Genomic DNA, 140,084 nt, shown 5'->3' with positions numbered 1-140,084 from the left:
AAGGGCAAAAAGTTCTGGCTGCTGGCGGTGAAGAAACAAAAAATTATTTTTGGCGGTGTCTAACCAGAGAAATAGAAGAGAAGAGAGAGGAACATCAAGAACAAAACGATCTTCCATAACTTTTGGCCTTTGATAGAGTTGGATCTAAGTGGTTGAGACTCCATTTAGTAGTGAAAAGTTTGATAAATTGGATGGAACTTGGGTATAATATTGGGCTGTGTCAAATGTAATTTTGGCTGGAGTGCCTAAAACTTTATTGGGTAATAACTTTTGAGTTTAAAAGATTATTGGACCAGATTTATTTATAATATTATTCAGATTTATTAATTGCTGGTAGTGACTAGTGACTGAGGTGGACACTTCATTTATCTTGTGTACTGCAGGCTACTGCATTTAGTTAGACTATCTTTTAATCAGTGTGCTCAAGAACCGCCTCAGATATGGTGTGGCAGAGGTCCCTCTGATTGAACAAGTTAAATATGTGCGCAAATGTTAAAATTAGAGCTTAGTGCACTTGTTAATGGGACATCCACTATCAATATTAGTCTGCTTAGTTCTTGTTTAGGGATTTCTTTCTTTTTACCTCGTTTTGTAATTTTCTGAAAATTCAATTATATTACTAATATGTTGGCTTGTGAATTTATCAACTAATAGACTGTTTGTTGTTCAGGCGGCTGAGATACTTGAAAAGGATGGAATTGATGCTGAGGTAAATTATAACACAAAGAAGTGCAAGCCCTTGCAAGCTCATATGATCATTCTGCTTAGAAGTGAAATGCCTGATTTTGTTAAATACAGGTTATAAATTTGCGTTCTATTAGGCCGCTAGATAGATACACAATTAATGCCTCAGTCAGGAAAACCAACAGATTAATAACAGTTGAAGAAGCATTTCCCCAGCATGGCATTGGTGCTGAAATCTGGTCCGAGTTCTTTTCTCTTTAATCATTTAATTTCTGCTTACCACGTATTCTGGCACCTTCTATATTTACACTGTACTTTCACAGTGCATCTGTTGTGGAGGAGAGTTTTGCTTATCTTGATGCACCGGTTGAGAGAATTGCGGGAGCCGATGTTCCCGTGCCATATGCAGCAAATCTTGAGAGAATGGCTGTGCCACAGGTGATTCCATTTCTCCCTATATTTCTATTTTGACTGGCTTTCAAGTTTATGGTGAAGTGAGGCATTTGACAACTAGGGTCTTTCTTTGATCCAGCCCCCCTTCTTCCTAATGCAACCTTTTGTCAAACCAGCTAGTTTGATGGCTGCACGGATTTGTACAATTACATTATATAGACAATAGGTTAATTTTATTTATTTATGAATTCTGCAGGTTGAAGATATTGTCCGTGCTGCAAAGAGAGCATGCTTCCGATCTGTACCTTTGGCTGCTACTGCATAATTGAACCAATCCAGGCAGGAAACTTTTCCTAATACAGGCTAGTGTCAGTACTGGCTGTTTGCCGCATCTCTTTTTTTTAATTCAAGTCCTCTTTCTGGGTTGCAGTGTTTTTAAATTTTTTATCTTGCCTTGGGCCTGTTTATCTGTTGTCAATTTCTAACATAATCAATGATTCTTCTCAGGAATTAGAGGGATATGAATTTTACCTTCTCAAAGCTTTCGTGGAGAACCTGCTTTCATTTAATAACTGGGAGATTGTTAGAAATGGCTGGAGATTTTGACTGCCATTTGAACACAACCTCTTCCACCCTCAATAGCCAAAATTTATTTATTTTTCTCGTATCCGGTGCACACCCTCTCGAAACTGTTTCTGAGCTTTGGGTTTCAAAAAAATTTTTTTTTTTTCAGTTTAATGAATTTTTGATTGCGCCGATTCGATGTTTGGGAATTGCTACCAAAGTAGTGTTGTCAGAAAGGGGAACCACTTTGTAGGGGAAAGTAATAAAAGATTACCATTAAACTTGGTCTAATGGTTGGCACTTGTTACGTTACATTTGAATAATTGATTTTCATAATATTAAAAATAGTAATGATGAGGATATTAGTTTTTATATTGGTGGAATTGAGTATAGTAAAGATAAAAGTAAAAAATATAAAAATAAAGGTGACATAAAAATAACTGTTAAGGACATTAATTTGTAAGTGAAATAAAAATTTATTTTGACGTATATTTTAATTTTATTTAATATTTAAAATATTATAATTTAATTACATAAGGCACAATTAAAAATAATAATAGTACGATTTAAAAATGAAATGTTATTTTTTAAATTATTAAACTTCAATTTTAGTACATTTTTAAATGTATGGGTAAAATTGAATTAAAAAATGTCCAGGCAAAAATGTCATTGCATTTTTTTTTCCTATCCAAGAAAATGTTTGCTCTCATTGGTGAAATTTTTACCATTTAGGCTCAATCGAATTATTGTACAAATAATCGCGGTGTAATTACACAAAAAGTTATTTAATCGGCAGTCGAATTATTGCACAAACAATCATGGTGTAATTGCACACAAAAGATATTTAATCGCATCGTCTCTGCGATGAAATCCGCAGCTTTAAAAGGATTGCAATCCGCAAGGTGAATGAAATATCTGAAAAGGACCAAGTCTCATTCATTGAATGTTAGTAGGTGGCAAGGATCGGAAGCTATCGGTAGAACCTTTTACTCTTTAGTGCCAATTTGGATTTGACACTGGACTTCCGATATGGTGAGATCCAATGCCATTTTTTAGGCCAATCCCATCGGGGGTGCATTTACGTACCACTTTGCCGTGCAATTGGCCCTAACAACCCTTCAGTCACCGATTAGAGGCAGAAGGGTTGAGTGATTCTATAAAATAAGCGATTGCTCTGTTATAAAAATGAAAAATATTATCGTTATCATGACGCCTAAATTCAAATATATATTTTTATAATTAATTTTAATTTTATGTCATAATATTTAATTTCATCATTTTTGTTGTTTTCAATCTTAATAGAATCATTCTCGTCGCTAATCAAAAGGACCTTTAAATTCCCTAGCTGTCTCTTTCTTTTTCTAAAGGCAATTGTTTGACTTATTTTTCATTTAAAGGCTCCTTGCACTCCGACCTATACGTAATGTTTGTTTATTCTTGCAAAGTAGAGGGGGTCAAGCAACTATTAAAGGTTAAATTGTGGACTTCCAACTAATTCCTACATGCAAATAACTATTTCGAGATAAATTTTTTTGTAATTAGGAATAACATTTGCATGCTAATTTTTGATTGAAAACCATTTTAGTATATTACTGTCATTCTTAACTTCAGATTTTTGGATTTTATAACTTTTCAAAACATGAATTTTAGAAGGCATCGTTTTTGTTTTTCGTTATTTGATTTCGGTTTTTTTTTTTTTTTTTTCAAAACAGCAAACAAAAAAAAAAAATGTTTGGCAACTTGTTTAGGGGTCGTTTAATACACTTTTTATTTCTTGTTTTTATACCTTAAGTCAATCTAGAACGAAAATGCCTTGGAATATGATTCTAAGAGATTAGGATTTAGTTTTTGGTTCTTGCAGTGAATCTTGATTTTTTTTTTCTTTCTAATAAAACACGATTTCAATTGAAAATAGAAGGAAATGAAAGTGAAAAAAAAAAGGAAAGAAAAGAAATGCCAGTGGCATTTTGTTTTGTACGAAATGGTCTGCCCAACCCACCACTCCTAATGTGGTTAAAAAAAAAAATCCATCTGATCTTCACTTTATTTTGAAATTATTTGAAAATATAATGTAAATAAAATTAATACCAAATGTCACGTCAGCACATTTAACAAAAATGGTTTGACGAAATTATCAATTAGATTGATATTATCAGATGGATATAGTAGAAGGATTAATTTGTATGAATTATATTATAAAAATTAAATTTTAAATTTTGACTAAATAAAAATAAAATAATTGTATAATTTGATTTATATTTTTATTAGCAAAGTAATTATTTTGTATATAATATGTATCTCTTATTTCTTGAATATGAATTTATCGATAAAAACTTAAGGATATAAAGTATTTTGTAAATAAAAAATTGTTTCAATAATTAATGATCAGTTGTTAATAGAATACTAAATTTTTTATTTTAATAATTAAAATTTAAAATTTATCTACTTCAATTATTTAAAAAAAATTTGTCATGCTCAAATTAATTGTAAAATATTGAAGTAAAATATCTAAAAAGATATCTAAACTAATGCAACATTATTAACCTTATTTGCAAGCAAGTCCAACTTTTTCTTTTGAAAAATTAACTAACAAAGCCATCATAATCGCACTATTGTAGTCATCATTATTCATTAAAAAAGGAATTATTGACTTTTCTCCTTTTACTTGTATATTATTATTTCTCTCTCTCTTTCCCTCTCTCACACACATTTCTTCTTATCCAATTTGCCATTTTGTGTTACTTTTATTACCAATATTGATTGACTTGTCTTCGGATGCTTTTCCTTTTTTTTTTTTTTCATTGCCGATGTTTTTCCGTTTAAATCCACATTATAGATCAACAAATTACTGGTAATTATTGATTAGCTTTGTTCTAATTAGTGTAGTTTCAAATAATTTTCAATTAGCATATTACTCTCCTTTAAATCCAAAAAAAAAAAAAAAAATTTGCCAATTTTTTTGTTAAGATGGTTTCATCTTTTCAGAAGTCAAGTTTTTTATTTTTATTTTTTCTGATAATTGATGTTAGGTAACTTATAAAAACAGGTATTTGGTTTTGAATGATAAAAATGGGTTATTGTGGTTTTATAAAATTTTGAGTGTTGGGGAGCAACATTTCATTTCCTTGATGCACTATTAACATATAAATTTTATGTTGAATCATATGATATAATTTTATTAAAAAATAAAAATAAAATTTTAAAATAAATACATAAAAAATTAAAATTTAAAAATATTTTATCATTAATAAGTTGATATTATATGTTTTTATTAATATACGTGTATAAAATTTATATATTAATATGTATTAAATATAAAATTTTAATTTAAATAAAAATAATTAAAATTATACTTAATGAATTAAAATAAGGTAAAAAAATACTCATAAGGTTATTTCAGTTTATAAAAAAAACTTACTTTTTTTATTATCAATAAAGATTAATTATTGTAAAAAAAAAATTCAGACTAAAATATTGAATACAATATATATTGATAGGAGAAATGTCTATAGGATGAAAAGATGTGTGATTGTCATTATGAAAAGAAGTAGTGAATATACAATTACAAAGCTATGAATGTATTAAATTTGCATAATTAATGTTAGATGATGACGTGTGAATTATTAACTGATAAGTAGTAGTTAAAGAAATTAAATTATTAGATTAGACGAAAGAGAAGGGAAAAGAAAAAAAATAAAAAAGTAGAAAAACCAAGAAGTCAAGAAAGCAAAAATACCTGGTATGTTGATTATTCCATGCGTCCCTGACCCACTCTTCTCTCTTTTATATATGTAACTGACGTAACCATACCATGTATTAATTAATACTAATAACAACAATAATAATCCTTAATAAAAGCAATGTGAAGAGCCAAGTTGAAAGAAGAAGATTGGGAAATCGAAGCAAGGTTGTTTTGGATCTCGAAATTAAAACCACCTAAAATATAAATAAATATTGAGCTGTTTGAAGGCAACAGAAAATGAAGACTTCTCTGAGAAGATTGCGAGGGTTTGCACTTCACAATCACAAGCACGGTGGCGAAACCAAGGACCGAAAAGATCTTCGACCTTTGCCTCAATTGGACGACCTCGCTCTCGCTTCTCAGGTCTCACACCTTTCTCTCCCTTTCTTTGCTTGCTATCATCAATTCCAAAGGTTTTTTTTCCTTTAATTTTTTTAATGAATTTTCCATGTTCATTGCGATTTCTAGTGCCACCTCCTTTTTCTAGTTTTTATTCTTTCTTTTCGTTCTTCAAACATTCGGTTAGGGTTTTCACTCTGCTTTCGGAGCTCATATTATTCATTAAGAAGTTTTTTTTATGAAACATCAATGCATTATCTATTATTCTTCTTTTCTGAAGGGAAAAAGCTCCTTTTTTGAAAAAAAAAAAAAGCTTTTTTTTTATTTAATTTCATTCACTCAATATTGTGGCTTGGAATTGTAACTGTCATAAAATTGTTCTGGCAAATAATACGTGGTGATTGTATTGTTGGGGCAAAGGTGATTTATGTATGGTTTTGTATGATTTGCAGGATATGCAGGATATGAGAGATTGCTACGACAGCTTACTTTCTGCAGCTGCAGCAACTGCAAATAGTGCTTTCGGTAATTTATTGACATGTTTCGTATGTGTTTCTGCATTTGTTGAACTTTTTGTTTATGTGTTAATGAAATAAACTTTTTGTCTTATGAAATTCATTCAAGCATGTTCTGAATCTTCATTCATGTTATGCTTTTGGAGGGCTGATCTTTTTGATATATGCTGCGTGTTCGGTTGGTTATCCATGTTATGGTTGTATAGGTATCATTAAAGCATTTCAAGCTTTTTCTATGATGGCATGATTTGTTCTTTTCTTTTCTGTTCATGTCCCAGCCCCGGAGATTGACAATCTTATAAATCTAACAGTACAGGTAGTTGCTGTAAGAATGGTGGAATTGGTTCATTGATGATATTTTATATGTTGGTTAAAGCTCAAGCATGATGATCAAATATTAATTATTTGGTCTCTAGTTTTTGGTATGGAAGATTTTATATGCCATTTTAATCTTGAAATCTCTAATATAGTCCTGTTTATTCTCAGAATTCTCAGAGTCATTGCGGGAAATGGGTGCTTGTCTTCTTGCGAAAACTGCATTAAATGATGATGAAGAAAGTGGTAAGTAGATATATACTTTTATATTGTGCAGTGTTGCCGGTTAATATGAACAAATCGCTTATGATTTTCCATGTAAACTTTACAATTGAACTCATTACCTTGCTAGTAAATAAGGTTTCTCCACCATAAATTCCCAGTTTCAAAATACTGCCTGTGTTTTAGTGTCAACTTTGATTTAAGAGATGAATCAAGTAAAATCTTACTTATTCACATTTATTATATCCAACATTTGCGATGCATCCTTATTGTTGTTACCTTCATCCTCTCAAGTTCTAGAAATATGCATTTTTTTTTCTAAATCTGTTATAGCATAGATTCTATTTTTACCCACTTTGGCACTTTCAGATAGTAGTACTTGGTTGTAGATGATCATAGTTGTTTCTTCATCAGAATGCATACTCTGTTATATGTAGCAGCAAACCATTTCCAAAAGGGATATGGAAAAATAAGTTGCTTTTATTCCTGAGCAGGTAAAGTATTACTAATGCTTGGAAAAGTACAGTATGAACTCCAGAAACTTGTTGACAGCTATGTGAGTCTTTTTTTTTTTTTGTTACATTCTGGAAGCTTTCCTAAAATTGTACGTCTTACTTCTTTACTGTTCTAATGAAATATTAGTTTGCATCCTTCAGCGGTCTCATATATTCCAGACTATCACAAGCCCATCAGAGTCCCTTCTTAATGAACTTCGAACAGTTGAGGTTTGTTCTTATGGACCGTTTCATCCAATTATTGGCAGGTTCTATTTGGTCTTTTGCTTTGCAAAATTTGGCCATTTTTTATCATTCTATAATGTGAAGATTGTCACTTTCAATTTGGTGCTTTGACTCTTCTTGTCAATGTGTGCTCAGTTAGTTGGTCGTAATTGTTTTTCTTTTAAATGTCCTTTTCTACTTTCTGGACATTTACTTATCAAGATAATGGCTAGTTATAATACTAACACTTGAAGATAAAGTGATTAGGAGTATAGTATTCTTTTAAGATTTATTAACCCACTTTTTCCTGTTAACGTGAACAATTTTGAAAGTTTGGAACCTGGAACTGAAAGAGTTAACAACAGTGGGGAAAAGAAACCTTTGTTATTTTTGTTTGGTTATTACTTTCAAGTAATAGAACTTATTCACCAATCAAAATGAAGAAATGCCCCTATGTTCCACTCCCTGTTGTCTTTAAAACATTTGAACCCCTTGGGATGAAAACCAAAATGTTTTCAAAAGGCCTACCTCTGGAAGGTTTGCTTTATATTGTAATCATTAGTTGTTTAATTTCATTCAAACATCTTAAGGGCGCAGATAAGAATCTGACATTGGATACAGGATTTATGTGAGATTCTCTGGTATCTTGACTCTGTATGTTATTATTATTTTTTTCTTTTCGGAAGCATTGGTGTATCACCATTTTCTTAGGTATTATTATGTGAATATTATCAACAAAAGCTTAAATTTTTGTTGGTGAATCACATTGTTTTAGTTACACAAGGTATTGCATTATGTATTATAGAGCCAGTTAATGATTTAAATGATGTAATATTGAGTGGCTTTTCCCCCTCTGTTGATACAGGAGATGAAGCGGCAATGTGATGAAAAAAGGTCCAACTTTTATTTATTTATCTTTTAACAAATAGGCAGACACAAAGTTCATCTTTCAAAGATAATGGCTTCTGATATTTGGTGCATTATCTACAGAAATGTGTACGAGTACATGGCAATGAGACACAAAGAAAAAGACAGATCAAAAAGTGAGAAGGGGGAGAATTTCTCCATGCAGCAATTACAAGTAGCACATGATGAATATGATGAGGAGGCAACTTTATTTGTTTTTCGATCAAAATCTCTAAAGCAAGGACAATCAAGAAGCCTTCTTACGCAAGCAGCACGACACCATGCTGCTCAGGTTTCTTTTCTTTTTTTTTTTAAAAACTTTTTAATTCCTTCTGTTGTTGTTTATTGATCTATTTCCTTTTGCTTGAAAGCAGCTGAACTTTTTTAAGAAGGCTCTTAAGTCTCTTGAAGAAGTAGAACCGCATGTGCAGAAAATCACTGAACAGCAGCATATTGATTACCACTTCAGTGGACTTGAAGATGATGAAGCAGAAAATGGTGATGATGATAACAACTATGAAAATGATGATGACGATGATGATAGTGATGACAAAGACAATGGGGATGATGGTTATGACCATGATGATGGTGAATTGAGCTTTGACTATGGACAAAATGACCAAGATCAGAACCTGGTTCCTACATCACGACACTCAATGGAGGTGACTATTTAATGTACTATTTCTTCCTTACTGAAATGAAAAATGTCATTTTTGTTGCTTCTGTGTATGCTTGTGTGTGCGTGGAATGGTTTCATTCTCCTGAGTGTTATAAAGAAAGTTCTATGGATCTCACACAGGGTTGACATGCAGAAAATAAGAATTAATTCCATTTGTGCCTCTAAATGTATTAATTCTAGAATGATTTCCATGTGATTTTTGTTTGGCTGATAATTTTCCATGTGATTTTTGCAGTTGGATCAAGTAGGCCTTACATTTCCCCAAGTTGCAATGGTGGAGGCTGCAAAGGTAAAGAACCTATTATGCTATTAATTACAGTTCACAATATGAGGCTAGATATTGCAAATTTGGGTTATGTATATGTGCACATAGAGCTGTCAAGTAAGCAGTTCCTGATAATAATTCATTCCATTAATTGCAATCCATATTATATACCCTTGATCTGCTGAAAAATGATATTGGTTTTTGATACAATGGTTTATCTTGCTCACACTTTCCCCTTTAGGAATTTACCATCAATTTTTTTGAAACTAATCATACTATTACATATCAGGTTTCACCAGACTATACAATAACCGATGCAAGTCAAATAACTGAGTCTGATTGGTCAACAGATTTATATTCATTGACATTTTCCGAACACAAAATATTGTGCTTCCACTGAAGCAACTTTTTAACCCCAAATTTTGCGTATTTTTTTGCGCCCCCCCCCCCCTGCAGCAAACATCTACTTTATTGCAAGTATATTTTACTGTTCCTTATGTTACAGGAAAATCTAGAAAGAAGCCGCCGCCATTCTTTTTCATTTAGAGGGGAAATAAGAAACAGCAGCCAATCAGCCCCTCTCTTTGCTGAGAATAAATGTGGACCTTCTGAGAAAATTCAACCGTTGTTGGCACGAAAGTTCAGCTCATATGTATTACCTACACCAGTTGCTACAAAAGGTTCTATTGGCTTAGTGAAGCCAGCTCCTCGATCTTTAAAGATAGGTTTGAATGAGCATTCAAACAATTTGCGGCATTCATCTCCGCTTGAGCATAAGAAATATGAGAGGATTTTGGGAGATGAGAAAATTTCTGGATCTGCTGTTATAAATGCACAGTCAGTACTGAGAGAGAGCAGTAATCCTGCTGCTTCGACTGGACTACCCCCTCCTTTGGCTGATAGGGTTTTATTCTCCCGAGTTAGTCCAAATGCTGCCTCTGATCCCAAGAAAATCAAAAGACAAGCCTTTTCTGGTCCCTTGACAAGTAAACCATGGCCTACCAAACCTGTTTCACTGGAAAATCCCCTATTGTTCTCGGGGCCAATTTTGAGAAACCCAATGCCACAACCGCCAGCTGCATCTCCAAAAGTATCAACGAGTACTTCCCCTACTATTGTGTCCTCACCTAAAATAAGTGAACTTCATGAACTTCCTAGACCTCCAGCCAGTTCAGCTTCCAAGGCTTCAAGACCTTTAGGCTTGGTTGGTTATTCAGGCCCCTTGATGCCTAGAGGTCAAGGGCTCTCTGCTACAAATAAATCAGCGGTTTCAAGAGCTGCCTCTCCACTGCCTCAACCTCCACAGGTTGTTACTCGCAGTTTCTCCATACCCTCAAGCTCTCACAGAGTGATGTCATTACCTGTGTCCAAGCCGCTGGAAACTGCTATCAGTTCAGGGATGTCTCAAGATATTGCCTCACCTCCTTTGACACCAATATCCTTATCTCGAATCCAGCCATCATCAACTAGTTCGTAGACTGTTGATAGGTAATCAGAACACAATGCTTTTGTTTCCTTTGATCCACTCAGAAAACGTTGTTCCAAAATGATTAAAATTCCATTAAGTTGGGTGGTACTATCTGGGGAAACACTGGATGAGATGAGTTTACCAGTTGAAGGATCATTGCTCGTGCAGTTTTGTTTCTCAATATATACGTACTTTATAACTTTTCAATGCTTGTTAAAAACTGAATATGCCTTAATATGTGAAAACTTAAGCATTTGTGTTTTCAATATGAAGATCGTGAATAAAGACTGAATGCATCACAATGGTCTACAGTGGTTGGGAGTGGAATTGGATAGGTCAGATAGGTTATTCATGACATCTATGCAACTCAGAACATGTTTTACATAGTTCATATTCAGAATTCAAATATATGCTTTAAATCCAGTTAATAAATTTTCGGCTTTTTGCCTGTCCAGACCCCACATTCTATGCTCTGATACTTTTATTTCTTCAAGTTAATTAAGGTTGTGTAGCTCCTTTGATGATTTGAAGCAGTCTTGGAATTTTCATGCCATACTAGCAATCCTTTTTATGTTGTTCCTCGTAACTTTTTTTTTTTCTGGCAAGCAACAGTTTAGAAACTTTTGATGGATTAGATTGTTCCATTAGTGGTCCTCTTCTTTGGTATTATTGCTGGCATGCAAGGTCTATAGTTCAATAACATGAACAATGGTATATTATTAAGTCGTTATGTATATATTTTAATTTCTGACTATTGATATACGATTGATGCAGGAGCTGGTTGATTATATCTAATTCTAATACTGATTTCATTCCTGGCCTACGGGGGCTACGATTGTCTTAGCCATATCGTACAGGTGCAGATGCGCATATATCCTTTTCTTTAACTTTATCACTGTTATATATTTTAGCCGCTACTTGTCTATTGTGATAGACGCTCAGCATGAATCAGTCAAATACATGCCATTTGTTCCATCATTTTTGAGAAATTTTGCATTTTCTCCAAGGCATTAATAGATAATTCAATTCTTTTAGCCTATGCAAATTACTGTACTAAATAATATTTGACATTCTAGGTGGATTAATTTGTCTGATGTTGTCTTATTTTTCACAAGTTTATGACTATGTTTTTCTAACTCTTCATTTTCTTGAAATACCCATGTCATAAACTTGTGAAATATATATATATATAGAGAGAGAGAGAGAGAGAAAGAGAGAGAGAGAGAGAGAGCTCCAACTCTCCAACGCTCCAAATATATGAAATAACTATTAAAAAAATTGAACACACACACAAACACACACACACACACATATATATATATATATATATATCCGTATTTGACACTCACCCGAGTCCAACTAGTAGAGTTTGAGGCATTCCTCCAGATCTTTGAGAAATAAAATTAGATTCAGCATTCCCTGCAAACCTAATATAATTTACTGTGCTGCTCATGTTTTAAGAATGTGTTTAGAAACTGGACTTTTATGGTGTTGTATCAAATTAAGAATAGTAAGTTTGTCAAAGAGATCTTTGAGAAACTTGTTTAAGAGCATTCGTTTCGAATGAGCATGAATAATTGGAATAGGCCAACTGAAATGTTTTTCTACAAATGTGTGCTATATTTTTCTGTCAACTATAGTCTATGAGTAAAAGGTGGAATACTGCCATTGCTAAACAAATAAGACTGCTTTTTGGTTGCAAATTTTATTTTCTTAAAGCAGAAGATAATTGGTTAGATAGGGATACATCTGGGTGATTTTGAACATCTTATTTTGATTTAATGCGCATTTACCTTGCTTGGACTGATTTATATTGGATAGATACCAACTCCTATTTAATCAAATACATTTTTGCTGTGTCCATTTTGCAATTTCTTTTATATTATAACAAATTTTGTGAAGGCATAATGTAAATCATACTAAAAAGTATATAATGAAAGCTGCTACCTCCAAACAAAACCTAAACTGTGTATGTATATGAGTGTAACGAGCCATGAGTTGTTCCCATGCCGTTCTCAATATCCAACCATTCGTTGTTGAATGAAACTAAAGCATATCCCAACGTATGTTGTAAGGATCGGATGGAGAACAGGTGAACTCAACTCCATTAGCTAGTACTCTATATAATATATATATATATATATATATATATATATCTATTACAGCAAAAAGAGATACAATTTGCTTGGACATGACTTCTTAAAGATGACAAGACAAGTAGTCTTTTTAATCTTTTAGTGCTATTATTATTATTATTATTATATAACTAACCCTTGAATATAATGAGATAAATATGTGGAATCGGGTAATAGTCATTCATGTACACCCTCCTCCTGTATCATATCTCACAAACCCCACCAGCTCCGGTCCTTCCAGTCTTGAGTTGTTCGCAAAACTGCAATAAAATAAATAGATTATATAAATATATTGGCAAAAAAAGAAGAAGAAAGCATCACAGCTAGTAATTGAAGCTTTGGTAGCAGAATTGTAACTCATTCATTACCTTTCCTCTGAAAACTTAGAGAAGGAACCCGAGGTAGGGATTGTGCCACACAAATCGTTGTTTGATACGTCACTGCTCCACAACAGTGTTAAAAAATATTTAATATACATATACGAGGGGATGGGAAAATTTTGATTCAAGTATAGATGGAGGCTAAACTAAAGCCACTACTCACAGGATCTTTAGATTTCTAAGTTTTGAAAGTTGTCTTGGAATTCTTCCAGTCAGTCTGTTAGTATTCAGTCGTCTGCATGGAATATTTTGATGGATATCAACAGTGTTTGTAATGATCAACTATCTATTTATTTATTTAACTTTAAAAGAGGAAAAGGGAGGTTTACAGGAAATTGAGATTGGAGAGGTTGGAAAGTGAAGCAGGGATGGATCCAGTGAGGTTGTTGTGGTAAAGGTCCAAGCTCACTAGGCTTTTCAGTCCTCCAAGTTCCTCTGGTATGGAACCCACCAAGTTGTTCATGTACAGCTCCCTGTTATAAACCATGTAGCAACCATGTCATTTTACATTAAATTAATGCAGTGGCCTCCATTAACCATGAGAATTTTAACATCAAAATAAGCCAGCTCATGATGGGAGGGTGACAGAATCACCGGTTAATAAGTTTGGTGAGGTTAATCATAAATGTTATTTGCAGGCAAGAAAGACTTGTCACTAAACAATAACTCAGCCTCGGCATTTACTAGTGCTTATAGATCTTAACATTTATTGTAAATAAATCTGTTAGTACTAGTACTATCTTTCAATCAAGACATTTCCAAGTAGTTGGTTTAACATTTATTGTAAATAAATATGTATTTAAAACTTCCAGTCCAAGAAAATGACGTCATTGGTTACTCAATTTCTTCCTTGTTAAAATCCAAACTATATTTAGCTGCCTGCAATGCAAAGACACTGTATTGCTTACAGATATTGAAGACGCTGGAGCTTTCCCAACTCGGATACTAAACTGCCCGATAGCTTTGCATTTGCAAGGTCTCTGCACATATTGATTACTCCATTAGTTATTTCTTCTTAGTCTATATCTATAAATACAACTACTAGTGGCAGTGACTGCTACTATTTCATTTTCTTTTTCTTTATTTGAGCATGTAATAATTTGAATCATGATCACTAAAATTAAAAATTTAGCACTCTACTCTACCGACAGGGACACACCAATGTAATGTTGGCTGCTATTTCATTTTTAATTCGAATCTTGCACAACAATTTCATAAGAATGTGTCCTTTGTTTTTTTTTTTTTTCCTCACAAATGGCAAATATACATTTTGGAATGGGTTATGCCTGTAGAGAGCTCAAGACTAGAATTTTTACTAGTAGGAGTATATGAGTCGTGCGGATAAAGCACAAGCCAAATTATTTTTCTTTAAATTTAATAAGAATGTTTGCTAAACAATATAGGCCAAAATATATAGAATTGCAGATTAAATTGAAACTTATATATCATTTTATAAAACTATTTGCTGGTAGATGAAGATGTCCAAGAACAGGTTTGATCCTTAATATTAATGGTCAAACAGATTGCATCAGAACTCTTGCATCTCAGCTACCTGATCAGTATTCAAAAACAGAAAAAACATTTACAATTTTATACAAGTAATAAAAGGATAAAAGAGAGAGTCTTAACAAACTTTTCAGAGCTGAAGCAAGGCAAAATACCAAAGTAATGAAGGACAAAAGAAGTAAACAACATCTACATAAAGGTATAAGATGAATGAAAAAGAAAAAGAAAATGGGGTTAAGTGATTAGTATAACGGTACTTACAGACGTGTAACTCGATTATCACCATCGCAGGTAACATGAAACCAAGTACAAGGATCCACCAATGTTGGATCCCAACTCTGCAGCACGTTTTCTGGGTCCTTCACACTTCTCCTCAAAGCATACAAAGCATCCCCTGTTCCTCCATTTACAGCCACAAACATAACATTCATGCCATTCAGAAACCGGTTTTTGAGTATAATATTAATATATATATATTTATATATATATTAATGAACAGTGCCGAAATGGAAAAATTGATAGTCTACCTTCAACATTTGCATTTGTCGGTGCCAAAGTCATGTTTAATAGGGTAACAACAAGAACAACTTGAACGAGAGTATGGATCGCCATTAGCAACAGCGCCTAGAAGACTTAGTCAAGACGGCACGCTGATGAGTGGTATAATTTTGAGATTTCAGAGAGAGGGAAAGAGAGGGTGAGTTGGTTTGTGGAGATAAAGTTTACTTACTAGTTTGTCAAAAATAAAGCATTGGAAGGAAGCGATGAATCAAAAGCTTTGTTGGAAGAATTTATAGAGCCCATAAAAAAGGACTGCTGGCTTTGTATAAAGTGGTTAGCAACAACAACAACAACTACTACTACTACTACAAAATTGAAATTGAATGAAGTGGGCCTGTGTTGTGTCCTATCCTTTTGTTTTGTTGCTTTCACCATCTACTGCTACCCCAAAAATAACCCCTTTCTTTTTTCTTTTCAGACCATTTCTCCTCTTTCCCCTTCATCAATATGAGGAAGCAATCAGATCATCAAATGTTCATGTGGGGCAGCTTCTTTAGTGCCATGCAACGAACCCCAATTGACGCACCAAAATTTTGCTTATTTCTTTTTTTAAATATAGAAATTACAGCCGTGGTGCTGAGAGTTTGGAGGGTTCAAAATTGAAATCTATGACTTTTTAGAATTAAAAAAAAAAAAAAAAAAAACTGGCATATAGATTGCAGAGGTTGCGTGCATGAAAGAATTGGAGCGTGGGAAGAAACAGATCAGGCAAATCTTTTGAAGTCTGTCGGAGCCAAAACAAAGATTGGTGATAATAATGGAGACCCCAGGCATCCCTGGCACTGACATTTGTCTATTTTTATCGTATTTATGTTCTTCCAAGTGCTTAAAAAAGTAGAAGCAATAGCAATGTAAATTATAGTATTTATATGTTTAAAAACGCAGATATAGACAAGTTTAAAGAGCATTTGCAGAAGAGAATCATACTACGAACTTCCAAATATGTGTGTGCTCTGCCTCTTTAATTAATCAATATTTCTCTAGACATTTGACTGTCTCCGATAAAATATGTTATCTTTGCAGATTTTATTTCACCTATTTTCTTGAGTTTATTTATTATTATTATTATTATTATTATTATCATGGTTCTTAGATTCGGTATTGAGAGGCAGACGCCCTGTTTAAAAAGCAACAATTTCTTTGATAGTCAACCAAAATATTGCGTTTTGTTTTATCAAATCAAAATAATGAATAACATTATTAATTACATTCAAATGTTTATATGATATTGGGTCAAAAAAGACAATGAATGAATCATTTAAATAAGCGAAATAATAATTAAATCATAAATCATTAGCATAAGAAAAAAATGTAATGTGATTTGAAACTCAACTCAATTTATTGAAAAATAAAATAAATTATAAATATATTTAACAACTTAACATTTAGTTTCAAATACAATCAATTAATCTCGACTTAACAAACAAATAAATCGATTCGAAACAAATTTACACTTACAAAATATTCTCTTCAAATCTCATGTAATAATTTCAAATCAAACTTTCACGTTCATAAGCATTGTTAAACCAAATTGAAGGCACTTGTTACACCGATGGCGTTATACTTATAAACAATCTCCAAAATTTCAATGTCCAAAGCATTTTTAACAACATCATTGACCTCTTAATGATGCTCAAGCTCGGCTTGGTTAAAACTATTTTCAAGTTTTTCTTCAAGTTCTTTAACCTAAGCATCCTTTTCGTTCAACTCAGCATCCTTTTTCTTCGCCTTATCCTCTGATGAATCCTAAAAGATAGGTAAAACCCATAAAAAGTCTGCGAAGTCTTTTCAAAAATAAAATATTTGAAATTAGAGCATATCATTAACAAATTTTTTTATTAAAATATTATAATTATTCTATCAAAATAAAGGTTAATATAAAAATTTACTATTTATAAATATAAATTTCATATAAATTTTTAATAAATTTCACATAATTTTAAATCATAATTAATTAATCATACTATAAGTGATATATTCCCATTGAAAATGGGTATAGGTGGAAATTATTTGTAGAGAAAGAAGATGAGGAGGGGAAGAGGCAGGGAGTCAAGATTCTGCCACCAGATGACACAAAGCATGAGTAAAACCCTTGGTATTATCGTGTCCAAAATTTTTTAATTTTTTGGCGTTAAAATTTATGACTTAACTTTGACAAAGTTGGTTAGCTACCTCGGACATCTGGCTCGGCAGACTTTTTGTTAGATTTTTTAAAGTCAGTATCTAATCTTGAATAACTTACCTCTGTACAACACCTGGTCAAAAGAATTGTCACGAATTTATTCAGGACAAGTCTGAAAGAGATTTATACAAGTATCACGTCAGTTGTTCACCAGCTATTAAGAGCGGAAATGATATAATGTTTGATGAATTGCGGGTAAACATATTTGATTTTTATTTATTTGTTAAATTTAATAAATAATTATGAACAATATTTTAAAATTCATTAAATAAATAAATAAATCATAAATATAATAAACAACTTTTTGTATTTGATTCATTTGTTAATTTAAAAAATGAATATAAATAATGTTTAATTTATTAATTAAATGAACAAAATAAAATGAATTGATGCTTAAATTTATTAACACCGCTACCAGCCATTCAATTAATATTAATCTGAGAACGACCTGACACTCAGATGTTATTATATCGAATCATACCAACCTAAGGCTATATTGCATGCTGTTATCCGACCGAATCAACCTAAAGCATCGGTTACCTAGCAGCAATTACATTGGCACAAGCGTAGTTTTCTTAAGGGGAACTTGAGATGCTGACCCTACAATTCGACATAAAAATGTCACCGGAGGAATAGCTAACACCTATTTTGGTCTTAATAAGCGTCAACCTATGCACAAGCGGAATCACCTAATCTGAATCACCATACTCGTTGAAGGGGACAAAATGATGCGGATATATATCTTAGACATTAAACGCAAAATTGTCTTTTCACCAATGATGGGATATTTCAAGATTTATGGGGTACTTTGATCGTTTGATCGAGAGACATTTTGGTCATTTGACCTATCTTGTGTGGTAGATTGTTATTGACAGAAATTTTTACCATGCTCAGTCGAGATTCTCGAATCTGAGACTCTCACGATGACTGACTTAGATGAACACCTCATCTCATGCTCAATTCACCTTATCCAGTTGATGTGCCATCTTATCATTGGAGACCATTTTATTTACAGCAGGACATAGACCTTAAGGGAAAGAAGGGAGGCTTTTTAAAATCTCTTTAGCCACTAGGTTAAGACTAGGAATATTGAATATCTAATATCCCCAAATCAAAACATGATGATGATCAGTGCTCATGCTACGATATTAGAGGGAAAAAGGCACCGAAAATGTATGAATTCCTTAGCAGACTTAAGTAATATATCTTTTGCTGCAAAGGACAGAGATAATGCTTGTGAACATTGTGTGAGTGTGACTTGTGATAACTCAGAATGCATGGTGATATTAGAACAAGGGTGGCATCAAACGTTATTACCAATTCCGTTTTCTTCGCTGTACTTCAGTTTTTATTGTCCTTTTGTGGGTGCCCAACTAGTTGAAAATTTAATTGGTTAAAGTTCAAACTTCAAAGTAAGCAGATGACAGAACCTTGTCAAATGGTCCCTTTGGTTTACGCTTTGATAGGGGACGATTTCAGAAGGGGATGCAATGCAACTGAGAGGGATGGGGACGGGGGAGCAATTATTGAGGAAAATTTGTGAGAGATTCAAGAGTTGTAGCTGGGTTGGATGCATGGAGGTAGAAAGGGTGATTAGTGGCATGTGAATCTCGTCTTTTAATGTTTTGATGATGGAATTACTGGTTTTAGGGGTCCATTTGTTGGAGAGTTTTGACTTCACTTTGGGCTGCTGAGCATGTGCTAACTTGTGTTGGGTTTCGTTTTGCCTTGGAGCTTCATGATTACATTAGTGGGTGAGGACACGACACCCACAAAATAACCTTTTGAATCTTGGGTTAGATAAAGATTACATATGGATATGATTACCACTTTCTTCTTAAAAGGAGTGACTTGACTAAGCCAAATTAAAGCACCAACATTTGCATCATCCTTTCTTCCTTTCATCATTGATTTGGAAAAAGTTGGAACAAATTGTAAAAGCCATGGCCTTAATCTTCTTCTACCACAAAGTGACCGAAAAAGCTTTCCATACGGACCACTGATTGTATAATCACTACCACACGAACATCTTTTGATGCTTTTGCAGACAAATATACATTGACCATTGACTATAAATTACCTGTTGACTTGAAGTTTAAAAACAGTATCTAGAAAATTAAATGGTTGCTAGATTGGCAAAATTTGCGCTTCAATTTGGAGAACAAAATGAAATCCTGAAAAAAGGTGAACTGAGGTCAGATAGGCGAAGATGAACACGATCATCATGGTTTTGCATAAAGGAAGCAGGAGCAAGGGTCGAAAGGATCCTTTCATTATGCAAATTGTAAACTGTCAAGTTCCCCACTGCTTTCTTTTCCCTCCATATTCAAATTAAAGCTTGGGTTTCCTAGCTAGTTGTCGGGGCCATCAAGTGATCCACAAATTTCTTCTTATCTTGTATTATATTTGGTCAAATGCAACGAAAACCAGAATGGGAGAGAGATAAGGGTCATTATTACTCCATTGGTCGTGGGATATTCTTAAACAACTTAATATGACATTTTAGATGCCGTTTTGTTAAATTTTAAACATACATTTAATTTAAAATCAAATGACAATAAATAAAAGAGTAGGTTTTTGTTATATCTATATGTTCAGAGTTCTCTTGATAATAATTGATGTAAGATTCACTTGAACTTGAATATATAATAAAGATAATTTTCAGCTTGATTACTTGAAAACCTAAAGGATAAAAATCAAACCCAACATCTTTAGTAAGTTCATTACTGACATTTGAAATCTAAAGTCAACATTAAGGCAACCATGGATGACATTTGATCTGAGTAGCATCAATGCCTCTTAACATTGAATTCCTCGATCAGATATACAATCAGGACAGTCAACCATCCCCAACCAGATAGCATCAAGCCCATCAGACTTGCTAGTTCCCATGAGAATGTCATTTGGTAAATCAATTAGTATCTATAACAAATTTTCATTTGATGGTTGTATAAGTGATATTTTGATTTGAAATTATCAATAATCTTATATGAGTAATGTTATACTTTGATATTATTTTAGTTATGGTTTTAATCATGAATATCCCGATAAGATAATATTGGCCACAACATAAGATATATGAAGAGGAAGATATATTAGTAATGAATATAAGATTTATCATTTTTAAATAATCAAGAGAATATCTTAATTAATCTTAGCAAGGTTAACTCAAAGATATCTCTAACCAAAGTGAAATGAAGTTTTGTAATTATTCTAAAGCTTTCGAAGAATTAATTACTTAACTCGAGATTTAAAATGATTAAATTAATTGAATAGACACTAATTTATAATCAAAAGTTAAATTAAGATATTAAGTGATGAAAGCCTAAGAATTATACTAAAATGCTAAGGACACATAAGTTGTTTAAATCTTATTGACTTTTCTTAACAATTGAGAATGATTACTTATTATTAAATGACAATTATGATCTCTAAATATAAAAGTAATTAATCAGAGAATAAATAATCAATTCAAAAAGTTTGATTCATATTTCTAATCCAATTCAATTTCGAATTATAATCTTCATATTTATTGTCTACATGTTAAAAAATTTAATGAGTTACACACGTAAAAAAACGTGCAAATAAATTAAAAGGAATTGCCAAAGGCCCAAAACCTATTGAGAAGAGATCACGACCCACCATTCTATATAAACAACGTTATGTCGTCCCCCTCTATGGTTATTCATTCCATCGCATGTGTTGAGAGAAACTTAAAAAAACCTAGAGATGCAATCATTATTGTTACTAGTATAGTAATAGGCATATATTTTTCCCATTCTTGTTGAAGGTTTTTAAAATTTTTTTTTCATGTGGATTATCACTTAAAGCTTGAACACAATAGTTGTTGATTTGCTATAATCTAACTTGGTATTCTTGGAAAATTTCCCGAATTAATTAAAAGAGATAAACATGGTTCTGCTCTTGATGTTTTGATATATATGATTACATAACAATTTATCAATGAGATCCTTTATTTTAAGAATTGAAAATTTTTAAATTTCATTACATTATACTTGTTCTTGCTCGATAATTCCAATGGGCAAAAATTCTCATATTATATGACTTATTTAACTTATCCAAAAGAAAAAAAAAAATCCCATATCATATAACAGCTGTCTGGTGTTGATACAAAGGTAGTAGTGTATCTCCCATATGCCATATCTTCTGTTCCTCAATTACTTTTACTCACAGCCCTGGGATCTTGTATTATTGTTGTCACAGCAAATCCTGTAACGAGGGCAAAAAATGTTAAAAATAAGTAGTGATAGTGGATCCTCTGGCTATAGCCTATAGCCGTTAAGATAAAAGAATTAATCAGTATGAAGCTACCGTCAACCATAAGCGTTTTGGCTAATAAAATCTTAAATTAATTGTGGATTAATAACTAGTGACGTTAGGCATTTTTGAAAAACTAGAGTAGATCAATTTTATCATGCAATTCCGAATCTAATTCTTTTCTTTTAATATTATAATAATATTATTATTATATATAACAACTCAATTATTTGGAAAATATTTAAAACTGAAAAACTTGGGCTTAGCCCATTAGAAGCCCAACAGATGAATTGAATTAATTAAATAACCAAAAATAAAAAATAAAAATAAAAGGACAAAAAAATATATAATCCACTATATTAATATTACTGTAACTCTACCTGTAAGATTTGTGCGGTGGACGGTCCCTGCCAACATATTGTCTGATACGTTCCTGATAGCCAAAAATTCAGAAATGAACAACAGTTCCTTAATTGATTCATAACCATCGACCTCATCTAATTTACATGGAATTAGTGAAAGATTACTTAGAAAAAAAAAAAAAAAAGACTAAATCGCCATGAATCATAAACCTTGCTTATGGTTAGATCTGAAAATCAGTTGGAGATAAGCATTTCCCCAATGCACTAGTGCTAAATTTGAGCCAAAAATAGGCTTTGGATGTAATCGAAAATAATTAGAATACATAGAAAAGCAAGTTAAGGTCGTGCAAAACTCACATAACCCTCAATTTGCCAACTTGAATAAGATGAATTACTTCTGTGGGAATTGTTCCGCTTAAGTTATTGCTATTCAACCTCCTGTGGACAGTAATAGTTACATGAGGCTTGATATATATGAAAAACAGAGAAAATCATTTTTCTTTTTTGATTTTTCAGGAAAAGGTCAATGATAATGGGAAGCAATAATGCATTCTTGATAAGTAGAATAAGTATAAACTTACATGAATGACAAAGAAACCAGGTTTCCAAGAGAAGCAGGTATAGGGCCAGAAAGTTGATTATGGTTCAAACCCAAGCTGACAAGGTTAGTTAAATTACCAATCTCCGTTGGAATGCCCCCGCTGATATTATTGCCAAATACCTCCCTACGACCAAGAAAGAAAAGCAAAGTGATCAATGGGGTTTGGCTGCAAGAACCCTGGTTTTTCCATTACCATCACCGCGTATAAAATCCAGAAAAAGAAAAAGAAATTAAATACTAGGTCTTACAAAAATTGAAGATTTGGAAGAAGTCCAAGCTCTGGAACAAGGGGTCCTGATAGTCCCGCATTGCCCAGGTCCCTTCAAGAATCAAATCCAATTTTAAGTGACTATATAGAAATTAAAGTTGCATACACGGGAGCTGATGAGTTGCGAGTTGAGAGAGATGTATACATACACCCTTGTGACAGAGTTTTCGCTGTTGCAAGTGATGTGAAACCAGGTGCAAGGGTTAACGAGGGTAGGGTCCCAGCCCTGAAGAACATTGTTTGGATCGACCAATTTGGTTTTCCAGGCATGGAGAGCATCACCTAAATGTCCAATGTATAATCAATATAATTAGAGGCAGTAAGAGAGGCTAACATTAATTCTTTCGTTCAAATTCAAGGTCTCTGTTCGGAAACAAGCATTAAAATCCAAATTTGCCCATGGTGACAACAATGAAGTTGATATAAAATAAAAGGAAAATCAAATCAAATCAAATACTAGCATATAATTAAAACAAAGCTCAGCATTAATTATAGAACTCAGGAATCCCAGCGAGGTTTTTAGAATAGTACCTTCCGAATTGCAATCTACAACTACAACAATATTTATAACTGCAAACAAGATGAGGCAAACTAGAATCTTGGAAGCCATAACGATTGCAATCAATTGTACAAGTAACTTGAAGAAAGAGATCCCTTTGAGTCTGACCACAGGTTGCTTTTAGTAATTTAGTCTATACTACAAATCTTTCAAGCAAAATATATGGGTAATGAGGAAGTTAGGTGAGGATCAGACAGAAATTGCCGAGAAACCAAGGTTGACAAATCAAATAATAGTATTTAAATTATGAAAATGAGTTTGGGAAGAAAATCTGCCATTGCCGGCTTTCCTGTTCTGAATTTTGAACAATTCCAAGAACTTTAAGTTCATAACGAAAAGTCTTGCTAGTTTTTATTATTATTCAGAATCGCGTTTCAGTCATAATTGGACCCTATCTGAACTACTAGAAGGATTGGTCCTTGACTCATTCAAAGAGTGAACAAATTTTTTTTTAAATTTTTTGGTATTTGAAGTTGTAAAAATTAGTACACAATTATTAAAAATGTGAACAAATTTAAAACAAATCAACAATTATTTAAATACATGCGAAAAAATGAAACAAACTAGTTTATCACAAATTAAAAAAAAAAAAAAAGAGCGAAAGAAAAAATTACTCCCTTTCTACTTTTTCTTTATTTGGTTGGGAAAAGAAAAAAAGACAAAAAGACCGAATGAATTTGTACTTTTTTTTTTCTAAATTCAGTCTTTCTAAACGTAAGAGAAAACACATTTAATTGAAATTAATAATTTTAATTATAATTTTACCCCTAACATCTTTTTTTTTCTTTAATCTTTATTTTGTATTCTAAATATAATGATAAAGGTATTTGAAAAAATATCAAAGACATAATTTCGAGTCATATTTAAGAACAACAAAATGAATAGTTTTTCTACAATGGATATGATATTTTGCCAAAACCGCAGGTCCATTCCGTTTACCAAATTTTATGATGGAAAATTTTGAAGCCATGCATATTCGCAAAGCAAAACCTTTTCTGATTTATTGATTAAAGACCTGAGCAATGAACAGGAATTTTTGAAGCTTGACTTAAGCCAAGTTTATCAAGCTAAGCCTCAACTGTCTACTGCACTTTTTAAATCAGCTCCATCCATTCAATGCGGAATTTCTAACTAGTAGAGAGAGAGAAGCACATCAAGCCATGACCTTGAGTTGCGGGCCAAAAATCAGAGAATCAAGCCCATATTTTGATTCAGACCCTCAAAGAGCATCAAGACAAGCTACAAGCCCAATAGCCCAAACACTCTCCGCCCGTGCTGCTTTTGCCTACCACGATTATTGAAAATCAAAACGCCCCTCTGTGGCATTGCGGAGTCGGGAAAACATACCTTGGTGTTTTCTTCTTCTCCTTGTAACGTTGCAATGATAGCATTGCCTCTGTTCTGTGCCAGCAACTCAAGTCTCAAGATCAGCTTTGCTAGGTACTGCTGGCCTTGCTTGGTTAAAACTGAATTGAACATCGTTACAACTGCTAGAGCCTTTTGGTTTACCAAAAGCTGAACCTGATGATTTCTTTGCTATTGATAGGTCGTTGCTCTCAGCTGTGGTTGGTCTAATCCCTGAAATAGCTGCGAGATAATTGCTTTATTTGTTCTGCGTTTTTCAAGCACCATAATCAATACTCGAAAAGCCTTTAATGTTGGCAAACAAAGCTACCCATACTGCATCTATGAGAGGAGATTGCTGAGTCATATTTGCAACAATTTCCAATCAAAATTCTAATTGTTCTGATCTGATCCTACATACATCAAACAAAGAGAACCTAGGGCAAATAAACTACCTACAGGATCCTTCAAACAGTAATGTCAATAAAGGAAATTGGTTGGGTTTATGCTGGCTTCCATATCTCAAATTCAAAGAACTAATCCTTCCCATATTTCTTATCCACATGTTAAATTTTCAGAAACTCCAATAATGGATCTATATTTGATGTCTACATATGAAGTGCTTTTCGATCAATTATCCAAAACTATAAGAAAAGCAAGTTATATATAACATGACAAATTTTAAAACGTGATAAATTATAAATCAAGCAAGTAAAAAAGGAACAGTGTCTCTCTAAAACCAATCACCAACCGTCCAGTTAGAAGGTACTATAGATAATGCACTTTGCCGATACCAGTATATCTATCCGTTGGAAAGTATTAAATTCTTAATTCTAATAAACAATAATCAGAATTCAATCTCTGATATGTTCAAATACAAAATAATAATAATAATAATAATAATAATAATAATACACTTTGCGTCACCAAATGAACAAAAAGTATACTGCAAGCACAACAAAAAACAGTGAAAACAATAAGTAAATTTCAAATCAACATAAGTATGAAATTTACAACTAAAACAAACGGTTATGGGAAAAAATCACAAGAGATATTAATAAGAAGAGTGAAAATAATTAAATAATGAGGAGCATACATTATTGATTGAAGCCATGTCGTCTTGTGACTAAGGGTAGTTGATGTGGCACGTATCTCCCACCAATTTAGCATTACTCAAAGACGTCTCTCTGCCTGGCTACCCTCTTCCTCACCCCTCAATTGCCCTATCTTAAATCCCACATCTGTAACAAATTCTAATCAATTTACCGTTACTATTTAAAATTCTACTGCTACAAAGGATTTTCATAAAAAATAATAAATAAAAAAAAAATCAAATACCTGAGGAGCTTGACCATTTGGATTACCATTCCGCAACATCGCTCTCTTGCTTTTGCATCACACGCAAACAAGTAAAGTCTTGCATTTGATATAATATTTGAATATTAGATATTGATATTAGTTTAATATCATGATTTAAAATAAAAAAATATTTATTATTATTATACTATGAATATGATTATATGATTGATGATTACGGATTTAAAACCTTTATACATAGATATATGGTGGTTAAATTTAGTTTTATGATATTTCTTTTGAAACAAGCTTCCATGCTTTGTCTCATCTCTTAATTTTGAATTATAACATTCTTTTCTTATCTTACTCCCCTTGGATATAACTTAAGGGAGTTCTTTAAATAATATAATAGTTACATAAGTTAGAGTTAAGATAAAAATTAAGTTGTAAGTCCAAAACAGGAGATTTAAATCATTATAAAGGTGTCGAGGTGATTCAATAAGATGACTTTGGAAGTCTAATCATTGCGATCCTTAGATAAATATGCATGCCAGATATATATATTTGATATATGATAAATACTATGTATGTCAAATTAATATGTATGCTACATATATATATATATATATATATGTTTGATATATGATAAATGCCATATATGTTTAATAAGCATGAAAAGATTGTGCATATATGATATATGATAAAATCTTTGCATGCTAAATGAGAACTAAATCAAATTAAAAATCCTTTATAAAACATTAAGTTTATATTTTCAACATGATAAGCTGCCTTCCATTTGACATAACATAAATAAATGTCTCTACCAATAATGCTTGTTGAGTAAACTAGAGTCACTCATTGTTTTGAACATGTTTATGTTAAGACTAATGGGTCTTACTTAACTAACTTATATGATTTGGATAGGTAAATTCATTATCACATGAAGTTAGAGGTAAGGATTAGGTAAATCACATAAGATGTCATTTGACAAGGAATTGTCACCTAATTAATCTAAGAGTCATACTAGATGCAATTGGTAAGTAAAGTTATCTATTTATTTACTTATCATAACTTGTTGGCTACACTTAAGATTGTGGTAAACTAAATGGGATCTTAGCTTATTAAAAAAATTAAATTTTTTCAATTAGAAATGTGGGCTATTAATTTTAAAAAAATAGTGGGAGAAACTACCTACTAAATTTAGATTTTATCTATATTGGTTTTAAACAATATAACAAATACTTGATCATATTTTACAAATTTTTAAAAAATAAATAATAATTTGTCACTTTGAAACATACTTGACGTTAATAAGCACACTGGACGTAAATTTAACAATTGATTCATAAATCTAAATCTTGTCCTAAACCAAAGCTTTTTTTTTTCTTCCTTTTTTAACTCATTGGTATCTATAATCTTATTCCTTACAAATATGGTAATATTATTTGTCAAATATCCATTTATTTTATTTGTTTATATTGATTGTTATTGTTCTTTTTATTTTTTTATTATTTTTTATTAAAATAAGTGTTGATGGAAAGATGTTGAATTGCATCCATTAAAAGATATTATCCGCTTTGAAAGCTTTTTTATAAAATTACAAGTAAAAAAAAGTTATAATCATAATTAAATATTATATTCATATATAAAAAATCATTGAATAATCAATCAATAAAATTAAAATATAATTAGATAAATCAAATATAAAATTGAACCAAACTCATACACAATAAAATTTAAACTTAAAATCTCAAGATTATAATATCTCTTTCCTCACCACTAAACCATAGCCTTATTAATATAAGCTTTGAAAGCCTAATAACATGGTTTCACGATTTTATTCTTCAAAAAAGGAGTCCCAGGAGGTGAAGGATAAGTTATGTTTACTTAGATCTTTTTCTCTCAACTTTAGCCCTTAATTAAGAATGTGAATTATGCTTTTTCTAAGAACCAGTTGGACAACATTTTATAAGGTATTATATGTTTTAAGAATATGAGGATTTGCTCTCACGATTTTATTTTTTTGAAAAAAAAAAATTAGATAAGAAAAAGATAAGCCCTTCTTTATAAGCAACGGTCCGATCCTTGACTTTAAAAATGGATCTTTCCTCTCGACAATTACGAAAAGATTTTGTATTCATTTGCTAAAACAGAAAAGAAAATATTCATTTTCTATTCCATTTAATGGTTAAAACGTGGCACACAACAATAGGAAAGAGATAATTAGATTTTTTTTCTTTTAAATTTTGCTTTAGAGGTTAAGTAGACTTTGGGGAAGAATCTTGTTTGTTTTTCTTCAACATTATGTTGGAAATAATCATTGCTTCAAGAGAAACTGTTCAATTTGGCAGTGCCCATAAGTCAGACTCTGAATGAGTAACAAGAATAATTACAAGTTGAAAGTTAATTAAGGCAGGCCATGGAAATTTGTGAAAAAAATCGCGCCCTACTTATCATGTCTAGAAATTAGAACCCTAAATTGAGTGTAAGAATAGTGATTAATGAAAATGATGTGCACAAAGTATGAAATGCAGCCTCCCCTACATTTGCAATCCTATCAGTTTGATTTTCCACAAAGAAACAAGAACTGTTACAGCTACTTGATTTGGGATGCGGGAGGACCGACTTTGAAGAGAAATGACAAGAAAAACTTGTAAGCTACTTGCTATAGTAATTAGGAAACGTGAATCCATTTAATATTTGCAGGCCAGAAAAAAAATATAAAAGTCACCACAAAAATTTTCCATGCTATATCTATATTCTAGTATAATCCATATTTTCCCTTTTGGAGTATCTTGTTTACAGTAATACTTAAGGTTGATGAAAATAATAATGGACAGATCCATAAAATGCTTGAGAAGGAGGTGAATGGTAGGAGAAAACTAAGAAAAGAATAGTGCACATCGGCATAAATTCCATGTACTGATGATGCGCTAGGTCAATACAAGTGTTCTGATACACAGAGAAATTAGAATACTTAGAATAAAGCATGTCTGGGGAAAAAAAAATGAAACTAACGATAATAAAAGCCACACGTCGCAATCATCATCAATATTATTCTCTCTTTCTTTTACCATTAACCTCAACTCAGCTCCGGCTGGGACTTCAATGGCGCCCAAAACAAACGCAAAACATAAAGGGAGAAAAAGAAGTAATAATTCATTTGTCTAATATGCCATCATTCCACACCTCAAAATCTTTCAAATTCAAAAATATAAAAATAAAAAAAAAAGCTGGATCATGAATAAAGCAAGCTAATTAAGAAGATTGGAAAAGGGAGAAAAAAAACTAAAAAGAGAAAAGGAGACAGAGGATTCATGGACAACTACTTTCGGATCGATCAAAGTGAAGAAGTTGACCATTACATTTGGGGCAATCTTCGACTTGCTTGGGGACCATGAAATACATAAGACAGCTCTTGCAACCAGCCACAACCAAGACATTATCTTTGCCTTTCTCTGACCGATGTTGGCTGTTGTTCCTGTTGTTGTTATTACTGTAATGTCCTCTCTCTCTTGAAGAAGGAGATGACTCCGATGGTGACCCCTCACTGTCACATGATCTATCATCATCGTCTTCTTCTTCCTCCTCTTCTTCTGAGTAGAAATCTCCACTGTAATCAGCTGCTGTCCTTGGATCCTCCCTTGCTTTCATTCCATTCCTCCAGTTTATGTAGTAAATCTCCCCTGTCTGCCACATACCCCCCAGAACACCCCCATCAAACAGTAACATTGTAGCATCAATAAACCGGAACAAAGTACAAAAATCTTTCAAGTTTTAGAATGTGAAAACTAGCTGCATACCTATAACGTACCATCCTAAGATATATTGCTATCACATGAATCAGGCCAACTAGAATGAGTCTTTTTACCTCTTTTCATTTCGTTTTGCAAAAAAAAAAAAAAAAACAATAAAGACATCACATATTCACACGAACTTTCAAAAATTACAATAAACCCCTCAAAACAGCTTAATTGCTTTTCCTTCATGATTTAACAAAATTCATCCCAAAGGGAATTTATCTGGGTTTCAAGTGTTAAAGGTGTCCCCTTTCTTTTTCAATTCTAACCCCACAAGGAGGGATAAGCCGTAAATCAAAAGAGGTGAAAGAAATGGGACAAAGAGAAAAGCAAAAGGAAGGTTATTCTTTTATTAGGGTTATGGTCTGAAACCCTACGGTTAGTCGCTTAGCATGTGTGTAGGAGAAAGGGAGACCATCAGGGAAGCAATAAATACAAGAACAATGAAGAAAAAGCCATTAAGGAACAAAAGCCAAAAATACACAACAAAGGAAAGAGCAAGATCTGCCATGGGTTTCGCATTAATTGCGTCTGAAATACGAAAAGGACTAAAAACTGTTGTAACCAATTCAAATAATGATAGAAGAGAAAAATAAACAAAAGAAAAGAAAACAAGTAATACTAACAAAAACAAAACAAAACAAAAGAAAGAACCTTTAGATCAAGGCATTGTTCCCAATGGTAAGGAAGAGAGAGATGGGAGTTGAGCTCCAAGCTAGTGTCAGAACCGGTGTTTGGAAGGTTGTTATCATCTGATGTCAAAGACCTCCCTATTATCCCTTCTTCAACGCCACCTCCGCTGCTGCTGCTTCTTCTTTCTTGGTTCAAAGAACAGTTTTGTAAAGACCTCTCCAAAGATTCTGTGATCGTTGCCATGTTTGGTGCTGTCATTACTAATCCAAAAGTCCCACCAAAAAAACAAGAAACGATGACAAATTGAAAGAAGGGAGAAGAAAAAGAAAGAGAGAGAGAGATTAGGAGAGGTCGGATTTTGAAGAGAATACTTATGGAGACCATAAAATAAGGGAGGGGAAAGAAGGGTTTGTTTGTGTTTGAGAGATGATAACTAATAAGAATTCTCTCTTTTTTTTTTTTTTTTTTTGAATCTGATAATAAGAATTCTTCTTGGGTGGGTCGAACTAGAAACACAAAGACTCACGCTCCATTGTAAGTGCGCGTGGGAATATAGGACATAAACCCTGGGTGGGCCCACATCTGTCTGCACCCACGTCTGTGCATTGGCGTTTAAAAGCTCATAAAGGCGCAGTGGAGGCGCGTGACACCAAACAGTAATGCTCCCCCGGCCCGTTCCGCCTCTCATTACTGAAAAAAGTAAAAAAGTGAAAAAGGCTTAGGCTCGGGGAAACCTTTGGTGGGGTTAAAAATTTTTCAAAAGCAAGATTTTTTTTTATTTTTTATTTTTTTAGAAAGAAGAGATATCTAAGTTAAAAATGATGTTACCAAAAAGAATGCTGGAACTTTATTTATCAGTTTCTGGATTTTGAATGAGAAAAAAGAATCCATAAGTTTTCTATACATGACAATTTTTTTATTTTTTTGGTTTTAGTTAGTTTTAAAATGTGAGAAAATATGAATTACTTTTTGGGTTGAATTTTATTTGAGAGAATTTATTGTTGTATAAATTTTTAGGCATAACAACTGTTATTTTTTTATATTTAATGGATTTTGTGGTGTGAGAAAATGAAGTTTTTTTTTAGTTGGATTCTATTTGAGAGAATATTATTGTATATGGGTTTCTTTTAGATGCTTTTATAAAATTGTTTTATTTGATACATAAAATAAAATTGTAATATTAGTTTCTAATTTTTCATCAAATTAGAATTTTTTTTTATATGTGTAACTTTTAATTTTTTTATTTGATACATAAATACAGATATAATGCACTTACATACTTTTAATTTGATTTAAAAATATCTTTAATTCTGTTTTTATAATATATTTTTTAAAAAAAATTATTGACCTCAACCATCCCAATCAAAATGGCGCTGCAACACTAGCATATATATATATATATATATATATATATATATATATAAAGTTGGGTGGAATTCTTCTGCTCCTCACTTGCTTTTTGGACGCGCAAAGTTGTTTCTGCCGTTGAAAAAATCCTAGCTTCAAAGAACGCAAAGCCAGGCTGTTTGTGAAAAGCCCCAATTCATTTATTTGGGGCTTTCAAGATTAGGATAAATTTTGATGAGAAAAGTAAGGGAAACATCTATGAAGTTGAGCAATCTAATTTAACTTTTTTTGTAATATAGATGTAAATTGGAGTCCAAGTTCAAGATTTCAAGCAAATCTAAATTTCAGATAAATTTGTAAACTCTTATCCAAATTGATAATATATGCTATTGAACTGATTGATGTGTTACGCTTATAATTATAACACTTGGGCAAAAGTCAAACAATTTAAAAAAACATTTAAAAGTCAAATCCCCAATTTGCAAAAGCTTGCGTGAATTATTTTCGCCAAGTATTGAACCTTTAATTGCATCATTTTAATCGCATGTAGACAAGTTTCGCCAAATATTGTACAATTAAATGTGAAACATTTAAGAATTTGTTTGGTTTAGAGGGAAAGAAGAATGAAGAAAAGATGATAGAATGAAAAATTATTAGTATTGCTCCGGCAAATCAATGGCATTTCCAATCCTTCTATGGAACATTGGAGAATTTTATTTTTCAAAAGAAAAAGATGTACTCAACTTGGCCCTGTTCAATGATTCGATGATTTTGAAAATTTTTTTTAGTTACTTCTAATAGGAATGATTTACCACATAAAAAAAAATTTATAATCCATGTGTAACATAAACAAACTCATCAAGCGAAGCAACAGTAGTTAAGGCGAATTGGGGTGAACTGAAATTTAATGATGATCTCAATCATAGACACAAGTTAAATGGACAAAAATGTAAGGCAAGAAAGCACAAGTGAATCTGTGAATGAGTATTGATTCATGAATGGTTTTGACAGCGGAAGAGTTATAAATGGACAAAGAGAAACGGACGAGCATGTATAGTAAGAGTCGACAGGGCGAATGTATTGGGGGAGACGCCCCTGGGAAAAAACAAAAATTTTTTTGCTAGTTTTAACATTTGCAAAGTAGTATCATAGATTAATGTTCACGAGATGGGATGATGGAATTTGGATGGGGCCGTTCGCTGGCTGGCCGGCCACTGCTGTGTTTGAATACGAATTCTTGTAGTAGAGGCCCATTACCAATCGTATTTTTCCTGATGTGGAATCTCTTCTGAACTATCTTCAGTCCCTGACACCATTTGCCATTTGCCATTTGCCATAGCCAGCCCTTTTCTCTCTCTCTCTCTCTCTCTCTCTCTGCACCCCTGCACTGCACAAATATTCCCTTCTAGTCTGCCTTACCCAGCTGTGCTTCTTGGGATTTATCATTTTTTTGTATTTGCATTCTCTGCATATTGCTGTTAAGTAGAATTTTTTGGCCAACTTCAAATTTTAAATTTTCAAGACAGTTATCTCCAACAAAATTTAAATTTCAAAGCAGTTGTTGTTATACACTTGTATTTTGATTTTCTTTTATTTTTAAAAAAGAAAAAAAAAGATTATTCTTCTGTTCTTGCTCAAAAAAAAAAAGATTTTCTTTCCTCTTCACTTTTTTAAGAGAGAAACAAATATAAACTTTATTTAAATTAAAGAATAAGGTTTTGTCCATGTCCGATTTGCGAGTTTCCCTATTCATTCCCTGCACCTTAAGTGATGATGATGGATTTAATTTAATCTTTCAGAACACGAAGGAGACATTCCCTAGTGGTTTCGGCATGCTTCATGCCAATGCCTCTGCCTAGGCATTTTGGTTCAATATTTCTTTAATTATTTTATTGGAAGGAATGTCTTAATGCTTCCTTTCCAATTTAACATCTTTTCTCTCGGATATCCTGCTTATTCTATTACCATAATAATTAATACATGAGATGAAGAGTAGCAGCCAGAGAAAAAGAAAAGATGTAACTCAAGGCCCAAATAGAACAATGGGTTTACGAAGTCCAATTAAGTATGTGGAATTCAATGGAGATAGGGGTAGCTCGGGATGAGCGTTTCTTAAACAATCTGTTTGAGGTCTAATTAATATGATAAACAGCTCGGAGATTTAACTTTAAAAAAAAAAAAAAAGAAGTGCTCGAGCAAAGGCTATATTGGAATGTAGAATGTTGTTTGGGGTAATTGAAGATGGAAGAATTCTCCAGCTCAAAAAGTTCATGAAATTTCTAATTAATGTGGAATTGGTGGAGATTCTAGACTCATTTTTCTCATAGGATGGTGGCCACACAGGAGCCGTTCATGGAATTGTCAAGGGCTTGGCAACTCTCGGCAAGTCAAACTTGGAGCTAATGCAGAAATATCGTCCCTCCGTTGTTTTTCAAATAGATGGTACTAAACAAATAAACAATTTCAAAAACAAAAAGCGTGAGGAATCGTTTTTTTGGACTAAATAACAGTGAAATCAGACCAAACAATGGTCCTCAGCTTAAGCCATGTCAACTGTCTCTTGCTTTTTGGACTAAATAACATTTTTGTCACCCAATATGAATAAGGAAGAAGCCGCAGCCCGCAAGCCTAAAGCTTTTGCTTTATGATTTCCACCCATTTTTTTTCCTATTGAAAGAGAAATAAGAATGACCAGCTACTGAAAAATTTTCGTTGTCTCTATCTCCAAAGCACATTTTAAGCTTGCGGTGAAATGGCTTATTACATAATCATGTGTTCCAGTGCGACAATACTACTGCCAAGCACAAGCACCTTTAGCCTTTGCTCGATACTATGAATAGAAAAATGAAAATTAAGGTAAAAAATTTGAAGATAAGAAAAGTGGAAAGATGACAAATAGAATTTTTTTTTTCATTGGTTTGCTCGGTAAGAAAGATGAAAAAGCTGAAAAGAATTGTAATTTTCTTTTTATCCATTACTTGATAAAGTTGAAAATAAAATTATATAATTTTACTATTATAACATTTTAAATTAAGATAAAAAAAATGTTAAAATGATAGATAATTTTATAAATATGCAACACTTATTTGCACTTCTCTCATTTTCGCTCCTTTATTATTATTATTTTTTATTTAGAAACTTTTAAAGTAGAATGTTATAAATTGTTTCCATGAATTTGATAGATTATTTGCATCTCATTTAATAAATTATAAATAAAGAAGTTAATTCTCAATTATAAATTAACATATATATGATTAAATAATCATGCGACAAATTTAAAATACAATGTGAAAGCACTAAATAAAGTCAAGTACATAGATGAATAAATCATAACCAAATAAATATAAATTAATATTAAAAAATTTATTTGAATTATTTCATCGAGTAGGCTTTTGTCATATACATGAACATCTTAACACATAAACATTATAATTTTTAAACTACAACTTACTTTGTATCTTAATAATAAGAAAAAAGTAATAACAATGTTACCTTAGTTGAACTAAACTGAAAAGAATTTTAATAACATTTGAAGATTTCTTTAATTATTTTAATTTAAAACAAAGAAAAGAAATTCAAAGTTATCAAATTAGTCGTGCTTTTGGATAGTATTATAGAGAAATTATTAGTAACTAATAAACCGGATCCACTCAAAATTTTTTAAATAATAATAATAATAATCGGGGTCTAAGTTCTTATATTGAATTGTAATTTTTTTTTATATTAACTATAATAACAAATTGCTTTTAGGCAACAAAATCAAATCTATTTTTTATTATATTTTAAACTTCGCTAAGTACACAAGTTGAAATATCTGTGTATTTTCCTTTGCGTCATGATGAGTATATTAAAGTTTAATTATTTTATAGTATTACCTTTTTCAACTTATCAATCGCGTTCATAAAAATATTCCAAATGAGTTAAATATTAATTTTTATAATTTTTCATTAAATAATGTAAACTAAGACTATTAAAAACAATGCATTGCTTTAAATTCTTATATATTAAGAATGTTTAATCCTATTCTCAATTATCAAACCAATTAAGTTCTAAATGATACAAACAAAAGAATTCCTAACAAATTTACCTCACATGTCAATTAAAACAAAAAAAAAATAAATGCTATTAGCTAGGTTTACGAATGATTTACTGCCTATGCTAATTTTTCACGTCTCAAAACAGTTTATAGTAATTATATTTAATTTTATCTTATATTAAATATACCCTTCTTTTTTTTTAAGCCATAGTGGCCAAAAAAAAAAAAAAAAGAGAGCTTGCCACAACAAAACAATTGGCTATTTTAATGACAACATAATGGTACAAAATGTCATGGTTGAAGATGATCATCGAATTCAAAGTTGTGTTTGATAAATAATAAGGATACCATGCATATTGTGTTTCAATATGAGTCTAATAAAGAAATATATTTAATTAATTAATTGATTGATAATTGATTATTTCAATAACAAAATTAAAATTAAAATTAAATGATAAAATTTAATAAAAAATTTTTAATCAATGATTTCTAATACTTTTAAAGTTAGCACTTTTATATAAAAATAATAAATGATATAATGTTCATACAACGACCACAATGGATTTAGGCTTTTAATTTAGGCTTATACCTTTACACAAAAGCATAAAGCCACTTTCTAATCAATAGTAAATAACACTGGCTAGGGAATTAAACCATAAAAGAGATGAGATAGAGAATAGGGTGTGTGTATAAATATATATATATATGTATAATTAATAGAACTACATGGATCAACCGATATTCAACACCGGTGCTATAATTACCAAACTTTCTAGTCGTTTTAAGTAAAAGTTCCAGTCCCAAATTCCTTTGATATATACATGCTAGTCAATTTAACAAATGCCAGGCATATTTTTCCAACAGCAAGAACCGAAGGCGCGATCAAGGTTAGCCGTTGCAGCGGGTGCTGGTGAAATGTTTTGTTCATAGTCAAGAGCCGTATTACCGTCTGTCATGCCACCGGGCGATGACCCATTAGACATACGAGTGGTCTTGATGTGCCACTCCGGCAGTGGCATCGATGAGGGGAAACTGTTGAGTAAGCTAAGCAAGTCATCATCCATGGAATTCATCTCTTCTTTGCTTTCATCACTTGGTTGTATCATCCCTATTGTATTTGATAAAATTTGATGAGCTGAAATATAAGTTGAACTATATACATTATACGTATCTTCTTAGCTTACCCCAAACCGAAGATCATGACCACTTACCTATCGACGACTGAGAAAGGCTAAAATCATCCCACCACTTTTCAACATCGCACTTACTACCGTTATCTTCCCCTTCCTTCTCCACATTAGCTGCATCCATAATGCCTTTGCCCTTATCAATGACTTGTGGAAATTCTTCACCATCTTTGTTTCTCTCATTGCGAGACAAGGCCCGAGACTCCACCAAGAGAGCATCCAACAAGCCACTACTGCCCTCGGGTTCACAGTAATTGTTTGTGTTGTCTGAAGATGTAAACCGACAAACACCACCACTGCTTGCGTAAGAAGAAGTAGGAGTACTTGTTCGTTGTGGTAGTGTTTGGGATGAAGCAAGCTCCGCTTTCAACCCTGGATCTGGAACAAAGTCGATTGGCTGAGTTTGAGCTCCCATTAGCAATGAGCTAAAGCTTAAAGAGTGCTCAAAACTTCCGGAATTGAACTGGAATGATGGCGCTGGCAATTGGGCAGTTATGTTTTGGTTATACAAATTTGAGGATGAAGATACAAATGGAGAACTAGGGGGAAGAGCAAAACCAATGTTATTGCTACAGCTGCCAGCATAAATGTTGGAGTAAAATGAAGGGATGGCTTGATGCTGTCCAGCTGATGAGGAATTCATGGAATCTAACAAGGAGAGAGATGAAATATAATCGTGCCTTTTACCCTGAGAAGAGGAAAGGAAATTAGATGATAATGAAGAAGAGCTAATTCCTTGATATTGTTGAATATGTTGTTGTTGTTGTTGTTGGAGAAGAAATCCAGCCACTTCTTCTGCTACTTGTTGAGGGTAAACCGGTAGCCCGGCTCTTTGGCGTCTCTTCAATCTTGTATTCCAGTAATTCTTGATCTCATTGTCAGTTCTGCCAGGTAACTGTAGGAAACAAAAAAGATGAATTATAGCGGGGAGGTAGAGGGAGATATCAGAGAATAATTAAGGAAATTAAGAACAACAAATTAGGAATATGGAGGTACGTGGGCCTAGAGAACTATACATGCCCTTTAAAAGAAAAAGAAAATGAAAATCTAATGGTGTGTACATAAACAAATGATCTCAAAATACCATAAACTCCAAATTAAAGGTAACAATCAACATCAAATGGTAAAAATTAAAAGGATAGACAAGAGAAATAATGGTGATGCAAATTATCAATGGAAAACATATACAGAAAACAGCAAGACTTTTAAATAATTTAAGAGATCACATGAATGGAGAATTACCAATAAAGAAACAGAAGATTGGCAAAAAAATAAAAGAAGAGAAATAGAAGAGCAGTAGGTTAGAAATCATATATGTAGTAGCCGGCCCGATCATGTATATCCATCTTTCTCTCTGTATAAATATATATATATATATATATAGGACCGAATGCGTGCAAATTTATATTATCAGAAAGATAAATGCATGTACCTGAGCGGCCATACGAGCCCATTTGTTGCCAAGTTTAGCGTGAAGTTCGATGATGATCCTCTCTTCTTCAGGAGAAAAGGAACCTTTCTTGAGATTAGGCCTCAAATGATTAGCCCATCTCAACCTACAACTCTTTCCACACCTCATCAACCCGGAATTCTTCTGCACAGCATTCCAATTTCCTTCTCCGTGCATCTTCACATACTCCATCAAGATGGCATCTTCGGCAGCCGTCCATGGGCCTTTTTTGAGGCCATGGGTACTTATCCTATCCGAGCTCACACCGGCGCTGTTGCTTTTCATGGGGCTGGGGGTTGGTAAAACCAGTATCAGGCTATGATCAGCGTCAGCCACCACCAAGGCAATTAAGTTACAATCCTGTATATTTATGTTATTGATGCTTACATATATATATATATATATATATATATATATAACTGCCTAAATGTATATTACATATATTTGGATGCAGGCTGGCTTTGGTTTAAACTATAAGCGCTTAATTGTTTTACGTAATGTTTAAAGCAAAGAGTATGATCATTATGTTTATAATTGAAATTTGTATGTTGAGAGTTCTCTCCTCTCTCAATTCTCAAAGGAGGGAAGGAGAGGAGAGAAAGAGTGCATATAATAATAATAATTATTATTATTTATTATTCTTTCGGATTAATTTGTTTGGTGTTATGTTTCCTTTAATATTATTTGGAGGTGGTATTAGGAGAAATTAATTAACAAAACAGAAAGTATAGATTTAGAGAGAGAAAGACAGATGTAGAAAGAGATAGAGAGATTAGAATTAGATTAATTCCAGAGCGAGCCGAAGCAGAAATTAAATTAGTGTCCGAGAAAGAGGCCACAGCAGAAGCAGGTTTTGGGACATCGAGGGCACAACAGAAAAAACAAAAGCATTATCCATTGCCCATTGCCATTGGTATGAGCTTTCATTTCGCTCCGCTTTGTATGCTTTGTGCTACGTCTCTAATACTATACGTCTTTTTTTTTTTTGGCTATTTTCTCTTCTTTCGTAATTCTCCTTCTGCATTCATACGCTTCTATTTATTTATTTAATTAATTTTTTTCTTTTATTTTTCTTCTTAATCCATTCCTTAAAACAAATATTTATTTTCATCACAATCGCAATTCACATCAACAAATATATTATTTTATATTTAATTTGCACCATTCAACATTGATATTAATTTCAATGTTTTAACTCAACTCCCCTCGAGGCAAGGGTGTCTTTGGTATGTATTAGCTCTAAATATTTATTTTGATTATGAGATCGCTTATGATATAAATATTTATTTATATATATGAGAAAGCCATTTTAGAAATGCTACTCTAACCATTAAATTCTTTTGTATTATTCAACTTTAAAATTGCTTCTTTAATTTTAGGCTTTTATTTTATTTCCATAAAAACAATATGCATTAATCCACCAACATTAGATATTTAATTACTTTCCATTTAATCTACTATTCATTTTGACCAAATTTAATTTCACATTTAAGTTTTATAATTTAAAAACTATTTTAAGACATTTAAAATATTCTTTTCCCACCGACGTAACGGTTTTGAGACCGTCAGACGTAAATGAGTTTTAAAATCAAAATAAATGAGAGAGTCATCATCAATCTTTGTTAAGGTGTGATTGGTCATCCAAAAATTTATCTTTTTAATAAAACAATAAAAAAGGGTTAAAGTTTATCAAAAAGATAAATTTTGGTCTACGAAAAATCAGGTTGGATCTGGAAGTCGATTACGTGTGGAGAATGATTAGCACCCCCACAACGCTCATAAATTGGTACCATTTAATTATGTGCTATTTTCGGTGTTAGATAAAAATTGTTTTAACTTGAAATTTAATACTAATTTTCTTCATTTTAAAAAAATATTTTTGCTAAAATTTTTATTTAGAAATATTGAGAAAATCTTTAAGTTAAAGAATTATCTTAAAATTTTTCAACATCTAGACAGAATTTAAAATAACTCTTTTCGCTTAAAATTTAACACAACAATCCTTAAAATTAAATAACACTCCTTATAGAAAATTGTTGGAGACTTTCTAACATCTAGGTAGAGTACCAAGAATTATTTCTTTTAAAATGTTATTTTTATTTTATTTTATAATATAACAAATTTTTTAAAAAGTATTATTCTTTTTTTATTATAAAATATTTTTATTACCAAGTAATAAATAAAAATTAAAGATAGAATAGTACAAATAAATACTGATAATAACATGCTAACGTATGTATATCAATGAATGTTATGTAGGATGAGATGCAATTTAAAAGTTAGATTCTTAAGTATAATGAGGTCACCCCGACTCTCCAACATCTAGGTAGAGCTTAGGTGTGACTGTTTATTTAAGATCTCAATTTACTGTTATACTTTTTATTTATTAATCTTATTATTAATGCGAATTACGAAATCGTGTGAAAAGACTTAACGAAGTAAAATTTCTTAAATACCCCATCATCTAGGTGGCATTCGGGAACAAATTACTTCAAATGAAATTTTCACATGTGTTCTTAGAATTTTTAGGATGTTTTGAGTAAGGGCTTGAGTAGAGGTTTTAAAGATTAAGGTTTCAAGATTTTGAAGATTCAGATTTTAAGGTTTTGGATTTAAGTTTTGAGGGTTTTAGGGTTTGGTTTTAAGGTATAGAAGGTTTAGGGTTTTGATTTTAGAGTTTGAAGATTTTAGGGTTTCGGTTTTAAAATTTTAGATTTTAAGATTTTGGATTCTAAGGGATTTTGAATTTTAGGGGTTTTAGAAACCTAGGATTTTGAAAATTAAAAATTAGTGTTTAAAGTTTCGTTTTTAAGAAAATACGAATATCTCTAAAAATTTTTAATATCTAGGTGAATTTTCGAAGCAAGTTCGATTTTAATGATTTTTAAAAATTAATTAAAATTTTTTTATATATATTATCTTATTTTTTCATGAAAATTTATTACTAATAATTCTCCAACATCTAGGCGAAATTATTTTTTTAAAAAAATATTTTTTATTCTCTCCAACATCTAGGCAAGAAAAATAATAATAATTATTATTATTTTGATCATTTTTAATATATATTTTTAATTATTACTTGTTTTCAATTTTATTATTATTAAAACAATTAAACATTTATTCTAACAAATTTAGAAATTTATCATGCAAGAATAAAAAAAAAACTAAAAATAACAAAAATAATAATATAAAAAAATTTAGAAAATTAAAAAAATTTTTTTTTTCTGAACCGAACCTGTCAACGGTCCGATCAACATTGGTGTGGACCGCTCTGATCGATTTTACGATTTAGTCAACGGTTAGGGCTAGCGATCTATGGTTCGATCCGATTCAAATCGGTTCAATTAAATCGATCAGTAGCTGTTGGAAGAACAGGTTCACAAGTCGGGTTGCACGGATCCCGGATCATATTCGAATCAATGCGTAGACCCTCTTTAACCTAAAACGACATCGTTTTGCTCCTTAGTCTTTTATATATAACTGAAAATTTTTTTTTGTTCATTCTTTATCTGTTTCAGAAAAAAAAAGGAGAGCTTTGGGAAGAGCTCCAAAGCTCTCTCGTCGTCCGATCATCGGATCTTCGCACCAGCCGCCATCTGGGTCACCATCGGCGGTCACTGTCGGTGGTCATCGGTGATCGAAAAATATCAAAATACTCTTAGAAATGCTCTTCAATGCGCTCTTCCTATATCTGACCTTCTTTTTATCGAAAACAGTCACGATCAACATAGATCGGGGCTCAAAGTTTTTGTTTCTCTCTTTTTCTTTTTTTTTTCTTTTGTTAAAACAAGACTAACGTGATTTTTTGCTTTTTCAAGTAGCTTTGGCGCTGGGTTTCTCCCTGCGAGGAGGACTGTGTTTGTCCCTTTTTTTGTTTCTATTTTTTTTTTTTTTGTGATTGGTGTGGGTTCTATTTGGGGTTGTTGAAGAAAGATGTTTCGAGGATCTGTTTGAAAGTGTTTTGAGAGGGGTATGTTCTTTGTCTGAGATTTTTCATAAAGAGGGGTCTAAAGGTTTTTTTGAGAGGGGGTTCGAGAGAGAGATTAAGGGGAAGAAGTTAGGGGTTTTTAAGGAGTTCAAAAGGGAACAGGTGGTGGCAGGGTGGCTGTAGGGTGGCTATCTGGTCTGGTGGTTAGACAGGGGGCTAGTCGTGTAGGAGAGTGGGAGCCTAGTGGGTAGTGGAGATGGGCTGTAGGGTGGCTGATCGGGGGCGGCAGCAACGTCGTACACCAGCCACCCTATTTTTTTTTTCTTTTTTCTCTTTTTTTTTTAAAAATAATTAATAATTATTTTTAAAAAATATATTTATTATTATTATTAATTTTAATAGTAGACCCGAACAAAATCGGTGTCTACAGCTGCCCCTCTTTATAAATTATTAAGAATCAGGAATAGGGCAAAGACAAAGACAACGATTTTGTTCGAAAGTAAATCATGAATTTTTTTTTTACAGATCAGGTCAAGTGATAAAAAAAAGACATCGTGTGTTGAAAAATAAAGAATCGATTAAGGCAACATCGAAAGTCGAATAATAAAGAAAGTGATCGGGACGACACTGTAAGTCAAGGAATAACAAGATCATGATTGAACTTGGATTGATCATAAGTAAAAAATGAGGAGACCGAGATTAAATCATGAGTAAGAGAAATACTAAGGATCAGGATTAAATCGTAAATCAGAGAATAAAAAGACCGGGATTAAATCGCGAATCAAAAAATGATGTTAACTTGGATTGAATCACAAGTCAAAAAATAAAAAGACCGAGAATAAATCACGAGTCAGTGGTTAATAACAATAATTGAGATTAAACTGTGATTTTAAATTAAAGAGATTGAGATTGAACCGTGAATCGAAGAATAAAAAGATCGGGATTAAATCACAAGTCAGATGATAACAACAACAATAAAGATTAAACTATGATTTTAAATTAAAGAGATCGAAATTGAACCACGAATCAAAGAATAAAAAGATCGGGATTAAACCACGAGTCAAAAAATAATAACAATCGAGATTAAACTACGATTTTAAATTAAAGATATTGGGATTGAACCGTGAATCGAAGAATAAAGAGATCAGGATTAAACCATGAGTCAAAAAATAATAACAATCGAGATTAAACTGCGATTTGAATTAAAGAGATCAACATTGAACCACGAGTTAGATATTAATGATGACTGAGACTGAACCACAAGTCAGAAAACTATAAAAGTGATCGAGATTGAATCACGAGTTAAAGAAATACGACGATTGGGACTAAACCACAAGTCAAAAAATTAAGAATCGATTGAGAGAACATCGTGAATCAAAATTATGCCAAGAGGTCTTAGAAATCATGCTCGAAGGTCTTATAAAATCGATTGAGATAATACCGTAAGTCAAAAAATAAGAAATGAATCGGGATAACACCATGAATCGAATTTATACTTGAAAATCTTACAGAATCGACTGGGATAACACCACAAGTCTAAAGATAAAGAATCAATCGGGATAACACCACGAATCAAAATTATGCCCGGAGATCTTAGAAATCATGCTCGAAGGTCTTACAGAATCGATTGAGATAACATTACGAGTCGAAAGATAAAAAAATCGATCGGGATAATACCGCGAATCAAAATTATACTCGAAGATCTTAGAAATCATACTCGGAGGTCTTACAGAATCGATTGGGATAACATCACAAGTAGAAAGATAAAAAATCGATCGGGATAACATCATGAATTGAAATTATGCCTGGAGGTCTTAAAAATCATGTTCGAAGGTCTTACAGAATCGACTAGGATAACATCGCGAGTCGAAAGATAATGAATCGATCAGAATAATATCGTGAATTGAAATTATGCCTGGAGGTCTTAAAAATCATGCTAGAGGTCTTACAGAATCGACTGAGATAACATCGTAAATTGAAAGATAAGGAATCGATCGAGATAACACCGTAAATTAAAATTATGCCTGGAGGTCTAAAAAATCATGCTCGGAGGTCTTATAAAATCGACTGAAACAATACCGTAAGTCAAAAAATAAAAAATTAATCGAGATAATGTCACGAATCAAATTTATGCCCGCAGATCTTAGAAATCATGCCCGAAAATCTTACATAATCAACTAAGATAACACCACAAGCTGAAAGATAAAAAATCGATCAGGATAACATTTCGAATCAAAATTATGTCTGGAAATCTTAGAAATCATGTCCGGACGTCTTATAGAATCATGCCCGGAGGTCTTACAGAATCAACTAGGATAACATCATGAGTCGAAAGATAAGAAATTGATCGAGATAACATCGCGAATTAAAATTATGATCGAAAGTCTTAAAAATCATGCTCGTAGGTCTTACAGAATCGATTGGGATAACATCGCAAGTCGAAAGATAAGAAATCAATCGGGATAACATCGCGAATCGAAATTATGCTCGAAGGTCTTAAAAATCATGCTCGGAGGTCTTACAGAATCGACTAGGATAACATCACAAGTCGAAAGATAAAGAATCGATCAAGATAGCACCGCGAATCAAAATTATGCCCGGAGGTCTTAGAAATCAATAAAATCTTTGAATGTTCCTCCTAATCAGAGGCAATGAAACTTTAAAAATTTAAAAATCTTTTGCCCAGAGGTCTTGAATGTTATGCCCGAAGATTTTAGATATTATACCCGGAGGTCTTACGAATCTCAAAATCTTTAAATGCTCCTCCTAGTCAGAGGCAATGAAACTTTAAAAATTTAAAAATCTTTTTAAACATAGCTTTCACTTGATCAGATATTTTGAAGACTCTAAAGGTCTTTTCTGAGGAAAGTTCTCTTTAAATAGAGGCTTTGAAATCTTGATTAAAATTGGTTCCTCTTAAATAGAGGCTTTGAAATCTTGATTGAGAACGGTACCTCTTAAACAGAGACTTTAAAACTTTAAAAACATGCCATTTTTTCTTTTTTTTTTTGTTTTTAATACTTACAAAATTGATAAATGCAAACATGATACAAATATCTATTCTCATCAAATGATGATAATGGAAATGTCAATGCAAATGTCAATGCCAACGTAAGAATGTAAATGCTTGATACATTTGACTTTTTCACAATGCAAATGACAATGTCCTTTCCATGTAAATGCCCTTACAAATACCTTTTCTTAGGATGCATATGCCATGATGTAAATGCAAATTCTTCTTATGGTGTGAATGCAAATGTCTTATACAAATGCCAATGCAAGTTATACAAATACAAATGTCTTTCTTGTGATGCAGATACAAGCGATATAAATGCAAAGACTCTTCTTGTCCTTTTTTTTAAAAAAAAATTTTTGTTTAAATTTTCATTATTTCATTTTCACCCAAAAAATAATCTCAGTATTATGTACAAAATACTTAAATAATCTCTAAAAATTTTAAAAGTAATCAAAAATTACCCTACATAAGGTATCTTTGCAATTGAATGAAAAAAATTTAAAAATAATCATTTGCGTGGTTAGTTCACCCATTCCTCTCTTGAGTTGGCCCAAACTTCGATCAATATTCAAATTATCCAATGCCTTAATATGCTCTGAAAGAGTGATAAAATTAAAATGAGTCGATTAATCTTGACTTGATGGAATCGAAAGTGACAACGATCCTTGAGGAGGAAAAAACTTAACTCCACCACTACCTTTAACCATTTCTATCAATTGAGCCATTTATTATTTCATCTCTTAAAGCTCGAGCCATAATTCCTCTTGATTCAACTCTAAAGTACTAATCATTGCTTCCAATCGATCTTTTATTTTTGCCATTCTAATTTCTACCAAGACAGACATTTTATTCTAGGACTTAGACAAAAAATTTTAGATTACTACCTTTATTGAATGAATATCATAAAAATAATGACACACAAAGTATGTTTATGAATACATGAATACGATGGCTAAAAAAATGTCATGAAATGCATATATGCCTATGACAATAGATTTTTATATGTACAAAGACCCAAATGAAAATTGTCATCAACCATGAATGTGTATGCAAGGAATGTAATGTTATGTTACAGGGATGGTGGGATATGAAATGCAACGTATGTTCCATACGACCCTATTATTCATGAATCTATATGTATAAAATGCTATGACATACTTACATGAATGATGAAATATATCTTATGACTAATGCAACATACTTGTATGAAATGCACGGACCTACTATATGTATGAGATATGTATGTATGAAATGCAATGCATGTGTTGTGCTGGCTTAATAAGGTAAACACTGCCTTAAGATACGTAACGAGATAGAATGCATGCACTACTTAAGAAATGCATGGGATACATGTGCATGAAGTCAAATGCATGTGCTACCTATTCATATGGATGGGATGAAATGCACGTATTATCCTATTATAATGCACATGGGATGAGATACATGTATGATGTATGAAATGCGAAAGATGAAATAAAATACGAAATTTTTTGTTTTGAAAAGGAAAAATGAAATAAATAAAGCTTGAAAATTAGTCTTTATTCGACCAATAAACAAAGAATTTAAGAAAAATCCTTAATCTTTGAAAATGTTCTTTTGCCTTTTTTTTTCTTTTCAATGATTGACCTAAAATAAATACCATATATTCAAATATAATGCACACAATAAAAAATAATAATAAAATAAAATGACTCAAGAATTCAAAACAAACAAGTAAGAGAAATAATATAATAAGCATACGACAAAATAATATAACGCACAATGTCTTAATTTTTGGTAATTTTCTAAAAATGTGGCCTGGCTCTATCCTAGGCAGGTTTCCTATGGCTTACGATATGCTGGGTTAGGATTTATATGTCTAAAAGTTCCCAGACTATTCTTCACATCATTGCCTATTATAGACTAGTAAGGTTCCTCAATCCTCATCCATTATGGGTTATTAACGAAAAGTGCTCAATCTGAGTGAAAGTGTTTTGCTAACAAATGCGGAGGTTATCACCTCACAAAAGCGTAGCTACTTCACTTTCTCCTAAAAAAGATGGAGCTCGGGTATAGAGCTCATGCATGCGAGTGAATATGTAAAGTGTGTGCAAAGTAATGTATTGATCAAAATAACATGAATAAATCATAACCAAAAATAAAATCAAAATGAAGTAATAACTAACACATAATTTTTTTTTGAAAACATAATTTATTATAAAATATTTTTATTACCAAGTAGTAAATAAAAATTAAAGACAGAATAGTACAAATAAATATTGATAATAACATGCTAATGTATGTATGCCAATGAATGTTATGTAAGATGAGATGCAATTTAAAAGTTGAATTCTTAAGTATAATGAGGCCACCCCGACTCTCTAGCATCTAGGCAGAGCTTAAGTGCAACTGTTTATATTTAAGATTCCAATTTACTGGTATACTTTTTATTTATTAATCTTATTACTAATGCGAATTACGAAATCATGTGAAAAGACTTAACGAAGTAAAATTTTCTAAATACCCCATCATCTAGGTAGCATTCGGAAACAAATTGCTTCAAATGAAATTTTCACATGTATCTTTAGGATTTTTAGGATGTTTTGAGTAAGGGCTTGAGTAGAGGTTTTAAAAATTAAGGTTTCAAGATTTTGAAGATTCAGATTTTAAGGGTTTGGATTTAAGTTTTGAGGGTTTTAGGGTTTGGTTTTAAGGTATGAAAGGTTTAGGGTTTTGATTTTAGAGTTTGAAGACTTTAGGGTTTCAGTTTTAAAATTTTGGATTTTAAGATTTTGGATTTTAAGGGATTTTGGATTTTAAAGGTTTTAGAAACTTAAGATTTTGAAAATTAAAAATTAGTGTTTAAGGTTTCGTTTTTAAGAAAATATGAACATTTCTAAAAACCTCTAACATCCAGGTGAATTTTCGAAGCAAGTTCGATTTTAATGATTTTTGAAAATTAATTAAAAAGTTCTTATATATATTATTTTATTTTATTCATGAAAATTTATTAATAATAATTCTCCAACATTTAGCCGAAATTATTTCTTTAGAAAAATATTTTTTATTCCCTCCAATATCTAGGCAGAAAAAATAGTAAAAATTATTATTATTTTTAGCATTTTTAATATAATTTTTAATTATTACTTGTTTTCAATTTTATTATTATTAAAACAATTAAACATTTATTCTAACAAATTTAGAAATTTATCATGCAAGAATAAAAAAATTACTAAAAATAACAAAAATAATAATATAAAAAAATTTAGAAAATTCAAAAAAAAAATTTTTTTACTTGAATCGGATCGGTCAACGGTCCTGTCAACATTGGTCTGGATCGGTCTGATCGGTTCTGCGGTTCAATCAACGGTTCGGGCTAGCGATCTACGGTTCGATACTATTCAAATCGATTCAATTGGATCGGTCAGCAACTATTGGAAGAACGAATCCACGGGTCAGGTTACGCAGATCCTGAGTCAGATCCGAGTGAACGCACGGACCCTATTAGCCTAAAACGACGTCGTTTTACTCTTTAGTCTTTTATATATAATTGAAAAAAAAATTTGTTCATTCTTTATCTGTTTCAAAAAAAAAGAGGGAGAGCTATGGGAAGAGCTCCAGAGCTCTCTCGTCGTCCGATTGTCGAACCGTCGCGTAGGCCGCCGTTTGGGTCACCGTCGGTGGTCGCTGTCGGTGATCGAAAAATACCAAAATACTCCTAGAAGTGCTATTCAATGCGCTCTTCCTATATCTGACCTTTTTTTTTTGTTGAAAATAGCCCCGATCGGCATAGATCGGGGCTCAAAGTTTCTATTTCCCCCTTTTTCTTTTTCTTTTTTATTGTTTTGTTGAAACAAGACTGACGTGATTTTTTGCTTTTGCAGATAGCTTTGGGCTAGATTCCTCCCTGCGGTGAGGACTATGTTTGTCCCTTTTTTGTTTCTGTTTTTCTTTTTTTTTTTTGTGGTTGGTGTGGGTTCTGTTTGAGGTTGTTGAAGGAAGAGGTTTGGCATGGTGTTTGGGGTTGTTGAAGGAAGAGGTTTCGAGGATCTGTTCGAAGGTTTTATGAGAAGGGTATTTTTTTGTCTGAGAGTTTTCGAAAATGGGGGTCCGAAGGTTTTTTTTAGCGGGGGTCCGAGAAAGAAATCAAGTGAAAAAAGTTAGGGGTTTTTAAGGAGTTCAAAAGGGAACAGGTGGTGGCAAGGTGGCTGTAGGGTGGCTGTTTGGTCTGGTGGTTGAACAAGGGGTTGGTCGGGTAAAAGAGTGGACGGCTAGTGGGTAGTGGAGATGGGCTGTATGGTGGCTGGTCGGGGGTGGCAGCAACGTCGTACACCAGCCACCCTACTTTCTGTTTTCCTTTTTTTTTCCTGTTTTCTCTTTTTTTTCTTTTTTTAATAATTAATAATTATTTTTAAAATATATTTTATTATTATTATTATTATTATTATTATTATTATTATTAATTTTAATAGTAGATTCGAACAAAATTGATGTCTACACTCACTAGTTTATAGCTCTAGTAGTATTAATTATTTGGTTTTAAGTTTATATCCTCTTATAAAAAATGATGTCAATTTTATTCAAATTCATTAGACAATTTGATTTTTTATTCAAATAAGAATGTGGATGAGTATTAAATTTGAAAATAGAACCTTGATAAGTATGATTTTAAAATTTTTATCTAAAACACGTAATATAACATCCATCCTATACTTTATATATATATAGTAAATAAAATTTTTATTTAATAATATACATTTTATTTTAGTTTAATTAGATCTATTTTTTTATTTAAAAATATATTTATAAAAAATTATATAAATGTACAAAATAAAAATAAAAACTAAAAAATAATTTTTATTTTTTTAAAAGCCACGAGTACAAAAATTCCCCTTACTTATTAAATCACCACGATAATATGAATGGAGATAAATTTAAAATATTTGTTGTAAAATTAAGAAGATGGGCATGTTCTCAATATTAATAAAGGTTTCTTTTTTTTTTTAAATAAAATTTGGAAGAAATACAACTCTCTTGTAGTACAATATCATAAAGCTCATTATGAAATCCATCTAACCAGATAAGGTTTTCCTTTCTAGCTATGGCCATTTTGGCTGGCCTACGAGCCACCTCATTTGCTTCTCTATGCGCATGAGAGATTCTCCATTTAGTGAACCTAGATACCTTCATTTGGGTATCATCCACTCAATTTCCTATCATAGATAGGTTTAGTCTCATATTTTGTTTAAATTGTGAAGTTAACATAAGTGCATCACACTCCATGATCACTCTCTGCATTCTTAAGTTTCTTGCAAACTCTGTCGCTCTGGCCAACCCCATGCCTTCAATGACTTTTGGATCTCTGATGCCATTCACGCTTATGCAGAAAGCTCCTTTTACTATGCCAAATGGTTTCTTGCGATAGCTCCAATTCCTGTTCTATTCTCCTTTCTTTCAAAAACCCATCAAAATTAACTTTCAACCATTGCTCCATAGGTGCTTTCCATTTATCTATCATTCTTCACACTGTTGCCTTCTCCCTTTCTTAAGCTCTACTGTACTCTAGCAAGAACTGGTGTACAAATGTCACCGTGGCTTGGACCGTTCTGATTATATTACTCTTGAATTCACCATTCCTAGCTCCCGGTAATGCCTAGCACATCGTTACAAATCTGCCTAGCTCATCCTTATTTACTTCATTTGTTGCTCAAGCCAGCCATTGTCTAACATCTCTTTTCTGCCTATCCTGCTAATCTTTATTTGGGTATGCAAGCCTCTAGCTTTCCTTGGGACGTATGCAATCCTTTTTAGCACACATAGTTGTCTCGTTTTTCTCGTTGCATATCAGACATTGCGCATTCTCTATAGTTCTTTTCCTTTATAACGTTTCATGTACTGGTAAGATATCATTCCATATCCTTCATAAAAAGATTCTAATCTTGGTAGGTATTAACAGTCACCAGACATGCTTTCAGAACAGATTCATACCGCTATTGCTCGTGCCTCCATTATTCTCTTCTCCTTGGCCTGTATTCATTTCATTCGAGACTAGTCTATGATATCCATTCTTCACAAAGTAGACTACACCCTTAGTGTAGTGCCAAACCAAAACATCTTGTTGACCACTCAAGCCAATGGTATAGCTTTAATCTTTTTTAGCGTATCCTCATGGAACATATTATCCAGCTTTTCATCGTTCCACTGTATCCCATTTGCATATAACAAATCCTTTACCATTCCATCACCTGGTATGTGGTCTGTTTAACGAGTGGGACTAAAATTCCACACTATTGGGATCACTTATCATGCCAAATCTTGATTCTTTTCTCATTTCCCACAAGCCACCTCAAGCTAAGGTTCAGGACAGCAATTCCCTGCCAAATGCTTCTCCAAGTATAGGAAGGTGCTCTCTTAAATTCTACATCAAAAAAATTAATTCTAGGGAAATACCTGACTTTTAGCACATTGTGAACAAGTGAGCAAGGATTCTGCACGAGTCTCTATCTTAGTTTTGCAATAAAAGCCTTGTTGAACAAACTCATGTCTCTAAAGCCCATTTTACCCTCGTCTTTCCTTGTACATAGTTTCCTCCAACTCATCTAGTGGATTCTCCTTTTTTCCGTAAGTGCCGCCACCAAAACTTACTAATAATTATGTTGATCTCATGGCATAGGCTCTTCGGGAATAGAAAACAAGACATAGCATATTTGAACATAGATTGTAGAATCGCTTTGATAAACCCTTCTTTTCCTCTAGTTGATAGTCATCTGTGACTCTTATGTTTATTTTCCTATTCATTTTCTCCAAAACCTCCATCAAAGCCCTTTTCTTTCTTCTCTTAATGAACATAGGCAGCCCAAGATACGTATTCGGATTAGAAGTGGACTGGATCCCAAACAACCTCTTTGTCATTTCGATCGCACAAGCTGATTAGTCTATACTGGGTCATTTTCCTAGGACTACTAGCTTTGGGGATGAGGACAATATGGGTTTCATTAATACTATCCAGGCTACCAGTTCCATTCAAAAAATCTAAACAGAAATTAATAACTTCAGGTCCTACAATATGTCAAAATTTATGGTAAAATAATACATGAATACTGTCAGGTCCCAAAGTTTTGGTAGGATGAATCTGTTTGATCGCTTCTTGAATCTCATTGGTTGTGAACTTTGATAGGAGAGACCCATTCATCTTAGTGACACAATGAGTAATTAATCCTAGGAAATGAGATAGATCTGATGGTCCTTAAGACTTAAAAATATTTTAAAAGTATCTTACTGCTTGTTCAGCCACTTCATGTTCTCCTTCATGCCAAACCCCATTCTCATATTTTACTCTAGTCAATTTATTCACTCTTTTACATTGAGATGCCTATGCATGGAAGAATCATATATTTTTACCCCCATCCTTCAACCAATTAACCCGAGATTTCTATTTCCAAACTAATTCTTCTCGATCAAGCAAATCGTTAAGGCACCCTTTAAGCTTATTCACCTTGCTTAAATCAGCATCATCAATAGTCCTTTGATGCACCACTTGTTCACGTAACTCATGTATACATTGCTTTAAAATCTGGAATTTGTTGCATACCAATCATGAAGCTTGGCTAGGGTTTTATGCAGCTTACTTCTCAAATCTATGTAATCCTTATTAGTCCACTTTTTATCCACGATATCCATGCAATCGGATTTGATAAGCTACGCGACTTCAAAGTATTTTCTTCTCCTTGATGACCGGTTCCATCTATTTTGCTTAGCCTCTGTTCTGTCGATTAAATTTGGACAATGGTCCGAAGTAAAGCTGGTTAGGTGCCGTTCCATGAAATCGAGGAAACTATTCATTCAATCCTTATTCTTAACGATGGATCCAACTTTTCTTGAATCTTTTTCTCCATTATTCTGCCCTTGCACCATGTAAAATCCTATGTAACTCAAGTCATGGAGCTTGACATCTTCCAATACCTTTCAAAATGCCTCCATTTGTACTACTGGTCTCACTTATCCCAACTTTCTCCTTGTCCCATAAAATCTCGTTAAAATCCCCCATGCAAAGCCACGCCTGAAAATTTTGATGACTTAATCTTTTCAGCATATCTCATGCATTATGCCTACTATTGTCAATGGCATCCACCACCCCATGACCCCATATACTTAAGATAAGAAGAACTTCTCAGTGACATTTAACTTCCGCTCGCCATAGCATACTTAAATCCCACTCTTACCCACTACATCTACCGTAAACATTCCACTATATTGGCATGAGCTTCATAGCCTATCAATATTCCTTTGACACGATTTCTAATAGGAAAACTAGTTCGAGATGTTCTTTCTTTAGAATATTTTGAAAATCATGAACTACGCATAAGTTCCCAAGCCCAAGGCAGTTCCAGGCTAGAGACCTCATTGCATTCGGCAAGACTGGAAGCTAGTCACCGCCATTCCATCATGATAGTCCTGTCTCACCTCCTCCTCCTCCTTGTATTTGTTCCTTTTCAACATCCATATCTAGTACGCAGTCCATATTCTTCTTTTTCCCTATCTCAGTTTTTCCACTTGTTTGTATCCTTACTTCTGTTGCCAACCTATTTCATGTCAGTTTGGAGACTACCCTCTGTTCCTCCTTCTGGTCCCCATTATTGCGTACCTTTTCCTTGTTTCTTACCTTTTCGTTGTTTCGTGCACAAAGCGTGCACCCCGTGATTTGTTTCGTGCAAATTCCTTTGTGAATATTACTTTTCTTATCCGCTTGGAGTTGCTCTATTAATGCATTGTATATTCTTCTGTATAAGACCTAATCATCAGTTTGGTTGTCCACATTTAATCCATTATTCCCATGGTCTTGTTATTATAATTGTTTAGTTTAAACAATAAATGCTTAATTGTTTTACGTAATCATTAAAGTAGAGAATATCACTATGTTTAATATTTGTAATTTGTATGTTCGAGAGTTCTCTCCTCTCTCAAGTCTCAAGATGAGGGAAGCGGTGGAGAGAAAAAAAAGGAAGAAATTAATTACTTCTTCAATTGTCTTTGTATGTGCATATCATAATAATTATTATTGTTTATTATTCTTTCTGATTAACTTGTTTGGTGTTGTATTTTACTATTATTTGGAGAAATTAATTAACAAAATAGAAAGTATAGATTTAAAGAGAGAAAGACAAATGTAGAGAGATAAAAATATTAGAATTAGATTGATTTCAGAGCAAGCGGAAGACCAAAAGTAGAAATTAAGTTAGTGTGTGGAAAAGAGAGAAAGAGGGCATAACAGAAGCAGGTTTTGGGGCTATGCAGACAACAAAAAACACAAAAGCATTGTCCATTACCCATTGCCTTTGGTACGAGCTTTGATTTCGCTCCACTTTGTATGCTTTGTGCTACGTCTCTAATACTATATGCGTTTTCTTTTCTATTTTCTTTCCTTTTGCAATTCTGCTTCTGGATCCCTATGCTTCCTATTTGTTTTTTTTTTCCTTAATCCATTACTTACCAAAAATACTTATTTTCATCACTATCACAATTCGCATCAACAAATATATTATTTTATATTTAATTTGCACCATTCAACATCGATATTAACTTCATGTTTTAACTCAACTCTCCTAAAAGCAAGAGTGTCTTTAGTATGTACTAGCTCTAAATATTTATTTTGATTATGAGATCGCTAATGATATAAATACTTTTATTTATATATATGAGAAAGCCATTTTTAGAAACGCTACTCTAAATTATTAAATTCTTTTGTATTATTCATCTTTAAAATTGCTTCCTTAATTTCAGGCTTTCATTTTATTTCCATAAAAACAATATGTATTAACCCACCAATATTAGATAATTAATCAATTTCCATTTAATCTAGTATTCATTTTGACCAAATTCAATTTCACATATAAGTTTTACAATTTAAAAATAAATTTAAGACATTTAAAATATTCTTTTCCCACAGGTTTACATCTTTAGTAGTATTAATTAGTTGGTCTCAAGTTTATATCCTCTTATAAATAGGAATGTTAATTTTATTTAAATTCATTAGATAATTTGATTTTTTTTTTCTTTCAATCAAGATGTGGATAAGTATTAAATTTGAAGATAGAATCTGCATGAGTAAGATTTTAAAATTTTTATCTGAAATACATAATATAACACCCTGTACTTTGCATATATATATATATATATATATATATATATATATTGAGCAAATAAATTTTTATTTTATAATATAAATTTTTATTTTAGATTAGTTAGATCTAATATATTTTATTTTAAAAAAATATATTTATAAAAAAATATATAAATGTACAACATAAAAATAAAAGCCAAAAATAAAATTTGTTTTTCTAAGAGTTATGAGTACAGAAATTCCTCTTATTAAATCTCCATGATAATATGGATGGAGACGGATTTGAAATATTTGTTGCATAAATAAGAGAATGGGTATGTTCTCAATATTAATAAAGATTCTTCTAATTATACTGATGTGAATAATTCCAAGTCATAATAGATTAGGACATATTATTAGCATGAATGATCAGAACCGCACATGATTTGATTCCTAAATCTTGCATTCTTATCACATTGAGGTCAGAATTCTAGATCATTTATGCTCTCATTTTGCAAGCCAACACCAAAATTATATCCTACATCGTCACTACAAAATGTAACCTTGCACTGATGTAGAACGTCGGAGGGAAACAGAGATATCAGGAGAAGCTGAGGGAGTAGGAAAAGAACAGGACCAGTTGAAGAGAATTAACTGGGAAATGTCAACTCTTTATTCCCAAATAATAATATCTTAATAATCCAAAATCACTACAACTGAACTATCATAGGTATTTTATAAACTACTTCCTAATATCACACGTGATAAAAAGTATAAAAACAAACTAATTAGTATAAATAACTTAAATTTCCTAAAATGGCATAAACACTTGAAATAACAGAAGTGTGCTCAAAAACAAAAATAAAGCTAATTAAGTACCAGGAATTATATAACTGCTGCATTTGAATCTTCGTGGCTCTCATCCTATATGTTAGAATCTACTTTCTTGCACTAATACAAGCTTTATTGCATCAATTGTAGAACTTCAGGTAAAGTATCACCTTTTTCTAGTCTTTTTATCAATGCAGAAGGTGGAAATTGAAAAATAAAAAATAAAAAAGAAAGAAATAAGCTGCACTAAGTCCTCTCTATCAGAGTTGATGGAAATCATAAAACAGAAAAAGAAATTAATTTCATGATTACCACAAAAAGGTCATCAATTGTAATTCATCCAAATAGATTACTACCTCTTTTCATTGTGACCCCTCAAATTTCAAGTTCCCAGCATACTTGTCTTTCAACAGTATCTATCAATTCTCCCATTACCAGCCGAAAGTTTCTAAATACTCCACCATACTTGCCTTTCAACAGCATGCACCAATTCTCCCATTAGTAACCGAAAACTTATAAATACATACTCCCATTGCAACTTAAATGGCTTCCAATGATAAGCATCAAATTTCTATCCTTCCTCGGAATTTGGGGAAACTTGCTCCAACAAAGACAGCAAGGTGGACAATTGATAGGTTATATGAACTGATAGTATTCAATGAATTTAAAAAGTTTTTAAGAAAAGAAATGGCATAAAAGGAAGTTGGTGAAAACATGGGCATATCTTTCTTCTTGAACTCAAATGACCAGCAGGCAACAGCACATACAAGATGTCAATTCAAGACAGAATTCCTACTCATAACATGAAATTATATTAGAAAATGTCAACATTATCATGAATTATCATTTGCTGAAACAAGGTATTGAAGTCCATTACCCATTCTCTATCGTTACTATCTTCAAAGAATTTTTAGTTTACAACAGTATGAGGAATATAGAAATTTGGATGGAATTAAATAAGACCAAGAAATTACAAGAACCTGCAATATAGCATCTTTTGCGGAAGCAAGTATTACGCAAGCATCTTATAAACCAATTCATCTTCTTTACGAGACATTATAGGCATGCATTGAAATCATCTGATTCCATCTTTTTAACAAGGTCTTTTCAATCCACATTGCATCCAAACTTCAAAAGCATTGATAATCATAACATATCTTTAATGAACTCAAGGTTAAGTGTGTCTCTGATAATAAGAAACAACCCGAGGAGTATAACAAACATGATACCAGATGACATAATCCGCTGCTCCAATTCTAGAGGAAGCTTCCTTCCGCCTCTAGCTGCTTCTAAAAGTATCAGGGCCAGTGAACCCCCATCCAGAGCAGGTAAAGGGAGAAGGTTTATGACTGCAAGATTAAGATTTAGGAGAGCTGCAAACTCATAAAGCCCATCCACAGTTGACCTTGCAACTTCAGCACCAACAGCGATAATAGCTACAGGACCTGAAACTTTGCTAGCTGATTGTGAGAAATTCATAAAAGTCTGCTTCAAGCTATCCAAAACATTATATAAGAGACCCCCGAATTCTTTTCCAGCATAATTTAAGGCCTGAAGGATATTATTTGGTCTCAATTTAGTTATTCTCACATTTGGTGATAATTGAACTCCAATTTTTCCTGTTCCATCGAGATTTTCGTCTGGAGTGACCCCAATTTCAAAATCCTGCTTTCCCCTCTCAACCTTGAGGAACACATTTCTTTTAGGATTTTTCTTTATAATATCAACGACTTGAGAAACTACAAGAGGCCCAGTTTTTGGCAATTCAATACCATTAATAGCAAGGATGACATCACCGGGAAGAAGGCCATCCCTGGAAGCAGCTGAAAAGGTTCTAACCTCAGGAACAAGAACCCCGGAGAATGCCTCTTGCACTGGTAACCCAACTGTCAAGACTTGAGTGAATATTATTGCGTAGGCAAAAATGATATTGGCGACAACACCAGCCGAAATGACGACAACCCTATCTAAAATGGGTCTGTTCTTAAGCAAATTCTCATCGTCATCAGGAATATCACTGTCCGGATCATTATCAGGGAACCCCACAAATCCACCTAATGGGAAAGCTCTAACAGAATATTCTACATTGTTGGCATTGAACTTTGCTAAAATTGGACCAAAACCAACAGCAAATTTACTTACATGGATTCCCTGGAGAGAAGCAGCGAGGAAGTGACCGCTCTCATGAACAACAATGATGGCAGTCAAGACGCCAGCTGCTTCCAACACAGATTCAACACTCCCAAAATCAAATCCAGGAAGAGCACATGACCTGAAATCAACCCTTTTGGCAGGAGGATACAAAAACTTGGTCTTGCTTGAGGAGGAAGAAGAGTCAGAAAAAGACGAAGAACGAGATTTGAAGAGGTGGGTTCTGGACCTTAACGGGAAATCCAAGTAAGGTGACCTCGAATTGGATAATCTGTTAAGGAAATAAGAGGAGGAGGAAGAAGAAGGTGGACAAGCACAAGGAGAGAAGGTAATGACCATGGTTTCTTGGGCTCAAAGAAGAGTTGGGATTAAGTGAAGAAAATATCGTGTGGCAAAAAAGAGAAGCAGAGTAGAGTAGGATAATTCCTAGTTGTTGGGTTTGGGTCTGTGTGGAGGGGAAAGCCCCCACTTACTGAGCCTAAATGCCACCCTCTCGTTTTCCCAATGATGAATCACTATTGTTATTTTTATTGTTCCCGTTGCAGTTTTTTTTTTCTTTGCTTGCTTTTAAGATTTAATTATTTGATATTTAAATTTGTTATTTAAAATTTAAAATTTTACAGCCATTAAATACTAAAACTTTGCTTTGGTCCATTGGTTTATTAAATAAATGCCTTTTTAATAAGGAAATTATCAAATTTTAAATCTTAATTATTCATATTAAAACTTGGATGATTTTTTTTACAAACATAAAATAAATTATATCAGTCACATCAATATCTATTACTCTCAATCTTCTTTCGTCTTATTGAGTATTTTCAATTCAAATAAACATAAACTCATATACAATCATGCTCATATATCTATGTTGATTATTTTAGTTTTCTTTAGTCCATTTACAAATATACACACTTATAAAATGTGAATCTCTAATAATTTTTTTCTCATACATAAAATCTTACAACTCTCTTATATTTTTTTCTCATACATAACTCTGTAAAAACTTTACCTATTTATACAAATTTACCTATTAAAAATATTTTTTCTCTTAAAATTATTTTTCGTAAATCAAATTTGCTTATTAAGAATCTCTTTTCTCTAAAAATTCTTTTTTTACAAGTCTTTTTATCCATCAAGTAATATCTAGTCAATTCCAAACAAATCTATTATAAGATTTGAGTCATTATTTTCAACAATCTTCACATTGACTTAAATTACATCAAATAATCTGTCTTCATGCTAGACATATTTGGTTCTACTTATAATGAAAGTCTCACAATTATCTTCTCTTGTGTATCTTCACATTTCATGCAAGCCAATCTTTAATCCTCGAAATATGAACTCGAATTCTTTTTTTGAATCAAGCTCCTATGGGCTTACCTCTTTTCTTACCTCGAATCATGCTTTGATACAATTTATTAAGAATCACCACAGCTCTGATATCACTTGTTAGACAAAAAGTTTCAATCCAATCACATTAGCAGAAGCGAAATCAAACAATCAATCAATCATATAAGAGACAACAATTTAACATAGTTCGATCAACCGATCTGTGTTTACAGATGAAAAAAAAGATTCACTAGCTGTAAAGAATTACAAATATACAATAAATCATATTAGTTACATCAATATTCATAGATACTCTTAATCTTTTTTAGTCCTATTAAGTATTCTCAATCTAAATAAATACAAATCCATATACTCTCATGCATCCATATCTATTGGACCCTTTCAATTTCCTTTAATCCACTCACAAACATACACACCTATAAGATGTAGTCTATTCCATAAAACCTTATAATTTTTTTACATCTTTTTTGTGTACATAACCGTATAAAGATTTAACTTATTTATAAGTATACAAACTTGCTTATTAAAAATCTTTTTACTTTTAAAATTTTTTTTCTACAAATCAAACTTATTTATTAAGAATTTATTTTTTCTTAAAATTCTTCTTCTGTAAATTTTTTTATCCATAAAATAATATCTAACCAATCTCAAATAAATCAGTTATGAAATTTGAGTCACTGTTCTCAACAGCACCAACCCTAACTCCGATACCTATTCCAATTCCAACTCCAACTCCACCACCAACATTACTTACTCCTCGACTACCGTTTACCTCACCACCGGATCCTCTATTGCCACCACTTCCACCACCAGCACCATTAGCTCCACCTTTTATGCCTCCACCTGCTCCAAATCCACCTCCATGTCCAGAGCCTCAACCAACACCACTCCCACCTCCTCCTCCTCTTTCCTCGCCACCAACACCACCATTAGCTCCACCTCTTTATGCCCTCACTTGCTCCAAATCCACCTCCATGATCGGAGCCTCCACCTACACCACCCCTACCTTTTTCACCCCCTCCACCTCCAGCCGCACCACTAATTCCGCCACCTACACCACCTCCAACTCCAAAGCCCCCACCATGGCCTAAACCACTACCAACCCCACCTCCACCTCTTCCTCCTCCACCGCTACCACCTTTCCTGTAGCTCCACCACCCACACCACCACTAACTCCAAAACCTCCAACTTGGCCTGAACCATTCTCAACACCTCCACCTCCACCACCACCACTACCAAAACTCCTGCCACCCTGAACACTAACTCCTACTCCACCTCCTGCACCAAATCCCCCGCCATGACCTGAACCACCTCCACCCCCACCAAGGCCTCCACCTCCTCCAAGTCCAACACCTCTACCCTCACCAAAGCCTCCGCGTCCACCACCAAATGAAGGGCCATAACCACCAAAGTGGCCAGCACAATGCCTTCGACCCCATCGACAATCGTCACCTTGAAATCTAGCTTCGTCGAGCTTGTCTTCAGCAACAGCAATTGTGCTAATATGAAGCACAATGTAGAAAAAGAGGAGAATGAAAGCAAAGCATTTTGCAGAGATAGGCAAGGCCATTTTTGTTGTTGTTGTTTCTTAATTTCTTTCTTTTTGGTACGTCTGGTAGCTGATCAGATCCCCAGCTTGCTCTTGCTTGTTTAACAAGGGAGGTTATATATACATAAATATATATAGCGTTGATATTGATCCGCAGGCATTGCTATTAATTGGTATGCATCGGTGCATGTTTATGTTAATGTGACGCGTTGGAGGCGTTAGGGTAGTGGCGGTAACATTAAAAACTACCAAAGTCCACGAGGACGGACTACTTGCACTTGAATTTGGATATAATGCAGCAGGTTGCTTCTAGCCGATTGACCGATGATCGCCTCTGCATGCATATCCAATCGATCTTAATTATATTTAGAGAGCAACTTGTTACTATAAAGGTAGTCAACTCCGCCTCGCCGCCTCTAATGTAGTCCCTACTTAGTTATTCGAATTGGGTGCGGAAATTAACTTCTAACAACGCAATTGCAGAGTCCTCATTGAAACTCATAACCATCCTTTTTTTCTACTTAATTACTCCATCCATATGTCGTGACTTTATTCACGGCTATATATATCATAACCCATTTAACGTTTTAGGTATATATAGTTCAACATTTGACTCATTCAATTTAATGTTGAATCAATAAAAAATCATATTTTTCTAATATATTATAAATGAATTTATAAATTATGTACAAACATAACAAACGTTTTGATTAGAACTCTAGGTTGTTTTAAATTCACATAAGAAAAAGATAGTCATTTCTCTAATGACAACATACAATCTATTAAAACAAAGTAAAGAATAAAGGAACATGGCTGGAGTTAAGCCTTAAGCAATTATTAGAGCACTGTTAACAGTATAGTCTGCAGACATCTTCTCCTCGGGTCAACCTACTGCCCACTCATGAGTTTGACAGTCTCTTAATCATTTTTGCTTCGGTAGCGTCGCCCTACCGCCCGACCGCATAGAAGAGCATTCCTGGGGATTGGATTTTCATCCCTCCATGAATTTGCAGCGGAGAATACGCGGAGATAGAATTGCTGGCCCAGGTATTGCCGAGCCCAGTTCTCAGACCTTACGTTCCACATCCCTACGTTATCCAGAGGCATGTAAACTGCGGTCCATGACTTTGGATACACCTGTGTTTAGTTTACATGATCAGGTCAAGAATGGTACAACTTGAGAATACTCTTTTACAGCAAAACTATGTGTGTCTTATCTTGGAGCCTTAGGTGAAAGGGAAAAAAGTAAACAGTGGTTGTTAATATTTATAGCAATAAGAAACTGATGGATGATTTTCCAATTCTATTTTCAGAGTCACGGAAAATAAAAAACAAGTACAGTTTACATATTTTCAAAAGTTAATTTTACATTGTTACTTTACCTGAACAGTGCAACGGGAAATTGTGTCTCTCAAGTTGTAAGTTAACCTGCTTGCAGGCGTCCACTGCCCCCCATCCATCCTGCAACACCCAAAATGTAAACGTTTACAGGTCTGGAATATAAAGATGATTTTAGCCCTCGGAACATTCCAAAACAAGTTTGCTTATAGAATCTCAGTACGTGTAACACTCAGAAAATAAGCCCATTACATGGATGGAGTAAAATCAGCAGTTCAATTATGCAAAATTACGATTACTGAGCTAAAAAAACACATACCCCACAACAAAGAAGTTGTGACCGTCAATGTGCCACGATTGCACAGTGTCTTCTGGATTCTCAAAAACAATCTCGGCATAACCTCTAAAACCAGCAGCCAGGATAGAAGTTTGGAGGTGGGGGCCACCTCCAGTTGGACCATCTGGAATGCTTCCAAGGGAAAATACTCCAGAGATGTTGAAGTAGTCGGCAAGTTTAAGTGGGGTGTCAGCTGGGATGAAGGAAACACTATTGACAGCATACCTCTTCTTACCATTGATAATAAAAGCAGAGCTTGCTAGTCTAATTGTATGCGTGGTGTTGATCAGTCCATAGTGGTATGAGCCTTGTGGATTAGGTCTTGGTCCACTAGCTGTGAGATTCCGCCTAGTTTGATATATAGCATAAGAAAATTGATGAGAGAACTTCTGATTAGCATAAACAAGTATTCAATAGATGAACTTGTTGTACTACCAAAACTGAAGAGATCATATGGTTAAGTATAATAATACTGTCTCCAGAAGAAAGGATAATTTTGCCATATGCAGCCAAGGAACTCAATAGCAAAAGAGGAATTACCTGTGAGACAGAGACTAACAACTCCATTGCTGTATTGCCTGGATGTAATGCAATTGTTGAAAAGAAAAAGAACTGGAATTGGTAAAATACCTGATTGATCGGGCTTGTTCAAGAGACCAATCAATTTGAGTAGTTGGTCCTCCAGGAGAAGGACCGGAAACGGTTCCCGCTGAGTTACTATAATGAAGAATTGCAGTTGTGGCGAGCACCTTGGAGGTGAAACGGGTTGAGGCAACAATGTAGTAATCTTTGGCCGGTTGATTAGCAGTAACCAACACAGAGTAGGACTGCCCCAAGTGAATATCAAGGGAATCATAAGTGTTCTGTAGCGTGTGAGTTCCTTCAACCTCTACTAACAGCAACTTGTGCCCCTGGATTCTGAAATTAATGGATGTTGTAATCCCAACATTGGATATGCGAAACCTGCATGTCTTGCCTGTTCACAATTTAGAGAATCATTCTATAAGTTCCAGGACCAGCACAAATCTGAAACTTAATGAAGTTGTTATGATTGCTTACCTTGATCAACGAAGAATGTATATCCATTTGCACCACGACCATTGATAAGTAGGCCATCGGGGAAGGGAAGATCCTTACCGCTATCTAAAATTGCTTTCAAGTCCTGTAGAGTTCGAAGCAAAGCAACGAGCTGATAAATACGACATGCATCTTTTATGTTCTTCTATAATTATACTTTTGATATCCGAATTATAATCAAATTCTCAATTTGATACTTATAATTTAAAAATTCATAATCAGTATCAAGCTTTGCTTTTATCTATTAATTCAATTTGCACACGAAATTAAACATTGTTAGTCAAGTAAACCGCATGTCTAAAACATCCAACAAAATTACAATATATGGTCTTTTGACATGGCATTTTGAGACACTTGGCGTGTTTTATTGGGTTTTTTTTACATGTCATTTGTTTGATTAATGATACTAGTTTCTTGAGAAAATTGATGAACGGAAGTAAAGTTCGTGAGTTTTTTAAAAGCTTAGATACCAAATTGAGAATTTTGGTCATAATTCAAAAATTAAATGTGTAATTAACCCTTTTTTTATAATTTGTGCACCTTCTTGCTAGACTAGTTACTAATGTACAATTTGAAGTAGCGAAAGAGCAATAGAATTTAAACTCACGGTGTGGCTTTTCTTGTACCAGTCACCTGCCAAAATAGTGTAATCAGCGGCAGGAGGGGGGAAAGGGACAGGAATAACAGAGCGGCTAAAAATCCTGAAGCCACCATATCCTCCTGCAGCCTTATGTAAGGCAAGCGATGGAAAGTAAAAGTAGCTGCCAATCTGATCCTTCACCTGAAGGGTGTAGGTGAAGTTCCCCCCAGGAGGGATGGGGCAGTTGGTACCGTCTACTCCGTCCTGCCATGAATTTCTTCTTTGTTGCACGCCATTCCTGGACAATAATTATAGGGTATCAACCACCAAGTTCAATCTTACAGTTCAAACTGTGTTACAGTCATGGTTCACCAAATAATCACAAAAGTCGTAAGCATCTACTTTCTGTTCCCATTCACACACGATTCAATATAGGCAGATGAAAAGAACAAAATAAGAGCATTACTATATGAGAAAACAATCATGAACTGGGCCAGGCTGAATAATGGTCCAACCCAACTCCATGGGCTAATTTGTCAGAATAAAGCCTTAAAAGTGTGTAGTTTTCCCCAATAACAATACCACGACACATCAGTAAATAGAAATGCACCTTTTGCATGCATGTAAGTAGTCAGTGTAATTAATTACTACTTATATCCCTTCTTTTAGAGAGATTTACGACAGAGGATTGGAAAAAAAAAAACAAAGGGACAAGCCGCACCGTTGGCTGTTGTGCAGTGCAACATTGCTTACAGATAATAAAATAGATCTAGGAACCAACCAAGAGACTAGAAAGGGTTGATCCAAGCTATTGAAAACATTAACGATCAAGTTCTCGTTGGTCACTGATTCAATTTGCGGCCCCGGAAATTGGCCGTTTATCAATATCCCCTGCCATAACATGTACATATATCCGAACTTCAGCATTTCTATCAGACCAATAAATTTGAGAAATGGAAATTAACAAGAAAAAGTAATAAGGAACCTGTTGTTTCACTCCAAGAGGATAGATATCACCATAGGTGACATTCCAAGTATAGAACCTGTATGGGTCTTCTCCATTGGTGCAGCTCACAAGCAGCATCACCAACATAAAACAGCAGACTCTTACTCCCTTATAATCTCCCATTTTTTTTTAATTCCCTTTCCAACAAGTCCAGGGGGATTTTGAGAAGAATTGAGAAAATGGGATATTTGAAATTGGCAGGAAAAGAACACTCCCAATCTGTGTGCCTGCTTCCTCTTTTATTTATTTTATCTACGAGCATCTATTACTCTTTTACTTTAGTTGTTCTCTTTTATCTTTTGCTTTAGAGCTGGAGGATTTGTCGGTGGGGATAGAGAGGATAGAGTTGAAAGGATTCTTGCAATGAAATACTTGGTACAGAGCCCAGTCCTGTCAAAGATGCTATCTGATGAGTCAAAATGAGTTAACGACCCTTTTTTTTCTAAGCAGAAACCACTGACTGCACATGAGCTGTACTGCTTCTGCGCAGCTGCAGTAATGTTATCTTAATTAAAGAAAAAAATGTGTCCTCATTTCAATACCGCTTCCCTTGACCTCGTCTGTTTCTTTACTAACATGCGGGGCCTAACTAAAGGAAATGAATAAAAACCGAATTTGCCTGATTTAATTTATACCTGCTTTAACCAGTAAATAGCTGGGAGAAATTCTTTCCAGGCGTGGTTTATACTTGTCCAGGTCAAAAGAAAACACTACTCTCAATATAGTCTCGCTGACCGAACAAACCTTGCAAATTGCAACCATGCAACGCTCCACTATTTGATTTGAATGTGGGAGTTATACCTTGATAAATTATTTTGCCAGTCGGATATTTTGTTTCCTCACAAACAGTATAAAGGTAATTGATTAAATGTTTTATGAAGTTATGATTAATGTATGAGTTCTTTTTTTTTTCTTAAAGAGAGGCAGAATGCATCCTCTAGAGAGAGAGAGAGAATGCATGTGAATTTGGTTAGTAAAACAAACCCAAAAATTCGGCAATTATTGAGATCAACTACTTATGGCACTTATCGAATTCGCCAGTTAATTCCAAAAGTAAAACAAACCCAAGTGCCATGCAAGTCCAACACAGAAACAAGGAGTTGGATGTTTACAACCGTAACAAAAGAACATTGCTTACTTTTAGGGACAACCCAACTCAAGTGACAAATAGAAATCTCATGTCCGCCTCAGTCAGTTTTCCTAGAGCCTCTGAGGAGCCACCCACAGTCCTAAAAACATAAAAAGGCACTCCAGCATTCATCAAATTGACCAAAATGTTGTATATTGAGAAAGTAAAGCTGGTTTTACAATAAAAATAATTCATACCCTTCAAATACTAATTCCTTCTTTTCTTGCAGCTTTAAAATCCTCTCCTCTATTGTGTTCTCAATAACAAATCTCACAACCCTATATCGCAGATGGATGCATTAGTCCCACTTAGACAAATATTTGTTAGGATCTTTAAGGATGAAAAGGGAGAAGCGCAACCTTATTGGTTTACATTGGCCTATACGGTGAATTCTATCTTGTGCTTGGCGCTCCACAGCTGGGTTCCACCAAGGGTCCATCAAGAAAACCTAAACAGGTTCAAAGATGATGCCATGTTAAGAACATAGAAAATGTTACAAAGGAATACAAATTTCCAAACCAAACCCCACCGCCCTGCCTTTCTCTTTTTTCCCAGTTAATGAGAGAAACAACATACATATCTCCAGAAGAAAATAAAGCAGAAAATGACCCATTTTAAATAATTCAAATAACAAAGACATCTGATTGTCAAATAAATTTTGACAGAAAAGTGCCCTAGTCAATTTTCTTGTTCATAGATGGTGTAAGTAAGATTACTTGTATGGAACAAAGGATATTACCATGAAGATTTGAGATGATATAATTTATAAAGAGACCATTTGGTAAATGCTTTTACTTTCATCTATTGCATTTTTTCTTTCTTTTGTCTTTCCATTCATTTTTTGTCAAAAAACAAAAGCATTTATAAAAAGAAGCCTAAGTAACTTAACAGAATTTCAAGCAACACTACCTAGTATTCATTTTAGACCATATTCAAGAAAACGAAAAAAGGATAAAAGGCGATGGCATAAATCATATTTGCAAATGGATCCCAACAAATACCCGAGACTAAACTGAATGACCATAAGATTAGATATAGCTTACATGTGATGCAACTGTGAGATTGAGAGCAACACCTCCAGCTTTCAGACTCATGAGAAATATCTTGCAATCAGGATCTTCAGTAAATCTCTTGATAGCATAGTCTCTTGCAGCCATGGACATACTCCCTACTAGTTGAACACAGTTTATGCCGGACTGCAAAACAGGCCATTGTATTATACTGTAATCTTTTTCACTAGCAGAAGAACTAAAATAGAGTTTTTTTCTTTCTTATTTTAGAAACCTGATGGAGGGAGTAATTTATGAGATCCAAGAAAGAAGTGAATTGGCTGAAAACAATTGCTTTGGCAGAACCATCTCTTTCCACCATGAATCTGATTTCTTCCCTCTAAAACCATGCAAACTCTGTTAGCATAGAGAACCAAGACATAGAACAATAAACAATATGGATATGCCATGCAATACAGGCAAATTTGCTGTCCACTCATAGTAATGATCATAGTCACAATAAAGATTAATAACAATAAACTGTAAATAACAACAGCAATAATAATACTGCATGTCTTCTAAAGTTTGAAACAGTGTCTTAAATCAGTTTATAGGATCAGACCAAGACACTTTACTACTATGCATCAAACATGCCATTGAATATAGTATTACCTATTCCTTTCATTTATCTTTCAAATTGTTATCATCCATTTATCTTGACATAAGAAAGCCAGTTACTTCTAATTTCTAAAAGTAGTGTGAACTAAGAAGTGATATATAGAACTACTGAAGCATGACAAGACAGACCAGATTGATGTTCAAAACATCAGCTATGCAACTTCGAAGAAAACATAGTTTAGACATAAAGCCACTGCCAATCATCAGAATTTGCAGAAGAATTTCCTATATCAAAAGGACAAGCCAAATGGGAACTCCAAATCAACTTTTGAAAGGCTGTCAATTTTTTTTTACCACGTTAATAAGAAGTTTCTGCTTAACCAGACAGTAAAGTCATGCCAAGAAATGTAAATGAGAGAGATATAATAGCCATTAACAACTCTTCTACATAATGCAAACTGATGGTTGAGCCATATATAGTAGAGACAGTATCCCCTTCAAAACTGTCTAACAACTTCTTTTAGCAGTTCAAGAATCCCAATAAGACATACCAAAGCCTCTATTTTTGTGCTCGTCTGAAAATCATTTAGTTGTATTCTGTTTAGAATACTTGAGGGTTTAAACCCCTTCAGTGTTGTTCTGCTAGACTGCCCTACGGCATCTGCATTAGTAGTCAGATCAACAGTAAGTAATCTCGAGCATGATGGGCATGAGACTTGTCCCAAGGAGGCAGAAAAATCAATCAGACAAGCCTTGCAGAAGACATGTGAACATGCAGTAACCTGAAACAATTAAACCAGAAATTTCAAATCAAAAGTAAGGAAAGATAAATATTCTGCAAACTTTCCCACTTAATTGGATATTCTTATCACATAGATGGAGAGTGTACAAATCGTTGGGATACAATAGAATCAATTTGTAGCAATTATTTTATTCTTATCCCTTCACTGACTTCTCATTCTTATGACTTGCTCAAACATGACCATGGATAGGTCGATTAGTGCTGTAAAAGTAACATGATTTTAATGCCAATAAGAACTAAAGGCTGAAAATACTAAAAAGAAAAAACACAAAGGTTAACCCACCACTGGATCTTCTGCAGGCTCATGGCAAATGCCACATGCTTGTTCATCATTATTCTTATCACAGTTTATTATGTTTCCAGCTCTTTGTGTAGTACTCGAATATACCACAAGGTAAGGGTGATCAACAGCCTACAATGTTGCACAAGATATTATAAACATCAATTGAAAAGATCAGTAAACAAATTTCGACTTTGTCTTCCATTTCCCCTTTCATTTTCTTCAAAAGAGGTCATATTCTCCAGGAGATGTTAGCTATGGGTGATACAAAGGGGTGATACAGGTGATAGAAGTGATACAGCTAACAGTGATACGACCACCAGCTTGGTACTAAGTGCACATTTGGAACAACAGGGAAGTGCACCCCACACTGGACCCCCTTTTATCCACTAGAGGTCTGGTGCAGTGGGATGGGCTCCCCGATGTGCCAAACAGGAACCAAGGGATCCTACCTAGCAGTGATCCTCCACCACCCCTTTTGATAGTATCACTCCTTGACGGGGTGAGAACATCTCCTTCAAAAACGTCATTGATATTATATCACTCCTTCACAATAAAAAAAAGATACAGAGCAATGCATATCAAGCATCATATCTCCCTACTATCTTTTAAAGATTAAGTCATATTTAAGCTACAACTACACATACTGAAATTTAGAAGGCAATACCAACAAGAATTACAACACCTTATAAAGTTTGGAATACAAACAAATAGGATTCATGAACAAGTAAATAATCAAGCAAAAAGATAAAAAAATGCTATCAACTGAAGAATATGCAATTTATTATCAAGACATTTAATGATTCAAAAGAATTTTAAAGGCCTATTGAGTCAAAAATATGTTCTTGCATGTGTGAGCATGAGAGAGAGGATCAACTTATATGAGTATAACCCTTTCATATCATTCTGTACAATGTAAATTTTATTAGACTATCAGATTCAATATACTAACTGTTTCATTAACACAATAAAAATTAAATTGAAAATAAACCGAGTATAAGAATGTTTCATCTATTGAAGTGATACAGATATGCTGACCTGCCGCAAGCGTGTGAGGAGGTCAAAAATGTGAGCATAGTTGTTCATTACGGTTCCTGCTTGAACATATCTGCAAAGATGAGGCAGAATAACTACAGCCATTTCTAACAAAGAATCTGCATCTTCTCCAAGTTACTAGCCAAATATCCAAACGAAAATAGCAAAATATAATACCATAAAACAAGAGCCATGCTTCAATGCTTAAACACCTAAGACAACAAAAGAGTAGCTTGAACTAGATTTTTCAGATCATTAATAAATAAATGAACAGCCCCGATTTTGATGTGATGGGCAATTGAATGGCAATGGCCAATATCCTCAATAGATAGATGGTACCATAACAAAATAGTCAAATTCAAGGCAAATTAAGCATCCAAGTCCAAACAAAAAACCCCTATCAAAACATAAGGCACCGAATGATCTAAAATGGACAAACAATGGTTCAGTAAAAAGCTAGCTTGTTACAATTAATGATCCAACAAATCCTAACTAATAGTATCCCTCCCCTCACCCCCTAGAGACAGAATAAATTAGTAGACAACAAAGCTCAGTGGTGCTATGAGCAGTTAGGATTCCTTTATCTTTTCTTTTGAACAACATTTCAAGTATTTCTGAGAAATCAATATCTATTTTTGAACCAAGAGTTCTGGAAAAAGTACTTCTGTAGGTACTACTATCAATCAATTCAATGATCAAAAGTTAAAAGAGTTACAAGGAAACCTACGTGTTAAATTGTGCCTGACTTTCACTGTACAAGGATTCATAGTAGTCAGTTTCTTTAATATCCATGGTGTCCCGCCTTAAAGAAATCTGCAGAAGAGGGTATTGGCAGCAGAAGCATATCAGGAATTTTAAGAACTAGCAGAACTCCATCATATACATGTGCATTTGTGTGTATTTGTGCATATGCATGTGCATCTGCACCTGTAAGCAAACATATGTATCAAGAGCACTTACAATTCTAGGGGGAAGAGCAAGATCAGCAGCCCTGCCTTTCTTGGTACGTCTTAGGACAATGTTTTTCAAAATTTTGTGCTTTAGCAATATCATAGCTCTTTTTCCAATCTCACCATTTCCATATTGTTGTATTGGCGTAGCCACATACTAACAGAGTAAAAATGTAAAAGACATTTCAGAATAAAAATGCCTGTAAAATATTATCAGGGCCAACACTAATGAAAATGTAAACATTCAGATTGCAGGGGACAGAATTTACAGGATGATGGCACAGAATTGGGGATTAGAAGATAACATGTTTGTTTAGCAAGTTGGCTTATTTTTGCTGATGTTGTGCTTGTTGGTTTTTACTTGTTATACTGCTACATGCAGCCTGTTCATTATTTAGGGCTAGGTTAGCATTGCTGTTACGGTTAAAAAAAGGTTTGGGTTGAAAAGAGTGTTTAAAAAATATAGTGAGAAAAGTGGGTTAGAAATTTTAAGTGTTGTGTATTGCTATGAAAAAGTGCTGTGAGTAATTAAAATGTCTAAAAAGATATATATAAAATAATAAAATATTATAAATACAGGGATAATAAAGTAATTTTTTATCCCAAATTGCACTTTTTCATTGCAAAAACACCTCTTAAGGAGATATTTGATATGGGTTAAAAAAAAAAGCTCTTAAACTGAAATGTTGTTTTTTTTTTTTATATATTTAGCCTTGTGTTTGGGCCAAAACAGATTTTGAATGCAAAAGCTACTTTCAACAACAATGCTAAACGAGGCCTTAGTAGGCTTGCCTACTTCTTTGGATGATTTATCCAACAAAAAAGAAAAAAGAAAATGTAAAGAATCACAGAAGTCACCTTATTCCACCAACAAAAGTGCCTCACAGAATTATGGGGGCAGTTTGAACATTGTGTTGATGAACTGCACAAGTATCATCAGATTCACAACATTGTAAGTAAAAATCAAATGAAAAGCAGTCTGGGTTGCAAAAGTAAAATTGCATCAGGGAAAAAATACAAGCTAACCAAAATGGCACTGCTATCTAAGATGCATCAACAAGGAGACATTATACATGAAAATCACATACATTGGCCTACCTCTGCAGGTATCTAAACTGACTGTGAAATGCCACAAAGAAACTGTATGTAAAAATAGACTAGCAACTTCCAAAAGGACCATGTTTAGAAGAACAATGAAAATCAACCTCTATGGTTTAAATTTAGAAAATATACCATATGCATATATATAAATTTTTATCATAGACAGTGGCTTTAGAGAAGCTACATGTTAGAAGAACAAATAAGGGATAATCAAGCCTACATATTTAGCCAAAATTTTCTTCCCTTTAATAATTTAATTGACAAAGCCAAAAAAAGAAAAAGAAAAATGATTAAAAATAAAAGAAAAGGAGAAAAAGTATGAATATTCAAGAGAAATAAAGAAGATAAAAAAAAAAAAACAAAAACGAAGGGTTCAACTTGACCCACATTGCATTGGCATGGATGCCACATCAACATTCCATAAATGAATTTTAGCAGCCATCGACAGAGTGACCAGTTATGATACAAGTTTTAAGTTAGGTGATTTGATTGGTACAAATTGAAAATCTATGACCCAAATGGGAATTGGCTATAACTTTGGTGACTTGCAGTGAAATTCACCCAGAATCAACCAGAACAAGAACACATTCAGAATTCAATCTCAACCATACCTGTAATCAAGAGTTCTGCAATCACAATCTTTGCACAAGTAATAGGAGTATGGAACTATTTGCAAGAAGCGAACCTGTGGAAATGCAATAGAAAACATATTAGGCTCAAAACAGAAACTTGACATTACAATTCAATTTCTAGACAAATGGTACTTACCAAAGAGTATAGTTCTCCAACACGGTTCTGAAGTGGAGTGCCACTCAGAGCCCATTTGTATAAGGACTCCAAAGTAAGAACAGCCTTTGCAGTATTACAACGTCTATCTTTCACAAAATGAGCCTATGTTGGAAAAATTAAACATAGTTGTTAATTAACAATATTCATGCTATAATTATGTTTCTCTTCCCTTTATAGAAAGCTAAAATTGGTGTCAACAGTGGAAGAAAGGTCTAACACATTTTATGAGGAATTCATGTAGATTATTAATCTTGAGATGAAACTCCTATTATTTGATTCCAAAATGTTACACAAAATCTAGTGAGCCAATGAAGAAAAAGATTGAATATATTCCTAATTTATAGATAATTATGCTATAATGATTGTGTAGTTTAATTTTAGACAGAATCTATCTCCATGGCTCAAGTGAACACACCTCGTCCAAGATAATACGTTCCCACTTCACAGAGTGGAGAAGTGATTTTCCCTGAGGCATGCTATGTTCTATGCCTGCAAAAGTTTCATCAAACTCAAAGTCTATGCCTTTGTCTTCCTCAATGTGCTTCGATTTCTTCTTGCTACCCCCCTTTCTTTTATCAGTCTCATAATTACCAGTATGTTCTCTATCTGACTTAAACATAGATTTCAATTTCTTCCTCTCTTGCTTAGACTGCTTTTCTGTTTTAACAGCATCAGGCCCACAGTAATATTTCAAGTGAACTGAGAGCTTCTTTTGATGAAATGACTTCCCACAGTATGGGCATTTCTCCTTTGGAGGCATCATGTATTTCCTATACTCAGCCTCAACAATAGAATATGTTGTTATCACAAAATCATAGTCTAAGAAATGTTTGATATTTTTCCCTCTATTGGCGCCATGGTAAACCAGTACCTTGGTGCTTCCCCTTGAAGTAAACCGATCAATTTCACTTACCCACTGACTCACAGCGACCACAGGACAAATAACAAGGGTGCCTTTAATCATGGCCAAATCTGTTGATGAACCTGGGGTCAGCAATGATCCATCGGGTTCAATTGCATGAAGGATTTCCCGTTTGGCAAGGACAAGCGCTATTGCTTGAATGGTCTTCCCCATCCCCATCTCATCTGCAAGGATTCCCCCTTTGGTAGCAGAGTCTTCCTGTTTCAGAGCCCAGGCCAACCATTCCTTTTGGTACCTCAACAAAGGAATAATTAACTCGGATGATGCCTCAAAAGTCTCAGCTATTACTGCATTCTGTTGATCCAAATCAATATCTGCCGTCAAATTGTCATCAATCCATTTCTCATGCTCTTGTTCCCAATCTTCCCACCTCAACGGTGGCCCGGCCCTTGTCTTCTTCTTCTTCTTTTTTACATTATTTCTCTTTTTTCTGTTTGACACATAAATGTCGCAATGGAATTCATTTTGCTCACTCGATTTCTGTTCACCGTTGGCTCTGTTTGGTGAAGGCTCAGCAAAATCAGAAATGGTGATGGGAGCACGTGTCAAATGAGAGACGGCAGTGGCTGTCATTGGTTTTTGATTTAAGTCCAAAATCTCCCCTTCTCCTACAGCAAGAACCATGAACTCGGTTTTTCGCATATTCACAAATACTAATAAATCTAAAAACAACAAAAATGGAAATAGATTTCTTATATGATTATCGGAGCAAAGTAAGTACCTTGATCAGAGTCGGAAGGAGGCACATAGATTTCTACGTCAGAAAGATCGTCCAACTGGATAAAATCATCGCCTTTGTCAGAGCTATCACTGTGTTCTTCTGTTTCAAAATTTAACCAAAATTTCAAACAATAATAGTAAGCGTTGGAAAGCAAAATTAATCGGAAAACCCTAAAAATTAAATTTAAGTGTTCGAAATTTTATCTTCACCAAAGTTTTCAAAAGAAAAAAGAAAGAGGAAATTAGTAAAGTAAGAAAGGGCAGAGAGTTTCCCCGAAAACAATAACCATGGAAAAAGAAAAGTGGAGCGCAATTGCTTTACCATTGTTAGAGGGATTGGAGATCCTTTTACGCGATCGAAGATTCATTTCGCGATTTGCAGTGAACGTGAAAGTGCAAATTCGAGGGGAAGATCTGACTGGAGTCAATCCCGAAATTTAAACTCTTTTTCTTTTGGCCAAGACGGGAAATTTGATCTCTATTTTTATTTTTATTTTTTTTTTATTTTTTTGTCATTCTATATAAAGCGATTGGGGTGAACGTGGTCTGCTGTTGGAACAGTTACCACACGGCGGGACAGTTTAGTACTAGGTTTTAGTTTAGCGTTACCATTCGATTGAAAAAGTTTTGGGATAAAAAAGAGTTTAAAAATTATGATAAAAAAATGATTAAAACTTTGAAGTATTTGATATTATCGTAAAAATAAAATGTCATTAATAATTAAAATGTTAAAAAATATATATAATATTAAAATATAAATAAAATAATTTTATTCCAAATGTATTTTTTTATCGTAAATTTTTTTAAAATTTTTTTTTTAATTTTTTTTGCTTGAATTAGAAAATCAAACTTTCAAATTGAGAAGCAAATTTTTTGTTGTTTAGCTTTATATTCGTATAAAAATAACTTTTGAATGCGATAATTACTTTTAACAATAATATTAGATGAAACCTAATCAACCTTAACGATCTCAACGAAGAGGTGAATTTTTTACTTTTTAATAATAGTTTATTTGATTTCATCTAAGCACAATATTAAATTATTATTTTTTGTATCTGATTTCGACTCAATATATGTGTAATCAGCATTCAAAATAACTTGATTCAAAATTAATTTAACAAATTTAATTTAGTATAATATTTATAAAAATATTATTTTTAATACAAATTACAATTTAATTATATAAAAATAATATTTTAATTAAGTTAATATCTTGATAAAAATTATAAGTATATCACTTACAATTACTGCATTATAATTAACCAATCACAATTTAAAATTATATAAAATTAATGTAAAAACCACACAAGTGATAAACTTTTACATAATTTTTTATTATAATTAATTAATTGTAAGATTATAATAATAAAAAAAAATTGGGCAATTCTAGAGGTCCATTTTAAATTCTCTAGAATACAACAATACATAGCGCGGTATAATCTATTTCGCAGATGAGCTGACTTGACTCTCATCTGACCAGCAAAATCTAGAGGTCACTTAGAACCGAAAATGCCTTGCCCAATAACTTAGGCAGGAAGGAGAGCTTGAATATGTAATCTACCATAGCGCACAAACAAATTGGTTATTGCATACATAAACAATCATCATGAGAGCACAGATCTACAAAAGAATGTATGTCACATTCTATATGAACAGCTTGCACCAGAAAGGAATAATGGAGCAAGTAATGCTAAAAAACATTATCAGAGCTCTGAGAGAATTGCAGGGATGTAATGAGATAGCTCTGCTGTGAGAGACTGAAAGCCATTCACTAGTTGTGTGTGGAAATCCTGGTCTTCTTCTCCAATTAATCTGAAGTGTACCCGGATAGCACGCTTGCATACAGCCATAAATTCAAGGAGTGCAGCAATAAGTTGCTGTAGCTCCTGAGAACGCAACCTTGTGGCAGGTTCACCTGACAAGAAGGCTGTGCACACACTCAGAACGCCACTATTCACCTGCATATGTTCGGTGGCTTTTAAGTATGGATATCCTAGATAATTACTTTTAAGTGAAAACAAAAATGTACGAGAAACAGAAAGACAAATAGAAAATTCGGTAAGCTCACTTGAACTGCAACACTGCCTTGAAGAATCCTCTGCAGGCTCTGGAGACGCGGCAGTTGATCACCTTCAGAACTACGAGGCTCTTCAAGCTCATTTCTTAAGGCAGCTGTTCGAGTTTCAATCATTCCAATTGCATTCTCAACCGGGGAAAATTCAAGTGATTCAGATTTTATCACGAAGAGCCTATTGACTAGTGCAGGAAATGAGCCCTCAGTCTGAAGAACAGTCCTCCTCTTCCATTGGTCTTCCAGTCCACCTTGGGTCTTGCCATTTTTTGTGAATGGAGTATCAAACAAGAAGCGGTCGAAGACACGTGCACGGACAGTTCCAGCGGAAAGAGAAAAGATTCTCTCCCTTCTGCTTCCCAAATCTTCATCTTCCATGACTGGATCAACAGCTGTTATTTGCAGGTAACAGACTCCAGGCTGCAACTCCTCTGCCTTCACTTGTCTGGAATCAGGAATAATGTGCAAAGTATGATTACCATCCATCCTAGATTCATATATATGACTAAGTTTTTCCATTATGTCACCCAAGCGTACATCACGGGGTTCTCGGTAAACATATTCCTTTCGGTCCAGCTTACCAAATCTCTCACCATAAAATCCAACTCTATAGTAAGTAGCATCAGTGAAAGGAATAGGGTTTGACTCCTGCTCAAGGATTGATTCGTAGATATTTGTGAGCAATGTATGACATTTAGCTAGTTGTCCATATGCCCTTCTGCTCTTATAAACTGGAATAACAAGTTCCAAAATGCTAGCACAGAAATGATAGAGCTCGGCTTGAGAGAAAAGCTTATTTGCAAGTTGTAGGTACTTAACAGCAGAGTCAACAGTGAGCTTTGAAGCACCATATCCCTCAACCTCAGCTGCTGATGCCTCAGATGTGATTTCACTGCTGACCATAGGACAAATTTTTCGTAAAGCTGTCACATGATCCTTGCTCCAAACACCATCCTTTCTAGCAACAAGGGCCTACAACAAAGAAACTCATAGATGATGGCAAAATATGAGCGAATTTGCAATTAGGTGGAAGTCTTATTTCTTCACTATTTTTATTTCTAATTTCTTGGCAGCCTTTTTTTTTTTTTCCTTGTTATCTGTTAAATTTTTGGAGCATGGGTTTTATGTACTTTAGTAGATAATCCTACCATTTTTTAAAATTGATCAAAAAATATAGTCAGGTCCTGCTTTTGGCTCATAAAATTCCACTTCTATAACATGTTAATTCACGATTTCCTGACATTTAATGTCCTATGCGAGAAAATGGGCAACATTAGGTAATCATGTTGTTTAGGAATCTTAATTTTAAGGTTGCATGCAAACAAGTGTCTAGGACTTTCTTACCTGCATTACAACTCCAGCAACTGCCACAGCACACTGTGCAGCTTCAGCCCAAGACTGCATTTCTTGATGTGCATCACACAAATGCAGCAACCACATTATGTGAAGATCTGGGACAGGGGCAAATGCAATTGCAAGCTTGTAAAAGCTTTCTGCCGCTGCGTATCTATCCATAGACATTACAGTGGCCTGTCAACAGAATAGCAGTCAATGTTTAGATGTTAGTAGAACAACATTTATTCATCCAGATCACAAGCAGAAAAAGAAACAGAACCGGTTAGCAGTTCCTACTATCAAACTCAAAAATTTAAGCCATGAACAAGCATAACCTTCATCGATCTTAAATTAAATTAGCTTAATCATTTAAAGGGAGTGTTTGCTTTAGGTCAGCCAAATCCCATATACGCATGAGTTCATGTTTAAACAACCCCATCCTCAACAACTGTAGTCTCATCATCAAAAACAGCAGAAAATATCCTGGCCCTTATCACCAAGAGATCAAAGTAGGTATCTGTTATCACCTTAAGATGGGGCATGGTCCTGTCATGATGCTTAACCACATATTTTTAAGAATTCCAGCTATTAGTTTCAAGGACATAGCAGGTCTTGGACAGTTGAACTGTACTTTTTAAGTGAAAAAATTCTACTAAAGCACAAAGATTGTATAAAGACCATACAGAAAACTGCAGGCACATAAAAGATGTGAACCACAATGACTCCCTCTGTACCTCACAAAAAATAATAATAAAGATAAAAAAAAATCTTCATAAAATTAGTACCACGATCCCCAGTAGAATCTAACAGATCCTTTAGACTTACCAACAGTGCATGCTCCAGACTAGCATCAAGGGCCAGAAGAAGACTGCCAGAGAGAGATTTTACTTCTGACCAGGACCATCGGTTCTCTTCAAAATTTTCTGGAGTCACCAATAGAGCATTCTCAGGAAGTCCACACTCCTTCAAAAGGCCAGAGCTCTTGACTTCATCTGCCATTTCCTCCAAAGATTTTCGAAGCCGCCGTGCTTCACCACTTTCTTCAAGTGTCCCATCAGACTTCATCTGAGTCACCTGCATGTCAGACATTAGCTCGGACAAGGTGATAGTCAGCATAACCCTCAACCTTGCAGTCTGCATGAAGTAGAATGAACTCTGCAAGGATGAAGAAACAATTGATGTCAGATTTAACAACAGAAGGAGCAGCCAACAGACATCAGTCTTACGAATGCCAAAGGGCCTACCCTAACAAGTATCTGAAGCCCAATAACAGCTCTTTTCCTAATATTATCATTTCGAAAGACTGCAAGCCGAAGAAGATGAAAGGCAACTTGTTTTAAGAAACGATCATTCTCCCTAGCCATTAGTTTTGCCCCATGAAGATCAAATACATGGTTGAAGACAGGTAAGAAAGCTTTCCAAAACGCTAGTGGCTGATTTCGGGAAAAGAAGCTCATAATTATAGATGATAAACAATCAAGTTTGGCATAATCAGTAGCAATGCTATGGGATGCTGCCATCAAAGAAAATTTCTCAGATATTTCCAAAACCTGAAGACTAACAGCAGCACTCAAGTTTTCTTCCCAAAGCTCCTGAAACAAGCATAAAACCATGAGCTGCCTAAACCAAATCCAGAACAAGACCAAATAGATAATGGAAATTTCTTTTCTTTTTTTTTGAGAAGAACATGACATTCTGGTGCAACTGTACCAGTTTTTGTCGCAAAATTGGATGCAAAGATTCTCTAAGTGCTTGGGCTGAAGCTCCAATCCTGGAAGATTGTGCCTGAGCCAGAGCTTCTCTCAAGGAATATGGCTGGCTTGGGGAGCTTAGCTGAGAATTCACCCTCTGCCACAAGTAGCCATTTTCAGGAGTTCCCTGAGGCTGCATTAGAGCAATCAAACAATGTATAAAATAATTTAGCACATGCAGTTCTCTGTATCTACAAAATTAAGAACTTCCATTAGCAAACATAATAACTTCTCAATTTATGAGCAACAGAAGAAAAGGACAATAATATAACTAACTCTAACTTCTTGTCTTGATGCCTCAGATAAATAATTGTTGATTGCAGGAGAAAGCTTATCAGAGTATTTTGGCGAAGTAGGGCCATCACCCACGGGATTGCGAGAACTGCTGCCTATAAGCATACCATCAGCAGGCTTTCTATGCTGTAAGTACATCATGCAAAATTAGCATAATTGGAAGGGTAAGAAGTAACAAAGCCTCTGCTGCAAACCAATTTCCATATTACATGAGAAAAATATCATAAACCAGCATTATAAAAGTTCATACTGTTCAGAAGTATTGACCAGGATAGAAGAGAAAGTCTAGGACAAGGCTAGGGAAACAAATTTTGAAACAGACTTGATATGCTACAGTACAAAGTTCCCTCTATAACATTCTTCCTCAATATCCGAATAAGATATATTTTTTTCTTACAAATTCTCACATTTACGGAATCAACAATTTTGTTTCACAGATATTTCTTCCTATAACAGCTACAGCTAATACATGTTATATGGATTAAAAGCTGACATATTACCTTCTCCTGCATCAACACCCCCCCCCCCAAAAAAAAAATTTTTTCTACCATTTTTTTGTCCTCACTTAAACCAGAGGCCCTCTGCACCTAAGGGGAAATTTTTTTTCCTTCAAGGTGTACAATAGAAATAGATTTGAAATCTAACAGAATTACAAGGACGTATATATACATCTGCAAGTGCCCATTTCAGTATATAACCTTCAAAATCTAACTGTGTAAATTATTGCCAATTTGTTTCAGTTTATTTGTGTTTTAAAAAAAAGTTTCAAATTAACAACCAGCATATTATTTAGCATTTAAAGTAGTGGGAAAAAATAGCATACAGTTATGTACTTTGTTACCCACATGGTTTTTTAGGTTAAAAATATATAAACACAATTTGAAATATCCAATTATTCTTAAAGTTATTTAATTTAAACTTTTTTTAAGGAAACAATTGCCAACGATTTGTGTTGGATAAGCTTTATATACACATGCGCACCCGCGCACACACACACACACACGAACACAAGCATACAAATATTTATTTATCCATTACACACACAAAGACTAGAGGATGGTTGGTGGCAATCAAGAATGATCACATGGAGAATGATGCCCCCAATCTAAACTGCCCAATTTGTTAAGCCACTCAAATGTTGCCTCCATATTTTATGACCAATCATAACCAAGTTCAAAGGCTAAGACACCAATAACACAGCTGAGATTTTATATATATATATATATATATATATATGTATATGGGTAATCATTGATTGTGGTAAGAAAGTATAGGTGATAAGCTAAACACAAACAAATAAAACTTTAATACCAACATGGAGCTACCTAAACAAATAAAATAACTGAACCAACAAACAATTTTGCACAACAAAAATGGAAATTGAATGTTTAGCTATATGGCAACCTCAAAAAGAACCAGGCATTCCTCCATGAGTTTGAAAAATAATCTAGTTCGAGCAATGCTTTGCTGCCAAGCCTTGACAACTGATGCATCATCCAGATTCCGCACGATTTGCAAGATAACAATCAAAACTTCACGCTTTTCAGTGGCATTTAAGTTGTAAAATACAGGCATTTCATCTAGAATCTGCAGAGAGGATAAATTCACTAGCAAGAAATTTATGCAACATTAAATTATAAGCCTAACTGCTGGAATAAATGCAGTCTTATCATGCAGGTCATCTTTAACACAATGCCATCCCAAATTTTAGACTCCAAAATCACATCCTGTGTCCTATTTCTAATTGATAAGATTTGGCCAAAGGTTTATGCCAAACTCCTATTTTGTACTGTGCTTAGGCTAAAATTCTAAAACATAATTGCACTCCATTCTGAACAACTTTTTCTTTTTAGTTAGATCTGAAATTTCAAAGAATAGTATAGTACTGCATTCGTACTAAATTACATGGGAAAAAAAGATGCTAAAAATTCCAGAGGCAAAACATAGTACCATATATGTGGGTTTTTCTAAGATCATACAAATGTGAAGCCAAACAGCCATGTAATTTTGATACTTATCATTAATTTGTCTCAATTTCAAGCTCATCTGGGTGAATACAATTGTAATACCATCAAGGCAATATCACAAGGATGCTAAATCAGCAATGTCATACCAGTACCACTGCCTAATCCTTATAATCTATGCCATCATAGAGAGTCAAGTTCATGGTACAAAAGCTATATTTTTAATTTAGGAATTTATAGCTTAAACTGTTTTAAGCGGTTTTATCCCACACAGAGAGTTTGTTCTGGCCTTACATTCAGGCTGGAACTTCCCTATGTATTGCCAGTGGGGTTTTTAATGAATGCTTAACAAACTCAATAGATAAATCATCATCATGCATCAGACTTTAAGATTTCTAAACTACAATTTACCTGGCCAATGAGTGGAAAATATAGTTGAGCAATATACAGCTTGTCTTCAGGTTTTTGATACCGAGCATCAAACTCATGCTTACATAAAAGAACTACCAAAATTCTAGCTGCCTAATCATAGGAAAAAGCATATGTTAATTACAAAGCAATAAAATATGCTACATATCTTAAGCATGGAATGCATCCGAATATAACGGAAAAATATAAACTTCAACATCAAGAGAGACACACAAAATATATGAGCATGATTTTTTCAAAAACAGTTAACCATATTTTATCCAAACTCACCTTAGCACGCTGAGATAAATCATCATGATCCCAAGTAAGGAAAAGCTCTTGAATCAAGACAGATGAAAGATAGTTCCTACGGCACAATATTCACTTAGTCAAGTGAGTGATACTAGCATTTCGACCACTAGGTCTTGCGAGGCCAACACAAGGCCAAACAATTAAATCTAATTTTCAAGAAATCTTAGAGAAAGTAAAAAAAACTAGTGTTAGTGAATCTTTTTATGCTAAGATAAAGTAATAAAATTACTCCAAACCAAGTAATATCACTAATTGACCTCTGTACAATATCAGTTAAACGTCTTGATTTTGACCCTCTATCTACTACAATTTACGCACAGGTGACATGGATGACAATCATATGAAAGCAAGCCAAGGTTAAACACCAAGAGAATTTAAAATTATGGTCTTTATTTGGTACCTTTAGGACCTTATTTACGCTGAAATGATACCATTAAGTCATTTTTTATGTTTCTTTAGTATAAAAGGTTTGGCTTTAGTTTATTTTCATCAGTTTTAGGGTCAGGTAATAACAAAATTACCGGATTTCTATGACACAGCAGACTTAAGTCACTGAGGTTTTTAGCTTGATCTATTTTTTATATTTTAGGAGTTGTTTTAAGTAAATCTTGTAAGTTTCTTATTTTGAATCTCAAGTACATGAAAGATAGGATTGCTAGAACTGTACAAGCATTTATGAGACTTCTTTCATTAAGTAGAGAATTAGTCATGTGAATTTCATGTAACTTCTCAGGATTTAATGCACCCCACTCCCCTCTGTCAAAGCTGTCCTATATCAGAGGTTTGGGAGGTTTATAAAATATCGGTAAACACTGAACTCTACTAACTTGGAACACACCATATTATTCCTTCTTCATGCACATATGTATCATCACTCAAAAGTTGAAGCCCTTTATGCCAGCTTTTACGATAGGAAGGAAATTTTGCTACAATTGACGATAGTGCCAGAGCAACAAGAAAACATTGTTACAATAAAATACATCCCAGTTTCATAAGTTCTCCACCTAAAAAGAGGGATGTTCTCCATTAAGGCATGACATGAAGCAGAACTTATCTATTTACATACGAACATAGTGAAGCATAAAAATAAAGGAAGAATAAAATACCTATCCGAGGGGTCTCTCCCTGGCATTTCCACAAAAAGATCATGATCACATATTATCTGCAAAAATATTAGCTTACAATCGTGCAGCGCTGATTGACATACCCCAGAAAACTTATCCAAGTACAAGGACACCTGCAACAAATAAAACACATTTAGAAAGTGACCAACCCCAAAACTACAGAAGTAACAACATAATTCAATATTTTCAGGGCCATACGCCACCAAAACATTGGAGGTAATCATTTTGCCTTTCCTCTCTCCCCATATATAAGACAACACCTCATGCCCAAAAAGTCAAATATTAGATGGAGAAAAAAGCATGACATGCCTCCAACCAGTGGTGCAACTCATTAAAAGACAGTCTACAGCTGTATGTGGACTTGAATGACTGCTTGAGAATCACCTTATTAAATTGTAAAAGTTACGGAAAACCAGAGATCCTCAACTCAGAGATGCAAAACACGACATGGGTTTTTTCAATTGGAGAGTAAATGAGAAAAGATATATAATCACCGTCACAATAAATATCGCTGACCAATGGAGTTTTTGAGATGCTGACTTATTGTACAAAGAATTGTAGAATCTAAACAGGGAATTGAAACGGTTAAATTTCAAATCAAAGAGTTCTCTTAAAATGCAATGGTTTAGGGGGCATACTAGCCTATGACACTAAAAGTACAAAGAGCATCATATCCGAGTTAGTACAGTCCAAAACCAAGCACAAATACAGACTATTGATTCCAATAAAAACATACCAATTCAAAATTTTGGCGAGGCTCAATTATAGACAAAAGATCATAACAAAAGAATGCCAAACTGCTGTTCAACCGTTTTGCCAAGCTTAGCCCTTTCTTACAACGCTCATGAACTTCAGTTAGAAGGCAATCATACAGCTGGATTATACATCTGAACACACCATCTTTCAACTGCATCGGGGGAACATCTTCATCTATATTAAAACAAAGAAAAAACTGATTTACCAAATTGATGATAGAATAAAAGCTGTTTTGAATTTCCCCCAACTGAAAGTCATCGTAGAATTAACAGAATCCTGTCTGTGTCTGAGAGCATGTGTGTATGCATGGATGTTTTTGTATATAAGGTGGGATCAACTTATGCCGATGTAATTTAATCTAATCTTAAATTTGATGTTCTATTCATGTAATCATGCTTACCAAAATTTCAAGTAAATTACAAATACATGGTTATTGACATCATAAGAGTTTCAAGCATTAGATACACATGTTCCAGAAGACAGAGTATTCAATTGATAGGATATATATATCATATTGACTTAAAATTTACATGCATGACGGGCATGAATATAATTTTAAATCCAACGCTTGACTTGTTAAACCATCAAGTATATTGAAAATTACAGAAAGACGTAACAGTTGGCAATTGCTAAATTGTATAGAGAGAGATTCATATACACATATGCACACATGCACCTACATATATATGTATATTTATGTGGTGCGCGCATTTAGATTCTTCTTCATGTAAACCTACCTAGTGGAAGGCTATGATGGAAAAGACGTGTTTGCTCCAATGCCATCGACTTAACAATTAGCTCAAGAAAAAACCAAGCCATCGCCAACACATCATCATATACCGGTCCAACACGATAACCCTTAGCCTGCAGAACAGAATCATATAATAAATTATTGAAGGAAAATTATTAAAAAATTACAATTCCTATGCCAATGCCATCTGAGAATTAAAAATAGCAATGATAACTAAATTAGGGTCCAAGTTAGGTTAGGATTACAAGTAATTGGAAGTCTGGAAAACCAAGCACTCGGGTGCTAATTGATAAACTATAAAAAGATTATAATTCATTGAAATTTTAAGTTTCAAGAACTTATAGCTTTTTTCAATGAATTTTCCAAGGAAAAACATTGAAAATGTTTAAGTCTTTTATATCATTTTTTTAAAATTCTTCCAGGATATGAAATGCCTACAATATCACATATCTCTTTGACAAAAGTATTCAAACAAATTCTCATCAGGTACTTTATTTTCAGCATTCCAATTAGTAATTATTCAGCACTTAAAATTTTAATATTAAAAGTTGAGCACCTTAATTTCAATTTATTAAACACCACCAAAGATTTCATAAAGAGGCTTGTCATCATCTATTTGGAGGTCTTTTTCTTTTTTTTGTGTATCTTGTGTGTGGGGGAGGCATTGTTTATAAGTCTATTATTACTACTTTTCCAAGGTTCAATATAATTCTAAAAGGAGGTCATAAGTTTTCTCGCTAGTTCAACAATGCTGCATGGACTTGGGAATGGGTGTTCAACATGGAGATATTGAATTTTTAACATTTCCCCGATGATATCTTGAGACTCCAATAGTCAATTATAAGAAATTTGAAAGTATAGAACCTGGGTAAATCAGAGTACAGTGACTAGGTTGAATGATATAGTAATTTAGAAATGATACAATGACGCTTTCTGATTAACAATCTAGGTAATAATATATAGAACACATACCACATTTGACTTTTTTCAAGAAAAAGGATATCAAAGAAGGTTTTCACGGGTGAGTAGATGTTACCTTACTACGAGCCAAGCTACCCCACACTGTAGACAAACCCGGATAAACTGGGGGTTGACGACCACCAAAGTCATCAAACGCATAATCTACATAGTTAACTAGAGAGCGATTTCGTTCAGCATCATCAACTGACTCTTGCTGCACCCTGCAAATAAATAAATAAAAGATTACACATGCTAAAAAAATGATGTCCAAATTACAATTAAAAACCAGAACAAAGAATGTTCTTTGACTTAAAAAAGAGTACAGAGCACATGCTAACAGTTCAAACAACAAGGATAGATGAGTTTGTTTCAAACCCATAGGATACAGCTAGCATGGCAGTAATTAGAAGTTTATTGAGATAGTGCACATGTGCCTTCCGGAATATATTAGAGAATGGGCACATAAATAACAAGACAACAGTAATTTTGGTTTAAACATTGATAAGTGTAATACATATATTACCTGGTTAGGATATTAACCATGGCTCTGAATGCAGCAACCTGAAGCAATGAATTAAGATTGCAGCATATACAGTAAGCAAACCAGTATAACATACAGAAGCTCAATAATCATATGCTAGAGAAAAGGCTTAGAGGGAGAAGGGGCACAAATTTTTTAAGTGTGGACTGATGAAAGTTTGGAAAAATTTAGTTGAAACCTGAAGGGTTTCTCCACCATTCCCTATAAGATGGAGAAGCATATTCAGAATTGGGTGAAGAAACTGTAGCAAAGCAGTGGAATCAACATTCTTTAAGCTGTTAATTGCCTGCAAAACATTAAGAGTTTTATGTCATACATGCAAAAATGTGCAATGCAATTTTGAGAATATTCAGGATATTTGTCTTTGTTAACATAAGTCATTAGAATGAGAACAGCCTCTCCCTGATTTAGAGGCCTGAACCACCTTTCACGTCACTAACTCTCTCTCTCTCTCTCTCTCTCTCTCTCTTTGGGTGGGGGTGGGGGAGGGGAATATCATGGAACAGAGGTATGTGCAGTTATCCTTATAGCTTGTTCATCTTTAATTTCCAGCCCACTACAACTTCAATGGGATTGTTCCACTTTATGATTGCAACTGTTACCATTACAGCCAATACAAAATTTCCAAATTGCAAATTTCAAATGCCTTTTGCAAGTGAACAAAAGAGTGATAAAAACAAAAGAATTGCATTTGTATACATGTAGTGTTAGTAAAATCTAGAATTGCGCTCTCTATTTGTTGTTGTACTAACTTGAAAACTAACATAGACTACTAAATATGGCAGCATGTGCAGGACACTTAGTAACACTTTTCATCAAGACATTTTTCTTTTTAGTTACTAAAAGAGTTTTGTTTTTTATTGACCTGGAAGGGAGGATTCACACCTAGCTCTCTAAGCAATGCAAACATGAACCTATAATTGAACCAAATACACAAAAGCACTTGCTTTTAGAAACTAAACATATATCATTCTTAAATCTAATTGGTTGCCACTAGAGATAATTACATGCAATTTAAACTTTAGAAAACAATATTAATAAATCTTTCATTAACATTACAATTTAGTGATTTACATGACACTAGGAAATTAGAATTTCTAAAAGTTATATTCCAATTAAACTACATAAATTTTAATTATGCAAAATGTTAATAAAAAACAATTATTTATTAATAAATATACAACATATATTGACAAAAAAAATTTCGTAAGTAGATTCCAAATTCATTATATTTAATTTTTAACATTTAAAATTAGTTTAATGTCATTTTTGCATCATAGTTATTTTATCGTATTCCTTAAACCTCCCTTTACCCTTAAGCACTATCTTACCTAATTTTCCCTAAGTTTATACTTATAATTTACTTATTTTTATCTTTTTAATTAATTTATTTCTTTCTGCACATCTTATTTTTCTTTTTTTTTATTTCACTAATTATTGTACACTGTCCCAATTCCTACCACATTTTTTTCATTTCTCTTTTCTTTTTTTATTCCTGACATCTCCCAACAAAAACATCATTTTATTCGTTACTTTTCAGTATTTTTGTCCTTCTCCTTCCAACACAACCTTTTGCCCTCTCTAACATATTTCAAAGCTCCCCCCTCGTATCTATCTCAGTTTTACCCTCAACAACCAAAGTTCTTTCCTTCTTATTTGTTTTTTTACCTAGTCACATTTACCTTTAATTATGGCTTTATCTCTCAAAACCAATTTTTTACTCTTTGGTTCCAGAAGCTTCGCTATCTACTCCTCCCAAGTTTCAGCCCTCACGCCAACTCCAACACCTATATTTAGAGTAGACAAAGCTTAAACTAGCTCAAACTTGAATCAAAACCAACCCAATTTTACCACAAAAAGTCAACAACCCAAACCAATATTAAGCCAAAACTAAATCAACCCACACCCAAAATAACCAAACCTCAAACGATTGGAGAAACTAACCTGAAAGATCCTGAAGTTAAATTAAGTATAATTTTATTTTTCTCTTTTAAGTATTAATTCAATAAAAAAATAACAAATATAATGCAAAAAATTGGTCAATTAGTAACTTTCAAAGATAATAAAAATAATAAAATATCTTTTCTTTGTTCTTATATTTTATATAACTTTTTAATAATTTAGCTTATTACAAATTCCTTGTAATTAAAAGAAAACGTAAACACAAATTCTTTTAAAATCAATTTCTGCAATTATATATTCATAACATATCTCAATTTCATTTTTCATTCTTTAATTTCATTCTTACCATTCAGTAAACGATTAGAATAGATGAATGGTAACTTTAAAAGCAAGGCATGTCACAAGTTGGCAAAATGTGACCTAGAATAACTTAACAATGGTTGAAAAAATTTGACTCAACCAGATAACTCACCCTAACCCAACCAATTTGACATTAAAGTCAACAACTAGAACAAAAATGACCTGAATTGAGCTAAACCACACACTCACCACCTTTACTCAGAGCCAATATTCCAATATCTTTTTTTCTTTTTTTTTAATTTATTCTGTTTTGCCTTTTCATATCAATTTCTTCTTATCTGTTGGGTAATTATGGATTTTTGTGTATATGAAATCAAAGGTTTAATTTGTTCTTCTATATATTTTCATTTCAACTTATGATGCTCATCTTACAACAATGTACTATTAAAATTATTGAAAACTAAATTAGGAACTAATTAGGTTAGAAACATAATGGATCCAAAAAAACGTAGCAGAAGATGGAGATCAACCAATAAGCACAAAACAGAAGTACCTCCAAAAGCTCAGAACCCCAAGGTGGGCTTGTTCGAAGAGTGTGTCTATCATACTCAAGAAAGAAATCCCTGATGCGCTCATTAATTGGGTACAGAGATGAACAAAGTCTTAAGCGCAATTTGAAAATATTTTTTCCATCTTCCAAATAATCCAACCTCTCCTATAGAACCAGGAAAAGTAAATATGAATTCATAATGTCAAGTTTCACAGCCAAGCATCCAAGTTACCTCATCAGAAAACACACTCATACAGTAATTGAAGAAACTTCACATGTAAGCACAAAAGCTTTGCAGCCAACTATATCATTCACCAATACCAATAACACCAGACTAAAATAAAGTAACAAGTTTGTTATCCATACAAGCAGGAAATTCCCAAGTTATACTAAACAAATATACAAGAATGAAATAAAAGCAAACTTATTTAAGCAACTGAATAATCCAGTGTCACACATACAATCAAGAATCTGCAGCCATTTGATTTACAACAAAAATATAAAAAAAAGAAATCCAAAACAAAAATACAACAAATAGATTGACTATAAAAGAATGAGAAAATTTCATCCAACAGCATGGCATAAAAGGATAAGAGTGGTTATAGTATTGAATATTTAATGTTGTAAAACTTACCTTGCCAGAATCCAGGAGATAATGTGGAACCAGTTCTCTCATTATTGGTAAAGAAATTTCAGATCGCAATCTGAATTTAAAAAAAAAAAAAATTAAATTGATTTAATGAGCCTGTTGAGCAATGATGAGACTGATGTGAACAAAACATTCATTACAAAAACTTTGATAACAATAGAAAACAGACAAGAAAATTCCAAATAAAAAAGCTGAAAATAAACCTTTGCCCAGTAGAAAAAATAAAAATTAGTCACCTGGTCATTTGTTTTCACCCCATAGATGAAGCACCCACGACTTATCCAAAATAAATATAATGATTAACCTATCACCTAACAAATAATAATAACAACCATCTAATGCTAAACTAAAAACTAGCATACTAAACCAGTGGTCCCACTTCATAGCTAATTACCATGCTTTAACTAGATGAAGCAGTGACTTGTTATTTCAAACTTGAAGAGAAAAAAAAGGGAAGAAGTTCAATTTGAGCATATACATACTGAGCATGTGTGGATAATGGAAGTGATGCATAGCCAATAACTACCTGCCAAATGAACAAATTGAATGAATTCCTAGAAAATTAATATGGTAAATAGAGAGGAAAAGGAAAAAGGAAAGGAACTGAAAGCCCAATAATAGCTCCAGAATATAGAATTTAAAAAAAAAACAAATGAATAAAAACTAAAAGACACATGAAATCCATGTTATAATTATTTCCCAAACATAAATTCGTGCAAAACTCACTGGTTTTGGAGCTTCAAGTTTAGTTTGAAGATCAACATGGAAGAAAGTAAATAACAGGTGATGCAATGGTGTCCAGACAGCAGGCAGTGAAACTTTAATCTCGTCATGATAGCAGGCCACCCTAGCACCTACAGCAACTTCGGTGTGAGCACATTTCTGAAGTGATGAACCACGCTCCCTCGGATGCATTGCCTGGTTGTATTAATTGGACCAAAGAAACAAGTAAGATGAAATCTAGAAAATTGAATGCTAAGTATCACTCAACACATTTACCTCTAAGGGCTGCCTACGAGCATCTGCATCATCCTTTCTTAGCTCAACTCGTATGAACAGATTCCTTTTCCGACTTAAATTCACAGTTAAGGGATACACATATAGACAATGAAAAAGCTGCAAGAATGGCTCATTTCTCATTGTTGTACGGAAGTCAAAAGCTTGGAACTGTCAGATGAATTAACATAGTAATTTAGATTAATGAGTTCCACACAAATAACAATTAGCAAGATTACTCAGTTTCAAAAAATATAAAATAAAATGGGTCATAACATGCCAGTCCTAATGATAAGATTCTCAAATGCACAGATAAGTAGCAACCATATCACAATCATCACATTACAAGGAGCATGTAGTTAGCAAAAAGGCTACTTGGTTCAGGTTCAGTTTAATTTTTAACCCAAACCCAGAAAATAGGCAATGTAAAAAAATTAAAGACTTGAACTAAATTGTATACACTTGACAAGGATCACTTAAACATCTTTCTTACTTTAGTGCCACAGCCACATGGCAACATGATAATTAATGGACCCAAAAAGTGCTCCAACTATAATTAGAAAACTTGCAAAATGTGTAACAATGCCACATGTATCAACTAATAAAAAAACAAATGAATTAGCGGACAAGTGGAAATAGGATCACTGCAACCCAAAAATCAGCATCTGGAAAAGGTCCAAAAGTGACTGTAAGAATGACCAAGAGCATGCTAAAATGAATCCAAAATAAACTAACAGCAGACAATGCACTTAATAGTATTATGAAATAAGAAATAAGCCAAACAAAAACTAGATATGAAAAACAAATCTGTCAAAGCAAAAAGTTGACCTCAAATATTAATGACAAAGGATTCCATTTTTACTATCAATACAGCTTTTAAAACTTGAAGTTATACTCTGATTTCTTCATTTAAAATAATTTTCCTAGCCAGAAAATTTTAAATAAGCATTCAGCGAATTGAGCCACGAACCATGCTTAGAGATTGGAAGACGAATGGACAATTAAGATATAAAATGGAAAAAGAAAAGATGACAAATAGAGCAATCATACTCAATGGTAAGAAGGATGATCCACCAATATCTTCCTATCAGCTGTGCAAAGATGTAATTGCTACTTGGCATGCCATAGGTAAACCCAAAGACAAAAATGAGAGTAAGGGTATTCTGCTTACATCATCTGCACAGAAATCCAGATTTCCCTGAGTGTTAGATCCATTTCCAGAAACACCTTTCCCATCAATCGCTATCCACTTGGAGTTGCTGCTCTGGGGTCCATCCAGACCATTGCCAGGACTCTTTGGAAACATTGTATCAGCATTTGGATCCCCTGGATCCAAGGAATCATTTGTCACACTGCCAACTTCTGATACATTTTCCACCTCAGCAAGAAGAGTCTGGTGCTTCTCAATTTCCAATTTCAAAACACCTTTTACAGGTTTGTGGACCTTTCGTTTAGGATCCTATTATATCAGAATAAAAGGCACAAAGGCAACAGAATATTAGAAGAAAACATAATGTAAAATGCTGATACAGGATAAAGGAAAGAGAAGACCAAATGGCAAATACAGAATAACATAATATCATCATGCAAACAAGTCTTTCCATTAAAAAAATCTAGCCAAGCTGTTCACTAACAAACCACAAAAAAGAAAACCATAAAGCAACTACACAATACCTGAAGAGACTCTTCGGTATAGCTTTCCTTCACTTTATTTAGATTAGATATTTCAACAATAACAGAACTACCACTTGAGTAACCCAGCTTCCCATCTGATGTGACCTTCGCAATGGGCTCAAAGACACCTTCATGAGAACTTGAACCAGACATGCTGGGTGCAAGAGGGCTACTAGGAGAAGCAGATCCACCAGAAGCTGCAGCAATGCTGTTATCAAATAATGGAACAATGGCCCAGGCGAAAGACTCTCTGTAAGGCATTACACGAGACCACACCTGCAGCTTCTGTCTCTCTCTCTCAGTCAAGTGCACCTGTTTAGACAGAGGATAGAGAAAACAAATGCCATAAGAGTTTAATTTAGGGAACCCTAAGTCCTCTTTTTAGTATAAATAATGCACCTTTCTCCCTTAATTTAAATCCTAGGATGGCACATATTTTTAGTATAAATAATGCACCGACCTGACAGCCTTCCAATGTCAATGTTTTTGTGCAACAAGAAGTATCAACAACTGACTTTTACAGTAACATAGCATGCAGCCAAACAAAGACCAATCTACTTACACCATTTCAGCATAAAAGCCAGATTTATTTCCTCAGATGAAGCGGATTTTAGAAGCATGTACTAATACCGAATAGATTCTCTTTAGAGTAAGCAAGTATTTGGCCCAGCCTTTTAAAAGATCTTCTACAATAAAAAAACCTGAAGTAAGGAGTTTGGAGCTATTAAAAAATCTTTCACAGGAAGCTCGTGAAAACTTTAACCACTACAACTGAACCATAATTTGAAGTAAACTTTAAAGAGCTAAAGCAAGTAGAAACTAAAATTTAAACCTTGATGAAATTTTGTTGTCCCCATTCAAAGCATTTTTTATAAAATTATTACCAAACAGATTTCCACATTCTATAATGCTTCTACCTCAAGTTTGAGAAATACTATTTCCACTTTCCTCCATAGCACTTCTGGAACAGCTCTAATCGTACAGCACTTCTCTTAAAACCTCCAACTGAGCCAAACAGACTATAATATTGCTTTGGATAACAGTCTATCACTCTAGCTCCAAATTAAAATCAAGCACCCAAAAACCTAGATAAATTCATATACTACATGTAAAGACATTGATTTTCTTCAGGTCAACAGAATTTACTCCAAAATGAGAAAGTGATGAGGAGGGATCACAACAATCCCACTAACAGATAAAAAAAAAAAAAAAGGAAATAAAACATTGAATTCTGGCACATTAAATGAGAGGTTAAAACAAGAAGACAGACAGAGTGACAGGTGTCCATGCAAATACCGGTTCTTTACGTGAATAAACCGAAGGGGTTACGCCGCCTTCTTCTGTTGCAGGCTTCTCTAACTGGATTAGCAAACAGATTGATGCTGATGGAGCATCTAAGTAGAATATTCCACAAGGTTCTAAAGGCACTTTAGCCTGTCATAAGAGCAACAGGAACCAAGATTCATCGGTCATCATTTATTGAAAATTATCTCATTCGATAAAATGAAAGGGCATAAATGGCATTATTTCTTACATCCTGCATTTCACTTGGTAGCACAGAAAAATAAAAATCTTCAGACAATTTTTCTCTCCTCTCCCTATTATATACGCAAATGGTTCCATAGAATGGCTCTGTGAGAAAAAAGAGGGTTATCTAAGACAAACCATGAAACAGTAAAATGAATGAACGTGAAGTAACAACACTGTAACAAGAAGCAAGAGCATCCTGTCAAATATAGGGACAGAATGGAAAGCTAACCAACAAGTCCAGCTTGAAAGGAAAGGGACAGAACTTTGACAGAGATCTTCAATCCACTGGGGTCAACCATCCCAAGAAGGAATGCGTCATTTAATGAGAAATTAACCTAAAAAAACCAATAACACCCAAAAAGAATTTATAGGAGCAATAAGATTCAAACCTGCCATAGTGTGTGGTAGGGGTTTCTGGAATCCTTTGGCCAAATATCATTGACCTCTCATTTCCCCAGTCAAAAGCTGGTTCATAAGCTGGGAGGGGAGATTGACCAAAATGCTACAAATATATCATCAGATTTGAAAGGAAATTACCACTAATGGGAAATAAAAGAGGAAATACCGCAGTCTGCAGAAGCAAAACAAGTAGGAGAAAAGAAAAATAGAGAGATAAATGTTTAACCAGAGCAACCTTTGTAAAATTAGAGTTGGTAAATTGCCTTCCTGAGGAACTTGGCATGTCATCATCAGTAGCATCTTCCGCCTTAATTTGTCTCGCGCTGGCAAGTCGCATTTCTGCATAAATATAGCAAATACCACGGCAAATAAGATGTATATCAGTAAATTAATTTTTTTCAACAAAAACATACACGGCAAATAGAATCTCACCCGTCTCAATATCAGTATCTGGCCCTTCAAATATCTGATTCTGGAAGGAAACAGGACTGATACTTTCGTAGTGACCATATTTGTTATCATCCTTAATCCAATCGCTTCTATAGCACTGAACGAGTTCAGTTAGATGTGGCCACTGCTCCAAATTGTCGTCAAGCTAAGTCCAACAAATCATACAACTCAGCTTTAGCACAAGAAAATCAATTTTTTTTTTTTTTTTGTTAATTTACACTATCTAATCCAAAATATATAATCAGGCAAACATGAGAGGGTTTATCATTAAAGCTACTACTTAATAAATATGTAACATAATTGTTGCAAAATAAATATAAATAACTGCAAGATGTAAGAAAAGAAGAGAGAATAAGTGACCAAAGGATCCAGCTTGAGATGAGCGAGCGAGTGTCGAGGTATTCTCCGAAAGCGATCTCCACCGCCCCCGTTGCCATTGCTAGCAACGTTGTTATCCATTACACCAGATTCTGCATTTTTACATGATAATTTAGTCTTCAAAAGTTGGAATCAGCCAAAATGCAATGTGTATTTGGCAGATCTGAAACAAAAACCCTGAACTCTGGCAAACGAGAGAGAAAAAGAAAAAAAGAATACCCAGAAGACAACGGATCGATTAGCTAAAGCAAAACAAGAGATCTGAGTGACAAATCTGAACGCACAGCGAGCCAAGTTGAGCCGTAGAGAGCAGAGGAGCACGGAGACACTACCGAAGACACGAGTCAATATCAGTCTAAAACCCGGAAATAGGAACTGTGGTTGATGTTATTCTCCGCTTCCGACCCTCGTCCCACTGCTAGAGTATATTTTCCTTTTACGGAAAATTACAGTTAGGTGATTAAAATGCAAAATAATAAATGAGCCGTATAATATAAATATTTCTTAGTGAATTAAAGGGTACAGATACATATACTTTAGTTTTCAGATTGCATGTGCTCTTGGAGTGTAAATAATTCATTTTTAGATAAGTTTAAAATTTATTTAAATAAATTTTAAAGATTAAAAGATTATTTTAATATTTCAAAATTTTTATCAAATTAATATTTTAATTTTGTAATAATATTCATTTCGAAAGACGTCTCAATGGTCAGTCCTACCTGTTATCACGGCCAACCCACCCATGAGAGCCACTGCAAGACATTTGTAATTTAAGAAAGTAATAAAAAGAAATTTAGAAAGAAAAAGGGAGATGATCTTGATTGGAAGCAAAAGAAAAAGAGAAAAATAATAGAAGATGTGGAAGAACGAAAGAAACAAGGTTAGGACTTATGAGTAATGAATCAAAGAGCGAAAGGAGGAAGAAAAAAAGTATCTTTTTTTTTTTCATATTTAAGTTTAATGAATCTTTTTACATCAAAAAAATTTATTGATTTTAATATTTTATTTGATAATAAATCGACTCATCATCTTAGTTTTTTTCCACATTGTCCGACACGTGGTATTTTATACGTGGGCATTTTTGGTAGTAAACATGGTTTGACACATCATCTGTCATGGTACATCCAAGGCCTTCGGTTTATTACTCGTGTGTCCTCGCGTGCTTGAATTCTGTCAAAACTCGATCAAAACGATAATAATAATAATAATAAATAAATAAATAAAGATTGAGAGCTCAATTGACAAAAGAAAAGAGTGAAGGTTTAAACTGAACTTTATACATAGTTAGAGGTCCCTTGAAGGACTATATCTTATCTTGAGGTACATCACTAAGAATAGAATACCTAAGTATTGATTGAAAGTTGTTTCATTTCTCCAAGAATGTTCTGCAAAAAACAAAATTGACATAACCATTCAAAGTTGTGTCGGAGCTCGTATCTATGTATTCATTGAACCTAATAGAAGAAGATAGTTGACTAAATATGTGCACGAGAAAGATGTTCGAGTATGACAATAACAGTGACTGAAATGATGCAAAAATCATCTGTGCAGTACATAGATATTCCCGACAATTTTAGATGTGAGCTCAAAAATGTAACAGTGAACCACGAACATATTTTCATAATACCTTGGTAGTAACATACCACTTTTTGAAAAGCAAGAAGCAATTTTATTAAAGAGATTTAATTATAAAATTCCCAACCACAAGGAAAAAGCCAAGGTAAAGTCACACCTCCTACCATGACTGCCAATAAATAAATAAATAAAATATTTACATGATGTGTGTGTGTGTGTGTATATATATATATATTCAAAAGATTTAGTTTCTAGCAAGCAAAAGAGCAAACACCCAAGTCACTAGCAGCTAAAAACCAAATCCATTGGAGAAGCCTCAAAATGGCCTCAACACGCCATATCCTAATAGCAAGATATTCAAAACCTTTAGTTTTTCTGTGAAGTCCGTGCTAAAAACTAAACTGTTGAACTTAATTAAATCCTTCTATTAGCTCAAGCACAAGAACAATCTAAGAGGGGGGTGGAATGCTGGATTGAGTTATTAAAACTTTTTGCCAAAATCCCTACATAAATTTCAAGTAAGCATGTATGAGAACTTTGATATATTTTTAGGAAGCACATCAAACCTAAAAACCAAGCAAAGCAAAAAGGTACCAAGAAGGATTGCGGAGAAATGAAATGAACAGCATTTTAGTTAGGTGAGGAGAAGAGAGGGGAGAGCAGTGAGAAAGAAGTTGGGATGTGTTACAAACCTGTGCAACCATTAATTCTCATGCACATGTGTAACTACATCATCAGGAGTGCAAAAATCAAAAGGAAGCAATTCTTACTACATTATCTCAGTGCCAACTGGATCAACAGAAAAATGAATGGCTAATGTTTTCCTGGCTATTGGTTGGAACTTGGATTTCCACACCTGTTTTCACAAATTAAAAGTATATTTAGTCGCTTGGAATATGATCTCTCCATAAAAATTAAAGCAAAACAGCCTGAACTTGACTCTGGAAAAGATTTTAAATTGACATATAAAAAATAATTTTGTTTCTAAAGCCTGTTTAAAATTTCAAGTTCCTGTCTCAAAATTGGCAAGAATGATGACAAATTTAAAGAAGAATAGCTGCATTTTTAAAGGAAAGAATTTGAGAACAGTAGAAGCTGGGAAAAGAAGAAAAAGAACTTTACAAGATGATATCACTAGAAGATGAAAATAAGAATAGCCAAAATATCAAGAGAGGAACAGAGTTCTCAGCAATTTACACCATCTCCAAGAATATCTGAAATACTCAAGACTAAAGTAGAGAGGGTACAAACATACTCGTGAAAATGACATGAAGACAAAGTGACAGGTAAAAGTATCATATCATATTAGAATTTTTCAAATACACAGCATAAGGCTCCTTACATCTCTGTATCCTGAGCTGGTAAAAAATATCTCGAAGGCCTCAACTGCAAGCATGCCAGTAAATAGCAGTCAAAAGAAGCAAAGTGTTAAATAATCAAATGTTAAAGAACATGAAAAGGGACCCACGTGATCGAAACCGTATCACCACTCCATGTGTATATTCCTTACTGCTATTGAAGTTTGAACCTACAATTGTAGCAATAAGAAATACAACAGAATCACTAAACTATAACTATAATATTATACCCTCATATGCTATGGCAAAATTGGCTTGATAAAAGCAGCAAGGATAAGATATAGATATAATCTATAACCTAATCACAGCCCAAACAGACTTCCCAATTTAAAGGTGGTCAAATGTCAGGGAGGATCATTAGGCAGCATACTGAATCAACATTGCTCTTTTCATTGCACACACCTTGAGTGCATTGGAGAATTAAGGATGGGCATTCCATAGTAAGCTCTCGAAGAGACATTAGTGCATCTTCTGCAGGTCCGCCAATTTCAGCCTCAACAAATGCAATCAAAAGCATAAACTCTACACCATAGTTGAACTCCTGCCACCAAAAGCATATTAATCTATTGCAGAAGTTATAGGCAGAATTCAGAAACTGGAAATGACCAGGATAATGTAAATAAATCCATTATGAACATCTAATCATTTTCAGCATTCAATCATTTGATATCCTAGACCTTTAAAGGAAAAAAAGGACAAATATCATTCTCTATTTCACTCAAAAGAGAAACTCTGTAGAAGCAAAATTAATGATATCAATGGAAATCAGAGGGTATATAGCATCCAACCTCTCCTTTACGAAATACGGGAAAGATATCATCTTCCACTTCAGATTCGTAATCCACATTCATTAAACCCTGCAAAGATGCATGCAACTTTGAACTCTATAATCAGAACAATTTAAATTATGCATTTTTGCTCAGATTATTTCACAATGAAATTGAGGAAAAAAATAATTTAGAGCAATTGAGTTTGGTGTTTACATGTCAGGGCATACATGAGAGTAAGGCACTACATGCTCCTCCAGAACTTCCAGGTAGAGAGGGTTCTCATAGAACTTTGCAAGGTCTTCCTTACTTCGGAAACGCATGAAGACAGCATGAGTATAATCTTCCTTAGCTCGACCAGATATTTGGCCTAAAGGAGTAGATAAAATATATACATAAGCTGGATTTTTTATGAAGAAGAGAAGGATATGTTAGATTTATCAATTGTATATGCGTATATAGCATATCCACATTCAGCCTGGTGCTTTTGCAGAGTATAAGCACAAGTTTAATCCTTGAGGAAATCTTAAGCCTAAATCAAACATTAAATAGGGATATTTATATGGATCACATGTGAAAGAGATTGGCTTTCTGTTGTGCTTAATCAAATCAAAGATCTACTCAAGAAGCAAGGAAGATGGGTAGATTACCACACAAAAGTTTGTATAACTAATCATTTGCCAGATATACTAATGCAGGATGAAAAGAAGCTAGATGAAAAAAATAATCCAGGACTTTATTTTAGATTTTATGGGCTTAATTGTAGGGTTTACATGTATTTAGGTTATTCAAAACTAGCAGCTTTTATTGTATGTCAATTTGCACAGAAACTACATTGCATGCCTGATAGCCAAAAAATGAAAAAAAAACAAATTGCATGTCAAATATTATAAAATGAAATTCATACTCTGATTACAACTAATAAATTATTTTGTATATCTCTGATTCTCCCTCTAAATTTGTATTATCTATCTTCAATCCCTTCTTGTTGTAAATTAGATACACACAAGAATGGAATGGAAATTTTATTTACTGTCAAGGAAAAAAGGGCACTCATAGGCAGCTAGTTGCAGCCAAATGGAAAGTGTTCTAACCCAAAGATACTGCAACAATGCCAGGCATCTGATATTGAGATGTATAAAGGTAATCCAACATATCCTTCTGTTCATCATCGGATATATCCTTGTTTGCTTTGAGCAGACATACGTGTTCAACCACCTTCCTGAAAGAAATGATAGTAGTATTATTTAATCTATAAGCATGCAAGATGCAAGAACCAAACTGTGGATGCTTAAACAAAATGGGACACTCACTGGATTGCCAAAGTTGACGGGTTAAGTGAAACAAAAGACTTGAGAAATAGTTCGAAGGCTTAAGTGCAGATGTCAAATGCTTAGATTTAGGGTCCATTCCAGAAAAGAAATCAGAATTATCATCATCATAACAGTTTGAGTGGAGTTTGCATCAATTGATGAATAGAAATGACTATATATAAATATATATATGGTGCATTGGGTGCATAGGATGATGGATAGGATAGGATGATAATCATCCTATATTATGTTTGGTTTGTATCTAAAAAAGGGATAGGATTACAAGGAGGATTAATCATCCTCTTGGTATAGGATGATTCAATCCTCCAAAGTGGAGAGGTTTGTTTTTAATCTATAGATTGAACTTACATGTCCCATTATATCCTTAAAAATTACATCAATAATTTAAATTGCATAAACTTTGAGTAAGGATAATTTTAAACAATAAATAAATTACCTTATCCTATCGCAGCAAACACAAGATAGGTTGACATTATTTAATCCAATCTTATTCATAATATCATCTCATCCTATACTATTATAATCTTGTGTACCAAACACATCCTAGAGGTACACACATAGAACAGATAGTAAGAATTCAATTGTTTTACAGTTCAATAGAAGAATTATGAAAAATAAGGATTAGAGCAAAAGTTGTGCACTTTTGGCAAGAAATAAAAGAAGAGCAGACGAAATTGAAGATTTGTAGATATTTTGGATGGCATGTTCAATATCCGGTGTACGCGAAACGCATCATTAACAGTCAGAACACATAACAAGGTTCATAAAATACAAAGCAAAAAATCAAAAGAGTAAAGAACCTTCTGCGACGGAGGTTCCGCTCCCTCTGCCCATTACCATTAGCACAAAAAATTGCAGTTAGCCGATTCCTCACCATTATTCCACTCCCATGTCGTCCATAAACTTGGAAATTTTATTGAAAAAAATACAATAACTTGTTAGCATAAAAGACAAATCGAAGATGTTCATATCGATAAGATCTCAAAGACTCACCGTTCGAAGAAATTGCAGAGTAAATGGGAAAGGAGCGCGAGGTAAGGGCTTGAGGCATTGGCAGAGAAACCACCATTTTTCTATCTCTTCAGTTTTCTCAAAATTTTCGTTTGTCTTGTGTTCTTTTGGTGTTGGACGTCGTCACCTGCTCTGTAGAGGTTGTGGCATGTGGAAGTGTGTGGATCACCGTAATTATCAACTAGCCCTGAGGTGAGGAAAAAATTAATTAAATTTCTTATTTAAATGTGTTTTAATTTTTAAAATATTTAAATATTTGTTACCTATTTTGTTTGTCATGAATAATTTATTTTTATCTTAATTATATGAAATTGAGAACGTTAGTAAGTATGTTTTTTTTTCTCTCTTTTCAAATAATAAGTAAACAACATTTATTATTTATTATAAGTTAAATAATTGCATAACAACTTCCATTTTATTTTTTTTTTTACAATTTATGCTCTTTTGTGCTTCAATTTCATATTGAGATGGTGTCACGTCATTAATTTCATCAAAAAAATAAAAAAATAAAAAAGTACTTATTTTTATAAGTTGAATTTGTATATGTAGCGATTTTTAAAATTTCAAGATTCAATATTTAAAAATTATTTGATAAATCATTTATAAATTAAGACATATATAAAGTAATAGAAAGATGGAAGATTGAGTTCAACAATCCGCAATAATGTCCCCAAAGCATAACCTTGATAGATAGTTTCTTTTCAAAGAAACTTTAATATATAATTAAATAAATATATAGATAGAGATAAAAATATGTATGTATACGCATATAAATAATATGTAAATAATATATATTTTGATAAAATTTTTAAAAATTATGAATTTGAAAGGATTTAGATATATTTAAATGAGTTAAGTAAATAAAGGTTAAAATGGAAAGTAAATTAAAAATTTTTTAAACAAAACAAAAGTAAAACGAGAATGAGATCTTTTTGTCTTGTCTTGTTAATTATTATGTCAGACTTTGTTACAAAAGTAAAACGCGGTTGCAAAAGTAAAAGTTTGAACCATTCCAAATTTCCAACTGATCAAAGAAATTGAAAAACAATAATAACAAAAAGCAAAACCCCACGTCTTTAACAAACCAACAAGAACAATTAAAGGACGTCGTCAAACCACATTCTTTCCCCTTTGCTTTTCCCTTTGTTTAATTTTAGTTTCTTCTTCTTCTTCCTCTCCGATTGTGATCAATATCAGTAGCCCCATGCCCACGATGACTAGCAGCATCCAATCGGCCGACCAACTGAAGCAACTGAAAGACATATTCATGCGCTTCGACATGGATTCCGATGGCAGCCTCACGCATCTTGAGTTGGCCGCTCTCTTGCGCTCCCTGGGGCTCAAGCCAAGCGGAGATCAAATTCATATTTTGCTAGCCAACATGGATGCTAATGGGAATGGTTACGTGGAGTTTGATGAATTGGTCAGCGCCATAATGCCCGACATGAGCGAGCAAATATTGATCAACCAGGCGCAGCTGTTGGAGGTTTTCCGGTCATTTGACCGGGATGGAAATGGATTCATTACCGCGGCAGAACTTGCAGGGTCCATGGCCAAGATGGGGCATCCTTTGACGTACCGTGAACTTTCGGAGATGATGAGAGAGGCTGATTCCAACGGAGATGGCGTTTTAAGTTTCAATGAATTTGCAAATATCATGGCAAAATCGGCAGCCGATTTTCTTGGCCTCAAACTTTAGCATAGCATAACATAGCTAAAATAATTAATGAATTTCTATCATTAGTCTGATTTTGTTGCTTTTCTGTGAATATTATTATGTATCAGTAGCAACAGGGGATGATCGATAGAAATTGGAATTAACATAGTATATGCATATGCATGCATGATTCAATCCAATGACTTCATTTCAATTCTTTTTTTTTTTTTTATCCATTGATGATTTATGCGTCTTTAATTTGAATGATTTATTATTGAACGAAATATATATAATATATATTTTAAACACCCAACATCACAATGTACTAATAACATCAGGACATTTCTCTTTCCCTTGCCTTCCCTCCTCATAGTTCTGAACCTGCCATCTGCCATTATCGACCCAATATTTGCGAGGTCTTCATCCACTGAAACTAGCTTCTTAATAATCTGCAATGCATCTCCTTCCAGCAATATCTTTCGGTTCACATCCAAAGCACCATCAAAATTAACTTGAGGGTCTTAACTCTTGATATATATATACCCACTAGTATTACTGTATCTTCTCATTTCATTTATGGAGTATATATATAATACGACCGGTTGTAGTATTATATATATACCTATCTGATTGAGCTAAATATGAAGAATTAATGACTTGAGTATGTTTTTAAACAATTTTCCAAGTATATAAGTAACTAAACCATCAATCAAACAAATCACAAATTAACACCTTCAAAGAAAATCTCTTTTCTTGATAATCGCAAGAAATCATGATGATATATATGAACATAATTAAAATTCACTAACATCATAAAAACCATGGTAATACTAATAAAAAGACTTTCAAAAATTTCATTAAAAAAAACCTGGATACACATTTAATTACAACAAAAAATGATTTATTAAACAGAAAAAACGAATCCATTTCTAAATGAAAAGCTAAAACCACTGCTCTAACCTCAGCATGTGGTACAGAAAGTGAAGGAAAATGTATGTTGGCCCCACCACAAAGAATCAAAATTTACAGTATCCAGGGTGCTCTCTATTCCTGCCTTGCAAATATTGAGTGTTGCTTCTGTACATCGTCCTCTGCCTGTGATCTTTACTTATGTATTAGAGCCTTCTAGTTGAATAGAGAGAGTTTACATTCATGTCCATGTACTGCAGGCAGAATTTCAGGTTTGAGCAGATTTTCACCACCCAAAGGAATCATTCAGCTAGTATCATCTGTATTTGTGTGATTCTTATCTTTGGTGAGTGCTTCTTGCTACTCGACGTGCTGTGGAGCCCACAGTTGTTGGCCGGATGGATCTTTGCCGCACCATTTCAACGTAAGCTGCATCATTTGAATGCCCCTCATGTCTTATCCACTGTATCATTCCATGATACATGGGAAAGAACCGCATCTGAATTGCCGAGTATAAGAAGTATGGGATTAGGGTAGCAATCACAACGAAAAGTGTGGTAAGCCAGTACGAAGGCGCTGGGGCAAGAGCTTCAATGAAGACTCTGTACGCATTAGTAGAGAAACTGGGGGGCAAGAAACCATACACCACTTGAAACAGGTACCAGAATGCAATTGAACCCCAGATGGCAATATGTTGTATTAAGGTGAAGTAACTAATTGAAAGGGACATCTGCAGGTTCACAGCCCAGACAACGCATGTATACATTGTTCCCCCAAAAATTTCTAGACCAGCAGTTTTCCCAGCATGATTGAAGGCCTGGTGCTCCAATGCTTTTGAGCAGAAGAAAAAAATGATTATGGCACTGTAAAACCCATTAAACATCCAGCTGACTATGCGGCGCCAGCCGAAAAGAACATTCTGCACCCCTTCTTGGTATAACAGAGGAAACTGCATGTCGCAAAACAGCAGAAATAGTTAGCAAACATTTCATAACAGTTGGGTAAGAAACCCAAAAACATATGTTGAATAAAGCCTAGAAAACACATATAAAGTTTATCAATTAACCATGGAGTCTACCTTGAGACAAAACCGTGCAGATACATCCTGGTCAAAAACTCCCATAGCAATTACTGGAAGTGATGAGAAGAAGACATTATAGAGTGACAAATACCAATCATTGTAGGCAGGTTGTGCTGAAAACGATGCATACGCCTCGTATAAAAAGAGTGTGAAACCAAATGTGATATTCTTGTAGAAAAAGTAGCATATCTGGCAATAGAAGAATAAAGCAGTCAGGCTTTGAATTTGAAGGAATAACCTTATTATGCAACTCAAGCCAGTCTGTCAAATTAATAATCTCTTTAACTTTAATTATTTAAATAACTTAATGAATGACTAGTAACTCAAGCAACAAATGAACGTATTACCATCGATGAAATTCTCCTGTAACACCAATGTCCATGCACAAGTAGCAAACGTTCCAAATATCGAAATTGAGCAATTGCAACGTCACTTGACATCACCGCCTGCATTAAAAATAAGAAAATGATAACAAAAAAGGAGTTTGTGAGCAACAAAAATCAGAAAATTCAGGAGATTTTAACATCCTTCAGCATTACCATATTCCATCTCAAATTGTAAATATTTCTTTCTTTTTCAAGATATCTGAAAATTATATTCTCTTTTCTTTCTTTTAATTAAAAACACTACAATCAAAGCATTTTTCTTAATCTCCATGCCAAGTTAAAAGCTAATATTAAACTTGAGAAAGTAATCTATTAAATACCTGCATTCCTTCCACACCACTGATTCCAATTCCAATATCTGCTTCTTGAAGCATTCCCACATCATTAGCACCATCACCAATAGCTAACGTTGTTTTCCCAGTTCCTGATTTAACTAGTCTTGTAACCTATGAATTTCAGTTTTGACATTTAAAACAGATAACCACTTGAAGCAAAGACCAAACATGATGAAAGGGAAGGGGAACGAAGAATCAACTCAAAATTGACTTATTAATAGTAAAATCACTGAAAAGATCATGTGAACCTACCAACGCCTTCTGTTTTGGTGAAGAGCGGCAGCAAATTACAGATGCACAACCAATGGCAAGCTCCAGAAACATTTTCTTCATATCATCCTCTAGAGCATAAGCAAGTGATTTCCCATCAATGATCAGGGCAAATGCCTCAGACATCGCACTTAATGCAGTGACCTGAGCCGTTCCTTGAAGTATCTGTTCAAGGACACTTTTCCTTGATGCCTAAATGAACAATCATCCCATCAACAGAATACATATATTATATTCACACATGAAGCACAAAATCCATAAAAATTAATAATAGACAAAAAACAAATAAACAGAAGCATGAGCAGAATATAATACTGGACAAGCAGTCATAGTATAAATCTGTGCTTTTTCTTTAGACTTACCTCTCATAACAAATTTAGAGATAAATGAGAATTAACCAATCTCCTGAGAGGGGAGACGGGATTACAAAATTTTCCCCTGTTCTTTGGGAGATGATACTGATTCAACTATCCCTTCATTCTATTGTCCTTTCTCTACCTCAATAGTCGTCAATTCTTGTAGGTTTAGTAAGCACTACACATCAAATCCATCTCCTTATATATACATATATATATATATATATAGAGAGAGAGAGAGAGAAAGGAGGACATAAAAACAGCCAGTATTTGGTAGAATTTAACCTAGGTTGGAAAAGCAGACTCAGAATTCAACTTATTGCCAGAATCAAGTTATAAGAAAGGCTAATAATTTCATGAAGCCAATGTAAACATGGGTGTTAATTATTCAACAGATACACAGGCATAACAGGCCTAGAGAAAAAACACAAAATGCATGGTATGTAGGAATTTAGGATATCACTCAAGGTACGTTAGAGTGAGTGATGACAACAGTTACACAAGCTACACTACTTATGCATTGCAACATTATATTGTACAAAAGTTCATGTTATTGCCATATAGAGCAAAGAAGCTCAAAAAAGCTAAAATTTGCATTCAATAATACAATACAAACAATTTAAAGTCATTTTACCTTGGTGATGGCATCCTTTTCTCCAGTTTTCTCCAAAGACTGGATTTCTGGAGTGTCTAAATTAATTATAACTTGCTTCATTCCTTGTCTAAGCAAACTACAAGCATAGCTGCAAATTTATAAATTTAGGTTAGAGATCAAAATGAACAAATTAAAGTAGGTTTCGCTTTAAGCAGTGGCAGAAAAAGTCATACCCAATATTGATGGCAGTCTCCATCTTGTCTCCAGTCAAAACCCATAGCTTAATTCCTGCTTGAGCAAGCTTGTCAATGCAGTCAGGAACCTGCAAGGTAGAATAAAAGAAAATTCGTCAGTCTCCAGCCCTGCCTCCAAAAAGATTAAATTATGCTTACGTATTCCACCCTACCCCATTTTGGAGTTTGTCCTCAACAGCTGTAGCCCCTAAGAGAATTAGATCCCTCTCAATTTGGTCTGCGACTTCATCAATTAATGTTTCACGATCTGCACTAACTGAATTTTTTGCCTCAGTGAATTTCTCATTAAATGCTTTGTTTTCATCTTCAGAAAGTTCACGGTAGGCTAATACTAGTGTCCTCAGGCCTGCGTCAGCATACTCATTCATGTGCTCCCTAGTATCCTCTTCAAAGTCACGACCACCCTTAGCCAGCCTTTCAAACATGACACTGCATAGGATAAAGCATTATAATGATATTTTATTGCAACTAATAGGGAAATAAGGGTTATTGAGGTGTCCAAGATTTTGGTTTCGTTCATACTAACCTGTCAGCACCTTTGCAAAGTAGTAGAAGTTTTCCCTCCTCATTTCTGACAATTACAGACATCCGTTTTCTGGAGCTGTTAAACTCTAGAACATTCAAAAGTTTATACAACCTGCAAAAGGAAACTATTCACTCAAAATGTTCTTAAACAAGTGAACCATCATTTTAAGGACAATACCCCAGGATGCTGATGGGCATATAGTCACACATGTAAAAAGTAACATATAAACCATTCTGTCTCCTTTCTTTTTATTTAACCAGTTAAATTAGAGGGAATATGAAACAATAAATGCAAGTTAAGAGGAATAGAGGATCAAATCGATCTTTTTAATAATGAACATAAGAGAAAAAATCTAAATCAGAAAGAGGATTCTATGACATAAAGCTCATATTTAGCTTAATAGCCTCATGTAATCAAGTGCCTAAAATTTTAAAAGAACCAAAATCCATCTTTCACAGCATGCATAAGAACTAAGGTCATGTTTGGTACACAAGATTATGATAGGATAGGATAAGATAATATTATAAATAGGATTAGATTAAATAATGTCATCCTATTTTGTATTTGATTATGCAAGGATTAGGATAGGATAATTTATTTATTTGTCAAAACTGTCCTTCCTAAAAATTTATACAATTTAAATTATTGATGTAATTTTTAAGGGAATAATTGGACACGCAAGTTTAATCCCTTGGATTAAAAATAATCCTCTCCACTTAGGGAGAATTTAATAATCTTATGCCACGAGGATAGTAATCCTCCTTGCAATCCCTATCCCTCTCTTTAGATCCAAATGAAACATGATATAAGATGATCATCATCCTATGCTATCAATAATCCTTTGCATCAAACATAACCTAAAACTCTAAGATAAGCAAGACAGCTGTAGAACATTCATTTCTTCTTTGATCTGTTTTCTATTGACATTAAACAGAAAAAAATGTTCTTATAAGCTTATAAATGGTTCAGGGGCCAGGTGAACCTGACATCAGGATGATCCTACATTGTTAGCCAAAGGCAGAAAAATAGCGTAAGATGATTATGTAGCAAAACAATTTCCAGTTAGTTAAGGCATGAGAAGAGATCCTCACCTATCAACTCTCCTTCCAGACACAGGATCCAACTCATATAGGGAGATGCTTGTTTGTGTCCTTTTGTGGAATTCAAAGCCGACTTCTCTTGCTGCAATCACAAATGCTGCTTCATCAGGTGATTCAGCCTCATATGAAACTTTCCCTGTATCTTCGTCCACTTCAGGTATTGCAGTATGACAGATTGCTAATAGACGAAAAAACTTCTGGATGACATCTGCACAAGGCTCATCAACCCAGTTTCCATTCATGATCCTTTCATCCTTAAAGTTAAAGCCTTTGATGGTTGGGTTTATATCAGTAGAATCCTCAATGTGGTTCTGAACTTTTAGTTTTTCATGGACCAGGGGTGAACCTTTCTTTCTATCCATAGCCCTCTCAACCTCTGTAACACCACGGCCATAAGCTGTACCAGCCACAGAACACTTGATGAACTCCATCGAATTGCAGGTTAATGTTCCTGTTTTATCGGATAGTATTGTGTCAACCTGGCCAAGCTCTTCATTCAAATTAGAGGTACGGGCATGTGCTGGTTTGTCAGCCTCCTCGTAATACATGTGAATATCTTGATTGATGAAGATGCTCTGAAGGATTTTAACAATTTCTATTGACACATACAAGGAGATTGGGATGAAGTAGCTAAAGAGAAGAAGAGCTGTTAGGAAGTGATAAATTGCTGCAGCTGGGGCCCTTTTAGGATCAAAGAGAATTTCAGAACTATCAGGTCTAAGATACCATCTCTTTTTAATCCTTCCATTTTCCAGGTCATTTTCAGTTGCAACTCCAAAGAAAATAGAACCAACAAACCCCATTATAAATACGATAAAAAACATTAAGTAGATAATACGATCCATCTTCTTCTCAATTTTGCTTCTCTTCGAAGGAGGGTCAGTAGAATTTTGGATGACCTTCGTGTCATGACCAGTGAAGACAACAACCCCATATATGTAATCCGTATTTCTGAGTTTTGAGTCTCGAAGAAGAAGTTGTTGAGGAGAAAGGGGGTACTGTTGCTCTTCAAACTCCATAGTTCCAACAAAAGAGTACAAATTTGCATTTGGGTCCTCACATTTAATAATAGCCTTAAAGTCCCGAAAGTTATAGTCATCATTTAAGGATGAAGTTACCTCTAGTGCTTGCTTCAGTTTCAAATTAGTTTCTCCATCGAGGTTCATGGTCTCAACGTAGCAGACCGCATCCTCATAACTGGATGCCAGCAAGACGAGGTCCGTTGGAAAGAATTCATCTTTTTCCACCTTTACAATATCTCCCACTCTTAGATTCTTCCATTCACTATAATGAAAGTTGCCATCACGTTGATGAACTTTCACCTTTCTGTTGTTCACCTCAATATCCTGTAGACATTCCAGATTGAACCATAAATAACAAAGAAAACACCCAGGTTATGCAAACATTAAGAATAAGCTATTTTTGCAGTTCTAAAATGCATCTGGACCTCAAGCTGACTAGCAGCTAGATAATCTCCTCAAGAAAGTTTACACACAGAGCTCAATTAAAAACAACAACTTAATATACCAAGAAAGCAAAACAGGTGTGTTTTGTGCCAACCAAGAAAAGAATGAAGCAATTTAGGAATCATTTGATGTTCTGATCCTCTTTACTGCCAAAATGCTCTTCGCATCTGTAACAATAATATAAGGCAAATGCCAGCACTTCCAATTAAGTAAACTATTTAACAAGTCCTTCCCATATATGGAATATATATTTTATGTACTCCATCATCAGGAAGCCACTGTCTTCTCTTGTTCGCCTATAAAATTAGGATGCTTTTTAAAAAATTTCCCAAATACATATATAAAATAAAGAGAAATGAGAAACCAAAACGAGCAGCGCAAAGGGGAACATGGAAAATCCTCTAGAACTAAATTATCTGGTAGCTGAAGTGGTAAGTAAAAAGAAATGAACAAACAACGAGAAAGATAAAAGAAAGTAATAATAAATTGAAAAAGAAAAAGAGTGAAACTGAAACCTGCTGTTTTCTGCGCCAATCTTCGACACCTTCTTTGATCATAGTTGCGCCAATAACGATGATGAGAGGGACGATAGCACTGACAGCGGAATAAGGTGCAAGACGAGTGAATGAGAGTATACCAGTAACCAAAAAGTAAAAGTTAGCGACCCTCCTGAATTGCTCGAACAATGACTTTGGCAGGAATGTAGCAGCTGTATACTTGGTAGTTCTGACATAATTATCACAGTAATTGCGTATTCCCGCTTCAAAGCAATCTGGTTCATTTGAATAAACTACCCTGGAAAAGCCTGGCCGCCCAATCTGCGAGTGGTCTTCCTTGAATGAGGCTTTACCACATGCAATTCCATAGATCTTGCTCAACGCCAGCTTCCTCCTTCTACCACCAGCCATTCTCTTTTTTCTCTCTTTACCAAAGCTAAGTGCAATTGATTCTTCACAACTAAATAAATTATAGAGCTTTTCTTTTCCCCACTAATACTTGTCCTCTTAATCTTAATTTCACCCAAACAATATATATACAGTATATATGAACGTATAAATTCAGCTGATATAAACAAACCAAGCTTGTTCAAGGGCAACAACTGTCAACACAACAAACCCCAAATATAAGAAGAAGAAGAAGAAGAAGAAGAGGAAGAAGGCAGAGACCCCAAAAGGAAAAATTATAGAACAAGAAGAGGAATACCAGAATACAAAAAACACAAACCCAAATAAAGTTTGAAGTATTGAGCTCAAAACCCAGGAAAATGAATAAAGAAAATACTCGTAGTCTTAACCAGCCAGAAACGAAACTTTTTGTTTTTTTTTTTTTTGAGAATGAAAATCGAAAAGGGTTTAGACTTCAGACAGAGAGAGAAAAGAAAAGCATAAAACACATATAGATTAAGACAAAGGAAAACAGTACATTAAAGATACAAATATATATGTAACCACGTAAGAATTAGTCTTGAAAGAGAACGCACGCAGAAACAGAGGGAAATAATTTAACTCGGTTTTTAATCAAATTACTACGAAAAAGACTCTCATTTGATGTGCTCATATATATGTATAATACTAACATGAAAACAAAAATGAAGAATCAGAAAAATAAGGGGGGTTGGTCTAGAAATTCAGATATATAGAATGAATCTTCCTTGTTAGTTTTTGTCTCTCTGTTTCTAGGATATATCTTCAATCTTCAACGGAAGCTTTGAACGAAGACTTTTTATAGGGAAGACTTTTTTATGTGTTTTTTATACGCGCATTTTCCTTTTTAGAGGCCAAGAAAAATAAAATATAATAAGTACTAAAATAATGTGAATCTCACCCCCAAAATAAATTTCAAACCTCACCAAAAAAAAAAAAAGGAAAAAAATGATAAGAGATATTGAATATTTTGATTTTGTTGAAGAGATTATAGTTCTAGAATATTAGTTGGCATTTAAAAGAAATAAAATTCAATTGTGAATCACAAATTGGAGATTAAAATAATAAAAAGAAACAGCCTTCTTCTTCAGCTTTTACATATTCACGACTGCCAATGGTGACCGATTTGGTTTCCTTTTTTGGTTTTCTTTCTTTATAAGAAGTTTCTTCTTGAAGGCCATCCAAATAAAAGGTTTCATAGTTTACTTTTTTTATGCTATTTCTAGCACTAATACTAATATTAATATTATTAATTATTTTTATTCCCTAACTTTAAAATATATATATATTCAGTCATTTCACACATTCACATAATATATAAATTATTAAAATTTTAAGAAAAAAATAAATTTATGAAATAAAAATATGATAATAATGTAATGGAAAATTCCAAATCCATCTTTTTCTTAAATATACTAGTCGCGAAAGGAAAGCCAACACCAACATTTTGATTTGTCCGATTAAAATGCCTGTTCATTTATTATTTTAGATTTTTATGTGCAGTTAATTTTTGCCAAAATTTTCAAGACAAGGGGGGAAGAGGTCCAGATTGGCGGTTGGAGAAAAGAAAGTTTGACATTGACATTTACATGTAGCTTTGATTTGTACAGCAAAAAACGGGGAAACCAATTGTGTTGACATCATCATTATCGACACGATGGAGTGCAACAAAGTTGGATCCGAATCGAGCACATGGCGTGAGAAAATAGAGCAGCTGTCGCATTCTGAAGACTAAAAACGAAACCCAAAAAAAATGGCAAAGGCTAAGGAAAGACTTGCAGTCCCATTTTTTGAAATTAAAACTGCCCTCACCTCATATGTCATAGTAATTAATTAATTAATTAATAGTAGTAGCAATTTCATCAATGTTATTTGAATATATATAATACATGTATAGTGGGCGAGAGAAGTTGTTAGCCCCTTCCAATTTCGATCCATCCATCCGCTTGTTTACTGTAAACTCTTTTTATAACGAGGTGTTAGTTTAATTTTAAGGAAAATTTTTAAATTTTTGAAATTTTATATTTAAGTTTTATTGTGTATGAATTTGATTTAATTTTATATTAGATTTATTTAATTATTTTTAATTTGTTGATTTTTTTTTGTTTGATATTCAATAAATTTTTTATATATTGATGAAATATTTTATTATGATTATAATTTGTAATTTCATAAAAAATTTTATCTTGTTGAAAAAACCTACCATTTCTTTTTATTTATTAATTGTAGCTTTGCAATTGCAGGCAATGTAGACATGAATACATGGTACACATGAATATCTTCATTTCTCAAAAAAAAAAAAAAATTTGATGAAGGTTACGTAAATTTAAATCTGTGTGCTGGGATGGATGTTTATTGTGCGATATAGCCTTTATCAAATCTGATGTTGCGGTTAAAATGTACCAAATGCCATGCAGCTGTGTTGTCATGTTACATTACTTGGATAGGGTAGTTAGTAAGTTAATTAGTTAATAATGTTAAAGGCAAAATACAATGCAAGCCATGAAGCAACCTAATTAATTTGTATCATCTCGTAACGCTGACTCACTTATTGGCTTTAGAATTTGGGTCTAGTGGAGAGAAAATCAGCACCATATCAACATCTACCTACCACTCTTCTAGAATGCATAGATTGTTTTTTGAGTTCTTTACGTTTATTTTAATTCATTAATTGCAGTATGCAATATGGATTAGATCGATTAGTCTTAAGATATAATGAATTTTTATACGATAATTTACACTAATAAAATCAAATCATTAAACATCTTTAATGAAAGAGAAATATCTTTTCTAATCAAGATTTTATGCAACAAAACAATGCCTAGGAGATTTGCTCTTAACTTGAAAACGAGAGGGAAGAAATAGAAAAAGGTTTTAACTGTTGTTTCTCATTCATCACTTAAAAAAATTTTTGACATCTTAATTTATAGAGAATTTGATCTAGAATTTTAATTATTCAATTGTGTTGTTTTGTTCAACTAATTTGTTTTTTTTCATTGGATTCATATATTTTAGAACTTAATAACTACAACTTGCAACCTTTTTACTTGTCAAAGGACATTTCTTGAAAAGGTTACAACTCATTTGAAACATAATTGGTCGTTACAACAAAAGCTGTCAATATTGGACTACGGCATTTGAATGTCCTTGGAACTACATTTGAATCCCCTTATGTAATTTTGATTAAAAACATTTTTTCAAACCATAACATTCAAATTCTTAGTATAATTTTATACTAAAAGATTTTTCAGATGTAACATTCTAATGTCATTAAGTCATGCATCCGAATATCATGGTGTAAAATTAAAACATAAGTTATTTTTTATACATGAACATTCGCATGACCTATATTGAAAGTTTCTCCAATTGACTTTCTTAATTTGTAACATTTCCAATGCTATTTTATAGCTTCTTAATCACTAATTTATTGTGGACAAAAAAATTAATAATTTTTTATTCAACCGATTAATACATTATATTTAATAGATTAAAATTCATTCTTCATTATATTTTCAAAATATTCTAACTATACATTAATAAAATTATCGCAACAATTCATTTTCGAATTTAATTAAGATATGTATTATATGGTACTTATCGAATCTCATAGCGTCTGGTATTAATTAATGTATCATCCGTAAAAACTCAAATATGGATCCATTATCATTATTCATCTTTATTAAATCACATTTTTTATAAAAATATTCATTTCTAATTTAATTTACATATCAAAGATTTTAGAACATTAAGGAGAATCAAATAAGTAACTCGAAGGTGATCTATCTCATCCAAAAGAGTAAAATTAAGAAGATTTTAAAACATTGAAGAGAATATATGCACTAACTATTAAGTTAAATATTCAAAGTAATAAAATATTCTTTCAATAGTTATATATATAGTTGAAATTTGATGTGTTCCTTTAAACTGTTAATTACTATGACAAGGTTATTTAAACATTTTATACTCGTTGATCTTTTATTTGTGATTCCAAGTATTGTAATTTTAATCGGATGACAAATGATTTATATCAAACATTCAATGTACTATCACAAACAACACAATATTGAGTCAATCATTAACCATTAATAAACTCATCTTTGTGATTGAATTATTTTTGTAATTTTTTTGAGACAATTACTTTAGTAAATAAATCACTACAATTCTGAATATGAAGTTTAGTTAATTTAGTTCATATAACCGTCATTAAAAAAAGACATCTAATAAATTTGAGATCTAAATGTCAATGCTTATAATCCATTATTTTTATATTGGTTTGATATAAAAAATCACTATAATTTTTTAATATTTAATAAAGATATCAAATACTATCTTAGAGTTTGTAGTTAGGCGTGATTCATCCTGGTTGGTCCATATATCATTAAGGGTTGTCCTAGGCTTAACCAACCTCAGTCTTCAACTGCATTAGTATTATTATTATTTTTAAACAAAAGGGGTTGAATGTTCTAATCTTATAGATATACAATTAATTACTAATTATTTTATGAAAAAATGATATAAATATATAAATAATTATTTTATAAGAAATTTTATTACATTATGAATCATTCTTCTCTCTGTCCGTCAACTTGACTTTTGGTTATCATTTATACTGAAAGCTCAACAGGTTTTATGTTAGTAACCATGTGTGAGAATATCTTTAGAATATGCTACAAGAATATAAGGAGATAAATATGGCTTCGGATGCAGGCAGCCCAATCGAGTCAAAGTTATGAAAGAGCCCAAAGTTTTGAAGTCTGAATTGACTGTTATTAAAGCCCAACTCACCAGTAAAATACTGGTGACTGGTCTGGTCAGAACCAGTCAGGACCAGGTGGTAGTGGAGAGGATATAACGAGCAGAGCCCACAGAGACACACATTAGTTTTGGTATAAAATAAGGAGAATTTATAATAGCAAACGACGCAATGATTTTGCCCCACTAACTCTTATCGTCATCATCATCACCATCCTGCATCAGTTCGAGACTTTTAGTCCGTTTCGGTCCGAATATCAAATCTTTATAATCGAAAAAAATTATTATTATTATTATTATTATTATTATTTTTGTTTCCTTATCTTAATATAAGTGATGAAGAGAATCTGATCTACACATGCCTGAAATGGATGCAGATTTGGTCTGAATTCTGGCAGCTACAAAAGGCACACCACAGCCCACCACTTCCATCAAGGTAAAACTTAAAAGCCTAAGCTTGATATCAAAGAGACATGTACAACTCTTATATTTTTAGTTCAAGTGTGTTGTCGCTTAGGAGTAATGGTTCTTTTTCATTTTCATTCAACGACTATTCTTCCAACTTGTTGAATTCCTCACTTGAGAAAACCTCTCCATCATCAATCCCTTGTTCTTCATGTTGCTCATCTTGTTGTTGTTGCTGTGCTACATTGGCCAATGCCCCCGATAGACTACCCATTACCCCTCGCTTTTTATATGGATTAGGGCAATCTGCCATTGTTCGATGCTCACCTTCTAGGAGGCTCATATTGCCTGCTGGAAACCGCTGCGTTTTGCGCTTTCCAGGTTGTTGTCTTGATCTTGTTGCTTTTGAGGTTTCAACTGCCAGTATGTTTGCGAGGAAAACCAAGGGGAGGTTTAGATGCTTGGTTTCCGAGGAAAATAGTGCTAGGTATTCATTAGGTGGAATAGATGCCGCTGAGGCCATCATCAGCTTGTTGAGTGAGGAAGTGGATGGGGTGTGTTTAGGTACTGGAGAAAGAAATAAGAGTTCATATAAGACAGTGGAAGTGGAGAACAGAAAGAATTATGATAGTAAGTGCTACAGCCAGAAGAAGAAAAGTGAACAAGGGGAGAAGACAAGAAACTTTGGTAATGAATGCAACAATGGAAAAAAGAAAAGAGTGCAAGTGGAGGAAAGAGGGAGCCATGTATATGAACGCTGTAAGGAGAAGAATAAAAATGTTGGGTCACGTTTGTTGGAGAGTGATTCTAAGGATGAATATGAGTCCATCAGTATTGAGTCAAGGGAAAAGAGTATAAAGAATGCAGAGAGAGAGTCAACTTTGAGAGCCGAGAATCGTAGGGGAAGGACAAAGAGTTCTAGCTGTTCATCTTATTACTCATTGTCATCTTCAGGGGACTTAGAGAAGGATACTGAACTCCCAGAACAGGAGGAGCAATTTGTGGAAGAATCGTTAAGTGGTCATGTGATGGAATCAATAGGAAATGAGAATAGCGGAACTGAGGGACAAGTGGCAGTAGGCTTCAAGAGGGATAATGCTGGAGGGAATAGTGTTGGTTGGGGTTTGAGAAAGAAATCAGAGAAGAAGCTGGCTGGAGTATCCGCTGAGGAAATACAATCTTTAGCAAAATCCTCACAAGAATATTCAATAAGGGTGAAGAATGATGGAAGTGACTATGTGAAAAGATCTAATTCCCAAGAGCAACTTGATCACAATGACTGGGAAATAAGAAAGTGGCCTACTCAGACAAATAATCAAGTTATTGGGCAGTCTGAATCTAGAAGGCAAAGTCAGGATGTTAGAGAAGTATCAATGATCGATGTTAGTGATGCTGGGGCAACTTCTCAAAAGAAGCAATTCACAGGCGGAGAAGCAAATGTGAAAGTGTCAGAAATCCAAGACAGTGCTGAAAGAATTTCTACTTTGCAGAGGCTGTCTGAATCTAGAATGAAGATTGAGGAAGAAGATACAACTCTAGTTCAGAGTCGGTCAGAATCTAGAATGAAGATCTTGGAAGAAGATACAACCGTGGCTCAGAGTTCATTTCAGCAGACAAGAAAGCAACACCAGAAAAGAGGTGAAAGGATCAGTGAAAAATTGGAATTGAGAAGAAAATCAGAACACTTAAGTGAAATTAATGAAGCCAAGAACAAGAAGACCTCAACATTGCAGTCTGAAACACAAAAGAAGAAACAGGATGATACTTCAAGTTTAAGTTTCACTTCTTATCCAGAAACAAAGAAGCAATGCGTTCCAAAGGATCAAAAACCTCGTCAGAGAATTGAATCCAGGAAAGGATTGCAAGCTGTTACAAATATATCTGTTGTTCATGCTGAGAATATTGAGATGGTTACTGATTCTCAAACAAGTTATGGAAAAAGATTGATTGAACATGATAGTAATTTCACTTCAGGTTTGGGTCTGACTAGTGAGAGAAGCAAAAGACATAATGAAACTAGTGGTAGAGTTGAGCAAACCAGATCAAGAAAAGAGAACGGGAAACCTACTAGTGTATCGAGTTCTTGGGAAAAAGCTGAGGAGGGCTCTAATTCTCAAGCATCTTTGAGTTTGGTTTCAGAAGCACAAGAACAACAGTCTTATGTTGATTTAGTGGAATCAGAAAAGAGAGGCACAGAGGCAGTTTTGATGCCTTCCCAGTCTCAAGTGATAGCTGGAGGTTTCCTGCACAATGACTCAATGACTAGGATTTCCACTCAGGAGGCTTCCGTTGAAACTTCAGAAAGTGGCTTTGCTACATCATCTATGCATTCAAGAGGAAGGACTACATTCGCACACCACAAACCATTTGCAAGAGAAAGGAGTGAGACCTGTGGGGAGTCTTTAAACTTGATTACCCATGAAGATTCTCAGGGTTCTGGTCAACGATTAGAGGAATCATCCTTGCAGTTTGTTGGGGAGTTTGTTGAGAAGGTAAGGCATGATGTCTTAACTTCTGAGGTCCAACAGGAGAAGAGAAGTTCTGACTTTAATTTGGCATATGAAGTTGATAAGCATGGGCCAAACATTTCTGGTCAATATGGCAAGGAAGAGTCAAAGATGAAAAAGCATGACTCGAGGCAGTCAGCGAAGGGCTCTGGAGAAAAGGGACCCTCCAATGAAATGTGGGATGTAACAGAGCCATCTGTTCAGGGACCGCCTGGAGCGGAAATCCCACAGGGGACTTCCACATCAGGGCATGCTGTCATAAAGAGAAGTGGCGGGTCCTTGTGGAGCCTTATGGGAGATATCATTCGATTACGATGGGGTTCACATGCTCAGACCCCTAGCTCTGCTGCAAGATCCGGAGGAAGGATTTCACCAAATGAGTCTGTTGGTAGTGAGACGTGGTTTTCTGGTCGGGAACTGGATGAAAACAGTGAAGAAAATCTGAGAAGGGAAAGAAGCAGTATAGCTTTGGAGGTCATGTCTCAGTTGGGACAAGGGACTGAAGGTGAAGGAGATGTTTCTGACTCAATGAGGTCAACTGACAAAATAGGACACCTTGAAGGGAACATTTCACCATCTTCAAATATATTAGAAACCATGTCTGCATCAGAAGTTATTTCATTGACTTCACAGAAGGAAAAACATGATGGGAGTAACATTCAGGTAGCCTCTTCAGGCAAGGAGGTAGTACAGTCATCTCTACCATTACCAGCCAGAGGCATAAGAACTTCTCCTGTTGTAGAAGAGATTGCAGAAACTGATAAAATCGAAATCCATGGAAGTGGTTCAATAAGGGTGATGGAACAGCCTTTTGGTGCAAGATTAACTGAAGCATCAGGGTCTCAGGGTAAGGATGGGGAATTGAAACAAAGAAAGCTTCAACGGACCAAGCAAGTCCCAAGAGATAGATTTGATGAATGGGAAGAAGCATATGCACTTGAGCGTGAGCAGCGAAAAATTGATGAACTGTTTATGAGAGAAGCGCTGCTGGAAGCCAAGAAAGCTGCTGATTCTTGGGAGGTGCCTGTTGGAGCTGTACTAGTGCAGCATGGGAAGATAATTGCCCGTGGATGCAACTTGTGAGTTTGAAAAACTGGCATGCTTGTTGTTTGATTTCTTGGTTATTATTTCTTAACATTTTTTATTCGATGATTTATATTTCAGGGTAGAGGAATTACGGGATTCAACTGCCCATGCAGAAATGATCTGCATACGAGAAGCTTCGAGCTCACTACGTTCATGGAGGCTTGTGGTACTATGTCTTCTTTTCTGTTCTTAATTCTATTAACCTTTTTATGGAGGGGGATCTCAACGTGTCTAAAGATGCGGTTCCTCAAAAATTCTAGTTTCACCACTAGCCGGGCAATTTACTGGGAAAACATCTAAAAGATATGTGCACCTAAATTTCTCTGATAATATGGATGATATGCTCAAATATGGTTCATTTGACAAATGAGAAGGTCACAAGTAAAATGCTTGTGCCTGCTCATTTCTCTTGAAGTGAAGTAATTAGCAATGCTGTCTCCTCACTTGTGATGGACCTAATTGTCTAAAAGAGTGTTGGCTTTGTAGTTATAGCTGGAAGGTTTGATTAACTTGCCCATCAATACCTGCTACTATTTCCTAAGGATGCATTAAATTTTATATCAAAATGATGATGTATCATGAACGTTTGCTTGATAAGTGAATATAATTTCCCTAAATATTTTAACAGTCTTTTAAGTCTGATCATGATCTTTCATAAGAATAAATTCTCATTCCCAGAACAGATATCATCTTTTTGTAATGGTTCTATTGACAGTTATTCTAGTAAAGAAGACTATTTGATAGAAAGATTCAGCAACTGCGCAGATGTAGTCATTTAAACAGCTTCTAATATTAGATTGTTTCTTTAGGAAAGTGATGTTTCATTGGTTATAATTTGTATTTCCTGGGACTTTCTTCATTGGTTATCATCATGATGACTTCGTTATCAGCTTGTTAATTTCCTCATCTTGATATATTGAATGCTTGGAATCTTAATTTTGTAAACATAAATATGGTAGCAGTTAATGAACAGCACTATCAAAGAATCTGAAACATCATAATTTTCTTTCATGTATCTCTCCTCTTATCCATGTATTCTATCAGAAATTATTGATTCTCCTAAGTCCTGAGTCAAGCCATTTGGTGGCGCATTTTTGTAACTAAATCTTTTGTTCCTGTAGGATACAACACTTTATGTTACACTTGAACCATGTCCTATGTGTGCTGGAGCAATACTCCAGGCCAGAATCGACACTCTTGTGTGGGGAGCTCCCAATAAGCTTCTAGGAGCAGATGGCAGCTGGATTAGGTATAACAATAAATTCTTTACCTGTTACTGGTCCCAGTGACTTTTGGAATACTGTAAGATTTTACTCGTTTTTTCCATCTGAGCTCTTGTTCTTTGAATGCTTCATTGTTGGGAATGCCTTAAAACTAGATGTTTCATTTGTCTTCAGTTGGAATACTGACTGACTGACTGTTTGGACTTTGGAGCATGAGCTATGTAACCTCCTACAAAAATGAATATAATTCTGCCTTATCATTAATATAGTTGCATGCTGAGTGGAGTAGAGTTTTCTTTTTGTTTTGTTTGGCCTATGAGTGGAGTAGAGTTCACTTGTCAGTTTTGATGCCCTGAAATATGTTTCATGTCAGTAGAATATGAAGACGCCACATTTCAACCTGGGAATGGCAGTGTCACTGTCACATATAAAGCTGTTATATAGTAAGAATTTCTACTAGTACCCAAAAAAAAAAAAAAATCTGAATCTCTACTTTCCCTGATTTAACAATTGCGACATTCTTGCCAAAAAAATTTTAAAAAAAAAAAGAAGAGAAAAACGAAAATCTGCTGATTATAGCATTTGGTCTTTATATTTCGGCCTACTAAAGAAATAGAAGTGGAACTTTTCTGAGGCAATTCCCCTGTATTTGCAGACTTTTCCCTGATAGGAGAGGAGGAAATGGCTCAGAACTGACAGACAAGCCAGCAGCTCCAGTTCATCCATTCCACCCAAAAATGACAATCAGACGGGGGATATTGGCAACAGAATGTGCAGACATAATGCAACAGTTTTTCCAGCTTAGGAGAAAGAACAAGGAAAAGAAAGCCGAGCAGGCCCCATCACCGTCTTGTCTTCCCATAACAAGCCATCCATCAAAAATCTTTACCAAGATGCACGACATCTTCCATGTGATGTTCTGCTTGTAAGAAACTGTAGGAAAACGACAAACTCTTTTTTAGGTTCCATAAAGTATTTTAAAAACCGTAATTCTAAATTCCTGCAAATCAAATTTAGTAATAGTGTGGATTTATGGAGATTTGGTGCTCTTTGCTGCATGAACATGGAAGATACGAGGGTTTCGAAGAGTTGATGTGTCATCAAGGCTTTACAAACCCCCCCTCCCGTTCCCCCAAAAAAAGGTTAAATTAATGATTTGCTTTGATTGCAATTTGTAATAGTAAGGGAGAAAGTAAAGAGATCCCTGAAGAGTTTAACCAAAACAGATTTTTGGGTATTACTCCGATCCCTATATATTTCACAGTTCCTAGTCTTTGGCATTTATGGAGATTTGATAGTGACTTTAGTACTTTTATCTTCAAGGAATTGCAATTTGCAATGAGTTCGAAATTGGCAGCCTGTCTGGTGGAGGATAATGTGTTTGCATCAACACCAAAATGGCTCAATTGGCTGTTGCATCATTTTATATTGAGATGAGGCACTCTGAAATCAATCTCAATGCCTCTCAAAAGCCTTTCTTAAACAGACATTGATTCACTAACACAACCGAGTAAAATATTTACAAAATAAAATAAAATAAAAGGAGATACCAAAAGAAAGTTTTCTTGGCTTGCTTATCTCCTTAAACTTGATGGGGACTTCTGACCAGTGTTTAGGTTCGAGGTCCACCAATGGTAGGTACAGGTTTGCTAATTTTGCCATTTGCGTCCTTTCCCTCTCATTTCACTCCATTTCTTAGCTAACCCTGATATCTCACAATCATCATCATCATAAAAATATATCAGAAAAATTTGCTGTTCAAAGAAACGAGTAAATAAAAAGAACTAAACCAGCCCTTTCGAGCAGCAGATGACTGCTTCCAACCAAGATAATTGTCATTTATGAAGCAAAACATAATCTATATCCCTCAGGCCTCAAGAGAACCGGAAAGCCTAGTTAGTAGTTATTGTGTCATAAGAATGGCGATTAGGCGATATTAGTAAGAAAGAATTTCAAGTCCAAAACAACGGCCAACCAAGGTGCCAGCCTGCTATGCAAACTTTTCCAATTAATCATGAGGCCAACTCAATATTAGAAGAGACGTAACACTCAAATGAACACTACGTTTCTCCCTCCGACATTTTACCAACTTCCAAAACTCTCATTCCTCTCTGTTTATATATTACAGCCTATTCTCCACTGCAATTCCCATCTCAAACAATATGGCTTCAATGTCTTGGGCTCTCATTCTAGCTTGTCTCAGCTTTCAACTGGCCATTATAAATGCACAAGCACCAGTCGCCTCACCTTCCACTACCCCAACCACCACCACACCTCCACCTTCAACATCGACACCTCCTCCTTCCACAACACCCCCACCTTCAACCACAACACCTCCACCTTCCACCACACCAACCGCACCAGCGCAGCCACCTGCAACTACGCCCCCACCTGCAACAACCCCAGCGCCAAAAGTTGCACCAGCTACAAGCCCAACAGTCCCACCTCCTCAAATTCCACCACCACAGCCGCCTCAAACTCCTCCAACCACAGCTCCAGTGCAACCACCAGCAGTTCCACCACCACTGGCATCACCACCACCAGTATCTCCAGCACCAGCCCAAGCACCATCAGCACCGGCACCAGCAAAGTTGCCACCAGCAGCTGCACCCATTATTTTGCCACCAGCTCCAGCACCAGCTCCCAGCAAGCACAGGAGAAGGAGAAGGCACAGGCACAGGAGGCACCATGCACCAGCTCCAGCACCAACAGTTCCAAGCCCTCCAGCACCGCCTACAGTACCAACTACAGATGACACAACGCCAGCACCATCACCAAGTCTCAATTTGGTAATGCGTTCTATCAACAAATAAAATTACTTTTCCTCTTATTTATAGCAAAAAAGAAATTGGATGCATTGGGGTTTTTACAACATAGGAGACTAATCATTACTTTTTTTTTTTTTATGACTTACAGAATGGAGGAGATTCATTGTTCCTAGCAGGAGGAAAGTCTTTGTGGGCAAGGACAGGATTAACTATTGCCATTTTTATCACTATTACAGGCTATAGTTTCTAGGAATTTATAAAATGAGGCGTGATTACTTGTCATAATTTTCTTTACTTTTCATTTTCTCATTTCGTTTTTCTCTGTCATACCTAACAGAGAATATTATTTCATTTGTATCACAAATATTAAGATAAATTTGAAAAATTAATAGAAATAGACATGAATAAGACCAAAGCTGAAGAACCAAAATATTGGTAGCATTTTTGCATTTCTTATCCTATTATTACATGGTTGATGAGAATGAAGATTAATTTGAATCATAATTGTCATGATGAAACCATCTAGGAGGAAAAAATGTGGACTACCTACATCATTGTTGCTGTTTGTACTTGATCTGTCTTTACATTTCATCCCTCAAGTCATACTCAACCACAAGGCCAAGATTGTCAGCTAATTTGTGATAGTGGAGACAACCTGCACACTGATAAGCACTTTCTTTTGGTCAGGTCAAAAGCATTTTTCTTAATTTAAAGAATAATAAGTAATTCTTCTGCAGACAGATACAATTATTGCTATGCTCTAAAAGTGCTTAAACAAAAAAGCTATGGCTCTATTTGGTTGATACTTTTGTTATTTGCTTCTGGTTTTTTTTTTTTTTTTTTTTGAAAAAAAAAAAAAATCAACCAACAAAGACTTTGTTTTCAAGAAGCAAATCTTAAAATCACTTATAGGGGTTTCTAGATAAAAGTTAGACACTCATTTTACACATTCAAAAAAATGAATGCAGCAGTTAACATGTTGCTGCATTCAACATCAAGATTAGATAAATATAGCATAATGTCAAACCTCAACTTTGTTTTCTACACACAGGGCTGGCAAACTCAAAGGTTAATGCAGGACAATGTAAATTGTCAAATCTTGCCTAACTCCAATGAGGTATGTAACAGCTTTGGTCTAGTAGAAATCAGGTGTTGCTAATAGTCAATGTTACAGAATAAAACGATTATGGGATGAAATAATGGCATGTCAAACACACAAAACACCATAATAGGAATCAGTATTATACTAGAGTATAAATTGGAAACAAATGAACCACTACAAAACTGAAAGCTTAATATTGAAATGGAGAATAATGAAAATTTGACCACACATTCAGGTTAATATTCAATTCTATATCTTTTATGGGAATAGATAGAATCTAGAAAATCAGAGTGGACCAGATCAAATATGATTTTCATGTTGCCATGCTTTATATCACTATAGGAAGGCCTCTGTCTTCTAAATTTAAGTTATGCTGATAATTTTGACAGTTGCAATCCAAAGGGTTCCCCACAGAAAGTGCTGGGTTAATCCTTTACAAGATGTAAGAAAAAACCAATTCATGTATGCTGTAGACAAACCTAACACTGATACATGTCTACATTTTTTGTCATAAATATATTTATAAACACCAACATGAGCCACAGAAAGTCCTAGTCAAACAATTCAATTGGATGGATATTTAGAAATCCTTTTAATCATCCAGAAACATACAACAAGAATCTTTCCTGATAAGAAAAAGAGAACAAAAAGATAAAGGAAAAAAAACTACCTGTACATAAACAAGTCCCCGTTCATAGGCCAGACGGTTTATGAGCCTCTCTGTTCTTTCGCCACATTCCCCACAAGTGAACTGGACTAATAAACTTCTTCTTGGCAGTTTTATGTCAATAGTTGAATCCTGCACAAAGATCATGCATAACATGGAAAACATTTATGAACAATTAACAGGATATTATATTTTGCTTGATCTCTAGCAGTATAATGTACAGCACCATCACCACATCCCAACTCAGCTGCAAGGAGAATACTAGCACAACATGCTTTCTTGAATTTTAAAGTCCACTAGAAAACATAACACTCCTCTTTTGTCACACACGATTGCACACTCTCAACTTTTGCAAATATTCCAAGAATTGTTTTTGAAAAAGAGGGAATTTTACATATTGTCTTCCTAAATCTGCATATTTAAACTCTCTTAATTATGAAGTTGTATCCAAACATCTCGAACCTCTCATGTGCACAATCTGATCTTCTGCTAACTTGAATTGTAAATTATAATCAAACCAGATGCCGTAAGTATTGAAGAGAATGAAGACTATAGTTTTTTTCTGGCCAGAATGAAGACTGTAGCTGAAGAAAGGAAACCACATTGAATTTTCACAAGGGGATTGTGATGATTAAGCATGGAATCATCACATGGATTGATTAGTTTCCCTATATATGTATATATGTGTGTGTGTGCGTGTGTACGCGCGCGCACGCACACACGCACAAACACACACATAAGAAGTGTGATAGTCGTAGTAAAGGTAAATCAATAGAACTCTCTTCTTCTACATTCTCTCCACTCCAAACTTAATCGTTTAAACCGTACCCTCTTTTCAAAAGAAGCATCTTTGGGATAATTCTCCTCGCTTCAGACTCATTGTCCAAAACATATTATCTTTCTGAAATTTGTCTACCGATCGAAATTCACATGAGGAAGAGCAACATATTTCCAAGATATTTAGAGAGAGTAAGAAAAGACTAGGATGAACAAGGAAGCTCAAAATTTGACTACAGAAAAAGCAGATTTATCATACCGCGTTCGAACTCCCCATATCTTCATGTGGGTCCATTGTAGAATCAGAAGCCAAAACCCGATAAACTCGCTTGGGTGGCACCACTGACGCATGTGCAAGTTTCAGGCTGCAAAAAGAATAAAAGAAAAGGTAAAGCAACGTAAAAATTAGTGAAATTTGAAAGTGAAACAGAAAAATTCAGACACGGGTAGAGAAAGAAAAACCCAGAAAGGATTACCTGGAAATTGGGTTGAAGGAGTTGGGAAATGGAAGGGAAATGATGGGTTTGTGATTGAGAGAGTGAGAGGTAAGTTTTGGAAACGAAAGAGAGAAGGAGAAGAAGATACCGCATGTTGTTGAAGCCATTGTATTGTTTAGCTGTTGGAGTTGGACTCAGTAAGGTTGAATTAGCTTTATCTTACCCACGTTTCAGATGCGCTTAGAAATGGTACGAGGGTTGAGGAATTAAGATATGGGCTCTGGCTCGGGGGGCTTTAGTGGTTTACAATTTACGTTGATATTAATGGTTTAATGTCAAGTGAATATGTTACTGTCTGCTGTGAAGGATATTGTATTGGATATACTACTGACTAACCAGAAATGGCTTGTCCACTTTATCATATTCCGATTAATGTGAGTATCCAACGAAAAAAATTCAACATCAAAGGCGTATTTTGATATTCACTTCACACACGACCTCAACTGACAACTCTGTTATGTAGCACTTTAATGATTAAACATGCCCCTGATTAAGAGTTTTGCCAAGCTCTTAGGTTCTGAAGAGAAAATACAAGAGCAATCATATATGATCATGTTTAATGTAAGAAGATGCTAACAAGTTGATAACACAGAGTGACTTGCATCAATTTCTATTGCTTGTTGAAGAATTTGTATACAAGTATAAACTGTTTTCCATTATCATTGGAACAATAAAGTTGATGTCTTGTTGATCAATTTGAATAAGAACAACATGGTTCCACCTGGAAAACTTCTGCTGATAAAAGAATACTGTTGACCCGAATCATATTCTAAAAGAGCAACCGTTTCCAATGGGGCATCAGTCTTCATCGTCTACTTCATGAAAGGGAAGTGGTACTGTCTTGACTGCCCTGAACTTGCCAGCATTGTTTAGATGCTCATTCTCCAACCTGGACCATTGGAAGGTATGTTCATTAGAGCTTGAGAAGTTGATAAGTTCTGTTCAAACTTCAAAGCAAGTACGCATGTTGATGGGAACCAACGGCTGCAGTAGCAAATATTCAGGAAATATCAAAGAACAATCAGTTGTTTACCTGTAGAAATTCCACAATCCTCTTCTAATGACTTCAAGTGCCGCCAAAAACAGCCCAGTTACTCTGTAATCAACATGCTCAAAACTTGAATGAAGAACCGTTTGCAGCCAAACAAGCCTGAGGATAAGGTTCAATCCCTGCATGTCATGCAAAATTTTGTTCAAAGAGGCTCCATTTTTTTAGATAATCTGTACTTGTGCTCAAAAAGATAATGAGCAGTGTTCCTAATGTGTATTTTAATTTCTGACAGTGTCCATTTCTTCAATCAAAAGACTGCAATATCTGTTTCTTTTTTTTTTTTTTTTGTTCATGTTTTCTACTATGAGTAAGACTAAGAATCTTACTTTTGTTTGTGAAATGGCATTATCAGTATTTATTGAAGAATATGTTTGTTCTCCTCCTTGTGACTTATCTTGAATTCTTACTCATCCAAAATGGACAAGTTGGTTGTTAGCTTGTCTAATCACAACTAAATATGATAGATTAGCTCGTACACCATTTGTACTCATTACCAATGGCTCTAAAGGGGTATTAGTTTTCTTCTAGAAAGGGAGAGAGTGAGAGGAGGCCATAACATATACCATTGAGAAGTAGTAAATGAACTTTCGCCGAAGCATTAGTTCATTCCTTAGCCAAGGGTTCTTGGAATTCAATTGAAGCAAACCCCAGTCCTTTACAAAGTCCCAATACAATTGGTACACTGTTGCAGCACTTGACATGACCACTACAAGACACAACCATCCGATACTCCTTTCTTTCTCATAGGCCACTTTGGCCCCTGCTGCCAACATTGCTGAAACATATTTACCTAGATTGACAAGGTGACTTGTCTGTCCTTCATCAAACCACCGCCTAGCACACTGCAAGGAGTCAAAAGGCATTTTTTTTTGTCAGAAGAGATTAATTTCAAAAGATTACATCCAACCAAAATAAATTAACTATATGGAAAAGGAAAACTTGGTATTACCAAGTTCTGGGGAGCAAAAATTTACCTGCATAGCTCTCCAGTAATAGGGTAAGAAGGACACTGCATAAGCAAGATCTCTGTAATGCTTGGCTCTCATGCAGTATCCGTAGTCTTGAGTTTTGTAGCTTCCAGTTATGTAATAACAAGCCACATACTCCAGGTTCCTAAGCATTGGTACCTTCAGTTCGAAAACAAGTGATTATATCAGATTTTAGGCATCTGATCATCTACTAATCAGGATTCTCTATCCTTTCACAGAAAAGGGTACTTGCAACTTAATTAGCAGTTAAACCAACCTGACTACAAAGTTGATCTGCCATGAAGAAATCCAACATGACAACCTGCAAACAAATAATTGTAATTTATTAGGAAATTGGTTTTGTCCTGGCCACAAGTGTAAGATTTTCAGATTTCTCCAACTTGAAAACTTTTGGTTACAACACCCTAATAAGAAAGTACCTTGTAGAGAGGAGATAAAATTATGTTCCTTATCATGCAAAGGAAACGATAACGACTTGATTGGTAGAAGATATTGAAAGGGCAGACTAGCAATAATAAGAAGATCTGCACATAGACGACAAAGTTAAAAACTTCTGCAACATGACCAGTCCATCATATTGGCATCCAAAGAAGTGCCACAAGATTGGAAATTTACCAATAACAGGAGACCTGGGATTGCTTGAACCTGGGTGTGTGAATACCCTTTTGTAATTAGTGACAAGTGAACAAACATGATTCCCACAACAGCTGTCATTGAAGTGGTACAGATTAAGAACACATCTCTGTACTTAAGCTCCTTGGTTGGAGCTAGCTCAAAGATGAAGCTATAATTGATACGAGCTTTTCTCCACATGAAAATGTTGCAACCATACAAAAAGAAGTGTAGGAACAACAGACTGAACATGCTGCAGAAAGAGAGTATTAATCGGATGAGTTGCTGCCGTGCACATTATGAGAGGATAAGAACTTTATATCTTAAAATATGTTACCCAGAATGGAAATCACTACTTGCCTAAGTACAGGGTAGGCTGTTTCCATATAGATTGAATCTGGTTTTCTTCTGTACATTCCAGTGAGATGAGCCATAATGATGTATCCCGCAAGGAGGGCAATGAAACAACCAGTAAAGAGTCCTGAGTATGTTTAAATTTTAAGCAAATTAGTTTAATTCAAATTCAGCCTTGCTAAACTAGGAAAAGAAATGTTTCATTAAAAGTAAAAAATACAGACGTCAAGTATAAAAGAATTGTTCAATAGGTGTTTGTGCGGATTAGTATGATATAATGGAAATATATACTAGATATAATCTAGATTTCAGTCTTGCATTATGCACAACGAAGGGCAGTTATTAATGTTGGATCTTCACTTTAAACATGCAAAACGGATGTAGAAACCTTACGGATTTCTGGATAAAATAGTGGAAAATTTAATAATGTTTTATGAAATATTTTGGGAACTTGCTGTTGTGTATAACATGATCATAGAGATCAGTCCCAGATTTGGTCGTGTCCAAGTGCAAAATACATAGGTACGGCACACTGGAAACTGAATAGTGCTTGCTGCAGGTTTTAAAGGACTGTCTCGTTTAAAGATTCAATAATCCATGAAGCATGAAACTATGCTTTTTCGTCCACCCAAAAAAGTGAACTTGACACTGCATTTTAGATCTGGTGCCCTAATGGGTCCATGCTTTTGCTTCTCTAAAACCTATTATTTCTCAAAGTGATCATGCTGGAAAGCTTTCCACCAATGAAAATATCATTTTTAAAGTTTTATTTGATGCTTTCCCTTTCTAGAGAAAAACTTTATTTGCTGTTAATCCTAGTTTTGCAAAAGTTGCAAGGAACTCACCAATGAAGAAGGTTACAGCATGTGATTCTTTACGCTGTTGTGGTCTAAGATATTTCATACCCTTTCTGCGATCTTCATCAGCAAAATGTTTGATAAAGAGATCCTCAACTTCATCTGCTAAGTTCATTACCTGTCATTTTGTGAAACTAATAAGCAGGTGTACAAAGTTGTGCTGATACATATCAGACAAGCATATCTATGTTTCATTTTACATAAATCTTAGATATGCTTTTGAGACACACGCTACAGGATCAATAGCCACTTAAAATTGTCGGCAAATAATCAGATTAATAAATGCCCAGTGGCAAACATCAAACATCCATGGAAATATTTTCCTTGACAGACCTATGCCTGATAGGCACCTAATATTTTTACTAGGTAGTTTTTCAACTTCAGTTCTTTACCTTGTCTGAGCTGTCGAAATAGGAACTCTCAACAACTTTAAGATAAATGGGAAGAACTTGTTTTCCAGTAACCTGAAATTCCATTTGGAGACAAGAGAATTCATCTTCAGTTATTTATGTAAATCGAAATGGAATGTCTGCAAAGACTCTAAAAAGTTCTATATTTACTTACTTTGTCAAACTTCTTCAGAATTTTTATAAAAGCAAGCATGTTCAAGTGCCTGAAAAATCACAATCACAGCCAAAACAAAAAAAAAAGGGGGTAAGGCTCTCGTTCTAATTTTGAATTCATTATTATAATAGGAGTATCTGTTGATGATACCTGTAAGTTTTGAGATAACCCAATCCTTTATACAGCTCTATTAAAGCTCCTTTTATCATCTTCTCCGCATGAAGCAACTTTGACTTGTTGATATGCAGCTTACTCCCTTCAGGCCCACATTTCTTTGAAGACTGGTTGAATAAATCGTCCCGAACTAAGTAACTGATGGCTGAGAAGGTACGAGATGGTGTTGTCAGAGGAATGTTTATTCTTAAGTTCTTTCCCTGGCAACTGAAAACTCGACCTGAAAGTGTTGTTAATTTTCCATCCTCTCTTTTCATTCCCATTGGTTTTCCAATCTCATCTGACCTTGGAGAGTCTGAAAAGGACACATCATTCCTTTCCAATTCATCTGTGTAGCTGTCTTGCAATTGTTCTTGTTCTTGTTCTGTTCTGTCCTTAACAGATTCCTCTGCATAAAAGGAAAACAGAGACAAGTTTAATATCTTGGTAATGTAGGTCATGAATTCAATGACAAATACCCTACTTTTTTATTGGTTAAGTAGTGTCTAAAATGACTCATTTATTGCAGATCATTTTTGCAAATGGGATCCTAAGAAATTATAGGACTTGAAGATTTTTCTTGTTCTTTTACCCCCTCCCTCTTTTTCATTTGTTTTTTCAATTGTCCTCTCAATACATTCTAGCAAACCTTACGAAACATACAGGATTCATGAAAACATATGTGAAACTAATATCTGCGTGTATTAAGTTACGTGGGATGGATGAGACTGACAGGTCAAAGTTGAAATATAGTATTGGTAATTTGTTTTCGCATGTCAATTGCATTGAAATAGACAGGATGATGATTAGTATACCACATGAGATAGTGCAAGAAATGGAAGCGTCCTCCTTGGAGTCCTCCTGGGCTGAAGCTCCTTTGCGCTTTTGCTGGAGAATAGTTTTGAGCTCAATCAGAATCTCCATTTGTTTCTTCAAAGACTCTCCTCTTTCCAGGAACTCTTTCTCCTTTGTTTTATAAAATTGGTTCACTTTGTTAAGTTGCATGTCCAAACATGCAAAAAATTCTTTGGCGGCATCAGTATCAGCAAACTGCTCTAGCAATTCTGTCTCATACAAATCTCCTTTGCTAGCGGAAGCAGCGAGTTTCTTGTGAACCTGTCCACATCGAAACGCCACGTTAATTAATAGCATTAAAATGAAAAAAAGAAACATCATTTGAGAAGAGAGAGGGAGGGAAAGAGTACTTGAATAACACCATGGTCTCTACGCTGGCCACCGAATAAAGAGAACATCCCTATAGAAGATAAGAGGTTATTGGCTAAAGAAGTGGTTTGAGTCTTGGGGGCTGTGTTATTATCATTATGGAGATGTATTTTCTTGAGGTCCTTTTTGAGTTGCCAATAATCAACAAAAGCTTCCTTCCATTCGGGAACAAGCTGCCCTTCAAACTGCTTAGAGAACTTGACCATCTTTCTCTCTTGTAGGTATAGGTGAAGCAAATGTTGTGAGAGGAAAGAAAGTGGTAGGCGAATATGTGAATAGCCCAGTGAGTGTTTACTGGAAGCCCTGGAAATCGTTATATATGGAGAGGAAAGGGAATATATTATTGATGTGCCTTGACAGCACATTCTAAAATATCCTTTGCACTTATATCCTATGCTTCCTCCACTCGAAAGCTTAAAGGTGCGGGGGTGGTCAGGGTTCGCCGGAAAATGACGAAACTGCTACCAGATGTAATTACCTCTTGGACAACATGAAGATTTTGACTGAGTGGGAATTAAAGTGGATGGCAGTGGGACCATACAGAATCATATATATATGTATATATATATATATATATATATATATTCGTTAAACAGTGATTCTTTACTAGCCATAATTTTGTCATTTAGGAGGATCGTGGAGGTTTACTACCTTAATTTACTCTCTCAACCTCGTTCTAAAAGACGCATGCTTAATATATTTCAGGGGCACCCTTGGACAGAATTGATGTCTCTATGGCATGTCAAGAACTGCTCCTTTGTGAAAATGAAGTTAATTGGCTGATCGATTTAGAAGAACACAAAGGTGACTTGTCATTAGACCAGCCTGATTTCCACTAATTGAGGATAGCTAAAATTTCAACTTATTTCAAAGCATCACTTTGGTTATTCCTGATTGAATTATTAATATATATTAAAATGAGACAAAATGTATTTAAGCTAATACAAGCTATTCTGTCACACATTTGGATTACTGATCGATATGTCAGTCTTTTGACTGCTCGATTTGTTGGTCTATTGCTGGAATTTCTCCCATCACAGATCTACACATTATACTTTCGGAACAATGCGTTTGCCAGTTAATTAGCAGGAAATGCTACAAATACTGCAGTGAAGATATACCAAACAGACAGTGCGGCAGGTCATTTATCATATGATGCCCATATAATCTGAGTGGAAATATTCCTTTAGAATAAAGTAATTGGATGTCATGCCCATTCAAAATTTATGTACTTAGGATAAGCTCCTCTTAGTACACTGTTATTGCAGAAATAATGTATCCAAAAGCATATGGCATAATTAGATATTCCGGGGCTGCAGCTATATATGCCATTAGTCGTTGCAGCAGAAACAGTATTGGTTCTTGTGGGGAAGAAAGGTTCCATTGTTCTATTCCTACTCTCCCCACAACTAGTGGAAATGAGACCTCCCAAATCCCAATATCCCATCGATCCTACACCACAAACTACAAATTAAATTCAAAATCCCAAGCCTTAATTTACTTTCTTTCTTGGCAGACATGGATTACAAAATCAACATTACAGTTGTGGCAAATTGACAACGTGCTCAAGGAAGCTGACTCAAAGATACGCTTCTCCATTCCTTCTCTCTCTTCTTTTCATACATCTTTTCAGTTTTCACTTTACACAATATTTTGAGTTTACTTAAAGAAGCAATAATAATTTAGCGGTTTTAACAATCCTTATACATGCAATTATTTCGTCATTAGAATAGCTAACCCGAAATAAACAAGCCTGTAAAGGTTGAGCTGAATTTTGAATTGAGCATTTGAGTTATGAATGTGGAAATAAAATAGTACTAGTAACTAGACAAGCAAGATTGATGAGACGAGTTTATCATTGCATTTGCTTGTAAATAATATATTGGTAAAATAGAAGTTCTTTACATTTACTTGTATTAATGTAATAGCCATCTATCCAATAGTTAAACTTAAATTTAGAAAGCCATGCAGACATATCCAGTTAGAATTTTGAGTAAAAAGGGGAAAGAAAAGTTGTCTGGAAATCTAAGCCTTAAGGTCGGCCAAACCAATGACAAGCCATGAAAATGATGGTCTGATTCGGATTAGCATTTTTGGGTGCGCCCTTGCAGTTACCCAACCCAAACCCACCTCACCCCTCCTTTCCTCTGCATATTAATTACATTATTATCTCATATTCTCTGTTGCACACAAATCCTTTTGACCCCACAATCTATGATCAATGATCAATTTTAATTATAAGCCTCCATGTATAGTGTGGTCAATGCTGCTTTTACTTTGCTGTAATTCCTATCGTCTCTTTTCCCCCAATTTTATCTTTTCATTTTCATTTTTCTTTAGTAAAGCTTGTTTGAATTGTATTCACCTTGTAATAGAGGAGACAAATGAAAAGGTCCACGTTAAGATATTATGGGATCAGACTTTTAGATTTGTATAATTTTGAGTTTAGATCCTTTTGAGTTTGGAATTGATTTAAATTTGAGTTAATTAGATGAATTTTAGATTTTACGTAAAATGTGATCATTTCGACATATTTTTTTAGTTTTGGTTAGATTTGAATTTAAAGTTTTTTCAAATTTGAATTGTTTCAAGAGTGAGCAATTTTACATTTAGGATTTTTTTTTTAACTTAGATTATTTCAAATTCGGATTCAAATTATTTTAGGATTAGACAATTTTTAATTTAGATTATTTTGTAAGGTTAACCTATTTCAAATTCAAATTTTCTTAAATTATGCTCTTTGAATCTTTTTATCAAATCAGGTATAAGTATGTATGAATTTAAACTTTTTCAAGTGAATTTTTGGATTTGATTTCATTTTGTCATCTCTAACTTAAAGAGAGACCTAAATTCAAAACTTAATTTGTAGCTTTTGAAAATAAAAATTATTTGATACATTAATAGTAGAGTTTTTTAATTTCATAAGTGAGGTTTAGATGATAATATGTGTCCCACTTCTTTTTTAAATTAATTTTTTAAATATATAAAGGACATGTGTAATTATTTTAATTTTGTTTGTGAAGTTAAAAAATTTTATTATCAGTGTATTTAATAATTTTTCTTTAAAAAATCCATGTAATTGTCGATTAAACTATGTATCATTATTAAAAAAAAAAAAAAACAACTATACATGCTGTCACATTTCTTTGTAACCAAGTGCCTTTATTTGATTTCCTAAAAAAATTCATTAATTTGATAATAAATTAAGTAGCATGTGTTCCAATTGACCCGGTTGATCATTTTATTAGTATTTTTTTATGATTAATTCCATGAATCAAATTAATTAAGTTACAAATTTTCAAGGAATCTATGTCTACCCTACAGAATCAAATTAATTAAGTTACAAATTTTCAAGGAATCTATGTCTACCCTACAAAATATGAATGTTTGCGCATCTTCAATCAAGAATTTATTCATTTGGAGAAAACTAACTAAGAATGGGTTATTCTCTTACTCTTAAAAAAAAAAAAAAAACTAAGAATGAGTTATTAGGATATATATATCTTTTCTCATTTTTTTTGGTCTATTCCGAAACATGTGTTTAAGGACTTGAAAATGGAAAATGATCTCAAATGTATATAGATATTCATGATCTGATGATGACATTTAGATACGAGGGTATTTCCTCAATCTATCCATTATTCTTGACATGCATGCATCGTCAGGGCTGCTTTTGAATGATTATTTGCATTGCATGCGTTTGTATATTAGCTTATGGTTTCGGAATGAGATGCCTCTCTTCAATTATACACTAGTCTAACATGCATCAATCAACAATATTCATACGTGTTAATTCTCCAAATGCTTTCCCTTTTTCGTTTCAGTGTATGTTTGGTCTGACCTTCCAAAGCATGTGAGCCAAAATTATTCTAAGCATATGATTCCAGATTAATTCATTACTAGAAAAAAAGTTATAACGAGGGATAAAATGTACAACGAACAATTCAATCAATCGTAAATATATACTTTTGGCAACATATTTCTCTCTTTTTTTTCTGATTATATGGTTTTTTAAATGGATAGTAACTCACTTAAATCATCTCCTAATTGCTTGTAATGATTTAGGAGCAATTTTGTTTATGTTTGATCTGGCTAGCAGATGCACCCTTAACAGGTTAGTTTGACCTACATTGCATATGCTTGAATAATATAATTTTATGATTCCTTCTTTTTCTTGGTACTTGGAGGGGCAGTAAGTCTACCCTCAACTGGAAAAATAACTGCAGTTAATACAAAGTTCTGTGGGGATGGGAAAAAAAAATTCCTTATGGTAAATGTCTGGCTAATTTCCTCCAAGATTTTAAGTTCATTTTGTGAGGTAGATGGATTAAAATAGAACATGTATAACTTGCTTTCTAGTTTCTATTATCATATGTTGCTCTCAGAGTAAGAAAGACTCATAAATATTGAACAAAACATTGAAAGACGTTACTTTCGATTTTCAATTTCTCTTGACCTATTTGTGTCACACACATTTTCGACATCCTAAGGTAAGCATAAAACTTTGGCCTAAAACAGGGCATGAAAAACCTTAGACCAAAATAAATGTAGCAGTTGCGTAAAAGTGATGCGATTTCTGTTGACGAACATTGCAATGGACAAATTCAGTCGCAGTTACTTATTTACGACGGAATTTGAGCTAACTGCCGTTGAATTCTTACGCGGTCGTAGCTTTTTTTTTATTTTTTTTTATTTTCTAGTATTGATTACAATTATTATTATTCTAGAAGACCTTAAATTTTGATGGTAAATCCTAAAACAAGAGGAGGTGGCTAGCTATATATGGAATATCCTATATTTTAGTGGAAATTAAAATTCCCCTTTTGCCTTCTTTAGGTTTAAGAATATTGGATTGAAATCCACTCCCTTCCATCCACTTCCTTATCCTCTCTCCAAAAGTTGATGGATGATTCATGAGGGCCGGAGGCATAAGGCATATGCTGCAACAAGAATGGCACGTCCTATTAAAGATAAGTGATTCTAATATTTTGTTATAACTTTTATGTGTAGTGTAGTGTAGTGTAGGTCATCTTTTTTCAACAAATTACAACAGGCCACCTGGGATATTATGCAAGTATATGCTCTTGCTTTGCATGTTCTTCCATGTGTATCATCGATGGATGGATGGATCATCATCCCTTGGTTTTGAAAAATAGATGCAACTAGTAATTGATTCCTATTCTAGCATACGTGTTCGGAACCAAATGTTGAGGAATTAATTAGGAAGGGGAATAGAAATCATGAAAAAGATTAATAATATCGTATATGATACATACCTCACTATATAAACGAATTAATACAATATGTCAGGTATTCATTTAATACACTAATTTTACACACTCATATAAAATTTTGTTTTCAAAACTCTATTATGATCTATAAAAATTTTAATATTTTTCACTTGAGTTCTTAAAATAAAATTTAAAAATAAGTGAATACATAATTCGAATGTAATATAAATCTATAAGTATATATGGATTAGCATTTAATTTAAAATTATTGTCACAAGTGATTGAAATTTTCCTGACATACGTATCTAAGAATCACAATCTGAGAAAGAAAATTTTAATGCAAGTAATAAATCTATTCAGGAGTATTTAATTATTACCATGTACACGATTCCTTCAATTAATTAGTCGCAGTTGTTTTTTATTTGTTTTTCTGGAAATGCGCTTTTGATGTTCCATTGTGCTGATCTGCTATCAAGAAAAATTTAAAAGCTTCTTATTAATTTACTATATCATGGCTACTATTTTTTACAATTTTTGGCTGTAAGGAGGGAATTTGCATGTGGAGAATTATGCAGCTTCATATGGCATATGTTCCTCGTCTTGAAGATGCAAAATCAATTATATATATGTGATACATATATTTTTTTTAATCGGGAATCGAAAGCAATGGTTTCCCAATCGCGCATAATCTTAATTTTCACATTAATTTTTGGACGATTAAGACAACGTTTTTGACATCGATGGTGTATTCATTATTTTATTTCAGTTAGCATTGGCAAACAGATAAGATAGAAGAATTGAGAGAATAATATATAAATGTTTGGTCCATTTGTTCAATATCTAATCCAAAATTAATTAAGGTTATCTCCTAACGCGTGAATAACCTATGATTTAGTTAAGATGGCCTGACCTTTTCTTTTTTTTTTTTCTACCAATAAACACAGAAGACCAAATT

The 140,084-nt window shown here is 33.9% G+C and overlaps 17 protein-coding genes and 1 pseudogene across 35 annotated transcripts in view; 5 read left to right on the top strand and 13 right to left on the bottom strand.

Annotated features, from left to right (window-relative positions):
* Positions 1-2,013, top strand: part of LOC111318438 (pyruvate dehydrogenase E1 component subunit beta-2, mitochondrial) — a 5,852-nt gene extending 3,839 nt beyond the window's left edge. For 2 of the 4 annotated variants that reach the window (XM_089757219.1, XM_022921310.2), the window contains 5 exons: positions 671-709; positions 799-923; positions 1,008-1,122; positions 1,334-1,439; positions 1,585-2,013. In XM_089757219.1, coding sequence (XP_089613345.1) covers positions 671-709; positions 799-923; positions 1,008-1,122; positions 1,334-1,402 — 348 coding nt within the window. In that variant the 3' untranslated portion in view covers positions 1,403-1,439; positions 1,585-2,013. Of the gene's footprint in view, positions 1-670; positions 710-798; positions 924-1,007; positions 1,123-1,333; positions 1,446-1,584 lie in introns of all 4 variants that reach the window. The other 2 variants (XM_022921312.2, XM_022921311.2) reach the window with 2 other exon arrangements.
* Positions 2,014-5,403: 3,390 nt separating this feature from the next.
* Positions 5,404-11,850, top strand: LOC111318437 (uncharacterized protein At2g33490-like). The gene is made up of 11 exons (XM_022921308.2): positions 5,404-5,746; positions 6,175-6,247; positions 6,724-6,798; positions 7,269-7,330; positions 7,431-7,499; positions 8,359-8,387; positions 8,484-8,691; positions 8,774-9,061; positions 9,314-9,367; positions 9,849-10,831; positions 11,586-11,850. The coding sequence occupies exons 1-10, from the start codon at positions 5,621-5,623 to the stop codon at positions 10,818-10,820; spliced, it is 1,956 nt and encodes a 651-aa protein (XP_022777043.1). The 5' UTR covers positions 5,404-5,620; the 3' UTR covers positions 10,821-10,831; positions 11,586-11,850.
* Positions 11,851-12,931: 1,081 nt separating this feature from the next.
* Positions 12,932-15,640, bottom strand: LOC111318435 (leucine-rich repeat protein 1-like). The gene is made up of 7 exons (XM_022921303.2): positions 15,360-15,640; positions 15,094-15,226; positions 14,235-14,306; positions 13,656-13,799; positions 13,490-13,561; positions 13,315-13,386; positions 12,932-13,206 (listed from the first exon to the last, which is right to left on the bottom strand). Exons 1-7 carry the CDS (start codon positions 15,442-15,444, stop codon positions 13,128-13,130), a joined length of 657 nt encoding a protein of 218 aa, XP_022777038.1. The 5' UTR covers positions 15,445-15,640; the 3' UTR covers positions 12,932-13,127.
* Positions 15,641-21,614: 5,974 nt separating this feature from the next.
* Positions 21,615-23,936, bottom strand: LOC111318436 (leucine-rich repeat protein 1-like). Of its 2 annotated transcripts, XM_022921306.2 has the most exons (7): positions 23,616-23,920; positions 23,234-23,366; positions 23,065-23,136; positions 22,797-22,940; positions 22,573-22,653; positions 22,234-22,286; positions 21,615-21,805 (listed from the first exon to the last, which is right to left on the bottom strand). In XM_022921306.2, the coding sequence occupies exons 1-7, from the start codon at positions 23,692-23,694 to the stop codon at positions 21,750-21,752; spliced, it is 618 nt and encodes a 205-aa protein (XP_022777041.1). In that variant the 5' UTR covers positions 23,695-23,920; the 3' UTR covers positions 21,615-21,749. The 2 variants fall into 2 exon arrangements, with proteins under 2 accessions (XP_022777041.1, XP_022777042.1); XM_022921307.2 differs by lacking the exon at positions 22,573-22,653 and having other exon boundaries at positions 23,616-23,936.
* Positions 23,937-29,417: 5,481 nt separating this feature from the next.
* LOC111318434 (protein CURLY FLAG LEAF 1-like) lies at positions 29,418-31,236 on the bottom strand. The gene is made up of 2 exons (XM_022921302.2): positions 30,738-31,236; positions 29,418-29,973 (listed from the first exon to the last, which is right to left on the bottom strand). The coding sequence occupies exons 1-2, from the start codon at positions 31,098-31,100 to the stop codon at positions 29,599-29,601; spliced, it is 738 nt and encodes a 245-aa protein (XP_022777037.1). The 5' UTR covers positions 31,101-31,236; the 3' UTR covers positions 29,418-29,598.
* Positions 31,237-36,813: 5,577 nt separating this feature from the next.
* Positions 36,814-39,093, bottom strand: LOC111317654 (transcription factor MYB101). The gene is made up of 3 exons (XM_022920094.2): positions 38,719-39,093; positions 37,311-38,181; positions 36,814-37,207 (listed from the first exon to the last, which is right to left on the bottom strand). Exons 1-3 carry the CDS (start codon positions 39,019-39,021, stop codon positions 36,933-36,935), a joined length of 1,449 nt encoding a protein of 482 aa, XP_022775829.1. The 5' UTR covers positions 39,022-39,093; the 3' UTR covers positions 36,814-36,932.
* Positions 39,094-57,518: 18,425 nt separating this feature from the next.
* LOC111318433 (putative membrane metalloprotease ARASP2, chloroplastic) lies at positions 57,519-59,215 on the bottom strand. Its single transcript, XM_022921301.2, has one exon. The coding sequence runs from the start codon at positions 59,077-59,079 to the stop codon at positions 57,736-57,738; it is 1,344 nt and encodes a 447-aa protein (XP_022777036.1). The 5' UTR covers positions 59,080-59,215; the 3' UTR covers positions 57,519-57,735.
* A 1,460-nt stretch (positions 59,216-60,675) lies between these two features.
* Positions 60,676-61,879, bottom strand: LOC111317770 (uncharacterized; annotated as a pseudogene).
* A 394-nt stretch (positions 61,880-62,273) lies between these two features.
* Positions 62,274-66,342, bottom strand: LOC111318431 (L-ascorbate oxidase homolog). Of its 2 annotated transcripts, none has more exons than XM_022921300.2 (8): positions 65,957-66,342; positions 65,753-65,862; positions 64,999-65,269; positions 64,374-64,476; positions 63,945-64,290; positions 63,297-63,662; positions 63,022-63,100; positions 62,274-62,776 (listed from the first exon to the last, which is right to left on the bottom strand). In XM_022921300.2, exons 1-8 carry the CDS (start codon positions 66,098-66,100, stop codon positions 62,558-62,560), a joined length of 1,638 nt encoding a protein of 545 aa, XP_022777035.1. In that variant the 5' UTR covers positions 66,101-66,342; the 3' UTR covers positions 62,274-62,557. The 2 variants fall into 2 exon arrangements, with proteins under 2 accessions (XP_022777035.1, XP_022777034.1); XM_022921299.2 differs by having other exon boundaries at positions 65,693-65,862; positions 65,957-66,238.
* Positions 66,343-66,968: 626 nt separating this feature from the next.
* LOC111318430 (Helicase protein with RING/U-box domain-containing protein) lies at positions 66,969-75,804 on the bottom strand. 2 transcript variants are annotated; one of them, XM_022921296.2, is made up of 16 exons: positions 75,635-75,804; positions 75,314-75,412; positions 74,086-75,200; positions 73,650-73,772; positions 73,493-73,566; positions 72,639-72,702; positions 71,791-71,937; positions 71,558-71,643; positions 70,834-70,903; positions 69,799-69,927; positions 69,265-69,495; positions 68,391-68,495; positions 68,150-68,302; positions 67,466-67,554; positions 67,304-67,384; positions 66,969-67,206 (listed from the first exon to the last, which is right to left on the bottom strand). In XM_022921296.2, exons 1-16 carry the CDS (start codon positions 75,678-75,680, stop codon positions 67,134-67,136), a joined length of 2,685 nt encoding a protein of 894 aa, XP_022777031.1. In that variant the 5' UTR covers positions 75,681-75,804; the 3' UTR covers positions 66,969-67,133. The 2 variants fall into 2 exon arrangements, with proteins under 2 accessions (XP_022777031.1, XP_022777032.1); XM_022921297.2 differs by lacking the exon at positions 69,799-69,927.
* Positions 75,805-76,875: 1,071 nt separating this feature from the next.
* On the bottom strand, positions 76,876-96,764 carry SPK1 (guanyl-nucleotide exchange factor). 4 transcript variants are annotated; one of them, XM_022921291.2, is made up of 31 exons: positions 96,627-96,764; positions 96,390-96,499; positions 96,012-96,174; positions 95,815-95,918; positions 95,570-95,682; positions 95,410-95,465; positions 95,185-95,282; positions 94,947-95,084; positions 93,651-93,962; positions 93,148-93,435; positions 91,980-92,147; positions 91,707-91,898; positions 91,463-91,506; positions 90,966-91,035; positions 90,335-90,496; positions 87,758-87,865; positions 87,562-87,599; positions 87,115-87,259; positions 86,065-86,191; positions 85,308-85,501; positions 84,554-84,684; positions 83,427-83,502; positions 83,139-83,249; positions 82,168-82,350; positions 80,746-80,889; positions 80,429-80,602; positions 79,963-80,310; positions 79,544-79,873; positions 78,728-78,913; positions 77,381-78,355; positions 76,876-77,270 (listed from the first exon to the last, which is right to left on the bottom strand). In XM_022921291.2, the coding sequence occupies exons 2-31, from the start codon at positions 96,486-96,488 to the stop codon at positions 77,016-77,018; spliced, it is 5,532 nt and encodes a 1,843-aa protein (XP_022777026.1). In that variant the 5' UTR covers positions 96,489-96,499; positions 96,627-96,764; the 3' UTR covers positions 76,876-77,015. The 4 variants fall into 4 exon arrangements, with proteins under 4 accessions (XP_022777026.1, XP_022777027.1, XP_022777029.1 ...); XM_022921292.2 differs by having other exon boundaries at positions 80,752-80,889; XM_022921294.2 differs by lacking the exons at positions 94,947-95,084; positions 95,185-95,282; positions 95,410-95,465; ... (3 more) ...; positions 96,390-96,499; positions 96,627-96,764 and adding an exon at positions 94,213-94,334.
* Positions 96,765-97,482: 718 nt separating this feature from the next.
* LOC111318429 (Stress responsive alpha-beta barrel domain protein) lies at positions 97,483-102,643 on the bottom strand. 6 transcript variants are annotated; one of them, XM_089757177.1, is made up of 11 exons: positions 102,435-102,643; positions 102,242-102,344; positions 101,202-101,329; positions 100,338-100,477; positions 100,129-100,215; positions 99,743-99,881; positions 99,451-99,510; positions 99,325-99,368; positions 98,753-98,838; positions 97,751-97,792; positions 97,483-97,577 (listed from the first exon to the last, which is right to left on the bottom strand). In XM_089757177.1, coding segments are annotated over exons 1-10 (864 nt in total). In that variant the 5' UTR covers positions 102,511-102,643; the 3' UTR covers positions 97,483-97,577; positions 97,751-97,791. The 6 variants fall into 6 exon arrangements, 5 of the variants coding, with proteins under 5 accessions (XP_089613303.1, XP_089613295.1, XP_022777030.1 ...); XR_016335091.1 differs by lacking the exon at positions 97,483-97,577 and having other exon boundaries at positions 97,624-97,792; positions 98,675-98,838; XM_089757169.1 differs by lacking the exon at positions 97,483-97,577 and having other exon boundaries at positions 97,624-97,792.
* An 879-nt stretch (positions 102,644-103,522) lies between these two features.
* On the top strand, positions 103,523-104,309 carry LOC111318427 (putative calcium-binding protein CML15). Its single transcript, XM_022921289.2, has one exon. The coding sequence runs from the start codon at positions 103,657-103,659 to the stop codon at positions 104,149-104,151; it is 495 nt and encodes a 164-aa protein (XP_022777024.1). The 5' UTR covers positions 103,523-103,656; the 3' UTR covers positions 104,152-104,309.
* A 625-nt stretch (positions 104,310-104,934) lies between these two features.
* On the bottom strand, positions 104,935-113,132 carry LOC111318426 (ATPase E1-E2 type family protein / haloacid dehalogenase-like hydrolase family protein). The gene is made up of 11 exons (XM_022921288.2): positions 111,903-113,132; positions 109,913-111,267; positions 108,822-108,932; positions 108,448-108,724; positions 108,275-108,363; positions 108,081-108,189; positions 107,073-107,282; positions 106,806-106,931; positions 106,447-106,545; positions 106,097-106,288; positions 104,935-105,967 (listed from the first exon to the last, which is right to left on the bottom strand). The coding sequence occupies exons 1-11, from the start codon at positions 112,293-112,295 to the stop codon at positions 105,356-105,358; spliced, it is 3,573 nt and encodes a 1,190-aa protein (XP_022777023.1). The 5' UTR covers positions 112,296-113,132; the 3' UTR covers positions 104,935-105,355.
* A 4,063-nt stretch (positions 113,133-117,195) lies between these two features.
* TADA (tRNA arginine adenosine deaminase) lies at positions 117,196-123,320 on the top strand. Of its 4 annotated transcripts, XR_002693647.2 has the most exons (6): positions 117,196-117,310; positions 117,440-121,053; positions 121,139-121,226; positions 122,182-122,309; positions 122,660-122,726; positions 122,939-123,078. XR_002693647.2 is itself a non-coding variant. In XM_022921282.2 (5 exons), the coding sequence occupies exons 2-5, from the start codon at positions 117,536-117,538 to the stop codon at positions 123,210-123,212; spliced, it is 4,008 nt and encodes a 1,335-aa protein (XP_022777017.2). In that variant the 5' UTR covers positions 117,196-117,310; positions 117,440-117,535; the 3' UTR covers positions 123,213-123,320. The 4 variants fall into 4 exon arrangements, 3 of the variants coding, with proteins under 3 accessions (XP_022777017.2, XP_089613251.1, XP_089613246.1); XM_022921282.2 differs by lacking the exon at positions 122,660-122,726 and having other exon boundaries at positions 122,939-123,320; XM_089757125.1 differs by lacking the exons at positions 117,196-117,310; positions 122,660-122,726 and having other exon boundaries at positions 117,421-117,498; positions 117,768-121,053; positions 122,939-123,320.
* Positions 123,321-123,832: 512 nt separating this feature from the next.
* On the bottom strand, positions 123,833-128,332 carry LOC111318424 (Zim17-type zinc finger protein). Of its 2 annotated transcripts, XM_022921286.2 has the most exons (5): positions 128,074-128,332; positions 127,857-127,962; positions 126,824-126,952; positions 125,602-125,713; positions 123,833-123,988 (listed from the first exon to the last, which is right to left on the bottom strand). In XM_022921286.2, exons 1-4 carry the CDS (start codon positions 128,199-128,201, stop codon positions 125,633-125,635), a joined length of 444 nt encoding a protein of 147 aa, XP_022777021.1. In that variant the 5' UTR covers positions 128,202-128,332; the 3' UTR covers positions 123,833-123,988; positions 125,602-125,632. The 2 variants fall into 2 exon arrangements, with proteins under 2 accessions (XP_022777021.1, XP_089613267.1); XM_089757141.1 differs by lacking the exon at positions 123,833-123,988 and having other exon boundaries at positions 125,469-125,713.
* AGP19 (arabinogalactan protein 19) lies at positions 124,047-125,500 on the top strand. Its single transcript, XM_022921285.2, has 2 exons — positions 124,047-125,072; positions 125,200-125,500. Exons 1-2 carry the CDS (start codon positions 124,446-124,448, stop codon positions 125,299-125,301), a joined length of 729 nt encoding a protein of 242 aa, XP_022777020.2. The 5' UTR covers positions 124,047-124,445; the 3' UTR covers positions 125,302-125,500.
* Positions 128,333-128,674: 342 nt separating the features above from the next.
* Positions 128,675-134,248, bottom strand: PHO1;H1 (EXS (ERD1/XPR1/SYG1) family protein). The gene is made up of 14 exons (XM_022921284.2): positions 133,880-134,248; positions 133,490-133,790; positions 132,672-133,083; positions 132,522-132,570; positions 132,350-132,421; positions 131,946-132,075; positions 131,107-131,227; positions 130,750-130,999; positions 130,554-130,658; positions 130,391-130,435; positions 130,120-130,272; positions 129,709-129,987; positions 129,128-129,264; positions 128,675-128,983 (listed from the first exon to the last, which is right to left on the bottom strand). The coding sequence occupies exons 1-14, from the start codon at positions 134,102-134,104 to the stop codon at positions 128,893-128,895; spliced, it is 2,370 nt and encodes a 789-aa protein (XP_022777019.2). The 5' UTR covers positions 134,105-134,248; the 3' UTR covers positions 128,675-128,892.
* Between the last annotated feature and the right edge of the window lie 5,836 nt (positions 134,249-140,084).

Source organism: Durio zibethinus, chromosome 2, assembly GCF_047325235.1.
Source record: "Durio zibethinus cultivar Kanyao isolate XHJ-2024 chromosome 2, ASM4732523v1, whole genome shotgun sequence".
Lineage (NCBI taxonomy): Eukaryota > Viridiplantae > Streptophyta > Magnoliopsida > Malvales > Malvaceae > Durio > Durio zibethinus.
Note: the sequence above shows the minus strand (reverse complement) of the source record. Positions and strands in the feature narration are given on the sequence as shown.

Coding starts and splice junctions, on each gene's coding strand:
- LOC111318437 (XM_022921308.2), top strand. CDS start 5,621: ATGAAGACTTCTCTGAGAAGATTGCGAGGGTTTGCACTTCACAATCAC. Junction 7,500..8,358: donor ATGAACTTCGAACAGTTGAG/GTTTGTTCTTAT, acceptor CTGTTGATACAG/GAGATGAAGCGGCAATGTGA. Junction 9,368..9,848: donor CAATGGTGGAGGCTGCAAAG/GTAAAGAACCTA, acceptor CTTATGTTACAG/GAAAATCTAGAAAGAAGCCG.
- LOC111318435 (XM_022921303.2), bottom strand. CDS start 15,444: ATGGCGATCCATACTCTCGTTCAAGTTGTTCTTGTTGTTACCCTATTA. Junction 13,800..14,234: donor CTCCAGCGTCTTCAATATCT/GTAAGCAATACA, acceptor GGTTTATAACAG/GGAGCTGTACATGAACAACT. Junction 13,562..13,655: donor CTCTCCAATCTCAATTTCCT/GTAAACCTCCCT, acceptor TATTCCATGCAG/ACGACTGAATACTAACAGAC.
- LOC111318436 (XM_022921306.2), bottom strand. CDS start 23,694: ATGGCTTCCAAGATTCTAGTTTGCCTCATCTTGTTTGCAGTTATAAAT. Junction 23,367..23,615: donor TGTAGATTGCAATTCGGAAG/GTACTATTCTAA, acceptor TTGGACATTTAG/GTGATGCTCTCCATGCCTGG. Junction 22,654..22,796: donor CTGGTTTCTTTGTCATTCAT/GTAAGTTTATAC, acceptor TACTGTCCACAG/GAGGTTGAATAGCAATAACT.
- LOC111318434 (XM_022921302.2), bottom strand. CDS start 31,100: ATGGTCTCCATAAGTATTCTCTTCAAAATCCGACCTCTCCTAATCTCT. Junction 29,974..30,737: donor AACAATGCCTTGATCTAAAG/GTTCTTTCTTTT, acceptor GGTATGTGGCAG/ACAGGGGAGATTTACTACAT.
- LOC111317654 (XM_022920094.2), bottom strand. CDS start 39,021: ATGAAAAGCAACAGCGCCGGTGTGAGCTCGGATAGGATAAGTACCCAT. Junction 38,182..38,718: donor GGGCTCGTATGGCCGCTCAG/GTACATGCATTT, acceptor TGTTTCCTACAG/TTACCTGGCAGAACTGACAA. Junction 37,208..37,310: donor CCTTTCTCAGTCGTCGATAG/GTAAGTGGTCAT, acceptor CAAATACAATAG/GGATGATACAACCAAGTGAT.
- LOC111318433 (XM_022921301.2), bottom strand. CDS start 59,079: ATGGTCATTACCTTCTCTCCTTGTGCTTGTCCACCTTCTTCTTCCTCC.
- LOC111318431 (XM_022921299.2), bottom strand. CDS start 66,100: ATGGGAGATTATAAGGGAGTAAGAGTCTGCTGTTTTATGTTGGTGATG. Junction 65,863..65,956: donor CTCTTGGAGTGAAACAACAG/GTTCCTTATTAC, acceptor ATGTTATGGCAG/GGGATATTGATAAACGGCCA. Junction 65,270..65,692: donor GCACTGCACAACAGCCAACG/GTGCGGCTTGTC, acceptor ATTATTGTCCAG/GAATGGCGTGCAACAAAGAA.
- LOC111318430 (XM_022921296.2), bottom strand. CDS start 75,680: ATGAATCTTCGATCGCGTAAAAGGATCTCCAATCCCTCTAACAATG. Junction 70,904..71,557: donor AGTCAGGCACAATTTAACAC/GTAGGTTTCCTT, acceptor TCATCTTTGCAG/ATATGTTCAAGCAGGAACCG. Junction 69,928..70,833: donor TCCTCACACGCTTGCGGCAG/GTCAGCATATCT, acceptor GCAACATTGTAG/GCTGTTGATCACCCTTACCT.
- SPK1 (XM_022921291.2), bottom strand. CDS start 96,488: ATGGATAACAACGTTGCTAGCAATGGCAACGGGGGCGGTGGAGATCGC. Junction 93,436..93,650: donor ATACCGAAGAGTCTCTTCAG/GTATTGTGTAGT, acceptor CTGATATAATAG/GATCCTAAACGAAAGGTCCA. Junction 82,351..83,138: donor ATTTTCCACTCATTGGCCAG/GTAAATTGTAGT, acceptor TCCTCTCTGCAG/ATTCTAGATGAAATGCCTGT.
- LOC111318429 (XM_089757177.1), bottom strand. CDS start 102,510: ATGGTGGTTTCTCTGCCAATGCCTCAAGCCCTTACCTCGCGCTCCTTT. Junction 99,511..99,742: donor AATTCTCCAATGCACTCAAG/GTGTGTGCAATG, acceptor CTACAATTGTAG/GTTCAAACTTCAATAGCAGT. Junction 99,369..99,450: donor GGTGATACGGTTTCGATCAC/GTGGGTCCCTTT, acceptor GCATGCTTGCAG/TTGAGGCCTTCGAGATATTT.
- LOC111318427 (XM_022921289.2), top strand. CDS start 103,657: ATGCCCACGATGACTAGCAGCATCCAATCGGCCGACCAACTGAAGCAA.
- LOC111318426 (XM_022921288.2), bottom strand. CDS start 112,295: ATGGCTGGTGGTAGAAGGAGGAAGCTGGCGTTGAGCAAGATCTATGGA. Junction 108,725..108,821: donor CTTTGCAAAGGTGCTGACAG/GTTAGTATGAAC, acceptor TATCCTATGCAG/TGTCATGTTTGAAAGGCTGG. Junction 106,932..107,072: donor CACCAAAACAGAAGGCGTTG/GTAGGTTCACAT, acceptor TGAAATTCATAG/GTTACAAGACTAGTTAAATC.
- TADA (XM_022921282.2), top strand. CDS start 117,536: ATGTACAACTCTTATATTTTTAGTTCAAGTGTGTTGTCGCTTAGGAGT. Junction 121,227..122,181: donor TACGTTCATGGAGGCTTGTG/GTACTATGTCTT, acceptor TTGTTCCTGTAG/GATACAACACTTTATGTTAC. Junction 122,310..122,938: donor GCAGATGGCAGCTGGATTAG/GTATAACAATAA, acceptor CTGTATTTGCAG/ACTTTTCCCTGATAGGAGAG.
- AGP19 (XM_022921285.2), top strand. CDS start 124,446: ATGGCTTCAATGTCTTGGGCTCTCATTCTAGCTTGTCTCAGCTTTCAA. Junction 125,073..125,199: donor CATCACCAAGTCTCAATTTG/GTAATGCGTTCT, acceptor TATGACTTACAG/AATGGAGGAGATTCATTGTT.
- LOC111318424 (XM_022921286.2), bottom strand. CDS start 128,201: ATGGCTTCAACAACATGCGGTATCTTCTTCTCCTTCTCTCTTTCGTTT. Junction 127,963..128,073: donor TCCTTCAACCCAATTTCCAG/GTAATCCTTTCT, acceptor TTCTTTTTGCAG/CCTGAAACTTGCACATGCGT. Junction 125,714..126,823: donor GGGGACTTGTTTATGTACAG/GTAGTTTTTTTT, acceptor AGTGCTTATCAG/TGTGCAGGTTGTCTCCACTA.